General features: G+C 39.6%; 1 protein-coding gene and 2 long non-coding RNA genes across 8 annotated transcripts in view; 1 reads left to right on the plus strand and 2 right to left on the minus strand.

The window, feature by feature from the left end:
* The window catches only part of LOC311606634, a 10,644-nt gene extending 5,338 nt beyond the window's left edge, over nt 1-5,306 (minus strand). Inside the window, exons 1-2 of the long non-coding RNA XR_014782375.1 lie at nt 5,266-5,306; nt 4,402-4,547 (exon numbers count right to left, since the gene is read on the minus strand). This is a non-coding gene — a long non-coding RNA (uncharacterized lncRNA). The remainder of the gene's footprint in view (nt 1-4,401; nt 4,548-5,265) is intronic.
* Nucleotides 5,307-45,782: 40,476 nt separating this feature from the next.
* LOC311606633 lies at nt 45,783-54,996 on the plus strand. The gene is made up of 3 exons (XR_014782374.1): nt 45,783-47,525; nt 47,584-53,165; nt 53,198-54,996. It is a non-coding gene; the product is annotated as an uncharacterized lncRNA (long non-coding RNA).
* A 3,971-nt stretch (nt 54,997-58,967) lies between these two features.
* On the minus strand, nt 58,968-116,425 carry LNPK (lunapark, ER junction formation factor). 6 transcript variants are annotated; one of them, XM_084797991.1, is made up of 14 exons: nt 112,570-112,721; nt 107,908-107,996; nt 106,097-106,138; nt 104,516-104,703; nt 94,760-94,818; nt 89,921-89,961; nt 86,644-86,727; nt 86,507-86,558; nt 75,241-75,438; nt 70,017-70,122; nt 68,517-68,587; nt 67,650-67,820; nt 66,140-66,222; nt 60,338-60,475 (listed from the first exon to the last, which is right to left on the minus strand). In XM_084797991.1, the coding sequence occupies exons 2-14, from the start codon at nt 107,932-107,934 to the stop codon at nt 60,467-60,469; spliced, it is 1,131 nt and encodes a 376-aa protein (XP_084654117.1). In that variant the 5' UTR covers nt 107,935-107,996; nt 112,570-112,721; the 3' UTR covers nt 60,338-60,466. The 6 variants fall into 6 exon arrangements, with proteins under 6 accessions (XP_084654118.1, XP_084654116.1, XP_084654114.1 ...); XM_084797992.1 differs by lacking the exons at nt 66,140-66,222; nt 112,570-112,721 and adding an exon at nt 113,278-116,425 and having other exon boundaries at nt 58,968-60,475; nt 107,903-107,996; XM_084797990.1 differs by lacking the exons at nt 66,140-66,222; nt 112,570-112,721 and adding an exon at nt 113,278-113,309 and having other exon boundaries at nt 58,968-60,475.
* Between the last annotated feature and the right edge of the window lie 27,754 nt (nt 116,426-144,179).

A 144,179-nucleotide genomic window follows, 5' to 3' on the forward strand; every position in this document is an offset into this window, starting at 1 on the left:
AACAGGCCAGGGGTGGTCTTTATGCACGTCACACCACAAGCACCCACTGTCCTTCCGTCAGCAGGATTCACCACTGCACAGAGCTCAGTGGAACCCCAAATGCCCTGTCAGTTGCTGTTCCCAGAGCTGGGAGAGCAGCTGGGGCAGCTGGCACGGGCTGGGGAAGCCAGTGCTGACTCAGGGGCAGTGCGAGGCTCCTCAACTTGAGCTGTGTGTTGGAACCAGTAGTTACCAGTTACTCGGAACTGAAAATTTGAAGAGAATAGAAAGAGAGAGGAAGAAGGGAAGGAGAGAGGGAAAGAGGGAAGGAAGGAAAGAGGGAGCGAGGGATGGAGGGAGGGAGGGAAGAGAGAGAGAGAGAGAGAGAGAGAGAGAGAGAGAGAGAGAGAGAGAGAGAGAGAGAGAAGAGAGAGAGAGAGAGACTAATTGAGGTCGGTTCCCAAAGTATGAAGGTTCAGCAACAGCTTTGCTAGCGAGCTAATTCCAGCTGAACTACCTGAAGCACGTGACTTCACAGAGAACAATTCCATGCAGCTTCCTTACAGGAGCGAACACTGTCTAATTTGTATTTTTTTCTTTACCAGGAGCTGTCAAATTTAGACTCATTTCTTCCCTTGAGCGGGGCCGCTAATGAGGTTTCACAGGTGTAACACAAGATCCAGATTAATGTACAGGAAGGGAAATGGCTTCAGGTTTGAGCTGCTCTTCTGATACAGTACATTCAGGTAACTTCAGTTAGGCGGTCCTCCTCCTTCCCCTGAAATGTCCTCTCCTTCGCCGTGGGGAACAGAACGATGCCGCCCACCCAGGTGTCCGCATCCTTGTCTGCAAAACTTGTGACACTCTTTACCTAGCAGAAGGGATGCTTGCGCATGCAAAGCTCAGAAGTTTTCTGTGGGGGAAATTATCCACCGGATAATTGGGGTCCAGTGGGAGGGAGGGTCCCCAGTAATGAGAGGAGAAACAGGAACATCAGAGCAGAACATCAAGTGAGGGAAATGTGGGGCATCACCCGGAGTGGGAGACGGAGGAAGCCACCAGCCAAGGCATGCAGGGGACTTGTAGAAGACGTAAGGAAGCAGATTCTCTCACCAGGTCCCGCGACATCTTCATTTTAGCCTATTAGAGACATGTGTGACTTCCGGCCATCCAGAAATGTAGGGTGACATTTAAGCTACTAGATTTACAGTAATGTGTTAAGGCAGAAATCGGAAATTAATGTGTTCACTTGCCCTTTCTTCCCACTGTTCGGTCTACCTCCCTCCACAGGCACCGTGGGCCTGCAGAAGCGGGAAGCTTTTCACTCTGACTTTCATGCCACGCCCACATGGAAGGGGCACAGCACAGCTTTCTTCTGTCCTTCTGCATCTGGCAGGAAGCTGGGTTTTTTGTCTGGTATGCTCCCTGGAAGCCTGACCTGGTCAAAACCAGAAGAGCAGGCCCTGGGGTAGAAAGGGGCAAAGCTCATGGTCAAAGGAGCTCAGGGTTCGGAATGGAGCCAGGCAGCCATGAGGGCCTGGCCTGACTTGGTCAAGCCAGTGGCTGCTTCAAGAACAGCTGGTCAGGGAGGCTCCCACCGAGCTCCAAAACCCAGAGAGGCAGAGGCAGGAGCCTGGCTTTGTCAGGCTGGACAAAACGGCTGCTTTGGGAGGAGCAGGCTACTTGTTTGCTCGCACAGACAGGCACTGCAGAGTGCAGAGCAGTTCGAGAAACATGGTGGGGCAGTAACCCAGGCTGACATGCTGGTGAATGGCAGAAGCTCGAAGAGGCCAGTAACATGTGGCTGGCTGACTGGCAGGCAAGCCCCAGAGTTCAGTGATGAATTCTTGGGGGAAAAGGGAAGCTCATCCTTCCCCAGAATAAATGGCGAGTCTGAGCCTGTCAGTAAAATAGATGATCCTGGCCTATTATTTCATGTGAAGCAGGGACTTACAAGCCTTGAGCAGTGGGAGGGGTTTTGAGGGTGAATATGTTTGATTCAATGGGGCTAGGAGCACCAGGGATACTTGATCTACATGTAAAAACACAGCCCTATTATATGAGGGGAAAGCGGTACTTAATTATCCTATGGGTGGGGGGGAGAACTCTGGGTACGGTTAAAGGTCTTTTGCTGAAAGCCAAGACACCAAGACATCTCATTAGCATAGAGTGGGTGTTTCCAGGAATCCCCAGCTGCTTGCTGAATAGGCTTCTTATCAGGAAAGGGTTGGGCTTGTAGTCTCCCTGAGGCCTATGTGATGATCCCTTAAAGACTTGGGTTTCCCCAGATCAGGCAGAGAGGGAACCCAGCTGAGAAAGATAGGGCGCAAAGGCTACCCAGAAATTCCAGACTTTGACCTTACTATCAGGGTCCCACACTCTTCTTCTGGGCCTTGGGGAGGATGGGTTCTCCTCTGCCATCGTCTCCTGGTGGTCTGTCTTCCTTCTCCACCACTCAGTGAACTGCTGCAGGAAAGGACTGCTTCCTGGAGTGCTTTTGTCTCCTCTGCTGGTACAGCACAGACTCTCTAAACACTTCTGACTGGACAGCTGCTACTTCCAAAAGCCCCAAGCATCTCATATACCAGAAACAAGACCTATTTCATCTGAGACTGTGAGCGAGTGTAAATGAAGAAAAGAAAGAGTGCTGATGATTCAAAGTGCACCCATGCACAAACTGTATCAGAGTGGTGATGCTGCACAGAACATCTTGGAGAGCAATTACGCAGTGCATCCTGTCCCACTGGCTCCTTTTAAAATAATTTTTGAAGTTAAATTATAATTGCATCATTTTTACCCTTCTATTTCTTCCCTCTAAGCTCTTTCATATAACCCACCCCCTGCATTCTCTCAAAATCATGTCCTTTTTTTCTTTAATTGTATATTTAATTGTATGCACACACACACACACACACACACACACACACACACACACACACACATCTGTATAGTGCTACTTGTACTGTTTTCAGGGCTGACCAGTTGTTATCAGATAACCAATTGATGTGCTCTTCCCTGGGGGGAGACAATTTCATCCACTCTCAGCATTCCTTAGTTGACCGTATGTATTTCTTTGCCTAGGGTTGAGGCCCCATGAGATTTCCCCACTGCCATGCTATTGGTGTTATTCTTCTTCAGGTCTTGTTTTAGGCAGCCATGCTGAGACATGGGTGTAGTCTCTCCGGGCATCTCTAGGAAACACAATCTCACAGCAGACTCCCTGCCCCTCTGGCTCTTGCAATCTTTCCATCCCTCCTTCCACAATGGTCCCTGAGCCTTTGACGCAGGAGTCATACTGTAGACGCATCACTTGTTTTTTGCACTTTAATCAGTTGTGGTTTTCTGTAATGGTCTCCATCTGTTACAAAGAGACGTTTCTTTAACAAGAGGTGAGAGCTACACTGACATGTGGGTATAAGGATAAATATTTAGGGTATAGTTAAAGATCATGCTAATTTAGTAAAGTGGCAGTTGGAGTTTGTCTTCCAAAATCTATGACCTCACTGGTTCTGGGTAGTTGGCTAGGTTTCCAGTACCCAGCATGAGCTCCCTCTTTTTGTGCAGCCCACCCGCTCCACCCCCCATCATCACCCTTAGGCTCTATGATTCTCTCCAAGACCGAACCATCAGGTTCCCCTTCAGTTGCCATCCCCGAGGACTGCAACCACTATTCCCAAAGCCAACCCAGCACAGCCAAATGTTCACTTCCCTCAGATAACTTTGCCTTGGGTTATTTTGTTCACGGCCGTACTTCCAGAGAAGGTGACCGGTTTCATTTCTAAAACATGAAGGCTTTATCTGTATTAATAAAAGAAAAGTTACAAACACAGTGCAGCTCCTTTTCTGGAGGAAGGGTGAGGGTGAGGTGCCTCATTGAGGGATATAAAATTCTGAAGGGAACAGAAGCCAGATTTTTACAAGACTATTTGAGATAATGTCAAGTACAAGAACAAAAGAACAGAAACCAAGGCCCGGGAAGGGTCAGACCCTTAAGGAATTTAGGCGGAATTTCTTTAGACACAGAACAAGTTTATAGACTAAAAATCAGAGGGTTGGAACGGGAAAGGCTGTTGTAAGTCTATTTGAAGCTGTTAGACAAAAATTGTCCCCTGAGTTATGCTCAAACCATAGATCATGGCTTCTAATTCTTAGAACAAAGCAACCCGAATTGTGTAATGGGCTCTCTTTTAGAGGTATCATTTTTTTTAAATCTTCTTTCAAATTAGTTATTTAGCTACTTGGCCAAGTCTTAGGCTGTATAATCTGGGGAACCCCATGCCCCAAAATTACCAGACAGCATTGCTCTCACAGATGAGAAAACAAAACTGTCCAAATATACCTATATGCCACAGGATAAGCAGCCAGTCCCCTGCCTGGGTAGACTGGCACCTAGGACTATTGAACAGGAAAGATGCTACTTACTATATTAGACCTTGGGTTTGTGATTCTTCCTGAGGCTGTAGTGTTGAAATTCCTGCTGACTCCAGAGACCATCGTTGTTACTTTACTTTACTTTTACTTTACTATGAGAGATGCCTCCTATTTCTTGTGTCACTAACTTGACAGTCCTGGCAAAGGAGGAAGAGTTTGGTCAATGCATGCGATATATTTAGCAGGGAAGGGAAGCATTCCTAGCAGAAAATGAGACTTGAGATAGCAGTTATAAGATGGGTAGAAGTTGAAGTGTGCTAAGGGGAGGTGACCAAGTGGCAGACTGGGACTGCATGTGTGGAGACCCCGTGTCCTCAGCAGAGGACTTAGGCAAGGTACATATGAGCAATGTCCTTAGCACACACAGGCCAGGTCACACAGATAAGATCGAAACAAGCCAAAGGGATAAGCCATCTGTTCTGGCTAGTTTTATATCAACATTACACAACCTAGAATTTTCTCGAAGGAGGGAAACTCAATTGAGAAAATGTCTCCGTAAGATCTGGCTATAGGACATTTTCTTAATAGGTGATTAATGAGGGATGGCCCAGCCCATTGTGGATGGTACTGCCCTGGGCTGGTGGTCGTGGATTCTATAAGAAAGCAGGCTGAGCAAGCCATGAGGAGCAAGCAGTACGCAGCATCCCTCCATCGCTTCTGCATCAGCTCCTGCCTCCAGGTTCCTGCCCTGTTTGAGTTCACGTCCTGACTTCATTCAATGATGAGCAGCAATGTGGAAGTGTAAGCCAAGTAAACCCTTTCCTCCTCAACTTGCTGTTGGTCATGCTATTTTTGTCACAGCAATAAAAACCCAAACTAGGAAACCTTCGAAGGGGAATTTCAAACAAACCTCACCCAAGGCAACCGCTGGCATAGAAGAAGCCGTAGCATCCAAGGCACATGGACTGGGGTAACTGGAGACAAGAGAAGGATCCAAAGTAAGCTCATTTCCTCTGTCGACTCTGCACATTAAAGCTAAAAATTAGCCTGACCTGGTGGCATAGGATAGATACAATCCCAGGTACTAAGGGGGTGGAGGTAAGGTAAGAGGATCCCAGGTTCAGACCAGTCAGCAATACAGAATGAATTCAAGACCAGCCAGCTAATTTAGTAAGATCCTGTCTCAACATTAACACAAGCAAACAAAAGCATGCAAAGAAGGCTTGGGATATAGCTCAGGGTTTCAGTGCTTGCTTAGCATGTTCAAGGCCCTAGGTTCAATGCACAGTTCAGTCAGTCAATTAATTAAATAAAATAGCAGTCGTTCCACAAGATTGGCTCCGACAGCTGTTGGGGGAGGCTGTGGATAGAGCACTTGCTGCTGCAGAAGAGGATCTGGGTTCAACTCCCGGCACCCACATGGCCGCTCATAACCACCTGTAATTCCAACCAAGGGAGCTGCCACCCTCTCCTGGCCTGTGCAGGCACCAGGCAGACTAACGGCGCACGTGCGTTCATGCAGGCACTCACATAACCTCACATAAAATAAAAGCAAGTGGGTCTTTTCTTTTTTTAATGTTAAGGCTATTAAAATAAAACTCTCCACATCCTAGCTAGCTTATAAACAACAGAGTCAGCTGGACACGGTAGTGCAAGCTAATGATCCCAGCTACTGGGGAGACTGTCATGAGAAGAGCTCTTGGAATCAGGAGTGCAAGACCAGTCTGGGCCACACAGTGAGATTCCATGCCCAAAACGGGAAAAAGGTGGAGGTTTCTCCCTGTAGATCCAGTGGTCCCCTTTTCATACACAGCGAAAACAGCTCGCCCTCTGCAGCCTCTTTTATGAGGGTGCTAACTCCAGCCATGATGTCTCTGCTATCACAGTTTTTCTCCCCCCCCCCCAAAAGCTCTCAACTCCTAATAGCATCATCTTACGGGCTGAGGTTTTAATATATTTATTTTAGGGGAGCCTCAAATACTTGGACCACAACAATCATTAATGCTGATGAATGTGCTATATGAGAAATGTTCTTACATTGCAAAGCAGGGGTTTAATTTGTAAAACAAGCAAACAAAACTTTTAAGTAGCCAAAATTAATTGATTAATTCAATTTGTTGAGCACTCAGTATTTACTGGGCTGGGGACTTTAGAAACATCTTGCTTTCCCCACCCCGTCTCTTGCTGGCTTCTGTGTTCTAGAGCATCACTGATGTCATCCCCCCGAGATTAAATCTTTGTATCCCTCTGAATTCAATACTGAAATCCTATCCTCTAAGAGAGGATGGTTCCAGAAGGCAGGGGATTAGGGAGAATCCTCAAGAATGGAGCCAATGAGCTCCTTAAAGAGATTGATGGGTATCCCGTAGCTCCTTCCATGATGTGAGGATGAAGTCCCTTCAGACATCCCATATCCCAGCATCTTCTCTTGGGCTTCACATCCTCCAGAACTGGGGGCGGGGGGGGGGGGGGAAGCATGCATATTGCCCATAAGCCAAGCTCACCTCCTAGGCAGGAGGCAGCCATCCCTCCACTTTGAGCCCCTTTCTTTTGTTGTTGTGGTATTTGGTTTTTCATGACAGGGTTTCTCTGTGTAGTCTTGGCTGTCCTGAACTCCCTTTGCAGACCAGGCTGGCCTGGAACTCATAGAGATCCACCTGCCTCTGCCTCCCGAGTGCTGGGATTACAGTTGTGCCCCACCATGCCGGGCTCTCGGGCCCCTTTCAAAGAAGTCCTGCTAAATCTTATATGCCACTATTAGGGCTTTGTACCCGCCAAATTGATGCAGTCAAGTATAGTGAAGGGCATCCAACGCATGTTTGAGTTGAAATACTTGAATTATATATCCTCAAGAATGAAGCAGATGGGTCTGTGTTTTTTAGATAACCCTAAACACAAGTCAGATGCACCATCTGGCATTCAAGCCAAAGCCAGTGATCTATCCCAACACTGAGGCAATTGTGTCGCCAGACATCGTGTGAAACCCTGCACAGTAAAATCACACAGTGATTGTGTGATAACGCAGACTACAACGAGTGAATCATCTCCTTGTTGGCTGATCTTAAGATCTGACTTTACTCCTTACCTGTCTCTCTACTTCAAGCTCAAACACATTGATATGAGGGAGAGCTAATGGCTAACAATAACATGTTTCTTATTGAGAAGTGTTTGCACTGTGAACAAGGACAGTGGAGGAAGAATAGTCTTTCCACCAGGAATAAAATAGTGGCTGATACATGGTAAAGAAGATGGCTGTTAGCCAGCTTCCTCTTATACATCAGGACTTGAATTCTGTTTTTTTCAAATTCATTTTAAAAACCAAGATGGACCAAATGTAGTTCACAGTATCCCAGATGCCCTTTTCTATTTTGCATATGCCTTGGAAATAATGCCGTCCGTGAATACAGTCCAGCCAATAAAGTCTGCACGTACTGAATACGCATTATTGTGCACACAATCACTCTACGCGGCAGCTATTACGTTTGTTACATAGGAGAAGGTCAAGACTCAAGCGCCTTGTTGTCCACTTGGTAAAACAAAGGTTTGGCCTAAAGTCCAGCTGCCCACTAGCACTTGCTGTAACAGGACAGTGTCCCAAAACTCTTACTGGACCCTGGAGGCTTGGTTACATACAGCCTTGATTAGACTAGAAAGTTCCCAAGACCTTTGTCCTCGTGGTACATACTAAATAATGCCTCCTTAATCTCTGCCATTTAGCAACTTGTGAAGCACTTTTTGAGCTACCATCTCATTTGATTCATAAAATTTCACAAAGCAAATAGCACTTTTCATTTTTATCAAGAAAGAAACTGTTGGCTAGAGTGGTTAGAACTAAGTTAGGGAGTATGGCAGGGACCAAAGTTAGGATTTTCATCCCCATGGAACAAGCAGCCCACGCTTGTGGGCACACCATCAGAACTGGGTCTACCTACACACCCAAAGCAGAGGGGTAAGCAGAGGCCCAGGTCAGCTCTAAGGAGGCCACGTCTTTCTCCTTTGGACACTAATTTTGGCTCATGATGAACAGATTAAAACATTCCAAACTCATACCAGGACTTAAGTCAGAATCCAGAATGTTTCTTTTCGATTTCCACAATGTTTTTTTTTTCTTTCTAAAATTGTTCACTTAATCACATGGCCATCTGCCCCCGTCCTTTCCTCGGCCACTTTCTGAAGTACAGAAATGTATATGCTCATTCTCCGACCTGCAACATCCGTGCATCCCTTCCCAGGTTTAGATCTCTCCAGTATGTCTGGTTCTTTTTCAATGCTATATTCGTGGTTAAGGAGAAATTAGTTGCTGTTTGGATAGAGATCCAAGGAAATACAAATTCTACCCTTTCCATAGGGACTAAGAGGCAGAAAACACACAAGGAGAAATAGTACAGATGAAATGTAATACCACCCTCTTATTAGCCAGATGTGTATGTCTTAGATGAATCCCATTTCCTATGTACCACGGCAGACCATGAGGAAATCCCTCTGGCCATTTTATGCTACATTTGTGTTCCAGGAGAAATAGTGACAGCCTGGGATTCCGTTCCTGAAAATTCTCCCACTGTCGACACATACCAAATCTTATCTTTAGAGACCACAAAACTAAAACTCAGTATATCATGGGAATGGGCTGTGGTTATGATAGAGCTAACATTACACTCTGTCCTTTCAGGCCACTCCATCCTGAGGGCGGCTTCAGACAACCATGAAACCACCAACAAAGTCACCGGAGGAAATGTTCCCATGACGAGAATGGACATGTGTGGGGGCAGACCCTTTCTCCCCCCAGCAAAATGGAAAGATGGGACTGGGTGTGTGAACAGCAATGGAAACTCTGAGATGCCTAAATGCAAAGTCAGGGTTCAAGGGGAGCCCACAAAAACCCTCCAGCACCTCAGGGCTACATATACCAGTCCACAATTTACCAGATGGAAAATACATCTTCTGCCCTCCAGAGAACAAATAAGCATAAGAAATGTGATGCCTGCTTTAAAGTTTTCTCTCCTTACCACCCAGCCAGATGCCGCACATCCTTCTCCGGGGTCTAGCCTGAGAAGTGTAGTTCCTGCCCTTCATCAAGGAAAATTCTCTTTACAACAGACTATTGTAGAAAACCATAACCACTCAAAATGCAGAGCTGTGGACCCCACTTCCAACAGGTACACCTACAAAACACCCCCAGATCTAAGGCTCAGGAGATATCTTCGAAGAGCGAGCAGAAAGATTGTAAGAGCCAGAGCATCAGAGTTTGCTATGACATTGTGTCTCTTAGTGATGTTGGAAGCCACGCCCACAAAGTCTCACCAACGTGACTGCCCAAGCATAGGCTGAATGAGGACAACAGCAATAGATGTACCAAAATGGGCAGGGAAACGCCCAGGAGGCCTCCGCCCTGAACAAAAAATACATGCAACTAAGGATGCTGAGAGATGGAGAAATAATCTTCCCCAGGGAAGAGCGCAGCAGTTGGTTATCACTGCCAAATACCCAGCCCTGAAGACATGCATACAAGTAACACTGTATAGACTGAGAAAACTATATTTTTGTATGCATATGTATATATGTATGTGTGTGTGTGTATGCGTGCATGCATGTGTGCGTGAATGTGTGTGCGTGCCTGCGTGTGTGTGTGTGTGTGTGTGTGTGTGTGTGTGTGTGTGTAACAACAATTAATGAAAGAGAGGCCATGAATTTCAAAGAGAGCAAGGAGGGGGAAGATAGGACGGTTTAGGGGAGGAAAAGGAAGAGAGAAATGATGTAATTATATTATAATATCAAAAAATAAAAGAAGTAAATGAATAAAATTAAAAACTATAAAAAGAAATTTCTCTTTTCAGCCATTCCTCAGCCATCTAATGCCCAAATGTTGTAGGAATTAAATACTATGATAGATCCAAATGCAGAAGGAGCCAATCAAGTATGAACACTGAAGATCCAATAACTGAAGCTCAACTCTTGGAAATTTTTAGTTATTGGTTTTAACATTCTTTTATGGCTACTCTTCTACAGAGTTCTTTTTCCCTAGCCTCTATCTTTCTAATTCCATGTACCAAAAGCTGAAATGTACCTAATTCCCACTTCCAAATAAATATGGTGCACAAAAGATACTTAGTATGTTGAAATCTGTGCATAAGCTGGAGCCTCGGGTGTTTAAATTATCTTTTTAAAAATTAGACAATAGAGCCAGGCATAGTGGTGCATGCCTTTAATCCCAGCACTTGGAAGGCCGAGGCAGGCACAGATATCTGTGAGTTCGAGGGCAGCCTGATCTACAAAGTGGGTCCAGGACAGTCAAGGCTACACAGAGAAACCCTGTCTCAAAAAACAAAACAAAAGAAAAAACCAATAATATTTTCTCAGTGGCCCTTTTATCCCATGGAATCAAAATTCTACAAAGCAAAGCCAGGTGATTTGGACATATTTCATAGGACTTTAAATAGGTTTAAATGTTCTTAATAGAATCTTAGAGAAGGTACCTTGAGTCACAGACTGAGTACCCACGGATAATTTTTGTTTGACTTTCAAATCCAGGCCATACTATGTAGTGTCCCTCCATGATAAATATTACCTGGAGAGTAAGAAGGGCTCTCTTCTACAGAGAAAGGGCCCGAGACTCCCAATGTCCCCGCAACCTGTCCCCAGTCCTCCCAATCCTTGGAGGCATTAGAGTTTGTGAGCCCTGCTCCAAAGCAATGGGTCTCAACTGGAGATTATATCAGGATTCCATGAAGGAGCCCTCCGTGCCCGCCTCACCTTCTCCCAGATAGCTGTGGACAATGGCAGACTGCACTGTTATCCCAGTGGTCCTCAACCTTCCTAATGCTGCGACCCTTTAATACAGTTCCTCACGCTGTGGTGACCGCCACCCATAAAGTTATTATTATTATTATTTTTTTTGCTACTTCATAACAGTAGTTTGGCTACCGTTATGAATGATAATGTAATTTTTCTATGTTTTCCAATGGTCTTAGGAGACCCCTGTGAAAGGGTTGGTCAACCTCAATTGCTGATTGTGAAGTGTTAAGAACTGCTGGTCCAGACCACCATTGAAACAGGAAAGAATGGTGTTACCTTTTCCTAAAGATTGTAATTTATATTCCCTTCTTAACACTAAGGCAATAATAAATGCTACTGTTGAAGTGTGTCTGACAGTCAAAACATTCCATTAATTCGCCTAATTCATTCAAGCAACCTGTCAATAGAGAGAGGGGGAGAGAAGTCTTGTAAGCCCATCATTTCACGCTGAGAAAACTGTTAAATTATCCAAATAGTCAAAGCAATGGCATGTAAGGATAAAGTTCTCCTTTTTGGAGTCATAACCTATGCTTTTCACCTTTGCTAGGGGAAAAAAAAAACTAAAGCTAAAATAAATTAAAAGTCTAGCCAAAGCAATTTGTCCCATAAGCCCCTCTGTGTGAGAGGTGGCATCTCAATATCTGAAAGCCGATACCTTCACAACAAACTCTAAAACAATCCAAGTTCCCAAGCTTACTCTAGAATAGTGTTACTCAAGGTGTGGCCTGGAAAGATCTTTTCTGTTGTTGTTGTTGTGTTGTTTTGTTTTGTTTTTCGAGACAGGGTTTCTCTGTGTAGCCTTGGCTGCCCTGGACTCACTTTGTAGACCAGGCTGGCCTAGCACTCACAGCAATCCACCTGCCTCTGCCACCTGATGGCGTGATGGGACATGAATTCTTTTTTTCATATATATATATATATGTTATTATATATTATACATATTATATAATTAAGTTATTCGTATTACATCTCAATTGTTATCCCATCCCTTGGATCCTCCCATTCCTCCCTCCCATTTTCCCCTTACTCCCCTCTCCTATGACTGTGACTGAGGGGGACCTCCTCCCTCTATATATGCTCATAGGGTATCAAGTCTCTTCTTGGTAGTCTGCTATCCTTCCTCTGAGTGCCACCAGGCCTCCCCATCCAGGGGACATGGTCAAATATGGGGCACCAGGGTTCATGTGAAAGTCAGTCCCCACTCTCCACTCAACTGTGGAGAATGTCCTGTCCATTGGCTAGATCTGGGTAGGGGTTCGAAGTTTACTGCAGGTATTGTCCTTGGCTGGTGCCATAGTTTGAGCAGGACCCCAGGACCCAGCCCCACCCATCATAATGTTCTTCTTGTAGGTTTCTAGGACCCTCTGGATCCTTCTATTTCCCCATTCTCCCATGCTTCTCTCACCTAGAGTCCCAATAGGGTGCCGTGAGAGCTCAGAGAGGAAAGGGGAGTGATTTCTTTCACCTGGTTTATGACAGAGGTTGTATGGCTGAGAGGCGGAAGCACGTGACACTGGGAGCTATGGCCGCTATGGTGGTCTCACGTCTTGTTGGGTAAGGCTCATCTTTCTAGGCTTCAGCCCCCTTCTCTGCAAAGAGAAGCAGCTGAATAAGGTGGTCTTGGAAGGAAGCTGTGTTTGTCTAGGACTAGGGTGTATTATTTTAGGGCTTAAAGGGGCTTTGTGGGTCTTGTCCATAGAGAAAAATGAAACAGGAATAAGACAGGTGAAGAGGCCCCATATGAACAGGCAGTGCTGGAGCAAGGGCCTGATGACCTCGCACATATTAATCGTCTCAAAAGTACCTCAGGTTTCCGGTTCACTTTGCTGTTTGTAGTTCCTGTTCGTGTTTCCGCTTTAGTGTCTGAAAAATGCTGACTCTGGAAGTCCTCGGAGCTGTAGACCTGCCGGATTGTGGTTTTCAGTACAGACACATCAGCTGTTAGTGATTTTCTCCAAAGTTGAAGTTATAATTTTCCTATACTTCTTAAGATACAATGGTCTCTTGGAATGTGCCAGTAAATTAGTCATACTATGTCCTGAGAATTGGTCTTCGTAATACATCCTGGTCTCTGAAACAGAGCTGCAGTTTTATAATGGATTTTAGAAGTCTCCAAAGCTGGTTCAACTAACGTATTTGTTAGTCTAATAAATGATATTGCTCTTGTCAAGATTTTTCCATATAGCACAATTTAATAGAGGAATCAATAGTTTCTCAGACATGACAAAAAGGATCCGGGTGTACCTTGATGGGAGACACAAAGCCTCTTGTTGTTCTAATGAAGCCAAAATGGAAAGAAAAAAGTTTTTTTTTTCCTGTCTTTCAAGTGTATTTTTATGAAGCTAAAATATACATACCACTTTCTCTAGGAAAATATTTGTCTATCAATATTTGCTCCTACGGTGTCTTTTTGCTCTGTTATTACACATGAATATGCATTTCCCATTCTCTCTGCTTCCCTTTGATGAGCTGTCAGTAGTACATGCCACCTCAGGGGAAAAACACCCTCGAGTCTTAAGGCATTTTTAGGCATTTAGAACATTATGATGGGTGGGGCTGGGTCCTGGGGTCCTGCTCAAACTATGGCACCAGCCAAGGACAATACCTGCAGTAAACTTCGAACCCCTACCCAGATCTAGCCAATGGACAGGACATTCTCCACAGTTGAGTGGAGAGTGGGGACTGACTTTCACATGAACCCTGGTGCCCCATATTTGACCATGTCCCCTGGATGGGGAGGCCTGGTGGCACTCAGAGGAAGGATAGCAGACTACCAAGAAGAGACTTGATACCCTATGAGCATATATAGAGGGAGGAGGTCCCCCTCAGTCACAGTCATAGGAGAGGGGAGTAAGGGGAAAATGGGAGGGAGGAATGGGAGGATCCAAGGGATGGGATAACAATTGAGATGTAATACGAATAACTTAATTATATAATATGTATAATATATAATAACATATATATATATATATGAAAAAAAGAATTCATGTCCCATCACGCCATCAGTTCTGTCGCAACCTTGGAACCCTCACTTGGAGACCTTGGCTTTATTAGGAGGTTCATCTCTCCTCCCCAGTCAACAAATGATCTAGACAATGTTGCTCCAGTAAGAAACAAATTCCACTGTGCCAAGGCACTTAACTTTAGAGGGTGTTTATTACCAAGGCATCTACTGGCCTCTGCCAGTTGACAGAACAAGGGGTAGGAAGCAGAAAAGGGATTGAAAATGAGAAAGAATAGAAGCGAAGGAGAAAGAGGGAGATAGAGGGGAGGAGGAGGAGGAGGAGGAGGAGGACAAAGGGGACAGCAGACTGTAATAACCCCTCATATAAACTGCCTTCTGTTAAAGTGACAGAGACATGTGTTTCATAACAACTCCCAAGGGAGAAGTCAGCGCTCAAGGGTCACTGCTTCACACTGTGATGTGTATGTGCACTCGTCTCTCTATTGAGTCACACTTAATGCAATACACACACATGCATTAATTACGCATTTGCCATCAAGCACACAGCGAATGCCAGCCATCTCAAGACAACAGAAGAAACCAAAACACAGGCCTGGTCCATGGCCTTATGGAGCCCATAAACTATTGTTTCCTCGGCCTTTAAATTGTCGGGAGCTCCTTCCAACTGCACCTGGCAGAAGGACAGGACGATTCCAAACCCAGACACCAGACAGTGCTAAGTTTGGGACAGAGCTCTGGAAGCTGCTTTAGCTATTTGACCTTGAGTGACTTTTCAGTTGCTGCGATGAAATTTTCTGACATAGATAACTTGGTGGAGGAGAGCTCTGCGTGGTCTCTCAGGTTCAGAGACCCAGTCCTACCTGGTGGCTTCTATCATTTAGCCCTCTAAGCCCAGAGTGCGGCAGAGAGTAGCAGTTCCTCCTATGGTAGAAGGACAGGAAGCAGGGAGGTGGGACTTCCTGGATGTCTCCTTTTATTCTGTGCCCTCTGTGCGTGTGACAGTGCTCCCTACCTTCAGGGTGTATCTTCCTCTTCAGTCAGTCCTCTCTGGAAATGTCCTTACAGACATTCACAGATGGGCCACACCAATGCAGGCGATCTGGTCAAAGGGGCAACAGAGATTCGTCACCCCAAGAGGAACCTCCAGCACTGAGGGTCAATTTCCTCATCTCCAACACAGTGAAGTTAGGTGCAATGACCTCCACACCACTTCAAGTCCAGTGTGAAGCCTAGGAATAATAACAGCCATAGCAACTGATATTTATTGGCCACTTGTCACATGCCAGGCAGGCACCCACTGAGCCTGGACTGTTGCATTCAGTCCTTTTTAATCAGTCACCATAGGGAAGGCATTGTTTGTTCCTAGCCCACAAGTAAGCCTTGAAGAGGGGAAGAGATGTCTCAAGCCCATAGACTAGTAAGTCCCATATTGGAACCATGACCCAGATGGAAAGCTGGCAACATCTTGAGCCCACACCCTTAACCATAATGCAGATAGGCATCACTTTAAACATGTCTTTTACTGTGGCCAAAAGAAAACTAAGCAAGGGAACTGGAGAGATGGTCCAGCAGGTAAAGGTGCAAGCCTGAGTTCAAAATCCAGGATCCACAGAGTGGAAGAAGAAAACTGACTACCACAAGTTGACCTTTGACCTCCTCATACCGGCTGTGATGCATTCATCTCCCCACAGACATGAATAAATATGCAACAAAGAAAAGATAAAGCCGCTTTAAATATCTGTGTAAAAAATAAAATATTCTTTTAAAAGCTTTGAATAAAATTTAACGTGGACGACAAAGCAGGTGGGGTTTATTTGAGGTTTTAATTTTAAACTTTCGCTTGGAGATATCAATGCTACACCCCGTGAGGTCCTAAAAGAGAACAAGTGTCCATCAGAAAATGTTGAATAGTCGTTTTCTATCTCTGCTTGGAAATGAAGCGCTTTCATTTAAGATACATCCTCCTCCTGCTCTGTGCTTTCCTTCTTGCCTCATCTAAGGGGCAGAAAAGACAATGTGAGTTTCTTCTTTAAACCGGACCCATCTTTCTCAGTCCATGCAACCTCTGGGACAACTTCGCATCCTTCCTTTGTTGCCCTTGGATCAGTTAGGGTACTGGTGAGCTGTATCCTGGGGTCCGTGCGTCTTAGGAGCCAGACATATCTTATCTGCAGTACAGCTACCATCACTCTTCATTTCGGCCACTGTTGGTTACTTGTGTCCCTGTCTGTCCTTAGAACTAAATAAGAAAACAAACCAACAAACAGGTGCAGACGTTTTCCTCTAGGCTTGTAATGGAACTTCAGGCGGACTGAGTATTTGGGAGAATCTTGGAGATCTAACTTTTTAATTTAAAAGTTGTTTCGAAAGAGCACTTGAGTAGAAATTCTAAATAACTGCCTGCCAGTTCCAACTAGCATGCCTGGGGACTCAACAGTGAGAGAAGGCTGTGTAGAAACGAGGCACCTCCCAACCCATAACCTGGAGGCTGGGCCACGTAACAGCAGTGCAATTCAATACTTCTTCTAAGGGGAGAGATGCGCCATACATCTTCATGCTCAGTCTGTTTGTCTGGAACAATGTCTTTACAATGCTTCCATGTGTACTGAGTATTTTATGAACAGAAAAAAAATCTCATGTGCAATACAGACTGTAAGCTCGTCTTGAACTCAGATGCTCTGGCAGAACATGAAGTGCGCCCCTCCCCTCAGATTCTCTTGGCACATAGAGAGTGAGCAGTAGCTGATCTTGGTGTACTGGACTGAGCTTTCTGGGGCTCCACAGTCTCTACTACTGCCTGACATCTCACCCACAGGCCCCGTCGCCTGCGCGTTACCTTCCTGGATAATTAGGCTCTTTAGCCAGTCTGTTTAATCCAGAGTTGCCTAGTAACACAAGGAGATTATGCCCGGGCTACAGGTGTCAAGAGCCTTCCTAAAACTCCTGACCCAGGGGCTCCTGTCCCCTCCCTTGATTAACTCCACCTAGCATTGCAACACAGACCCTGGAGAACAGCACTCCCCAAAATATCAGTCTGTGCCTGACATCCCACTCTCAGGTTATACCACTTCTGTCTACACGGGACCCTCATTTCTGATTCTGGATGGTGACATCCATGGTTACTTTAGATGCTGGGTCAGGGTGGTAGGTCGTGTACCAAATCCACTCTGCACTGTGTTCACACTCACTGCACACACCCAAGTGGCTCCCATGGGCCTGCACTGCTCTAGCTGTGAACTGTGTCCTTGTGAAGTTCACCTCTAGTGGGGTAGAGACACAGAATAAACAGCGCACGATCCACCAGATGTTGCTGTGATGAGGAAAATGAAATAAAGTAGAGGGATTCAGAGCGTGGTGTGGGTCCTCTTTTTGACACAGTTGTTGGCTCTGTTTCTTATCAATTAAACTTTATTATACAACCCAACTAGCTTGCACAAAAGGGAAAAAAGTTAAAGGTAAACAAAAGTGAACCTTCCGGTGTCCATTCCACAGGAGGAGTCTCTAGGTGTCTCTGGCCTGCGAGCTGGTCTGGCCTGTTGGCTTCTCCTCTCTGTCCTCTCTGCCTGCCTGTCTCTCACGTGTAAGGAGAGGTCTCCACCTCCCACTGAGGGTCGATTAGAACTACAATAGTCCAGATGGAGTCCCTCGGTCCCCTTCCTGAATTCCAAGCCCAAGATGGCTCCACCCAGTCTATCTCAAAGTTAATCTCAGGGAGTATCCGGGAGTATCCATGGTGTGTCAAAGGGCAAAGGCCGCCAAGACTGCTTTCACCTATGGCAAAGCTTACAATCCTTCCCACATACAGTGGTCAAGGAAACTTTTGAAAAGTGACATTTGGGCAAAAATCTAAAAGAGGTCCACTTGTAAACCACGTTCATACTTGTGGGAAGAGTGTTCCAGACAGATGAGTGAGTCAGGGGCCCTTGGGTGTAATGTGCTCAGAATGCAGCAGGAAAGCAGAACCAGTGTGGCTGGAAAGGGTGACGGGAGCAGGACACGGAACGGAGCTAACAGGCAGGGGAGACGTGAGCATTGCGGTGAGCTGATAGGCGAGATGTGACGTCATCAGCTGGATAATTGCTGGGTGAGCCTGTGTAAGGCCTTGAAGGCCATGTAAGGACTTTTGACTTCTAATCCAAGCGAAAAGAGAAAGCAGTGGAGAATTTAAACATAGGATTGGGATGATCTGAATTAAGTTTTTTAAAAAACCATTTGGTTATGTCTACATGACATGTACATGAGCATTCAAAGCCTTGTTCTCTATAGACAAGCTTGAAAACAAATCTATATGTATATCATCTGATAAAGGAATAAATGAAATACAGTATGTCCATATAGTGCAATGTTTTCTAGTAGTTAAAAATCACAGTGACTTTAATCCCTGTGATCCCATCACTCAGGAGAGAAAATCAAAAGGATTGCCATGGGTCGAGCCTGGTCTATTCTATGAATTTCATGCTAGACTGAGCTATAGAGTAAAATCTTGTCTGAACATTAAAACACAGAGTTACCCTATAATAAGAACAATACCTCTTCCAGACAAAGGCTATCAGGGATGACTTTTTTTGGAGTTGTTGGTCCTCCTTTACTGGACTCTCACAACAATTAAAGGCTATTTCCATGCCTTAGTTACACTTCAGAACTTGATGATAAGATCCCGTTGCCGAAGACCCCACACACCTGTGTCATAGACCATGGAGAAATGAAGCTGGCACCAACCCGGAGGTTTCATCCCTACTGGCTGGCTTTCACAGTTCTGGGAGGGTCTCAGAGTGGTGCAAGAGGGCGAAGTCATCAACAGCGTCACTAACCTGTAGACTACAATAACCGCAAGGCTGGCAAGATATGCCCACTGGTGCAATAGCAGCATGGCTGCTACGGGAGTAGCCAACCACTTCCTTAGTGGACTTCAAGCCCACTCCATGAGCTAGAACCCATGCCTGGTACCATTAACCAGACCGAAACCCATGGCTACCTAAGTCATAGACCACCTCCCCCTACACAGAACCTACTACTATTATTCTGACAATTGGATATAGTATTAAACTGTCCCCTAAATTCTTATCTTTACACCCGCAGATTGGAGCGCATCTGTCAACCCTCATCAGAGACGCTTCCTTTTGTAGTAGAGGCCCAGCTAACACAGAGACCCACAACTGGTGGGGATGAGGAGAATAAGAGATTTTGGGATGCTCCGCTCTAAGTAAGACCCTGGAAGCACGGGACAAGAGGATAGCTGATGGCTCCAAAAACTCTCACCATGACCGGAGCCCAGTTTACGACAAAGTGAGGGAAGCTTGTAACAGTGCATTGGCCATTTAAGTCAAAATGCTAAATGTGTACGGCTTCAGACCCACTGATTCTACATTTAGAAATGTAAGCAAAGGAGACATTTGGGAAGTCAGTACATACCATTTACCAGACTGGAATTCTATAGCCACTAACAACTTAAAATTATGAAGTACTATTAACAAAATAATTTGAAAGTAAATGAAAAGTCTAAAACCAGGGCATTTTAAACCAATTAAGAGGAGCTAGAGAGATGGCTGCTGGCTCAGAGGTTAAGAGCACTTGCGGCTATTCCAGAGGACCCAGGTTCAGTTCCAGCACCCACGACTCACAGCTGTCTGTAACTCCAGTGCCTGAGAGTCTAGTGTCTCTGGCTCCCAGGAGCATTTGCACTCATGTGCACATACCCACATGCATACATATACATGTAATTAAAAATAATAAAAATAAATCTTTAAGCCAGGTGGTGGTGGCTCATACCTTTGATCCCAGCACTCAGATGCAGAAGCAGGTGGATCTCTGAGTTTGAGGTCAGCCTGAATCTACAGAGTGAGTCCAGGACAGCCAAGGCTATACAGAGAACCCCTGTCTCAAATAAATAAATAAATAAATAAAAAGAAAAAGAATCTTTAAACAAATCAAGATATATCATACCACGTAGATAATATCTCATCACAAAAACAATGATTTGATTCTATATTTACTAATATAAAAAGAAAGTTAAGGCACATCATTAAATGTAAAAGAAAAATTAAAAACACACTATTGAGATTTATAAGTTTAACAAAAAATTTTAAGACCACAACACCTAATATAACTCTATTTGAAATATAGGAAGTCATGTGTGACAATTCTCAGTTTTAAGAACATTGTGTGTGTGTGTGTGTGTGTGTGTGTGTGTGTGTGTGTGTGTGTGTGCACTTATACACCATCGCATACCTGTGGAAGTCCGAGGACAATGTGTGTAAGTTGGTTCTCTCTGCTATGTGGGTTCCTGGAATTGAAGTCAAGTTGGGTTCGGCATCCCATTTTACCTTTACCCACTGGGCTATGTCTTCAGCTCTAGAGGATCAATGTTTCATGTCCTAAAACACAACAGGAGCTGTAGTTGGCAACAGCTGTATTAAAAAAAAAAAAAGCTCATGAAAGGAATTTCTAATTTTCCAAACACAAAGAAATGACAAATATATAAAGTAATAGAAATGATCGTTGATGTGTATCGAAATGTCATAGTGTACCTTGTAACTATATAAATTACTATATAAATTAAGAATTTGATTTTTTGCTGGGATTAAAGGTGTGCGCCACCATACCCAGATCATTTGGCTTTCTAAAGTATCAAGGATTAGTGCCAAATTTGGCTTGTTGGGACATACTCCATGGCCCTGTGTCCAATAATATTACTTTGCTTCCTGACTGGCCATGTGGACAGTTGTGGTCACAGATCTTCCCACTTTGGAAAAATGGTCACCATAATTCAAAGACCTCGTGGAATGATGCAAATAATAAAATCCAAAGACTACGGTTGCTCATATAAAATTTTAACTTCTACCTCAAAGTTGACAAGAGGCAGTTGCCAAATATGACTGACCATGAAACCCAGATTCTGGTTACCCTAAATTCCATGTTCCAATGTGATAACAATTGTATGAAGTGTTATAGTAACAACAAAGAAAAAATTTAAATCAAAACATTCTTAAACACATTGGGGGAAAAAAAGAAGTTAGAAAAGCTTAACCATAGGCCTCATATATTATCAGACAACATTCCTAGCTTCTTTGTTGTTGAAACTACGGTTTTTGCTGTGAGAGCCAAAGTAAGCTTTTAAGTTTTAATTATTGTGCCTAATAAATGCATAAAACAAAAAAAAAAGAATTTGATTTTTAAAAAATAACTAGCAATGGTTTCTCAACTTTACCTCAGCCACCAAAGCTTGACTGTCACTGCAGGGTGCTCTCTGTCTCGTGCAGGTAGACGCACCTTTCTCACTGCACTGAGTGTCGCTTAGGACCTGCAGATCTCGGGTGTTATGAGAAACCGTTCATAACTGACAAGCAGCTCTTGAACACTGAGTTCCAGGCACAAAGCCAAACATGCAGTGCCTCTTCAGTTAAGGGACTCTGTGGCTCTGTGATGCCCCTTTTGCAAAGCTTTGTCACTGACCAGATGACACAGCTGTGAACACAGGTACCACACAGCTTACTTGTACCAGACAGCCTAAGCCTTTGGATGGCCTCTGAACAGTCTCTGTGTTCCTCTCTTCCAAGATCTTGTTTTCTCCTCCCACCCAGCCCAGTGTGAGAACTGCAGAACAGCCATCTTCCATATCTATGGGGGATGGACTGCAAGACCAGCTCCTCCATAGATACTGAAATGCATGATGCTTGAGTTGTTCATATAAAATATTTGTATATAACATACCTACATCCTCTTGTAGGATGACTTCAAGATATCCCTAGGTGACTGACAGTGCCTAAATCAACACAAATACTACGTAAATCATTGCTGTACTACATTTTTCAGAGTATTAATAGCAAGAAGAGTGTCTTGGGTGTTAATATAGCTACAATTAAAAAATATTTGAAATTCTCAGTTGATCAAATTCAAGATGTAGGACCATGAATATTGGGGATCAAATATGTTTTCTATGGCACTAAAACTACTCTTGCTCTGTGGTGTAAGCCCCTCCCTCTGTTTGACTACCTGCTCCCACCAAAGTAATACCCCATGCTCCTTTTTGTGGGTTCTATAACTAACGGAACAGTTATTGGCAATCAGTGATGTGCCCTCCAGAAAATTTTCAGTGAGCATGCCCCAGCCCAGACAGTTGTCATCTTCAGAGCCATACATGGGGTGACTTCTGGAGACTTTCTTGTTGTGGAGGCTTGAAAGAGAGCAAGAAGGACAGCACTGGTCCCCAAGGCTCTCTTTGAATAGGTGAATTTTTATCCAAAGCATTGCAGGAGCTTTGGTGCCTAGCACTGATTGCTGAGAGAGGCAGGGACCAACAGGGAGGGCTGTAACTACCTGAAAACCATGTCAAACTGTGTTACAAGCTAGCCCCGCCACAGAGAGGGCCACTATCCGGCTCTCAACATGGTTCTGAGGGCTCTTCAAAGCACTCAATTGAAAAATGTTGCTTCTATAAAGCCCAGGGCAGACTACTATGGAGCAAACAGCTGCTAGGTGATTAGAAACACAGGAAAAGGGGCTGGAGAGATGGCTCAGCAGTTAAGAGCACTGACCCAGATTCAATTCCCAGCACCCACATGGCAGTTCACAACTGTCTAAGTAACGTCAAGATGTGATATCCTCACACAGACATACATGCAAGCAAAACACTAATGTACGATAGATAGATAGATAGATAGATAGATAGATAGATAGATAATAGATAGATAGATAGATAGATAGAAAGAAAGAAACACAGAAAAGGTTCTGAAGATACTTGGTGTTTTAAATCTCTTTCTCAGCATCTCAAGTATGGTATCCAGAAAATAAAGCAGTGTTATAACTTGTGTGGTTGATTTTGTTTTCAAAATACCACTATTGATAGAGAATATTCACTATAGAGATATCTGAATATACAGAAAATTGTAGAGAAAGATCAGACTCAAGAACTTAGCACTCATTTTTCACTCTTTTGGTGCTTTATGGTGTGTTTTATAGCATACATTTTCTAATTCTTGAAGCAATCCATACTTAAATTTCTACACTGTCTTTTTAGTGTATTCCACTATTAAATATATTATCAAATAATATACTGGCAAAAATAACTTTTATCTCCTACAAGGCCTTTCTGAGTTACCAGTCTATTTTTTAAACTCTTAATTATTTTAAAACTGTCAACTGTGGCTACCCTTAAGAACTGAAGCTTGCCTGGGCGTGGTGGTGCACGCCTTTAATCCAAGCACGTGGGAGGCAGAGGCAGGCGAATCGCTGTGAGTTCAAGGCCAGCCTGGTCTACAAAGTGACTCCAGAATAACCAAGGCTACACAAAGAAACCCTGTCTCAAAAAACCAAAAAAAAGAAAAAAGAAAGAAAGAAGGAAAAGAAAGAAAGAAATGAAGCTTGTTTCGTTTTCTACTTTTCTTTTTTAATTGTATTTTCCTGTTTTTATTTTCTTTTTGTTTTGTTTTGTTTTTTAAGACAGGGTTTCTCTGTATAGCCTTGTTGTCCTGGACTCACTTTGACCTCGAACTCAAAGCAATACACCTGCCTCTTCCTCCCTGAGTTCCCTGGTTTTCTACAACATACATAATACTACTTACACAATGTTTCATAAATGTAAAAGGTTTTCAAGTAGCATGTGCTCTTCCCCATCACAGTTTTAGAAATTGTAAATTCTGCTTATCTTCCTGCTCGTGCAATATTACAACAGAGAAAGTAGATTTGCACAACTACACTTATTTATAAAACTATATGGTCATCTCTTTAGCTTTCCCCCATGTGACTGGCCTGAACTTAAGGTAGGAAAGCAACAAAGCCCGCCTTTCCCTAAGATGGAGATAGGGATGCACAGACAATGCATATTCAACTCTTTGTTTTGTTTAAAAGCACTTCCTGTTGTGAAAAAGGAAAAAAAAAGAAATTGAACAATGTTCCAACTTTAACACATTCATTACCATCATGGTTTTGAAATAAGCAAAGGAGCATTAAAGGACTGGACGTCATGCACTGAAAGTTTGGGAAGAAGAGTTGACTTGGGCAAGAACCTTCCCTTGTCAGGAGGAAAAAGAGAAATCATTTTTTAAAAAATGATGCTAGCCGGGCATGGTGGCACACGCCTGTAATCTCAGCACATGGGGAGGCAGAGGCAAGCAGAGTTCTGTGAGTTCAAGGCCAGCTGTGTCTACAAAGTGAGTCTAGGCTAGAGACCCTGTCTTGAAAAAAAAAAGATGCTATGGAAAAAGTAGATATCTCTATAAAAGAAGAAACAAAACATTCAGAGAAAAATTCATGCACACTATCAGTGTTAAGCTTCCTCCATGACTCCCAAAGTTACAGGGGGAAATAAAGCACTTATTTCTAAAAACTCAAGAAAGGAAGGTTTTGAGAACCAGGGACAGAGAGCTCTACTGGCTACAAAGTCAAATATAGCTCACTTTCCAGTGTGGTCCCAGTAAGGCTTAGTAAGCAGTGCTCTTCACTGTGTACCTGAGCATTTTATATTACTGTGTACCTGAGCATTTCATATTTACTGTGTACCTGAGCATTTCATATTTACTTATATCTTGCTGTAATCTACCCCACTGTTTATGCTTAAAATTAGATTTATTTTGTATGCTCTTATTTTAGCAGTACGAGTCTCTAGAGAAGAAGTTGTATTGACTTGGTGTCTAATACAGCTTTCGTGTGTGTGTGTGTGTGTGTGTGTGTGTGTGTGTGTGTGTGTGTGTGTGTGTTTAGTGGATGACTGGAAGAATCTATGCTGAAAGCACTCACCTGGCAGCAGGTCACCCGGATCTCAGGCACACGGGGCCACAGAGAAGGCATTCACCTAAATGCTATCGCGACAAATGCAGATCTACTCATTAAAGGCAAGCTCACATTAGCCTAAATACTTCATGCCACAGTTAATGCCTGCTTCCTCTCCTGTTACCATGGAGATGAGGAGCAGCTGGTAGGCCCTGTGTCTGTGGTTCCCCAGCTAGCCTTGGCTGCACATCACAATTACCCAGGGATCTCTTTAAAAGTCCAGACTCTAACTTCACTTTTCCCTCCCTGAAGCTCTCACTCCGTGTCTCCCTGGAAGGACGATCAACTAGGTTTTGCATATTCAGCTCCGGGATTTTCATAAAAATCGGTTTTCTCCGAATTATTTTCCATTCTAGTGCCATCAAAAAGTAAGAAAATATGTGAAACATTTAGTCTGCGACATTTTATAAAACTCTAAAGGTTGTCCAGATGTTTGAATTGATTCAAATATTTAACAAAAAAAAAATGTTGCATTTTGATGGGGTTTCATTAAAAGACCCTTCAAAAATACGCTGCTTCACTCTCTTCCAACTCAACCTCTTAGCAACCAATATCAAGACCACAAGGGCTTCCTGAGCAATTTATAACATTAAGTAAATTTGATTGCTTATTAATCAACTTGGGTTGTGTTTTCTTGTTGTTGCTTTGTTTTGTTGTTGTTGTTGTTTGGTTTTGGACATGATGGTTTTTTTTTACCTTATTTTATTAATTTATTCATATTACATCTCAATGGTTATCCCATCCCTTGTATCCTCCCATTCCTCCCTCCCTCCCATTTTCCCCTTACTCCCCTCCCCTATGACTGTGACTGAGGGGGACCTCCTCCCCCTGTATATGCTCATAGGGTATCAAGTCTCTTCTTTATAGCCTGCTATCCTTCATTTTTTGTTTTTGTTTGTTTGTTTGTTTGTTTTGGCTGTCTAATCAAAATGGAAGCATTTTGTTAAGACACTTTTCACCACAATTCTTTTCATTTTTGTTCTCATTTGCAAATAAATAAAATTAAGTGAAGGGAGGGTGCAGAGACCAAGACATACAAGAAAAATAGAGGGGGACAACGCAACTACAATGTCCCCTGGAAGAACAGAACGGCCGAAGCCAGATGTCTGGTCCTGTACGAGATGCGTTTCACCTTGTTGAGAAATGGAATTTTCCCATTAATGTTCGGGCTGAACCTGTAAATACAGGAAAAGCAAATGCCTGCTGGAGATTGGATGCTTTTTCCAGCAGATGAGAACACATTGAGAGTTTATAGCCTGTGCTGCAGATTTAGGAACTCATTGCTTTTGTTGATTTGTCTACCACGGTGGGTAACCAGCTCCTCAGAGACTAACGGTATTAGCACCACACAGAGGCCTGTGAAGCAAGATTAAATTAAAGAATGAGCCTAAGTCTGTAAAAGTTTTGTGCCCGCAGAGGTACCACATCCACTTATCTAAGTGAATAACATTTTGGCTACAGATGGGGTTTTTAAAGGCATCTCAGGTCTTTACCCGAGGGATCGGGCTTGGCAGGCAGGATTCTGGCATCCCATCCAATGGATAGATTGTCCCTCTACCGGGCCCATCAGTCCAGGGAGAGGGAGTAATGCGGGAAGTCATCCAGGGTGGTAAGTACCACCTTCCTCCACTCCCGTTCGCCAATGTGGCTGGCATTCGAAGGGTTTGAGGGGGCTGGTGCTCCCGCCTGCAAGTGCAGGTTCTAAGAACACGCTTCACACGTCCCGGTTATTAGAGGTTCTCTCTTCTCCCGAACTGAACCATCTCCCGACTCCCATCGAACCCCCGAGCTAAGCCGCCTTTCGCCCCCGCAGCACGCCCATCTATGTAAAACGCTGCGAAGAGGATATAAGCGGTATAAAATCCTGATAGAACAAAATAAAATGCGCACCAATGTGCATCTGATAGATGTAGCAATTGATTTGTGGATTAGGTTTTTATTTTCAGCCCATTGAAAAGAAATAATGTATGGAGGCAATCTAGTACTAAGCATTTTAGAAAATCTATTTGAGATCATTTCTGCAAAAGCCCTGACAGTTTGTCATAAGAGGGGAGGAGAGCAAAGGATAATTGTCTCCAGTCTAGTAAAACACAGAATAACTGCCATCACACTTGAGTGAGCTTATAGCCAGCCGGTCCCAGGGCCTCCAGAAGATAGAGCAGTTAATGTTCCCTTTTATTTCAGAGGTTATGTCACTTGTATCACAGATTTATACCATGATACAGCAATTTCATCCAAACAGATGGATAATGATGTCAAAGGCAGAAGCCCTGTTTTTATTGAGTTTTGCAAAGATTGCTCAGATAGCGGCTTCAATTGAAAAGCCCCAGCAGTACTTCAGCTCTTAATCTTTGTAATCTCAGTGGTATTAAATTTCATCATTTTTGTTTGAAGGAGGAAAATTCTGCAGTAATGGCTTCCTAATAGGAAACACAGAGGCGGCAAAGCCGGGGGCTCTCGGTGCGGCTGCTCCATAAGCACTGCTGATTTATAGAGCTGTTTATGACAGAAAGGAAAATTATCTTCTGCAGGTATAAATCAGGTAAAGAGTAGGAAATTGAACTTAGATATCATCTTGTCAGATGCTTAATGTTCTTCCTCCTGTCACTTTGGATAGGCCCAATTTGTAGAATACTGCAGAGGTAAAGGATGACAATTAACAGTGACAGGGTGGTAATAGATGAAGCTATAAAACCAGCCTGCTGGTGCCCGATGCTATGTATGATTTTAAGATGAAGTGCTGCCAAAAGTATATATTAGCTCAAACCAACCATTTCCTGTGTTCAGCAATACCCAGTGTGGCACTTGTTTGTCACTTTCATTGAGATCTACATACTACCGTTTACATATTAATGAACCCATAACGTCTCACCTTTCCTGAAAGTCAAAGAAGTTCCACGGTGGCTTATTTGTTGTTTACTTATCAGAGGCGCAAGGATTATTTGCCTAAGGAGCAAATAAGGAGGTTTCTCATTATGATGATCGCATTTCTGCCAGACACCCAGAGGAGGGAAGGGAACTTAAACTCTCCAGACCGTAGGAGGTAAGAAAAGCAAGGAGAGGTCAGGATCTGGGCATGGGGAAGTGACAGCAGCACAGTCCCCATCACACACACACACACACACACACACACACACACACACACACACACACCCCGAGAGCCAAGGCAGAGCTATTTCTTTGCGTAAAGGTTGGGAAGGCTGGAGCAGAGGTGGGTGAGGAAGCTGACCGACCTTGGGGCTTAGGCCACAAGAGGCAATTATCCACAGAGGTTACCGACAACGAAACAAGAGAATGAATTCCTGGCCGACAGCCCTTTTAGGAGCTCTGTTAAGGCCACGTGGAGAGTCCAGCTGTCAAGAATGGAGGACTTCTCGTTGTGGGCTCTGTTTTGTTTTTCATCCCATCAGAGCCCCACAGAACATTTGGTGTGACAGGGAGATTCTATTTAGAGTGAGCGAGGCATGGCGCTCCGAGGGTCTCCCTCCCATCTCCTGATTAAGTTTCCACAGCTGGCAAATGAGGCTCAGTTACACATTGGAGCCTGGTCTGTCAACAGGCAGGTCTCAGGCAAAAAAACAGTTTCAGGGTTAGGAAACCTACCTCAGCTCTGTTAAAGGGTAGTTGCTAACAGTAATAATGTTTAAGAGGAAAATGAGTTGCCCGAGAACACGCTTCTTCCCCAGAAGAAACAGACCTAAGGGATTTCCAGAGCCACTTAGAAACACCAGGAAGTCTCCTAAACCACTATTGCTAATAGGTGTCATTTCCAGAGGACTCTTGGCACCTGTTGCAATGTACAGGAGGAAATATTTCAACTGAAATTCCACATCGGGACTCAGCATAAGAATGCTGGCCCCAGGAGAGCCAAATTCTATACCATCTGCCCAAGTAGGCTGCACGTTAGATACTACATTGAAATAGAAAGGTAGGGTGAAGTGCATACTCAAAGGATTAAATCTGAACCAGTAGAGCTGGAGAGATGGCTCAGAGGATAAGAGCACTGTCTTCTCTTCCAAAGGTCCTGAGTTCAATTCCCAGCAACCACATGGTGACTCACAACCATATATAATGAGATCTGATGCCATCTTCTGGCCTGCAAACAAAACACTGTATATGTAATAAATTAATAAATCTTTTAAAAAATGAACTAGTGTATACTTGGAATCTATGGGGGGGTTGTTGTGTTTTGTTTTTTATTCTTTTGGGGTTGTTTGTTTGTTTTGAGAAAGAGTACTGTGCTGCTTGGATCCTCAATCATTCCTCTCTGGTAAATAAATATTTTTTAAGTATACATTGGTATTTGACACATGGTTTTAAATCTATACTTTTTTTTTATTGTGGGGTTGTTTGCCAACTAAGCATTTGTCTGTCTAACACGTGAGCATTTGGCTAAGTCTCTGACATCAGTGAACAGTAGGGAGAGGTGACAGTAGGAACGTGGACAAGTGAGCAAGCTAGGATCCAGAAAAGGCAGACACAAATGGAGAGGGGTCAGAGGGATTAGAAATCAGAGGTGGCAGGCTGTCCACCCAGGAAAAGTGAGTCCAGCAGTAAGTGAGGCAGGGACCAAGAACACTGATCACGAACAGTGAGGTAGAGAGAGGGCAGTGAGCCATTTGCAGTCTGAGAAAGTATACAAGGCCAGAACTGATAGACAAGGAAAATATTGGTGCAAATGGGCCAGAATTTACAGAGAAGGGCTCATCAACATTTCCTTACTAGTGTAGGACAGTGGGGAAAGGACACCCACAGGACATCAGGTGGCCATTGGTGAGGTTTTAAAAACAGAGTCGCAGAGGTCAAGCTGTGGAATATGGAGGAAGCAAGAATAGACTTTTCCAGATGTTAGGCAGGGAGGAGAAAGCAAAGGAGAGGAAAAGGAGAGACGAAGAACAGGAAGAGTTCTCTGGGAAGGTTGAAAGCTTAGGCCTCTAGGCTGATGGGGGATATGCTCGGACAGAGCGTGCAGATGTGGAGGTTTAGGCAGGGATGGAAATTAAAGGCAAACAGCAGGTCTTGGGATGGGTGCTAGGAGACTCATAACAAGATGAAAGGATCAGCTCTAGATATCAGTCAAATCGCTGAGGCGAAGGATGCCAAAGGTACCAAAAAGAAACTCAGCATGTCTACACGTGTAAAAACACAGCTCTTTATGTTGGACTTCTGAGGATCCAGCAACATATGCCTAACTAAAGCCAGCCAACAGAGTAGTAATAAGCTGGCGATATCTTAAAATATCTTCTTTTTAATACTTATTTTATGTGTATGAATGTTCTACCTGTGTGCATGTAAGTGTGCCCTGTGTGTGTGTGTGTGTGTGTGTGTGTGTGTGTGTGTGTGTGTGTTACCTGCAAAGGTCAGAAGAGGGAGTCCAACCTTCTAGAAATGGAACTACAGATGGTTGTGAGCTGCTATGTGGATGCTGGGAATTGAACCTGGGTCCTCTGAAGAGCAATCGGTGCTCTTAACCTCGGAGCCATCTCTCCAGCCCCTTTGAAATATTTTCTTGCTGTTAAATAAATTAGCCTAAGGTGGAAAAAAGAACTTCAGCAGTACTTGGAGAAATTTGCAACCCTTAAATGTTTTTCATTTTTAATTTTTTAAGATTATTTTGTGTGCATATGGCTTACATCGAACCGTCTCTCTAGCCCCAATTTAAAAGGTCTAATGTAACTGAAATGTTTAAGATACGTAGATAAAATACCCCAAGAATAGAATGAATGCTCACTGCCATTTATGGCAGGGAAAAATAAAGGCTTATCAACAATTAAAGCGGAAACTCGTTGTTTGTGAGGCTAAAGATCAAATCCAGACCTTGCACATGCTCAACTCCACCCGCAGGCCCCAAACTGCCGTTCTTGAAGGACGCTGTGCCTCTTGGGCACACACACCCAGATCCTGTGGCTCTGGAGCCTTACCAAGGCAAACAGGCTCCTTTTCTTCACAGGCCAGGGTCCCTGCAGATGCAACTGGAGCCAAGTCAAAGTCTTCCATACCTGTTGGCTGTGATACTTGCTGTTTGTGGGACGGTGAGGTAACCTCAAGAACCATAAAAAAACGCAGCTAAGCATGAATGTTTGAGTAAGTCGGTCCTGGGCATGAGCGCTGTCGAGTTATGTGCAGCTGAGATAGTGTAAAGCATCGCAGCTGGGCTTTTCCCGTAGACTGTTTGCCCTTCTTCAGTATAACCACTCACACTTATGCAGAGAGAGCACAAATCAATTTTCTTTTCTTGGCAGTTTTCTCTTGACTCTCAAATGCTGTTTGGCTTCTCTACACTTAACAATTTGGATTAAGTTAAAATCTAATAGAATTAGGAACCCAAATTTATAAGATAAATCTTGCAATACGCCCAAATTTTTTAATTCAAGATTATAAAAAGTTTTAAACCAAGTAGAAGAATGTAAGAAAGTGAAAATATTCCTTAGTCACTGTAAGATGCAAAGCCATGCTTTAAAAAATATGAAGGTGGTAATTTCAAGGCCAGGATTAACATATACTCCTTCTGCATATGAAAAAAAAGATGGGCATTAATTTGACCATGTAAGGTTTCCTCGTGCAGCTCTAAGGACAAACCCTGTACTCGTAGGTAAAGTGATAGCTACAGTACATGATAGCACCTCGTGTCTATGGGAGGAAAGTCAGCCAAGGAAGCCAGTTGGCTATTCAACAAATACCTAACTAAAAATATAGCACTTGAGTTGAGCTTTGAAGGTTGTTTGGATTTCCATAAAATAAAGATGAAATGAAAAAATACAGTTAGAATGGCAGAGGCAACATCAAGAACATCAATTTGATCTGGACATGTTGCTTTTTACACCATTAAATTACCTTAATAGGAAGGATTAGGATCAAAGTTAGATAGATAGATAGATAGATAGATAGATAGATGATAGATAGATGAAAGATAGATAATGTGTAGCTAATAGATGATTGACAGAAGATAGATAGATAGATAGATAGATAGATAGATAGATAGATAGATTAGATGACAGAAAATTGTGAATAGATAAATTTTTTAGGGTTTATATATTTATTTATTATGTACACAGTGTTACACATGCATGCCAGGAGAGGGTACCAGATCTTATTATAAATGATTGTGAGCCATGATGTAGTGGTTGGGAATCAAACTCAGGACCTTTGGAAGAACAGCCAGTGCTCTTAACCTCTGAGCCATTTCTCCAGCCCGATAAATTTATAAAAAGGAAAAGATTAAAAGAAAAGGCAAGAGAAAGATGTCTTTTCATCTACCTAAATTCTAAAAATACAGAAATGTGTACAGCCCAGTCCTCAGTCTCATAGCTACTACAATGTGTGTGGAGAGGCATCAGCACCCAACAAATAGTTGATCAGTGTTTTCTGCCTTTAAAATGCTTTGAGTAACCAAAAGAGCAAAGGCAGATGTACAGTGCCACAGGCGCTTTGCACATCAACAAAGTATGACAAGGGCATCCAAGTGGAAAGATCAGCGTATGCAAAAACACTTAGACATTTCCCCCTGTAGACTTCATTCCTCTAATTATGTAATTATGAAAAAGAAAACCAAGAAACATATAAATTAAGCCTTTATCTTTTTGCCAGGTGATAATATTGGCTTCTCATCAAATCCCCAGATTTCCCTCAGGTGGGAATTATCTCCACTTAAAAGGAGAAGAAACTGAGGCAAAAAGGGTTAGGTACTTGCCCAAGGTCACACAGCTAGAGGGTAGATTTCAACTCAGGAAGGCTGGATCTATTCACATGTTGTTAACTGAAGTATCACCACAGATATGTCAGTGGATGAGGTGAAGGAAATATGGGGGGTTAACTCCACCAGTATTACAGTTTGGAGACTATTTTCAACACCTTCAAAATCATTCTCAAACATATGCTGTGCGTCTACAGTGCTGCGTGAAACAGTACTGACTATTCCAGGGACTTTGCATTTCTGTTTGGAAATTGTGGTTAGTGGCTGTCATGTGGTAGGTGGCTGGAAACATCTATTCTCTTGAAAACATTTCCCCTAAGTTCCTTCTCAGCCATGTGCTCACCATAAGGACAGCCATGCCTATACAAGACCTCCTTGGTATCTCAGATTCTCTATACTAGAACTGAAATTGTAAATGATGAATTTTGTTGTGTTGCCACCTGGCTTGGTTGGCATCATCTCCAATTTCCTCCACCATGTAGACAACATTGCCTATAGCTTTTGGAGATTAAAAAAAGCACTATGCTGAGGGGAATACAGGGGCAAACTGGAGAGAGCAGTTCTGAGCCTCTTCTGCTCAAATTAAGGTGTATGAGACAACCCTGTGGTCCTCCAAAGTATGCTCATTTATCTTAAAGTAATTTAAACTCTGTCACATAGAGTAAAAAATGTTCTGACACAAACATAAAAGATGCATATACATACAAAAATACTCGAAATAACCTTTATAAACAAAAGTCACTGTGTCATTGGATGGATGGATGGATAGGTAGATAGGTAGGTGGATAGACGGATGGATGGATAGATAGAAAATAGATAGATAGATAGATAATAGGATGATGATGATAGATATATATATATAGATGATGATGATAGAGATGATGATGATAAGATAGAAAGATAGATAGATGATAGATAGAATAATAGACAAACAGATATATAGATATAAAGATAAATAACTGATCAAGAAACTCTTTTATGCATGTGATTAGCAACTGAAAATTCAATTAATGTTGCCAAATGCCATCTGAAGCTCTTAGGGCTGCCCTCTTCTCTGCTGCCAGGACTTTCGGGTTAAGTGATTCTCTCTACTAAAAACCGTAGCATCCCCCAACAGTTTCTGAGTTCATAACCAATCTGGGAAAGATGCATTCTGAATCCAAACGGCCTGTAAATTCCAATTCTACAATAAAGAAGCTGATTTTTCACTAACCATAGCAGAGTGTAAACCCTAAATGTATACTCTTTCCCTTCAAAGTCATTAGTCTACAGCAAAGCCCTCAGTCTTCAGAGGCTGCCATTTCTCAAAGCAATACCAGAACTCTATTTGGAGGTAGCCTTCCTAGATTACCACCGATATCCTTGAATATTCATAGTGGTACCAAAGGTTTTACCAATGGAGATGAGTCTGGACTTCTGGAGTGAGCGCCAATACTGAGCGCCAAAGTTCTTCATTAAGGTGAGTAATTGAGCTGAGAAAACCATTTGGCATTAAAGTAGTATTGAATATAAATATGAAGATAGGTTTTTTCCTTTCATTATTTATAAACTGCCTTTGACAGGTAGTTTTACTCAGTTATATGCTGTTTAAATTTTATATATAGTTTGCTTTCACAGTAAAACTTCAAAATATTATTTGTGTGGTTCAGTTCATTTGTTTAACAGGTTCATCAATGAAAACTACTTTTCCTAAGCCTAAGGTCTGATAATAACGGGAATAGATACACTGCCATGTGCTTTTGTACATATTATGTAAGCTTATTTTTTAAATCAAAATTTGATTTTAACCTAAAAAACAATGAACCATCATTTAGCCAAATAACATTTTTTATTAGGAACAAGAAGAAACAACATGCAGAGATTCCTTACTCTAAATGTAATTATTTTTCTCTTTGAAAAATAGAGCACTTATGGAATTAATAACGTTGGGGATTGTCTTTTTAAAACATTTCCTCCCTTTTCAAGAATTCCTTTGCCCACTCTGAGGCCAAGACACCCGCTCAAGGACTCTACGTGGCCAGGAGTTCACGCATTCTTCACGCTTTCAGAAAAGCTGTCATGACAGAGCACTTCCAAACCTTCTTTCCACGTGTCCTCTATGAAGTCACTCACAAAGGTTTCAAAGCAATCTCCCAAGTTCCCCAGAAAGCACATATATCTGATTTGAAAAATTCTCCTATCAGCAAAACTGTGCCAGTATTATCTTTACTAGTGATTTCTTAAATAAATAAATAAAGCCCCCCCCCAAACTCTTTCTAAAACATCATATCAGACACCCCAGACAGAAATGTCAGATGCGCGGCACGGATGGCTGTTGCACTTGTGCTGTTTCACTGTCTCGCATTCTGAGCAAACACAAAGGCTATTTTCCCCAAAGGGTTCAGAGGGCAGACGATTTCATTTCTTCAGAAAATTGTTTCTCAGGATTTCAATCTTCTTAGCTGGAGATGACAAAACATAATATCAGAAACACTTATTCCTTTTATCTGCTATATTTTCAAAACATAAATAAAAGCTCAGTATACATTTAAGACAGGTAGGTTCAAACTTAGGGAGAAACGAGATAGATACATTGCAAAAGGAAGTTTGATAATGTGGGAACATTTAATTGCAAATGTTTAAGAGAAAATCAATGCAAAATCCAAACCCTTTATAAAAAAATTTTTTTTTTGAATTGTCAGTCTCATTTTACCCAAGCAGCATCTGATTTCTCTAAATCTTCGGGTTAATGAGACAAGTGACAAAAAATTAAATTGGATTTTTAGCAAAGGGGATTCAAATGAATACCATTTGGCTAAAGCTTCTTGTTTGTTTGTTTGTTTTTTTTTTTCCTATTTCTGTGCACAGTGGTGAGCACTATTTTGGTTTTCAACCTCATTGCACCCTTATTCTTAAGGCACAGTGTAAGAACTTTAAACCTCAAATGTTTTTAGAATAAAACAAACCGTGCATCTATGGAAAGATGAGCATAATGGCTGCTTGTAACGTGCCTGGTGCACTGCACAGCCGGCCTTGCACAGCACTGGCTGAGCAATTTCCATTAACATTAATATGCGCTTAGCCTTCTACTGTTCTATCATTTAGGCAATAATTCGAGGACCAATTGAATTTCATGGGAATTTCACTATTCCAGGCCAACTTGGTGGCTTTGTCATCTAAGGAGATTTAGTTCAGATCACCTCAGATTCCACAGTGATTGTTTTGTGGAGTGAGTGAGCACGTCCACACTGGCACATCTATTGCGTACCTGCCACTAAACGTGTCATCATGGATGAAACGAGTTATAAAATAGGATTGCTTCCTGAGGTGTCGAAGCAATCCTGTCTTGTCTCAGCCTCCAGCTGATTTGCAAAATCATACAAACTCAGGCATCTGTCAGAATATTAGGGGTGTTCCATGAAGGGGCTTCAGAGCTACAGTGACGCTGTTCCAATATGGCTGCCATCTTGGCTTTAAGGCACTGCCTTAGCAGGTCTCTGGTGATACGCTGGCTTTTAATTCGGGAATGTTAACACAGTTGTCACATGCGGAGTTTCCTTTAGATATCAGGTGTTTCAGATAACCGTATCTGTGTTGAGGTAAAATTGCACTCACAGGATTCCAGGAGTGCAACTGCTCTGGCCTTTTAGTTATTAAAAACGTCAGCAGAGAAAGAGTCTTAGGGTAGTGGACAGGGAGAAGGGAACAAAAAATAAGAATGTATTTCAGAATTACTTTCCATAGGTTTGGGCAACAAACTATATTCTAAGCACTAAGAATTACTTCTAAGGTTGCAAGAAAGCTCAGCAGAGGCACGCCACGTTTCGCACCGTCTCCTTCCCTGGTGAGGGGAGGGCTGAGGAGTACAAGCGTCACATCAGGCTTCACACATTGTGAAACCTCGATGACACTAACGGAGAAGATACAACAACTTTAAATATACGTTGCTCCAAACAGACACTAACACTCTAATAAGAGCTCAGATAAAGCCTGGCATGGTGGCGTATGCCTCTAATGCCAGCTCTCAGGAAGGCAGAGGCAGGCAGATCTCTGTGAGTGGGAGGCCAGCCTAGTCTACAGAGTGAGTCTAGGACAGCCAGGGCTACACAAAGAAATCCTGTCTCAAAACCCCCTCCCCCCAAAAGAGTCAGATAGGTTTTGATATAATAACAGTGGGTGGTCATCTAAGATAAAAATCAAGAAAACCTCAGAGTTGATTCACACCACAGAGGAAATGACTTATTGGGTATGTAAAGGATAGTCCGCCGAAAAGCTAAACATTCTTCTCAACTTCCCACACAGTGTCTCTAAAACAGGCCACATTCTAACTCACAGACCATCAGAACAATTGCTTGTATTTTCTCTGACTATACTGCAAGAAAACTAGAATTCAATAGCATAAAAAATAGACAGATACAAGCAGGGCAGGCTGAACAATGTACTTTTGAACAGCCAGCTGATTGTCGAAGAAACTTAAAGAGAATGAAATGTACCTTACCGGAGCCTGTGAGACACAGCTAAGGACAGCTAAAGCAGTTAAAAGATAAAAGTATGTAACTGTGAGGGCTGGCATTAAGAAACCAGAAAGATCACACATAAACAGACTAATGTTGTACCCAAGCGTCCTAGAAAAATGCTAACAACCCAAACCTCAAAGTGGTGGGGCAAGAAATAAATATCGGAGCAGAAACAGATGTAACACGCGCACGCACGCGCACACACACACACAGAGAGAGAGAGAGAGAGAGAGAGAGAGAGAGAGAGAGAGAGAGAGAGAGAGAAGGAGGGAGGGAGAGAGAGAGAGGGAGGGAGAGAATATCAATCAAAGACTTGATTCTGTAACCTAATAAATTTAGAGATTGAAATGGGACATTATCATAGGTTCTGATGAAATCCAAACAGTCATTAGAGAGCATTTTGAAAACTTGCGTTTGCATTTTTGAACTAGCAAGGAAATGAAATTAGCCTGCATGCCCATCACCAGAGGTGTGGATAAGGAAAATGTTGTACTTATATATAGTCCAAACTTAGGCAACTGTAAAGAAAAATGAAATCCTGACATCCGTAAGACTATGGTTAGACTGTAGCACATGAACAAGGCAACTCAGAAGGTTAATTTCCTGTGTGTTCTCTCATAAACAAAACCTAGATGTAATATTATTGTATTTGTATCAATGTGTGTGTGTTAGTGTGCATGTGTGTGTGTGTGAAGCTGGAAGGGGATCGTGTTCATGGAAGAAAAGAAATGGGGAAGGGAATTGGATATCTGTGATACAAAAGCAGAATTGGCCATATCTGAGCAAAGGGCCAACCAAAGGTGGGGTTGGGTCAGAGGACAGAGGGAAGGACAGTGGAAGAGGAGAAAAACCTAGAACAAAGCATAGTGGCATTTGCTCATGAAAATTGCACAATGAATCACACATTGTATTTTAACCTACAAAGTTGATTTTTAAACATTCAAAACCCAATGAAGTTAGAAAACATTTAAAGAGTCTTGAGGACAACTCAGGGTTAGTCTCTAAATCTTAGGTTTCTCTCCAGATGGTTCTGCCCCATCTGTAGCTTGGCTTCCCAGGACAAGTTGTAACAACCGTATGAGCATTCACCAAGCAAGCAAGATGCAGGCTCTCCTGAGAGATATGCATGACTCAAGAAATATGCACATTGTACTATATAGCACTGAATGTGGGGGGTGAATTGGTTTAAAAATAGACCTCCCAAAGCTTAAGCATTTGTAATTTTTTTAAAAAAAAAGTAAACTTAATAAATTCTCACCAAAGTCAACATCTTGATTTTAAAATATTATAAAAATACTTTTTACCTTGAGAAAGAATGAATAATACACTACCACAGGAAGAAGATAGGAACAGGCACTTTGATTGGAGGGGTAGAATGAAGGAATGGGGCTGACTTGTAGAAACAAGAGGAAATGCCTAAAGGGTACAAGAAACACAGAGCAAGTGCCTCTGAGACTGAGCACGTGGCTTCTATTCTCTTAATAGTTAGCTATAAGACCTGAAGTCTGTGCTATTACGAAACTTGATGCAGGGCATATCTAAGTGTCCTATGTGCATTAGTTTTTGGTTTGGGGGTTTGTTTTTTTGTTTTGGTTTGTTTTGGTTTGGGTTTTTTGTTTGTTTGGTTGTTTGGTTGGTTGTTTGGTTGTTTTTTTGTTGTTGTTTTTTGGTTTTTGGGTTTTTTTTTCTTTTTTGACAGCCTAATAAAGGAAGAAGCCTAAAATAAAATAACCTCCAATATTTGAACTAGCTTTTTTTTTCTATTTTTAGAAATGTTTCATTCTAGAGGTTCCAATGCAATTTAATTTTTTTCACACTTGTTTGTGTGTGCACATGCACTCATGTACACACCACTGCACACATGTGGATCAGAGGACAACTTTCAAGAACTGTCCCAAGGATCAAAGTGAGCCAATGTGTCAGCTCTAATTTAACTTTTGAATGATGAGTAAGTGGAACTAACTATAGATACTATAGAAAACAAAAGATTTAAACAATAAGGGGGAGGATATTGCCAATTACCTTAATAAAAGAAGCATTCTCTATTTTAAATTTCCATTTTAAATCATAAGCACTCCCAAACAACTTGGGCTATTGCCAAGGCTATTGGTTGCTCTCCACAAAGTGATGGCAAAGGCCTACTGCTGAAGACAACACCTATTTGTATCTGTGAACCCAGAGAAGTCCGGCTGGTGCCTGTCTAGGCCTTTACCCTTCCTGACTACCGTTCACGGTACTGGAAGGTACTTTTTACACCAGCACAGAAGGAAGATAGACACCAACCTTTCTACAAAGTGTCCAGTCTACAGTGATGACATGCCTGCATGGCAGACTGGTACAACAGTGGCCCGAGAGCTGTGCGTCCAACACTATCTGACTGGATTTAAGCCTCACACCAGGAGATGGAACCCACGCCAGACACTACTCAGGTGGCCAAGAATCTGAGACTTGATAGGCCTAATAGAAAACCACATATTAAAAAATAAGAAAAGAAAACCATATACTATTGTTCTTCTAAAGAAATACAGGGATGACTCCTAACTACATGCTGCTATACTCGGAGATTAAGTGTCCCGCCATCACCAGAGAAGCTTTCTCACGCAGTAGATGGTAGTTAACACAGAGGTCTACAACTAGACAGTGTGCAAAAAGTGAGAAACCTTAGGTGGTTTCTCAATCTTGCATGGGATGTCCTCAACAAATCCCTTCTCTCAAGACTCAGAAAACTTTGGGGGAAGAGAAGGCAGAAAGGTTCTAACAGCCCTGGGGAATGGATAAAACCAGGAAAACAGTGCTTTCCAGACACAACAGGACTGATAGACAATGAATCCACAGAGACTGTGGCAGCAAGCACAGCGCCTGTACAGGTCCAAACCAGATGGGGTCCCAGCACTGAGATGTGGGGGTAGACATAAACTCCCACCCCTAACTCTTAAGCTAGCTCCAATTAACAAGCACTTGCAAAGGAAAAATTAGGTTCTCCAAGGGTATCTCACTTGGTACACAAACCTCATTTAAGGGCAGGCGGTATGTTAGAAGTAGATGGCCAACACAAAATGAACTCAAAAGTATGTGGGGATATTTCTAGTGTCATATTGATGTGTCTGGGATTTTTTTAACCTATTGCGATTTTACTTGCATATTATGTTTTCCAACTTTGAGTTTTTATACTGGGGGTGGGCAGAGAGGGGATTTACGCGTATGTGTGCCCATGCTCTTTCCTTTTTTCTTTCTCTTTTTTTTTGTTAGTTTGTTCTTTACGTTTTATTCTGGCTTGTTTGTTTTATTTGCCTGTTTGTTTTTCTTTCTTGTTTTGTTTGATTTTGTTTTTGTTTTTTAAGACAAGGAGTGTCTGTGTAGCCCCTGGCTGTCTTGGACTTACTTTGTAGACCAGGTTGGCCTCGAGCTCACAGAGATCTGCCTGCCTCTGCTTCCTTGAGTGCTGGCATTAAAAGTGCCTGCCTACTTATCCCCGTCCCTCTTCAATTTATTTATTTAATCGTTTTACAGCCTGATCCCAGGCCCCTTTCTCCTCTTCTCCCAGTCCCACCCTCATCCTCCACCCCCTCCATTTTCCCCTCTTCTTCTTCTCAGAAGAGGGGTACCAACCCACCCTGGCACCTCAGATCCCAGCAGGACAAAGTGCATCCTCTGAGGCCAGGCAAGACAGCCCAGCTAAAAGAAAGGGATTCAAAAAGCAGGCAACAGAGTCATAGACATCCCCTACTCCAATTGTTAGGGGACCCAGGTGATGACCAAGCTGCTCAGCTGCTACATATGTGTCAGGAGGTCTAGGTCCAGCCCGTGCATGCTTTTCGGTTTGTGGTTCGGTCTCTGTGAGCCCCCACAGGCCCAGGTGAGTTTACTCTATGGGTCTTCTTGTGGTGTCCCTGAGCCCTCCAACTGCTTCAATCCTTCCTCCCACTCTTCCACAATACCCCCCACTCCAGCTCGGCTTATTGTTTGCCTAAGAGAAAGAGGACACGAAGCTGGAGGGTGGGGATGTGGAGGCGTTATGGGAGGAGACGAGGGAGGGAAAATTATGAACAGAATATGTTGTATAAAAATAACTTTATTTTCAATTAACAATTAAAGCTAAAAAAAAAAAAAAAAGAATAAATTCCAGCATAAGAGAAGGTATGAAAAACATGAAAATGGTAATCAAGTCATCTATTATGGGATGCCCACATTTTGGAGAAACATATGCCCAAGAGGATGCCTTCATTTACAGCCCTTTAAGAATATACTTGTGAGAGTCAACACTTTCTACCTTTTGCGGATTGTTAATACATGACCAACGAGCTACATTCTAAGCCATTGCTTTTGCTTTGAACGGAGGGGAGAGAGGTGGGGGAGGGGCTTACTCAGGCCTCTTCTCTTCGTCTTGTCTCCATTTTAAGTAGCAGCCCTGATAATCTATTTTATTCAACACAAAATAAAAGCGGTGGTTGACTTCCATAACTGCCTTTGTTCTACCTTGTTGGCCCCCTTTTGCCCTATTTGAATAGTTCTGTATCTCCTTCAGACTCCATTCTTAATGAGGTTATTTACCTTGCATTCCCAATGAGATTGTACCTTATATAATAAATCCTCTGCTCTGAGGTATGTCTGAGGGGGCACCCTGTTCAGCTATTAGAAGGTATAACCTTTCAGCTGAGACTGGTCTTAAGGCTGGACACAACTTATATACTGAACTTCCAATTACTTAAAGATGTCATCATAGCATACAGAGGTGTTTACATTTACATACAGTAGCAGATCGGCCTTACAAACACCCACTAACTACAAAATGACTTTTAAAAGCCCATTTGCTACCACATGTATAAATGTTCTTGCTTATGTATGTTAATGAAATACACGTGTGCTAATAATGCAAGCTGGGCATTAAAGAATAATCATTTTAATGCATTAGCATTGCTTTCAATTGTGTGTGCTAATGAAATGCAGGCAGCTACAATCCATTTGGACTCTAAATTTCTTTCCAGTAATTGTTGTTCTCCCTCCGCCCAGCTGTTTACCAGAATGGTAACACTGGCTATCTTAATTTCAACTTATAGTATTACCACAGTGGGAAATAACTAACTAGCTGAGAAATGTCTCAAAGTCTAGAAGCAAATAAGGAAGCTTGGATAACCCACCATCTTGACTAGAATAAATTTAGCCTACCTTCATTGATGAGATGGTGACAGAGACTGTAGGCAATTGAAGGGAAATGGGAGAGAGCCTCAGTTACTTATTTAAGTCTTTGTAAGTCATACCATTTGAATATGTTATTTTAAAGTATTTAAATATATTAAATAAAATTTTATTCAGAATTTTAATAGTTTTTCCTCAAAATTCTGACTTTCTTACCTTTTGTTCTCTTTTAATCCCGCCCCCCAAGACTCTATATAGTGATATTTGCTTATCTATGTTCATTGTTGCTATAGACACAGTAGTCAGGAAATAGAAACAGCCTAGATAACCGTCAACTGATGAACAGATGATGAAAATGTGGTACCCCTACACAATGGAATATTATTCGGCTGTTAAGAAAAAAACAAAATTTGCATATGAATCCGTGGAGCTAGACACAATCTTCCTGAGTTGATTTTGATGGCTTTTCTCCTCCTACGAGAGGAATACACAGCACCTTTAGTTGGTGGGAGTGAAGCTCTGGTCGCCAGCTCAGTGTCTCCAGGTTTTATAAGTTTTATCTTCAGCAATAAGGCCTTGCCATCAGTTTGGGTCCAAAGAAGACAAATAGTGCATGTTTTCTCTGATAAGTAGATGTTAGCTTTTCAGCTTTAGATGTGTGTTTTAATTAATCCAAATAACCACAGAAGTTAGCCATCTCATAAGGGACTGGGGAAGATGAGGAAATCTTTGAGAAAGCAAAAATGGAATAGAATGTTATAAAGATAAAGGGGGAAACTAGGAAGACTAAATGTGGAAGAAGGAAGAAATATGGGGAGAGACAGTTAACACTAAATGTCTTTTGAAAACCCATATGGAATCCTTCTACTGTAAAAGCTTCCTTAAAAAAATTACATATATATGTAGATGGTAGATAGATGATGAGGTAGATAGATGATAGATAGATAGATAGATAGATAGATTGATAGATTGATAGAAACAAAATGAGGCTACCCCATAACAGGATGGCAATGCCTCTACTAAACATGACAGACTAACAAAAGCAAGCAAAGAATACCTATGATAAGAATGAGTTACTTCCTTTTAAGTTGATGGCTAGCATAAGGTGCCATAGACCCATCCCTCTCAAATATTATAGGCTACTGCCAGTGCTATTGGTCAACTTACATAACTTGATAAGACTCTATTGCCGAAGACATCATGTATTTGAGCCACAGAGCATGACTAAATCGTTGATCCTGACAAACTCTCATCCATATTGGCTAACTTTGCACACGCCAAAGGAGAAAAATAATCATCAACCTTAGCCAGCTTTCAAGTCTGAAAGCTAAAATAATGTCTGCGCTGGCAAGATAAGCACACTAGTGTAATAACAGCATCATGGGAGTGACCAACCACTTTTGAATTGGATTTAAGTCCCACTCGACAAGATGAAACTCATACCTAGGCACCACTGTCAGGCCAATAATCTGTGGTTAGACAGATCATAGGCACGAGGGAAGAACCTACTACTCATACTCTATTAAATGGATATAGTATTAAATCAACTTCCAATTACACATCATTATGCCCATAGGCTAATGTATATCTGGTTCCTCATCAGGGAAACTGATTTGCATCTATTTGCAAATCAATGTAAATGAACAGAGAGACCCACAACTGGTCGAGGTGCAAGGAATAAGTTCTGCAGAATGCTTAGCTCTAAATGGGGTATCTGCATCACATGCCCTCCTCCTGGGGTCACTGTGGAACTGCCAGAAGTGGTGAAGCAGTAAAAGGAACCGGTGTCTTCTGGATGAGCAGAGCAGCTGCACATATGAATTCAGCAGTATGACCCCGTGCACTAGCCCCATGCAAGCTCACTTCAGACAGAAGCCCAGCATGGACAGGGAAGGTGGACATGAAGCTCAGCCTCTGGCAGAGAAGCTACTGGCAAGTGATAGCTGGTGGAAAACAGAGCCAGTCTTCTTTAAGAGTTTTGCCCTTGGTAAATCGATCACACTGGTGGAAGGCCACACATCCAAGAATATACAGGCAGCACAAATTGAATTTGATGAGAAAAACAAGAAAGCACACAAGGTTCGGTGGGTTGGGAAGGGACAACCCGAGAGGAGTTGGAGGAGGGTGAAGATGATCAAAACACATTGCACAAAATTCTCAAAGAATGAAAGGAATAAAACAGCAGCCAAAGAAGAGCAACTCTCTTAAGCCAAAATACTTCAGTTACAATTCCTGAGAATGGAATAATTAGCAGGAGACTCTCCTTTACATAAACCATCTTGTTCCTCTCTGCTACAGAAGACCCAGGAATAGCTAGCCTACTTGCTAATGCTTAGAAACACATAGATTATACCAAGAGAATTCAAATTTTTTATTGACAACCTACCATCTTACAGGTATTGTAAACATAGCAGAGAACAAAACAGATATTTTTGGCAACAAGTATTTTTTCTACTAGGTGGGGAGATTATAATATATTTGCTACTGAATGCTGATGATAATAAAGAAATTAGTTTTAATGGACAAGAAAGGGGAGTGACGAATATAACCAGGTCAGAGACTGCAAGTTGCTATCTGAGTATCCATGGTAAGTTTATGGCTGCACAGCTGGAGTCAGCCAACATCTATCTTGCAGAAACATTCATATTATAAATTGCAATTCAGAGCACTTATGTATTACAAAATATAGCTCATTAGTAAGGACACAAATTAGTGGCTTCTTGGTGCTAAATTTACTATAAAATATATTTGTATGTGCATCATTTAAGATTGCTGCATTTCTACATTAAAAATGGAGTCAGTAATCATGGCAAGCAAAGCCTCACAGCTAAGAACAAAAATAATTACAAATTAAACTATCACGTAATTATAGTCTTATGTTCATATATTATGAAATACGAAATTGTTACCAGAAATGGACTTTTTAAAGACATTTATTTTCGATTGTCTTATAAATCTGCATGTCTATATGCATGTGAACTGTGTACATGCCTGCCCGGTGACCAAGTAAGCCAGAAGACAGTGATGAGTCCCCCGGAACATGAATTCCCAGATGGCTGTGAGCTGCACACGAGTGCTGGAAATGAACCTGGGTTTTCTGAAAGGGCATCAAGAGCTTTTAATAACTGAGCCATCTCTCTAGCTTTGTAGAATTTGTAATGTGATGACTAAACACCTTTTAAATAAAGAGGCAATGATGGTTTTGACTCAACACTCAAGAACTGAGATCTGAAAGGAGTCATAATCTTATATAAGTCAAAAGTTACGGTACAAATGTTTTTGCTCGAGGCCTTTTGTGGTCTTAAGAGTGGGATCCAGGGCCTCACACATGCTGCCAAGAGCGCTTCACACTGAGCTACATCTTGTGCTGTAGCTTTTTTAACAGAATAAACCATTGAAACAAAATACAAGAAAGTCTTCAATATAGATTTACTAGAAGATGTTTTTAAGCATTTGGAATTTTAGCTTTCAATCAGTCTCTTTAGCTTTATTTTACATTATAATTTTCATGTAAGAGCTATCCTTAAACTATCAAAGATACAATCCTGGGGGGGGGGGGGGGTCACATCATCCTGTGGGAGGATGAGTCAAGCATTTGAGAAAAAATCTGGCGATTCTATAAAGCACAACATGATATTAAAATTTTAAATAAGTTTGAAAAAAAAGAGTTCCCTTGACTTTTGGAAAGAATGTCATTGCCTGCAAAGACTATAAGGTCCCAGGACTGTTCTTGGGAGCTTGACCAGAGGTGGTTGGAAAAGGACGGTCTACTCTTCACCACTCTGCTGAAGTTCTTGACAGCACCAGAGTCTCACACTTACCCAACTATCAGACATCTGGCAATAATCTGCCACAGTGTGTATTTGTAGAAAGTATATTCTTTGCAACTACCATGGTACAAGAATTACATTTAAATAGGAATTATGAAAAACACATGTGAGTACATAAAGAACTAAGGGAAAGATTGATCATCGCCCCAGATTCAACAGAACTTGCAATGTACTAGAGATGAAAGTGTTCTGGGTGAGCACGGTACAGTAGATAAGGATGACACATGAGAATGTAAGGGAAGGAGTCAGGCATACAGGTTTTGTAGATCCACAGCTTAAATGAAGACAGACAACTGGGCGCCACCTGTTCCTCCAGGCAAAGCTCTGGGCCCGGGAGCTGTGGGCAGCAGCCATTTGTCCTCCTCCCTCCCTAGCTTCCACTGTACCAAAGCAAAGACCTGCAGGCACAAGAAAATCTAAAACTAAGAATTTTATCATTCTGGTGAAAAACTTTAAATCTTAGTGAAGGTGAATATTGATACTGGAGCACAGTGCCTTACTAAAAAATAAAATCAGTTCAACTGTGGAGAACCACATCTTGCTAAGCACTGTGCTAAAGAGACAGTTGAAGCTACCTAAGGAACACTGGTTCCCCACTGAACATCCAGTCAGTATAGAAGTCTGCATTTTTTTTTTTTTTTTTTTGTAAAACAACAATACAACAGCAACAACAAAACGAACAGTGTGGACTCAGAACCAACACTTTGATGAGATAATAAATGCATACTTCTTTTCATGCTTTAGGGAATATCTTATTGGAAAGGTCTTCTGTTGTGGTTGCTTGGTTTTCTAAACAGTTTTACACTGTGTAGTCTATTCTAGCCTAGGAACTGTCATGGTATCCATGGTAGCCTGGAATTTATGATGCTCCTAGCCCCGCCTCCCAAGGCCTGGGATTACAGGCATACAATATCATGTTCATCTGAAAGACAATTTATTAAATGACACAGAATCAAAGAATATAAATGTTTTAGAAATTTATTCAGCACCAAGAATAGAAATTTAATTTATGAATTTATGCATTTATGCACAGAACAACTTCAATTATCTTTTGTGTTGTTGCAAACTAATTTCATTCTGTGATATCCTAGAAGATTTATAGTAAATGGTGCAAGCAGAAAGGATACAGTATTTCCTACTACTAAGTAGAGAAGCCAATACACAGTAAATACTCTTTAGTTTCTTAGTAATATCTGCAACAGAGCTTCAGGAAACCTGATCAACAAATTCTTCAGTATATACTTTAAATATCATCATTACAGTGTGCCTTAATCATTGTAAAGTACACAAGATAAAGGAAAATGGTAGTAAAAATCCAACCTTGTCAAATGGTTAATTAAGAGCAGAGGATACACGAAATACACAACAGATAACTAGATGCAGATCTTGCCTCTGCCATTTATGGAGTGACCATACACTCATTAGTTAACTTTGAATATCAGTTTCCTTATCTACAAGATGGAGATACAAATTGTATATTCCAAAGTTGGGTGGTGGTGGCACACGCCTTTAATTACAGCACTCAGGAGGCAGAGGCAGGTGGATCTCTGTGAGTTCGAGGCTAGCCTGGTCTACAAAGTGAGTCCAGGACAGCCAAGGCTACACAGAGAAATCCTATCTTGAAAAAAAAATGTGTCTTCCAAAGAATCATAAACAGGCTGGATATCTACTCAGTGCTCAGTCAATAACAGTCCTGCCCCATAGGACACTAATACACCAAAGTGCCTCCAATTACACTCTTACACACAGTCAAACATCTGAATCATGTAACTCTTAATAGCACTACAACAACCTCATATATACTATAAATCTATTTTAACCTCCTAAATAGTCAAATTAATTTCCAAACCTATTACAAATTATCATAAATTATCAATTTGTGAGGCCTGTATCACATTTTGCGGTAACTGTTCTTTGTTGCCTGAAAATTCTAAACTATACTAGCATGCATTACTTCACACTATAGCAGAACCACTTTTAAATTTATGCCCAAAGCCAGATTTAGGAAGAAACAGTCTCTATAAGAGCACAGTTCTAAGATGTCCAAAGAAATATTTTAATGGATCAATGATTATGGTATCACATTAAATATAAAAAATAAGTACTTACTAGAAGACAAAAGCTTTAATTCATTTCTCTTAATTAGAAGAGTTAATGAGCTGTGCATGTCTATATCTGTGCACATAAAGAGGAAATATGCAAATGTGGGAGAGGACTTTCACAGTGTCACACAAGCGAAGAGTGCTTTAAGCTCCTGGAAGTTATGGGAGCTCTGGTTGCTTCCTAATTCTTAATGCTGTATCATTCGTAGCACAGCCATTCCTCCTCTCCATTTCCTGGGTAACAGAGGTCTCTGGATGTTATTGCTCACATAAACTTTTTTCTTCCCAGATTGATTCTATCCCACTTTTAAAGCTGAAAGTCTTTCCCAAAAGACTTACACATATAAAAATGTTCTGAATTTAAGGCTATGAGTATTAACTGAGATCTGGTGATCTTTCTGTAACAGCGATTGGCAATCGGCCATTGTTTTAGATTTTGAATTTATTTTAGAATAGTAAATGTAGATAAAAAGAAGAATGAGTAGTGAATTTTATAGTAAATTTAGAAAACATAAGAAAAATACATACCCTAAGTTAAAATACAGTCAAAACATTGTTATATTTCTTTCAAGTTCTTCCTATGTGCAACATCTCTCTCTCCTCTCCTCTCCTTTTTCTTCTTCTTCTTCTTCGTCTCTCTCTCTCTCTCTCTCTCTCTCTCTCTCTCTCTCTCTCTCTCTCTCTCACACACACACACACACACACACACACACACATACACACGTCTATTTTGTCTAATATGCATAGACCATATGCAATGTGTAACAATGTGTCCATTCTTCTCTTAATGTTAAATGAGCATTCCTCACACCATTGTTTTAAATTTTTAGAAATATTCAAAGAAATTAAAGACTCTCACTTCCATTCTGAACATTATGATCTATTTTTCACTAAAAGAATTCAAACTGAAACAATGAATGCAGAAGAGGAAATTAAGGAGGAGAAATTGAGGTAAAAGCATCCATGCTGTCAGCTGCCTGTATGGGAGGGGAAAACCCATTACCATTGGCAGCTGCTCCGTGGCTGTAAAAAGTAAGTTAAAGTGTTGTGGTCTCTTACTGGTGGCAACTGCCTACAAAGCCTCAGACAATAGCAAGTAGACTGTGACTGATTCTAGAGTTTGATAACAGCAGTACATGTGAAAAATAGTTACAAGAAGCAAATTCTGGTCCCACACAGGAACTACATTGCTTGGACCCAGTTCTGCTTCAACAATATAGCTAGATATATACTTGTTATATTTTATAAAATATACCATCTGAAGGGACTAAAAATTAAAACACAACCCCATGGGATAGAAAACAATGTGTTAAAAAGATAGAAAGCTGTCAAATAGCTTCACAGAAGTTTTCAGTGCTAGGGATAAAGTTCAGTGGAAGAGTGCTTCGACTGGGTCCTGGGTTGAATCTCCACTACTGCAAGGATAAAAACAAGACAGAGAAAAAGACAAGGGCGAGAGGAAATTAATTTTATGACATCATTACAGAAGCAGGAGATTCTGAGAACTGGAAACAACTAAAGAATGAAAGGGACTGGAGTAAATAGAAATACAGTATTTAGAATACCAAACGTACTGATTCCTCACAATACTCTTATTTTCAAAACTTAAAAATATGACACATTTCAGCCAGTCTTCCATACAAAAGTCATCATCAATAAAGCCGTCAGGAGTCCAAAACACTCTGAACACAGTTTACATTCGTCTTATCACTTGATACAACACTGCTTCCTTTGTACCAAGCAGAATGGCTTCTGTCCATGAGGAGCTTTAAAGAATTCCCTATTGCTCGAAGAGCCATTCAGTTTTCTACATCAGTAAAATTACTATAATTTAAAACTACTACTGCTAAGCACCACTATAATGCTAAGTAATCCTTTGGTAAGTCATCTCTTCATGGCACAATGGCCTCCCTCCTTTGACTCCTGGTCCTCTTAGGAAATTAAATGAGATTTGTGTTCTCTTCCAGGAACAATGTGTGCGTACATACAACAAACTGAGTCAGGGAGCAATTAAGACAGGATGAGAACTACAGAAAGAAATTTACCACTCAGGGCCACACTGGCCTAGCCATGCTTTTAAGTCTGATGATGTTAGTATTAGTACAAAAAGGGGCGCTATCACTTTTTTCTTTTTTCCTTTTTAGGTTTTTATATTTTATTATTTTTAAAATATATTTTATTAATTTATTCATATTACATCTCAATTGTTATCCCATCCCTTGTATCCTCCCTCACTCCCCTCCCCTATGACTGTGACTGAGGAGGACCTCCTCCCCCTATATATGCTCATAGGGTACCAAGTCTCTTCTTGGTAGCCTGCTATCCTTCCTCTGAGTGCCACCAGTCCTTCCTATCCAGGGGACATGGTCAAATATGGGGCACCAGAGTTCGTGTGAAAGTCAGTCCCCATTTCATAGCATCTCTATATATTAGGTTTTTTCTTTTTCTACTCAATGAAAAGAGCCCTCTGAGAAGTCATATAACATCCTCACATCATTGTTCTGCATGGTGTAGAACCAAATGCAGACTTGGTCCCTCACTTTAAATCCAATGCACTTACCATTTAATTAAGTGAAGTTGCTGTGTTCTCATCTCAGAACTTCTCATGGTGGCACCAGGCTATCAGACAAGACACAGGCACTATGACCTCCTGAGAACAGGGTCCCATTCTTGCTTCTGTCCCTAATGCCTAGCTCATGGGTAGCATTCATTAGAGGGAAAATGAATGACTAAGTGAATACTGGGACAAAAAATCCTACATAACCTATATGCAGCACTGTGTCATGATAAAAGGGTCCTTATTATCACTAAATATTCATTTAGTTGACCATTGGCATATGTATTAAAAAACATTTGATAAAACTTCCTTGAGCTGTGTGTTAAAACTTATTCTTAGAATACAAATTAGCTTTACATTAATCTGCCTGTTATTAGAGCAATAAGTAACAATCTTTATTAGTGAACAAGTGGATCTTATGAAGATCAAGCTTGTACTGAAAATAAACATGTTACAACTATTTCAAAAAATACTAAACTTTACAAATTTCACAACTGTAATTTAAATGTTTTAAATTTTTTGCAATAATTGCATGAAAGATGGAAACTAAAGCACCATTTCAATGTACTAAGGGTAATTGCTGCATCTACTGCTCATGTCATGTTGATATATGACTATGAAACAAAGGTCAACCTTCTGTACTCATACATTATCAAATTTGAAAGCACAATATCTGATTCTGACCAACCTTTAAACTGCCCACAATGTGTGAAAAATAGATGGAGTTTTACCTTGGTTTAAAAAAAAAATGAACCTATGTTTCAGAAGCAGAAGGGTCAAGAAGTCAGTGGCAAGGTTAGATGTCAACATTATGAATCTCCCAGCATCTTAGCTTATCAAGGAGGTCTAGTACAACAATTACAAGCAAACATTGCTATACTAATGAAGACAAAGGTCTAAAAAATTAAATAGTCCAGGCCCTCTGACAGAGGGCAGCATCTTGTGGACAATAATGCAAAAATAAGGACATAAATCACTCTTTAGAGATCATAAAAGCCCCACAAGGCACAAACGTTTGCAGGCCTGGGGAAGGCCCTGTGGAGGACAGGAGTGGCAGCTGCAGTCGCTCTGGCATGCAGCAGCCCGAGAGGGGGCCTCCTCATCAGAAGACAAGGCATCCCTTCTCTCGCCCCTCCCCCACTATACACACATAGGATCCTGCCGGCATACAACTCAGTACTGCTGTGGCATATTAGATTCAAAACTAGTGTTTGTTGGGTGGACAAATTTGTCTTATCAGAATCTACTGAAACCTGAACAGTTGCTAGTCTCCATCAGTGGCCAGGGGACAGCAGGAGAGCAGAGAACAGCAGAAAGAAAATCTCTGTGTTCAGTCGACTATAATTTATTATTATATTATTTATTTGAGGTGGGAGCACATGTGTCATGGTCCATGTGTGGAAGCCAAAGCACAATTTTCTAGAGTTACTTCTTTCCCTTTTACTACGCAAGCCCTTGGGACTGAATTAAGTAGTCAGGATTGGCAGCAAGTGGCTTTACCCACTGAGCCATCCTGCCTGTCTGTGGCTGTTCTGAAATAAGCTCAACTACAGGAGATTGCCATATTTAAGGGAAGACAGGTCTCACAACCAAAAGGAATTTAGATCTTCAAAAACCACAGGGAAAAATGTGCTGAAAAGGAACAGCAAGGATCCATACACAATGTTCAACCAAAATAGGTCTCAAGAATCAGTTTTATTCATTTTATTCAATTTCAGTTACAAGACTCAGAGCATTCTAATCTGAAAACCCATACACTAGAGCTACATGAACACATAGTTGAGAATAAGTTTATTCCAAGTATTTCCTTTGAAAGATTGTATAAAGCAAACCACTGTAACTTAAAAAAAAAATGCCTTTGGAATTCTTGCTAATGGTAAGACATGGGTAACTAGTTTCATTTTTAGGAAGCAGCTTATAGTTCATAAAACACACACTGGAATGTCTTAATTATACTTGTACAGGCACAGGATACATTTCTTTTTGCTCTGTTTAGCTTTGAGGCAAGTACCCAACTTTAAAATCTATATACTGGCCTACATATTGAAAAAAGAAATATTCTTAAATTACTCTGCATAAAAGTGTGTATGGGTATCTAGGCCCCACTAGATCCAGATGTCAAAAAGCAGCAAGGTAAGTTAGTTCTAAGTGAACATCAGTCATAGCGTCAAATGGCTTAGGAAAAGGTAAATGAAAGCCAACCCAGAGCCAGGTGTGGTAGTGCATGGCTTTAATCACAACAGTCTGGGGACAGAGGCAGGTGGATCTCTGTAAGTTTAAGGCCAGTGTGGTCTACACAGCTAGCAAGAGATACATAGTGAAACTCTGAGTGTGTGTGTGTGTGTGTGTGTGTGTGTGTGTGTGTGTGTGTGTGTGTGTGTATCTTTACACATCTCATAGGAATTAGCAAAACTGCTGAGCCCAAATTATCTTACCTGCATCTCGTAAACCCAAACAACAGGCTCTTTTGAGCATTGGTCCACTCTCTCACCCCATTACATGCACTTAGGTCAATTTAGTTCTTTCCTGTTATTGAGGCTCTCCTATTTCAGTAACCAAGAGAGCAAAACAAGATAGCCTCAATTAGCACTTGGGCAAGTTCTCAACAACTCTTTAGTCCCAAATCCATCATCCAGAGGAGTTTCAGGCAGAAACAGAACATTGACCTCTGGTGCTGGCAAAAGCAAGTCCATCACTTAATAATAGGAATATATTTTGTGATTATACCTGTGGTGCATCCTCTGCCAAGGTCTGGTTTACTTTGGTTTGAGATCGAGGCAACAATAAGTAAGAAGCACGGTCTATCTCCAGGATGCAATGAGAACTGAGACGCAGACATACCAAGCAACCAGGTGTCTCCAGAACAAACGGCACGAGTGATACCACACAGGCACGAGAGGCTGAGGGCTCAGCCCAGTCCCTTCCATTACCAAAGGAGTGCGCACAGGCAGTAAGGAAAGCAAAACAGCCGCCATGTTCAAATCCTATTTGCAGCCCCATAAGCCAGTGTTAGGAAACGAGCTTAGTCTCCATGTGACACTTCTAGCCTCGAAGTCACTGAAGAACCCTAAGAGAATGCACGTGATAGGGCCTGGAGCCTGACCAACAGGCAGCACTCCAAGTATGTGCACCAAATGCCCTGCCTGCAACACCCTCCAAAGCAAACTAAGAAATATCTATTTCCATGAAAATAAATTTCTCCCAGTTTTCCTAAATCAAGCGCCAGGGATCTGGTAAAATTCTTGAGTAGCTAAAAATGTGGCCTCTTTTCAAAGAATTCTGGACTGAGGGAGGTTTTTAAGAACACTTTTTAATCTTCTCAGAGTACTTCCAACATTTATCAGTTTTGATGTCAAAGGGAAAAAAGAGGGGAAGGCCAGAGAGCTCCTGAACCCACCTGTCACCACCCCTCAGTGATGGGCAGCTCCCGGCAACCACTCCCAGCTTTTACGTAGGTGTTGCAGACTCGAACCAGCTCTTCATGCTCACAGAACACACTTCTCTTCTCAGCTCTGACTTTAGCAATTTTTTTTAAAGTTATCTTATTTTTACACTGATTTCATTAGTATACTGTGTGGGCACACACTGCCACAGCAGGCATACAGAGGTCAGAGGAGCACCTGAGGGCGCTGGTTCCCTCCTTCCGCTATGTGCATCTTGGAAATCAAGGTCCAACTTAGATCATCAGTTAGCAGCAGGCACCTTTACCTGAGGAACCATCTCTTGGGCCCTAAAATGGCTAAAGGTAGTAAGTAAATAAATAAATGTAGAAAATGCCAGTTCAAATAAGCTGAGACAAATTGATTGCCCATAGATTGATGCAATTCAAATGAGGTTTTAATACTGCGGTCATTTTAGTTTTCATTGTTTGCAAAGACATAACTTCTCCATATTTATATAATTGTCTAAATTCATAACTAGCCAGTAGTATTGATACATTTAGAAATTTAATAAACTTGAAATAAGCCAAATTGTGAAATCATTAAGATCTAACAGGTCTCAATTCACAACCATTTCTACCTTGATTCATCATTACTTGATATTGAATTTATTTTTTTAAAAGCAGTACAAGCTGAAGGTCTTAAAGCCCAGGGGAACATTCTTTTCTTTTTCTTTTTTCTTTTCTTTCTTTTTATTAAATGATTCTTTCATTTATGAACTGTAATGTCAATGTCTTCTATAATTTTTTGTTTGTCTCCTTGGTTTTGATTTTTTTTTTAGTCAGGTGTATCTTTGGTTGGCCTAGACTTGCACTGTAGACCAGGCTGACCTGGAACTCACAGAGATCCACCTGCCTCTGCCTTCCAAGTGCTGAGATTACAGGTGTGCGCTACTGTGCCCAACTCTATTATCTATAATTTTTATGCCACATAGAAACTAAGTACCTTTTTCCTGCTAACTTCCTAGAGTAGTTTCATTGCCCACAACCACTCTAAACAGCTGTCCTCCTCATTCTAGCCTTCAATTGATACATATAAAAATCTAACCTGTCATGTAATAATTAAGGCCGGTACTGTCAGTTGGAAACAGAATAAAGTTGCTAAAGAAAGCATGAACTTACCAATACCAAAACAGTGAAGAATCAGTGGCTCAATATAAACCGTCTTACATTAAGATCTGACTTGGCTCAGCTGCCCACTATCCCTGACCATCATTTAACATTACGGAACTCAGTATGTATTATTTAATGACAATCACTACATACTTCAAATCAATCTCTCTGTCCTCTCTCTTCTCTCTCCATCCCTCCCCCGTATCATACCCCCCCCTCTCTCTCTCTCTCACACACACACACACACACACACACACCTACAGACTTGGTTCTACTGTGAAGTATATGCACAATGATTATATGATGAAAAAGACATAGTTTAATAAATATTAAAGTTTCCAACCTTGGGTTCCAAGTGGGGCTACTCCAGTCAACAACTTCCTTCAGTATCTAAATAAACAGGAGGTATTTCAAGAGGAAGAGTTTGAGAAATCGAGGAGTCCAGGAGAAACTTTGCATATACGCAGCACTGAAAATAACCTATGTTTACTGAAAGTTATGTGTGTGGTAGAGGGGAGGTAGTGGTGACAGTAGTTATAATGCAAAAAAGATGTGAAAGTCAACTGGGAAGAAAACTGCACTAGACTTTACCACTCAGTATAGTTAAGTCTGGATCTCCTCTTTCAAACACAGAAATTACTGAAGACAGAAGCAAATGTGTGAAGCTGCACTGCACAGAACGGATAGGGAAACAGCAGGATGCAAACAGAGAAACAGTGTAAATGGTAGCTTTCATTACCTGAGGTGATGGAGGCATGAATGAGAAGGCAGTACAAGGATGACAGCAAGCATGGCTTTTTAGGAGCTGGAGAAACAGCTCAGCAATAGAGCTGTGCTTAGCATGTATGAGGCCATGGGTTCATTGTGAAGACTAAGGAGGAAAAGTCAACACAAGGCATTTGCTTACATTCAGATCTTGGATTTCCCACATACCAGATGTAGACCTCTGAGAAAGTTGATTATTCTCTCAACATCTTGTTTCTTTCCTAACTAAAGATATAAAATCTCCACAGGACTGTTCCCCAAGAAACAAAATTGTGTATAAACTCACATACATATAGCAGGCAGTATGTTGTTTGATGAAAAAATGCAGACACATTGTTAATTTAAATGAGACAGAAAAATAATATAAATGTAAAGTGTTTAGAGGAGAACAAGGCACAGTGGCTCATGGAAATGATTCCAGCATCCAGGAATCTGAGGCCACAAGTCATAAATTCCAGACCATGCTGGACTATATTGCAATATTCAGTGGAGGTGGGGGCATTAAGAAGCTGTGGATAAACAGTTTGAATACAGAGGGAAAAGGGAATAGACTTGAATAGTGATGCTATTTGGTGAAATGAGAAACAAGTTTGAACAAGTGTCCTTTTAAAAATATACTAATTTCACAATGCATTGAATAAATCATAGCTATGAAGAGAAAGAAACAGACCAAGCTAGAGATCTGACATTCATAGGCAGGCAATGATTAAGTGCTGGGTATTGATGAGTGCTCCCAGAGAACGAATGTGCAGAGTAAGAACTGACAGTAGGTACAAGCCAGAGGATATCAACATTTACAGATGACAAGGGGCACCAGGCATGGTGGCACATACATTTAATCCCAGCACTCAGGAGGCAGAGACAGGCAGATCTCTGTGAGTTCAAAGCCAAGCTGGTCTACAAAGTGAGTCCAGGACAGTCAAGGCTACACAGAGAAACCCTGTCTTGGAAAACCAAAAATAAAATAAAATTTAAAAACCCAAATAAAGATGGCAGAGGAAGTCTTCAAAGGACACTGAAAACAAGAGACAAGAAAAGATAATGGCAGTGTAGTTCTAGAACCTAAGGATAAATGTGTCTCAAAAAACCTCAGCTAAACCCAACTGCCAAGTCGGAGAAGGAGTTACGACCTGTAGAGCATTCGCTGGAATTGTCAAGTTATCCACATGATAAACGAGCGGAGCACCGCTGCTAGACTCTCACCATATAGACAGAAGAAAAGTAAATTGTGAAGACAGTTGATGAGAAAACAAAATGCTCTGCAATAAAAGCGTTCTGAGCAAAAACAACGTGACATGATACAGGACTGAAAGGCAGCGGGTCAGCTTCAGACAGAAAGATGAAGAGGGCATCTCTGTCAGAAAAAAAAATTTAAGCTGACACTTGAGCCGGAAAGAGCAAAGCATAGTCACAGAACTGTGAGGAGACTCCGATGGCTACAGTAAAGGGAGATGGGTAGGAAAGAGAGAAGGCAAACCCTGTCTGTCACTCACACTGAGGACACAGCGAGAGGGACACTGAACAATGACCTGTTTATTGAGCGTTTTGTTTAGGAAGAGGGAAGTTAACACTCTGGTTTAACATCTTACTTTCTCTCACTTACATTAGTCTTAATAATCAGAAATGGGGAATCTCATTCTCTTCAGCCATTGTCTATTATAATATCAAAATAAGATTTTGTTCTAAAACACACCAACAATTCTCTGTTGTGTTAATTTTACTAACCTCCTTTTAAGATTTGGGTTTTTATTTTTAATTATGTGTATCTGTGGGGAGGAGTGCATATGAGTTTGTGTCCTCAGAGGGCAGGTAGAAGGCACCAGATCCTCTGCACCTGGACCTGAAGGAATGAGCCCCCAACTGGGTGCTGAGATGGGGACTCCGCATGTGGTGAGAGCAGGACTCACTCTTAACCACTGAGCCACCTCTCTAGCTCCTCCCTTTATATTTCTTTTTGAAGATGTTTTTGTAATATCTGCTTGGTTTTACCATTATATTCTTTTTCTCTGATGTACTCATTTTTGAGCATTTACACAAAACATTTTTAACATGACTCAACAAAGTGCTACTAACACACACACACACATACACACACACACACACACACACACACACACACACACACACACGTAGTGAAAATTTAAAAACAAAACAATAGGTTATATAATGCTGGAGAAATGGTTTAGTGATTAATGGTACTTTCTGCTCTTCCAGCCAAGTTTAATCTCTTGCACCCATGTGGCACCTCACAATCATCTGTAATTATCATTTCAGATGACCTAGTACACTTTTCTGGCCTCTGAAGATACTTGCCACATATGTGCTACACAGAAATACACACAATTGAAAGATTCATACTCATAAAATAAAAATAAACACATCTTTTTAAAAAGTTACATTCTATAGCTTCAGTTCTCCATTTCCTTAATCTAACATTTAGACATGTGCATATGATAGCATTAATGGAGAAAACTGTTTCTGTTCAGAGCAACTAAACTGAATATTCACTTTTAAAATTCATTATCTGCCAGAGAAAGACTCTGTGGCCCTTCCATATTTCACAAGAATTTCAATAATAATAATAATAATAATAATAATAATAATAATAATAATAATAATAATAATAATAAATTCTACCATATAACTTAATATCTAGTCAATATCCAGCAAGAAAGGTAGGCACATCATATAAATTGTTTTTATCATCCCAGTACCTTGGTATTGTTCTTCCCACTTTACAGATGAACTAAATGCAAAGAGGTTAGGAGAAATGCCAAGAGTGCAAAGCTGACATTCACATTCAGTTCCACATGCTTGAATTTACAGGCATTACATTAAAATGCCTCAGAACATTAACAAACTGGGTACACACACAAACACACACACACACACACACACACACACACACACACACACACACACACACCACTTCAGATGAGGTGTTAAATCACAAAAATAAACATTTAAATGATTAAAAATGATTTTAATTTAAATAAACATTTAATAGCCAAAAGACTAGCCAAACAACACTATCACGTCTCCTCTATGGCATAAATTCAGTTCAGTTGTTCAGTACTGGAGAAGACACATAAAAGAAAGCTACAGTCAATTATCATATCATGTTTAAGAATAACTAGTCTACATCAAAATTCTTCCTACTTGATGCCTGGTATACATACTCAATCCAGCGAGCTTCATTAAAGTCAATTGCCTTGTCTTAAAAATATATTTGTCTCTCAAAGTTAAAAATTGTCTATGGCATAATGTGTTTCAAAATCAGAAAAAAAAATTGCTTCTAATTGAAAACACTAAATTTCTTATTTCTCTGAATCTGAAACTCTAAATGAAAACAAAACACCATAATTTACTATATGTTTATCATATAGTGAGCTCTCCCTACCAATATTTTTTCAGATAGTCAAGTCATCCATCAAACACTATGTGAAGAAGTCTAGATATTTAACAAAGAAAAAACCACTGCCAGGTTATCTTTATTTTCCTTAACAAACACACACATGCACGCGCACACACACACACACACGCACACTGCATTTATGTATCATTATTATTTTACAAATATAAATAATACCAAGAATTCAAGTACAGTCAAGCGCACACGTATTTCCTATTTGTTAATATGTAAACATAAACTAACTATATACATCATGTGCCTTTGGCCCAGCTGCAAAATAAAAGACATCAAAAGAAACACTGTACTTGACTGTTCAGTTGCATTCTTATTAAGAATTCGTACCAATGCCTGTGTAATTAAGGTTACAGCTTTCAGTATCGCTTAATGTAAACACCTAAATAAGATATTTCCTCCCACTGGCAAATATCTCGAGTTAAAATTTAATGATGAAGTATTCAAAATCTTAATTATGTTTCAAACCTTAAACACTATCAAAGAAATTGTTGCTAGCCAAAATTGTTCCTATGTCAAAATGAGTTTTTTTTTTTTACAAGTTATACATATAGAAAACAAAAATGCTTTTTAAAAAACTTTAGAATGCACCAAGTATCTAACATCTATGCATGTTAACTGATACCACGTGCTCTTACTTCCAATGCCCAATGCCAGGACTTGGGCACACTGAACTTGCTGGGTAATATGAATTTAAATAATATTAAGCATATACCTAGAAGGCAATTTTTTCTTGAGTACCACAAAAAAAGCAATAACTGACATCAACGAGATTACAAATATCCAGTTGAAGGCACATAGTATTTACTACTTTGCCACCAAAGAGTCTTCACTTGGTTCAAGATTAGAAACAGAGTCGGCTCTGAGAACAGCTGACTTGGCTTCGTTTGCCGGTGTCTCCTCAGTCTCAGTCTCTTCTTGTTCCTCCTCTGGCTCCTCTGAACCAGATGTTTTTTCAATCATTTGGCTCGTCTGCTCTGTAACTGGTATTTTGTCATCTCTCTGCTCTGTACTATTATCAAGAACATCTTGTTCTTCTAAAGATTCTGAAAAGAGAGAAGACATAAGACTTCAGGGATCTTCAAATGTCAAACTGCTAAATAAGACAAGTCAAAGATAAACATTCATACATACTATGAAACAGAAGCATGATCTAACATTACCTACTAAATATTCTACAAGTACTTAATTCTATAACATACCATTTAGAAATTAGTATAACTGAGTAATAGAACAAAATAAACCTATACTTTATAATTTCATACACAATAAGCTTCTAAAGATCATCGGCTAGCTCAACATGCAAAACTCAAGGCCCCAAGAGAATGAAATACTACAAGTGTATTACTGATTTCTTGAATCACCTGGGAAGAGAACGCAATTGAAGAACTACCACTCTGAGACTGGCCTGTGGGTCTGGAGCGTTGCCTGATTAATGATTGATGTGGGAGGGCCCAGCTGACTGTGGACAGTGCCACCGCTGGGCGGGTGAACCTGCCCATACATACACACACATACATACATACGTACACACACATATATATACAGAAGGTTGTGTTCTTAGTCCCCACCTGAATATTTACTCCCTTTAAATTCTATTTTTGAGTTTTAACTTAAATCTCTAAATAATGATTTAATAATAACAAGCTTACTAATTAAACTTTAATTCTTTAAATTTTAAAGAATGAGATGGGAAAAAAAGTGATAAAAGCAGAGAAGCTTAAGTCACCTAATTTTAAGTCAAAATTTAAGTAAAAAAATCTAGCTTTAAAATATTTATTTTTCATAATGAATATAATATTCTTGCTAGCAGAAAATAATAAACCACATGAGCTAATAAGCAAAAGGCAAAATTTTCTACACTCATAATGTTCTTTATGACAAATTGTGTTACTAATACAAACAAAACCTGGGGAAGGACAGCCTGCTTAAGAAAAGGCCCTAGTTAAAAACCTTGTAACATATAGCCAAAATTGTACAAAGTAAATAGTTTTACAAGAAAAGTATGAATAATATGCATCATTAGTATAGAAGTTCTAGAAATCCATGATTTTTAGCATATTAGTTTAATAAACACAAACACACCTTTTGTCAGAATTTGGAAAACACTTTTAAAGTATCTCCTGAAACAGACATCCTAGACTCCCAGTTACAGGACCAGTTACCATTGCTTTCTTCTTTCACAGAATAAAAGGCCCAGATCCCACAGTCTGGGGCATCCACATGATGATATCTTACTGTATGACAATGCAAATGGCTGACCACAAGAAGTAGTGAGGAATGGTCATACGTCATAATTGTGACACATGACTATAGGAATCCTGGTCTGTCATAATACAGAACTTCAATGGCATTATGGCACCACTTGAGATCTTAACAGAAACCCAGGGAAGAAACGCAGTAAGTCACTCGGTTTGTTAAGTGAGCAGGACAGACACGAAAAGCAGAAAGGGCAAGTGAAACTCAAGAACAGATACAAACCATTTCTGCTACAGAAAACGTAGGAATTACCAACCATGTGGAATTAAAGCCTCACGATTTTAAGTCATGGTTTTCTACAACTGTTCTGGCCATAAAGCAATATTTATTTGACAAGAACTTTGCAATTTGTTTAGTAAGCCTTCTGAAAGTAACATATTAAGTCATATACAATGAAAACCAAAACACAAAGCTAATAGCATTGGACAGCACTCACAAACACCATGTCTAAGAGAACATATGCATACACCACTGGCAAAAATCTAACAGAATGACACAGCAGCAAAGGGGGGCAAGGTTCAGAGTTTATTATATTAAACTTCTGTGATATTATTAACTTCAAAAAATTGACCAGGCAAATCCAATTTTAAAATTCTAGGTTTGTATAAAAAAAACTAACATAAAAAATATAACTATACCCCCTGGAAATTTCAAACATCTATAATACATGAATTCAAAGAAATAGCATGTGTCTCAATAATTAGAAAACATGACACAATTTCTAGTCAAAATTATATCTCAGAAAACATATGGGAAACTAAAAACTTGGTGAAATGATAAATAGGACTTGAAAATAAGTGAAGGGCCTATTTATAAGTACATATCTTCCCTTGGGTTGATCTGTAGAAAAACAATCTTGATGGGAACAACACTAAAAAATATTTAATAATAACCTGGCATGTGACATGCCTATGACACAAATCATAGGACTTGATGTTGAGAGGCCAATCCCAGTTTACAGGAAACCATACAGACAAGATCTAAATGACTGGGTGCACAGTATTAATAGATAAGTAACAACATCACACCTAAACATAAAAGCATCATAATAAAACCATGTACAATTCCCAAATTACTTATTTCTATGGGAGCATCATTTGCCTATTCTAATAAAAACAAAAGTTAGGGACTTTTGTTGTTGTTGTTGTTTTGTTTAGTTTGCTTGTTTGTTTTTTAGTGAAGCTACAATTTAAAATAGTTTAGAAATATAAAATACAGTTTAAAAGATGTTAGTATTTGACTACAAGATACCAAAAGACTAAGTCTCAAAGTGACTTGAATGACCTAATTACATATGCAAGAAAAATAATTAAAATCAGGTTTGGCACCTATAATACAAAACAAGTAAACAACAAACAGCATACCACAATGTAATAAAACAAAAATGACACATCAGTCTGTTTTGTTCCCTATTCCTATCCACCCCCTCTACTCCAATATTATTAAGAAAGCAGTGTTTTTAATAATAACAATTGGTAACTGACTGTTCAAGGCTAAGTCTCAGCTTAGCTAGACAAACTCAAAACTGAATGTAATTATAATAAATATTATTGTTTCACCTATAAACACACACATGCAAAAACATGTAAGATTCTTACCTTAGCTTTAGTTTTAATCCTAGCTTTTAAGAAATAAAATTAAATAATCTAACAAACAATTTGATTTTTTTTTTTTTTGTCCTGTGAAGAAATAAAAACTTGGCTTTCTTAGCACATTAGTACTCACTATACATGTACCTATACATATTCCTCCACATCATTATATTAAAATTGACAATTTTAGTATTTAAATCCACAGGTTGTAAAGAAGGCATTTTTTCACAAGATTTGCCTTCCTTAGAGTCAATGTATTTAAGGAACAAAAGCATGAATTCCATCCCAATTCATAAAAATGACTCAATGAATATCTATTATGACCAGTTTTTTAAATAATAAAATTCAAAACATAATACTACCTAGTTATTTATCATTGGTTAACAATTCAATTAAACAAATCAAGAGTTTCATTAAAAGTCAACGAAATGATTCCTAATGATATTCTGCTATACTCATAGGACCAGTGCCCAGCCCAATCATTATGAGAGAGGTTTCCCAGCATCTGATGGGAACAGACACCGAGACCCCCAGAGACACTAGGCAGGGTTGGGGGAAACCCTGTGAAGAGGGGGAGGGAGGATTGTAGGAGCCAGAGGAGTTGCGGACACCAGGAGAATACAGCCCACAGAGTCAACTAAGTAGGGCTCCCAGGGGCCCACAGACACCCAAGTGACAACCAGGGAGCTGGCACAGGTCTGCGCAAGGCCCTCTGCATCCATGCTGCGGTTGGTTAGCTTCAAGTTTTTGTTGGACTCCAACAATAAGAGTGGGGGTGTCTCTGACTTTTTTGCCTGCTCGTGGTTTTTTGGTGGTTTTTTTGTTTTGTTTTGTTTTGTTTTTCTACTACCAGTTTGCCTTGTCCAGCCTTGACATGAGGGTATATGCCTAGTCTTACTACATCTTGTTAAGACGAGTTCGCTCAATATCCCTGGGAGACCTGCTCTTTTCTAAAGGGAACAGAGAAGGAAGAGCAATGTGTATGGCCAGGAGCAGGGAGGTGGGGAGACCTGGGAGGGCTGCAGGGGGATGTATTGTACAATACAAGAATAAATTGAAAGAAAAAATTTTCATTACAAGGCAATGGCCTAAAACTAAATCATTACATACAAGTGTTTAGAGAAAGGAATCAGAAGATCAAATTATATCTATACCTAAAGCAAAATACAACAATATACTATTCAGAAAGTTCAACATTAAAAAAAAGGTTGAAGCTTTTGGTGAGGAGTCTGATATATACATAGAAACCAACAAAATTTTCATTATCAAATGGTATAATTTCCTAGAGCATCATAAGAAAAATACAAAAAAGAGAATTCTTATTCATTCAATATGAGAAAAATAGATACCAGATTACCAGACAAGTTTTATATTATATAAAGTTTGCTTAAGAATTTTTCCAGTATTAGGTAAATGCCATGAATTTTCATATTATCGAGAGGATGCAAGCCATTTTCAACTAAAGAAATTACATGAGCCCTAGGCTAACACAACTGAGCAAATGGAAAGAAAATATTTTTCAAACATGGTAGAAAAAAAAAAAAAACAAGAATGTAGACCTCGTTGCAACATCTGTGAAGAGAATGCCTGCTATAAAGTCTTTTGGAAAGCATTTTTATTAGTTATTATTCATAATTATTAGTGTTGGGGTGGCTCATGTGCCATGACATGCCTGTGAATGCCAGGGACCACACTGTGGAGCAGGGTCTCTCTCTCCACCTCTATGTGGACTCAAGGGATCAAACTTGGGTCACCAAACACTTTCACGGCAAGTGCTTTTACTCACTGAGTCATCTTGCTGGCCCCAGTTTTGGGAAGAGGGAAAATGTAATCAAGCACATAATGTCAGTTAGCCATGTTTATTTTTTATGTATTTATACATTATCATTTATGCATAAAAGGAAATAAGGAATCTAAAAGCAAGTCCTTCTTGGTATGCCACACCTAGCACAGTTTTAGAAATATAGCAATTAATATCCCTAATTTCTTGTGTTTTTGTCAGTATCTGTTATCAAAATATCTAGATGTACAATTCTAGAATTTTTTTAAAAACTCAAGGATTAACAGTAATTTCTTCTAAGGCTATGGTGAAACTTGACAAGATTCCATAATGCTGTTCTAAAAAATGACTCAGAAAATTTAAAAACCTTGCCCTAATTGTGACTTCTACTCTCAGAACTCAGACAGAACATAACTGCAAAGGCAGGAGGTGCAGACTGGAAGGAGACACTCTTAGTTCTGTATCATCTATATAAACGTTTGCTGATGTATGTTGAGAAAAAACACAGGAAAGTCACGTTTTCAGAGTACTTGTAAAGCCAACATAATCTGTGCATTTCTGCTATCAAGAAGAAAGTTGAATATCCTTTCAAAATACAAAATGAAAACAAAATGTCTGTCGAGTTAGTCATTCAATTTTCTACAATATTGATGAATTTGGAATTCAGAACTTTAATTTCCCAGCTACATTGGCTATTAGCAGAGTGGATGACTGAAATCACACCGTCATAAAATAGCTCTATTTAACTAAGTAGTATACCACCAATGTTAAAAATAAATTACAGCTCCCTTTGCTAATCAGAAATACTCAGCATCGTTTACTATAGGATCCAGGTTTGGACTGACAACTGTGCCGTAGTATAACAATAGGAGTCTTGGTGAAAACGTCCCATCTTCTCAAGAATCAAAAAGGGGAAAAAAAAAAAAAAACCAAAAAAAAAACATGGCCGGCCACTCTGATGAATCCAAAGAGAGGTATGAAAAAGGCGCCGCTGTGAAAGCGGCCTTATTGCTCTGGCTTTTGGTACGCTGGAGCCGTCAGACCCTGCCTCAGCTTTGGTCTTCACCTATTAACATTACCTTACTGGGGTTCACTTTGTGCCAGTTAGACTTCATTCCGGAGAGTTCAGATAGAAAATGAGACATCTGAGGTATTGTTCCTCCTAGATTAGATGAGAAGGAAAGGTATAGCTGTATGTTGTTTGCTAACTACCCATCTTGACCTTAGTAGAAGAAATAAAAAATAGGACCCATTATCAAGATTTATATTTTGTTGTCTTGTTTTTTCCTCTTTAAAAAAGTCAAACGAAAAATACTATTGGTTTTCAAGCATTCACTTTAGCTTTCTTAAGCAAGGTTACTCATGGAACGGACTTCAATTTTTCCTCTAGGCATCTTCAGTATAAAATCCTTTATTCTCAGTTCCAAGAGGTTGCAATGCCAAGGCAGATGGTTTGCATGTGTCAGCATGCAGCTCAGAGCATGACTTTAAGCAAAAAAAAAAAAAAAAAAAAGTTGACAATGTCGGAGTTGATGCTGCAGACTGGGAGCCGAGGATGCATTCGCTCAGCTTTGGGAGTACACGGGCTCAGTCACAGCTGTCTGTATTCACGCTCACTTCGACATGGGTTAGTAAGCCAAAAGCCACGCCCAGTGCCACGCACACTTCAGGTTCATCCCTCCAAGTTAAAAAAAAAATGACTCTCATACTAACCTTGTGCTACGTAAAATATTTACTGCTTCACATAATCCAGCTAAAGCGATTTTAATGCTCTTATGAAAAACAAATCAATCATATGTAAATGATAATTGCTACTAAATTTGTGAACTTCCAGTATGTTTCTGTAGATGAGGTATAGTACCAAAATATTATGGTCTGCTCCATAATTTTAGCCATCTTCATAATTAGAACTGAGTAACAAAAGAAAATGAGTGAATACTAATAACAAGAAATAGTTGGCACTTTTCTACTTTACCTTGTCCTTTTTCATGAAACTTCCTTAAGAATTCCTAAGATAGAGTTATAAAATGAATTCTAAAAACAAGTTGTGATAAATCTTATTTCCCATACAAAAAAAAGTGACTCCTCCATCACAGGCCATGCTAAGCTCATGGACCTCTAATAAACCGTCCAGATGAAGCACAGTCCTACTACCTAACCCAGTTGTCCAAACCATGCAAAGATGACTTTCCAGCTCCTAAGTTCTCTGCTTTCTAGCCATTCCACTGAGTGGTAGACACACATATTCCAAATACTTTGTCCTTAGAACAGTTGTTTCATAATTTGAGTATTTCATTTAGATACATAAAAATGATTCCAGGAACACATCATTAGTCAAGTCTCTCAGACTTTAGAAGAGCTTACTCCATAAGCAAGTTTGTTTAACCAACTGGTGCCAAATGCTGATGATCACATGACCTGCATTTGACCCACATCATAACAAATCACAGAAGAAGCCATCACAGCAACAGCTGACATACACATGCTGAATTATCTAATTAATTCATTGTCATCTTTAATAAATATTGTGCTTTAATTATTAGGCTACACACACTACCAAGACAAACACTTCAGTTAACATGGTCATACCTTCACTGAGCTGGTTCTCTAAGGCGGGTACACTTTCTGATAATATGGGACCAGCTAAATTTGAGCCGTCCACTGCCTGCCTCTTCTCAAAACTAAACTCTGGAAGTCGTGGAGCTTGAGGTCTCGTTTTTCTTGCAGGATTCAAGAAAAAACAGTAGGCACATCGAAAAGCTGCATAAAAGAGATAAAAATCGACCAACCAGGTTTCAAAAACTAATCAACTCACAAGATTACTTTTATAAACAGCCAGGCTCAAGAAACAAATTTATAATTTCTGAATTTATTGCCTTACTATAAAATAAATGTTCTAATCAACAATAAATTTAAAGCATACTGCATAATTATTCTGATAATGTAAATATTAATTTTAAAGTAGAAAAGGTGTAACAAGTTAAATAGCAGCTTAATAACAAAACTACATAAATAATAAAACTATAAATATTAATACTTGACTGAGCTTGCATTTAAAGCCAACATAATAATTATATATTTAAAAACCCAGACTCTTGTCCAAAAAGATGTATGTTAAATATCTAAAGCATAATTTATCATGTGAGCATTTAATAATGGCTGCAAGTGAAAATACAAAAATGAGTGCTTAGATCCCAGCCCCAATAGTGAAATCAGACTCCCTGTAGGTGGGTCTGAGTAGCAGAACATCTGAGAATAGCTGGCCTACAGGCTGTGCATTATGAGGAAGAACTTCAAGCTATCTTTTCTGTCTTGTTTTTAGTATTAAATAAGAAAACAATGTACCAGTCAACATGTACAGGCAGTACCTAAAATAAAATGACATCACATGAGAGTGGACAAGAATGATATATTTAGGAGTAAAACGTTTAAATCTAATTACACAAAACTCCATACCAATATATTCAAATTCTTCCTTCAAGGCCATGCCATTGTGGGAAAAGCACTGCTGACATATGAGGGCGTACCTACACACAAAGAAAAATAACAACTGGTTACAAATACAGACAAAGCCCATGGGAGAGGTCATCCAGCCACTGTGACTTATACTAAACACAGGTGACTATGCTATAACAAAATGTTGCCAAATCATTAACAACACCCCTTGAGCAAAAGCTAAAGTTAACAAAAAACAAAATTTCAACTAGTTTGAAATATAATTTAAGAATCAGGAGAATCAGTAATAGGGTGATTGCTTAGCATGTGGAAGATCCTGAGTTCTTTCCCCAGAAGCTAATAAATAAATAAATACTTAAAACTAAAATAAACAAAGGCCATAAAACATTTAAAGGTACGTGTGTGTACATATGGATGTATGTACATGTGTATACACATACACATGTATGTGTATATATGTATGTGAGTATGTACACATAGGCATCTATATATAGCTTATACATGATATTTTTTAAAAGGAACAATTAAATATATCCTAAATTAACAGAAACAAGTTTAGTAGCGGGCCGCAGGAGGCTAAGAATGCCTCCGCAGTTAAGATCGTAGTATATGCTGTTTTCACAGAGGACTGAGTTTGATTCTCAGCACCCACATCAGGCAACTCACAACCATCTGTAACTCCAGCTCCAGTGGACTCATGCCTGACTTCTGTGTATACCCGCATTCACACACACACACACACACACACACACACACACACACACACACACAGCACTTAAGTTTCTCAATGATGTATTGTATTCCTGAGGATGATGGCTTCCACATTTGTGATAAGACTGGAAATGATGGAAACTTCTTAGAAATTCACAACAAATGTTATAAAAAATAACTTTTAAAAAACAAATCCTGGGAAATTGTGCAGAAAATAAATACATTCAATTCTATATAATTAAAGCCAATAGTAAATTTTTCTATGATATGGCTCCTGTGTCTTTCTCACTTATCAGTCACACTTAAATATCATTCTCATTTTCTGATCTCTAATCAGAACTCAACAGATTCTTAGCTCAATCAAATCATTCTATTTTGAATAATATACAACTTATATTTACATTAAACTATGGTTCATGAAACTGATACCAACTAATAAATCTGTCAAACACGCTCTCTACTATGCCGTGAGCTTTTCTGAAAGCCTACACACTGAGAAATGCTCTGCACACTCATAACCACCTTCCTAGAGTCACGGAAGAACCAAGTAATACAATAATCTGAGAAATATTTGAAAAAAACAATAAGAGCGAAATAATACACTGTTTCCATCTACTGAAAGGATTTTCATCACTACCACAAGTGATGGATATTTTGAACAAAATAATGCAATTTCTCTAATATGATAGCAGAACTAAAAATACAAATACAAGCCAAACATCACATATTACACATACACTTGCCAATGTTTTTCCATGTTTCTTTATCTACTCGCCTAGCAAACATTACCTGTTCTGTGGACCATCACCAACTAAATATTCAACAATTCTATCCAGAGCACCTCGTTCTCGAGGAAGAATGGGTCTTGCTAAGGGTGGACCCGGAGGATGAAGGCCTAGGAAATAAATAAAAACATATGGAATTTGTTTTTCTGTGTAACTGAAGCGATACAAGATTAAATTCAACTTCCAAAGCGATCTGAGTATGTTAGAACATTTAAGAGATTTTAACAAAGTGACAAAATACTCTTATAAATCTCTGTACAGCATTAAATGTCTGTTAAAACTACCATACTATAAAAATCTACTGCATATGTACTACATCAGAACCACCAACATAATTCATTAGGATATGAAACTATGTTGAGTTCTGTACAAACTAATTTTTAACATGCCCTACTCCTAAAAGCCTATGGTAATAATCTGAATACTTCCACTTTGGACTCCAAGTAACTGATCAGGTTTACTCTCTCAAAAGACTGTGAGAAATATATGAAGTGTATTAAGAATTAATAACATGTGAATCAAGCAATATAAGTTAAATATCCCTTAGAAACAAAAACCAAGACAAATCCTGCAACTGCCCTAGCCTTTTGGCTTACAGACAATTTCCAGGCAGGGGTAGGAGGCTGCACGCAGAGGAGCTGCAGCTGTCCCCCAGAGTTAAGAAGACAGCACTGGAGCCCTGGGGAAGCTAGGGCAGCTCAAGCTCACGTGACAGTGCCAGAAAGAGGGGTGGCATAAAGGGGGGGCCACTTAAACGTCTACAGAGGCCATCAAGGCACTCAGCAGACGACTGACCAGCTCATGCATCTGAGGAAACTATCTGAGAATAGAAAAATCTTCTTCACAAGATTAAAGCAAACAGTGTTCACACACACCCAGAATGGATGTCTGTTTCCAAGAGCTAGAGTAGAAAAATCTCAAAAAAGGAGTGGGATAAACACACCAAGGAAGGTAAAATTTGCAATGTTTGGCATTCGAAAAATACTAGCCATGTAAAAAAAATAAACAAAAGCACAATGTATAATAAGAAAAAATAAAGACTATTTCAGATAAGATTTGAACTGGCAGGTAAAAATACTAAAATCTTTACATCTATCTTCCACATGTTTGAGAATCTAGGGGAAATACAAGGTATACTAAGTAAAGACATGGGGATACCAAGACTAAACTTCACAGATGTATAGAATTAAAAAATACACAGATGGGATAAACAGACCATCTGATTGAAGACATAGCAACAGAAACCATAAAAATAAAACAGACCAAAAATTAAGTGTGTGTGTGTGTGGAGGGGGGGTGATCAGTAAGTTATAGAACAATTTCAAATAGTCAAATGAACAGTTCTCTAAAGAAAAATATATACATGATTTAAGAAATACATAATTTCTTCAAAGTTTGAAAGGTTTAAAAGCACAGATCAAGGAATCTTACTCTCAAACACAAGACGTACAATTTTATGTGTGTGTGCGCATGCGCACACACACACACTAATCAAACTGCTTAAAAGTAAGCCAAAGGGGGTACAATATAGAGAAAAGGAAATAAGAATAACAACAATTTTTTCATCAGGTGCAAGCTAAAATAAAACTGATCTTTAACATTCTGAAAATAAAAACTGTCAGGATGAATCTGTATCCAGCATAAATATCTTTTTAAAAATGAAGACTATGCAAAATGAGGTCTTTTTCTAGATGTTCAAAACAAAGACTTTATCACTGGTTAAACTACATTACAAGAATAATTTTTAAAAGTCCTTGAAGTCAAAGAAAGTGGCAACAGATTTTAAAAGTAAAGGATCCGGCTGCAGCAGTGGCCCAGTGTTAGCACTGGCAGCCCCTGCAGAGGCGCTGGATTTGTTTGCCAGCTCTCACACTGAGCTCACAACCATCTGTAGCTCCAGTTTACATCTGGAGCTTAATATCTGATGCTCTCTTTCGTCCTCCAAGAGAGCTAAGTCCACAAACATGGAACACTGAAGCGTGGAGGCGAACACCTCTGATACCAGCACTTGGGTGTTAGAAGCATGTGGAACTCTGACCTACATAGCAAATTTCAAGCCCGCCAAGGCTACATAGTGAAATTTAATAACTGATTAAAGGAAAAAATCTTTGTGAGATACATATGTGTATTAGTAAAATAAGAATAAGAGCAAAAAGGAAATGAAAAGCAGATTAACTGGAGAAAGTGAGAAATAAAAAATATCCTCAATATCTGAAAGTCCAATAAACTTTTTTAAAAGAATTAAAATAAATATTAAATAAATAACACAAAGGCCAAGAGAGAGAAAATGTAAGTGTATTTTTGTCAGATCTTTAAAACTGTATTAGACAGTATCACATCACTTAAACAACTGTGACTAGAGATATTTACTAAACCTCAACACAAGCACTAAAACCACATGCTTAAAAAAGGTTACAAATAATATGGCAATGAAAAAAAGCTTAAATATAGTCATAAAAAATTTCAGTTCAAAGAGACTCAGAAAACGAGGGAAACAGTAGCACACACATAGGACAAATGTATTCATTTGCTTCAAATGTATGTGGTCCAAACACCCCCACAATGAAATAGGCTGTCATACTGCAAAAAAAGGCAACTCTTCAATATATGCTCTGTATAGTTTTTTAAAAATAAAAACAGGAAAAAAAATAAGTTTACATAAGATGACAGAAAATATATAAATTGCTAACACTAAGCATTAGAAACACTGGATGACTATAAAATTCACAATGACAAAGGCATCAACTTATCAAGAACAAAGCACCAACAAGACGGTACCATGGATAAAGGTGCTTTTATCACCAAGCCTGATGATCTGAATTCAAGCTCTGGAACCCACATTTTAGGGAGGACCAAATCCCACAAGTTGTCCTCTGACCTCCATACACATGCACACGCACACACATAAATGAATAAAAGTGATGTTTTTTCCTTAAAGAGCAACATACCACATATTTAAGTATACCATAACAGAGCTTCACATACATAAAACAAAAACTAACAAAAATTTAAGACAAGATAGGCAAATATAGAAGTATAGTTGAAGGTTATCAATAATTGATTAAAAATAAATCTGCATAAAATTTGAAAAAAAGAGAAGACTTGAACACTCACTACTCCTAGCTTTACCTAATAAACTTTTATACCTGCTCTGCCCAACAGGAAATCTATATTTTTTTCAAACAGCAATAAGTTACAAAGACATGACATAATGAGTCATAAAACAGGTCTCAATATTTTTAATAAGATCCAAACAGTACATTTTCTGACTACAAAAGAATTAGAATCAGCAACAGAAAAAAAATCTTAAAATTCACAAAAAATTAAAAGACTAAGTCCTATATATCTAAGTAACTAAGGATACAAAGCAAAATCAAAACAGAAATTAAAAATTAGCTGAATTAAAAAAAAATTTTTTTTTAATGTAGGTGTAGCTAACACAGCACTTAGACAAACATTCTACCACTCAGCTACATTCCCAATTTCCAAATCAGATTTTCAACGCATTTACATCAACTTAAATTGCTGGAGTATTTTACTTTTACATATTTAAAGTGAGTATATCCACAACGCAATCTGGATACATAAAACAAAAATTTCATTAAAGTAACTTAAGCTTCCTGCAACTTGGTAATAATTTGGTTAAATAACTTGGTAACTTTAAAAATAATGCATTTTAATACTCATGCTACATGGGTAGCAGTAAATAAACATCAAAAGCAATTATTGTAGGAATGCTGGGCATTTTTACACAGTTTGGCAAATTATCAAGTACCTGCTGGTTATTAATTTCCAAACATATGGGAGCACTGTGGTATTACACATTAAATTGATTCTCTTGCAAATATGTTAAAACAAAAAATGAATTATTAATCTTCTCTATGATAAATTATTAACATTCACACTTTTTTGGCAATGCACAATATAAACAGTACTTCCATACAAGCTAATTAGAAACTTCAGCAAAACATGCTTTATTTACAAACACATAAAATTTAAGGTCTAGCTGCTTGTTCAGCCCTGTGCTACATAGTGTAGTCCTTACAACTATGTAAGTGGCTCAGCTGCATGTGAGTCAGAGGCTCTCACCTGAAGTTCTTATGTTAAACAACCAAAACTTGAATTTACAAACTACAGGTATGTATCTCAAATCAATTATTTTCAATCCATTTAACTTTCTCAATTTCACCCAATATATGACTACTTTTGTCATTACACATAAAATTTTGAGGTCTTATTAAAAATATTTTAAATGCTGTAATATTTTTTAGCATTTCATTTGTAGTCAGTTCCTTTTATTTATAAAGCAATGGTTTCCTAGTCTTCTAAAATCTTAGTTGCATTTTTAAAGGAACACATGCAAGAATCTACCATAAGAAAAGCTGGTGTTTTTTACTTTCATAAATGTTCTAATAACCTATCTGATTAAAGTAGGGTCTAGTCTCAAAGTCATTATAGACTCTATTTATATGGTAGTAATTAGCTATGAAATAGTAAAGTACCGGAATTGGATAAACACCATAAGTCAAGTGTAACTTATTCTTATTTAATAATCTGACATGGAATATACATGAAATAATGTCACCTGCTAAAGCTGTGAGTAGATTTCCAAGCCCTAATCACACTTCAAAAAAATACAAAGTATTTGGCCATATGTTACATGCCTGAATAAAATCTAGAGATCCATCACACTTTTACCAGAACTTAAAAAGAACCCATCAGAAAATACTACAGTTCCATGAGTTAGAGGGGGAAATCTACTAGATCCTATTTACAAAAGTAGTATCAGGCACAATCCTTGAACATTTTTTCTGAAATATGGTAATAGTAATGTTTTAGTGTCTATATGAGAAATTAGCAAAGAATATGAATACTTTCTAAAGGGTTCTCCACTATCCCACCACACATATATAAATCTGGAGCCATTCTAAGAATTGAATATAAAAAGATAATGCTACACTGTAGACTACAGAATGCTACAAAGTTTTATTGCCACTTAAACAAAGAAGCCATAACAGTTAAATGAGCTCAAGAAATAGGTTTTGGTATCACAAGGTGCCAGCTGTAAAGAGTTATAGCTAATTGAATATGGAGCTCCTGCTTAATCAGATAACTGCTCTGCTATTTCCAAATGAAATGCCATTTCCATACTGTCTGAAAATGGCCCATTTTATTGGTAACCAGAGAAAACAATATAAACTGTAAATAACATTAAGTGCTTTGTTTACCCATTCCAGGCACTGAAGTAGCAGGGGATCCAAGGCGCCTGGGCAAGGCTGGAGCAACAGTCCTTTCTGGTGGTCCCCCGGGAGCTGAAGCGTCCTTTGATGGCCCAGGAGATACTGGAACTTGTGGAGGAGGGCCCTGACCAGAGCTTGCTGGTGCTGGGGAAAGATTTCTTTGAGCTGCAGTCCGCTGACGAATCTCTGAAAATAATAAGTATAATCTAGACTTAAAGTCTGATATACCATATCAGCCACAAAACTATAAATGTCGTTGTCTAAAATGCTATGGCACCAAAAAACACTGTATCTAACCACTTATAATGCAAACGCTACATGACATCAAAAAGTAGAAGACTTTTTATGAACCCATAACTCAACTGTACATTTATATAACTAAATTTGATTTTTCTATCTACTGATATTTTAAAAGTAAATTCAATATAATAAAATCACCACCCAGGTGTGTGTCACATCTTTTTATAATAAGCCTTCCTATGGTATGGGAAAGAAAACAACAGAATTAGTGAAACTTCAAACAGTAGATTTGCTTTCAAGACTAAAAATAGTAATTTTAATAAGGAAATATCTATCTACATGTATATTCTAGAATAATAAAATAATCCAAGTAGTCATAAAATGCTACTGAAAAGTATACTTCTCTATTTAGGTACCTATTTGTTCACACTAGAATTGCCTTTTTGGCACATTTATTTGTGCCACTACATTCGTAGAAGGAAAAGTTCCACTTTCCATATATAATATTTTGTCACACATGAATCCTAGCTTTCAATTTTAGAAATTACAAGATTCTCTGTAATAAAGATTAGTCAAATGTGCCAAATTTAAGTAGCTTAAGTTTCATTGGAAAAATAGCTTCTCTCTCTTGCTTACATATTGTCTATAGCTGCTTTCAAACAGTTGTTAAGCTGCAAAAAGGACCCTATGGCTCTAACAGAATTTACTAACTGGTTACACAGAGTCTTTCATGAGCCCTACTAGATGACATAAATAAAATTCTAACATTCCCTTTTATACTTAGTGTTAGATATCAAGTAAAAAAGAACCCTTTATAATTTTTTTAATTCTACATATTACATTAAACTCTCACAAGCCTAAATTACTGGACTGAAACTAAAGAGATTATATGTTGATTGGCCTAAACAGTAAAGTGAATGAAACACTTTGGACTTGGATTCTACCTGACAGGGCTTTAAACTTTTGTTTGTTTGGATAGGTACATATATCACAGGCTGGCCTCAGACTCCCTAGGTAACTGAGAATGACCTGGAACTTCTGATCCTTGAGCTGAGTTAGAGGCAGGCAGCATCAGGCCTAGGACTTGCATATGCTAGGCACACTCTACCAACTGAGCTACATCTTCAGCTTAAAGCAAATTCATGGCAAGGATGACTGAATGCTTTCACCAATAATCACAGTCAAAAAATTCAGTCACCAAGTATGAGAATATGCCTATCTATTCTGGTTTTAAAATCAAAATAAGGCAACAGAATCAAACTACTATTTTAGAATAAACAAAAGGAAGAAAATAAAGTTTAAAGTAATTATAAAACACGTTATAACTATATTCAAAGTTCCTTAACTTTAGCTTTATTGTTTACTTCATATGCACACAGCTTTTTCTAAATCGATGACATCTCTTCATTTCATTTCCTCATAGTGAAGAGTTAATGGTTATGGTTATTGTAAAGATTAAATGAGAAAAATCAACACAAAGAACTTAGCCAGAGCACATGCAAAGTACCTAATAAACAATACTTATTAGCATTAGCATTAATAAGTATGTTTTATAGATTATGATAACCAAAAACTAAGCAATATAAGCCAGGTACAGTAATGCACAAGTAATTCCAGTAGTAAAGAGGCAAAGGCAGGGATAAACTCAAATTCAGTCTAGGGTACATAGGGAGACCAGTCCAGGGTCAAAAAAGTTAAGGGCTGTGGCTATAGTTTAGTAGTACACAACTGACAAGAATGTGCAAGGCCCTGAACTCAATCCCTAGCACTAGAAAAATGAAAACTAAAAAAATAATAAGGTAAGCACTCTTAAGCAATCTTGTTTCCACAGTGATTACTTTTTACAGGGAATGAAAGATGATTAGCAGTTAACAGCATTTGCTGCCCTTACAGACTATTTAGATTCAGTTCCCAGCCCCCACAGGGTAGCTTACAACTGTCTATAACCTCAGTTCTAGGGGATCCAACACCCTGCTTGGTCCTCCACAGGCACGGGAAAGCATGTAGCACACTTAATGAAGAAAAACCATATTTTTAAATTACTGATTTATTTTATATGTAAGTGTTTTGTCTTTGTGTATGTATGTGAACCATGTGCATGCCTGGTGTCCTCATCAGATCCCTTGGAACTAGAGTTGTATGTGGTTGTGAGCCACCATGCAGGTGCTGGGAGCAGAGCCCAAGGTTCTCTGTAAGAACAAGTGTGGTGGTGCACACCTGTAATCCCAGCACTCCAGAGGCACAGGCAGGCGGAGCTCTGTTAGTTTGAGGCCAGTCTGGTCTACAAAGTGAGTCCAGAATAGACAAGGCTGGACAGAGAAGCCCTGTCTTGGTGGTGGGCGTAACAAGTGTTCTTCACCACTAAGCCATCTCTCCAGACCCTAAACATTTTTAAAAATACAAGTATTAGGGGATTGGAGAGATGGTTCAGTGGTTAAAAGCGATAGAGGTTTTTCCACAGGATCTGGGTTTGATTCCCAACACCCATACAGAAGCTCACAATGGTCTTTAACTCCAGTTCCAGATGATCTGTTTTCTTCTGTCCTCTTCCAGCACCAGGCACACACAGATAAACAGGCAAGCAAACCATTCATACAAATTAAATAATAAAATACAGATATTAATTTACATATTAAACATCTCATAAGTTATTTCTGAGTTTCTTTAGTGAAAAATATAACTATTTTTGAAATTAGAATCTGCATCTGTAGCTTTCTGTTAATTAACTCTTGAGATGTATATTCTATAGTGAAAACTATGACTTAATTTTATTTTTCAAAATTAGCCTAGGAATTTTCTTTGTTGTTGTTGTTGTTTCAAGACAGGATTGCTCTGTGTAGCCGAGGCTGTCCTGGACTCACTTTGTAAACAAGGCTAGCCTCAAACTCACAGAGATCTGCCTGCCTCTGATCCCTGAGTGCTGGGATTACAGGTCTGCACCACCACGAATGGCTGACCTAGGAATTTTCAATTTCAACTTCCAACTGACTTAAATATCAACTCCCAGATCAAGGACGCTACGGAATATTCATGGAAGTATCTCCTTAGCAGAAGGAGATAAGACTGTGCCAAGCACATGGTTGCTTACAGATTCTCACATGGAAACAATACCAGATCTTTGACACTATTATTTTGTAATGCCTCTCAAGAGTCTTGGTAGATAATATAAATGATTTACTGACTCCTCCTCTCATCCCCTACTTTCCAAATTTTATCACCACCAAACCATGTCAATCGACTCTTGAGTCCTCTCTCTAGTTCAGTAGTTCTCAACCTTTCCAACGCTGTGACCCTTTATTACAGTTCCTCATGTTGTGGGGAGCCCCAACCATAAACTTGTTTTCATTGTTACTTCATAACTGTAATTTTGCTACTGTGATGAGCTGAATGTAAATATCTGATATGTAAGATATCTAGTATGTGACTCCTATTAAAGGGTTATTGGACACACAAAGGGATTGAAACCCAGAGTTTGAAAACCACTGTTCTAGTCTCTTTTTTTCCACTTATGTTGCCATATCTTTGTTTGGTGTATGCCCTCCTCTTGTATCTATACTAGATTATATCCTAACTAATTTATATGTCTCAACTCTGTTCTGTATTCTATCTAATCTCCAAGTTAAAAAAAAAAAAAGTTTTCACTTTTCCCATTCTGGCCTGAGTGAAGTAGGCTGAAGGGCCAGTGAGACCCAGAAGTTAAGAGGTTTTTGACAGCCAAGGTCACAGGCATGTCCGCAACTGTCATCACGCCACAAAATAAATATATTGAGTTACACCATAATAAACATTATGGATATCGTTTGGATGAAAGAAAGAAAGAAAGAAAGAAAGAAAGAAAGAAAGAAAGAAAGAAAGAAAGAAAGAAATAGATAGATAAGGGAGGGGAGAGAGGGAGGGAAGGAGGGAGGGAGGAAGGAAGGAAGGAAGGTAGGCCATGATGGTGCCAAGAAAGTACAAATAAAAAAGACAAACACAAAACAGAAGAACAATGAGCAGATGCCACAGGAAGCAGTACCTGCCTACCTGTTGGACAGAGGGGGACAGTCTAGAGCAAAAGCACCTTCCAACATGATTAAACAGAAATGGAAAGTGGAGGCAGGAAAATGGGATGTCCCTGTACTCAAAGTCCATGCCCAAGGAGAAACAAAAGTATTAAAAGTTATTCAAACAGGAAAAAGAAAAGGTATGGAAGACGATGGCTCCTAAAATCTGTTTTGTTGCTAATGGTTTACAAGAAAACCACCTAAATATGAAAAGTTCATTAGGCCAATGGGCCTACATTAAAAAAAAAAAAAAAAAAAAAGCCCATTTCATACACCCTGAACTGAAAGGTACCTCTTGCCTGCCAATACCTGGTGTGAAAAGACTCCATCACACCCACTATAATTCTGGGTGTGATCACCAAAGGCAGTTATTGCATTGAATGTGAGTTGGGCCTTGTGACACAAGGAGGCAAGGTTATTGGAGAAAGTATGCCCATGTTACCAACAATCTTGAAAACAATGGGTACATAAATGTGGTCTTGCAGGTTTGACAGTGACTTCATACAAGTTACACCGAAGACTACACATCGTCAGGAAAATACCATCACTGTAATCTTCTGAACCACCAGTAGCCTTATCCCATATGCAGTCAAAAAAATATTTATTATAAATAAAAATAAAAACTCCCTGGGTTTTTTTTTTTTAATCTAATCTTACACCCATCACAAAGGCTAACAGCAACAAAACAAATGACAGCTCATGCTGGTGAGGATATGGAGTAAGGAGAACACTTATCCACTGCTAGTGAGACGGCAGACTTGCACAGCCACTATGGAAGGCAGTGCAGCAAGGTTCCTCAGGAAGATGTGAATCTATCTACCTCAAGATCCAGCTATAGCACTCTTGGCAAACACCCAATGGACATACCATCTTTCCACAGACACACTTGCTTAACCATGTTCATTGCTACTCTATTCATAATACCCAGAAATTGAAAACAACACAGATAACCCTCAGCAGATGAATGGATAAAGAAAATGTGGAATATTACTTACCTGGTTTTAAAAAATGCAATCATGAAATGAAATGGATGGAACTAGAAAAATGATCCTAAGTAAGGTAACCCAAGAGAGACAAAGCTGTTAAATCAATGATAACCAGGCTATAAGCTGTAGAACCACAGATCTTAGGTATAGAGTAAGGGACTGGAGGAGACAGATTCCCCCTAGGAATAGGAAATGAAGAGTTATAGATGGATGTGGGGCAGGGGCTGGAACAAGAGGATCAAGTGGGGAGGGAAGGAGAAAAAAAAGATGGACAAGGGAGAGCATATGGAGAGACAGCTAAAATTATGGGCCACCTGAAGGGCGGTATGGAAACCTAATACAGTAGAAGCGTCCTAAAATATATAAATATATGAAGGCAATCTAAATGAAATTGCCAAATAATGGGGGAAACAGAGCCCCAACTGGGCATCTCTTGTCACCAAATAAAGTTTCCAGTATCAGAAATAGGTTACATTTAAGAAGAGTTGTTGGCCAAAGGAGTCCTATGGGAACAAGAACACACACACACACACACACACACACACACACACACACACACACACACACACACACACGGCTGTTGTCAACACTGTAAATTGCTCTCTACAAACTGATGGCAAGGCCCTTTTGCTGAAGGTAATACCTATACAATTCATTGAACTTGGAAAAGTCCAGCTGGTGCCTACACAGAACCTTCACCCCTACATGCCATCATCTTTGGTACAGGATGTACTATGCATGCTGCCAAAGGAGAAATGTAAACCCCAACCCAGCTTACAAGCCCTTTGACTTACAATGGTAGACTGCCCACAAGATATGGTAGCGCAATGGTGGGGCAAAGTTTATGAGAGTAACAAACCAATATCTGAATGAGTGGCCAAGAACCTAAGACTACATATCTCAGGGACCTAGACAGAAACTAAATACCACTTACTGTTCTACTAAAAGAACATAGCAATAAAATGACCCCTAATGACATTCTGCTATATTCATAAATCAGTGCCTTGCTCAGCCATCATCAGAGAAAGTTCCTCCTATAACAGATGGCAACAAACACAGAAACTTACAGGCAGACAATAACATGCAGAGAGTGAGAGACTTGAACCACTCAGCCCTCAATGGGAATCTCTCCACCAAAGCCCTCCCTTAGAGATCAGAGAACCCCATGGAAGAGAAGGAGGACACAGTGTAAGAGCCAGAGGGGATAGAGGACACTAAGCAAACAGAACTTTCTTAATCAACAGGATCGGTGCACTATGAGTTTACAGAGATGGAGGTGGCACGCACACCCTTTGTGGGTCTACTCCACATGGGGACACACGGCCCCATCCCTAACCCAGGAGCCATCTCCAAATGATAACCACTTGCAAATGAAAATGCAGTTTCCTCCAAGGGAGTCTCATGGGGACACAAACTACTCTTAAGGTAGGCCGCATGCCCAGCAGTAGATGCCAACAGAAAACGAGTTCAACCACATATTTCAAGGATCCTTAATGTCCTGTCAGGGCTTTGTTTGTTTGTTTGTTTTAACTTATCTTTACATTTTTATTTTATTTTCTCTCTTTTTACCCTACAGGTCCACTGCAAAAATATTATAGCTTCCAATTTAGTGTTTTTATGGGATTCCTGGGTGTGCAAACAAGTGGCTCTCTGGTTCTTTTGCCTTTTCTTTGGCTTTGTTCCTTCGATTTGTTTGTTCTGTCCTACTCCAATGTGTTAGTTTTTATTCTATCTTATTATGTTTTATTATTATCCTTTAGAAGCCTGTTTGTTTTCTAATAAAACAGAGAGAGGGGAATAGATCTGGATGGAAGAAAGTGGGGAGAAACCAGGAGTAGAGGAAACCATAATCAAAATATACTATATGAGAAAAAAATCTATTTTCAGTAAGAGGAAAAAATAGAATCCATAGGCTACAGTGGTTTGCCCCATTGTATTATAAAGAAAACTCTATTCCATAATGTTACACATAATATCTTTTAATAATTTTATTGCTTCTTCACATGAAACCCCACCCCCAGAAGAGGAAAGAAAATATTTGCAGTCCATCAAGGCATCAAGTTTTTTTTACATACTAACCATTGTCTATGGAATGATCTCCTCAGGTATCTACATAACTCATATGCTTATTTCTTTCCTGTCTTTAAAAACATGTCATCAATGAGATCTTTCCCAGAAACTCTACCTAATAAAACTACAATCTGCCCTCCCTGTAGGGACTTCCTGTTTATCAACCTTTATTTTACTCTATTTAGTACTAATTTATTGTCTACCACTTTACAACTTGGGAAACAAAAACAAAGTCTCTTGTAGCAAACAGACACTCAATAAGCATTTGTTGAAAGAAAAACAGACATTATTAGTACATATGCTCTATAGCTTTATGTCAACTTGACACAAGCTAAAGTCATTTTAGAGAAAGGGACCCCAATTGAGAAAATGCCTCCATAAGATTGGACAGTGGGCAAACCTGTAGGGCATTTTCTTAATTGGTGATTGTTGGAGGAGGGCTCAGCCAATTGTGGGTGCCATCCCTGGCCTGATGGACCTGAGTTCTGTAAGAAAGCATGCTGAGCAAGCCATGAGGGGCAAGACAGCACCCATCCACAGCCTCTGCATCAGTTTCTCCTCCAGGTTCCGGCCCTGTTTGAGTTACTGTCTTGATTTCTTTTGATGATAAACACGGATGTGGATGTGTTAAAATCCAAATAAAAATAAACACTTTTTCTTCCCAACTTGCTTTTGGTATGGTGTTTAATCATAGCTATAGTAGCCCCACCTAACACAGTGCATAAGAATTAAATACAGTCCAGTATTTCAAGACCTTGAAAATAAAAAGGCTTAGTCCTTGAAAAATTTAGTCCTGTATAATCAAGATCTTGAAAGAAATTTCATTTTTCATCATCCGCAAATGCTTATATTTCTATATGATATGGAGAGTATGCAGGAGTTTATTCTATGGCAAATTTCATTTTTGATTTCCATTCGAGCTCTATTGCTTTTTAATATACTGAGACAAAAATCTCTCCATCTTCTAGTCCGTGACAGTACAAGCATCCAAGCAGCAATGGCACTATTTAATGTGTATACACACACAGGTCCCTGCTTCTTATGTTTATTCCTTCATATTTCATATCAATTATAACCCATATTTTAAGATTAAACACAAAAATTCCTTACCAAAACATATTAAGGAAAGATCTTACAAGATCATCACAAAAAAAAAAAAAAAGAATGAAAGAAAATTCCTGAAACCACTAAAAGAGTTCTAAGGAGAAAAGACAACTAAACACAGGACAGAACTCAAATGGTATCACAAAAGAGGAACAGGTGAGGTCCAGCCTTTAGTTAACAGTAACACATCTTGTGGCTACAAACACACCTTCTTGTTATGGTAACAGGAGAAAGTTGGTACAAGAACAAACAGGAACTCTATACTGTCTTTGCCATTTGTCTACTGTTTTTAAAACAAAAAAGAAATCTATTTGGGATTAAAAGAGAATGTCAGGGACGATGGGTTAATCATCCAGTAAGCACAATATTTTACGTAAAACCTAGGCAAACCAAACAATGCTATCCTCAGAATTTGTAATCAGTCCAAGCACAGTCAGCATCATTAACAACTCAGTTATACAAAATTAAGATGTCTATTATACATGCATCAGCTGCAGCTCAGCAATCTGCAAGAGAGCTAAGAAAATAAAGACACTTACATAGACTCCTTTTGGAGAGTGGATTTTTTCAAGGGCCACAGATGAATGCTATATATGTATTCAGTACTTGTTCTCACTTTGTCAACCAAAATTTAGACTTTAAAAAAAAAAAAAAAAAGAAGGCAGCTGGGTGGCAGTGGTGCACGCCTGCAATCCCAGCACTTGAGAGGCAGAGGCAGGATCTCTGTGAGCTCAAGGCCAGCCTGGTCTACAAAGTGAGTCCAGGATAGCCAGGGCTACCCAGAGAAAACAAAAACAAAAACAAACAAACAAAAAGTCATTACTTTATTCTCCAAAGTATCTGCCTGCAAGTATTCAGTAAATGTTTAATTAAATGTCTGTATGAATTTGAGAGGGAAGAATGTGTGCATGCACACCATGATGCATGTGTGGAGACCAAGGACAGCTTGCCTCAGGCCTCAGGCCTCTCTTTCCAACACGTGGATCCTGGGGTGAAGTCAGGTCATCATGCACAGCAGCAAGTGCCTTTACCCAGAGTCATCCTGCCTGCTCCTTCTGCACGTTTTTAAATGATTGATCACAACACAGCTAAATATGACTTGTAAGAGTCCGCAAGCAGTACAGGTATCCAAAGCAAATGAAAACAGCAGCAGCTTATCTATAATTATGATATGACGTCAAAAGAAAAAAATTTCATTTGGGCCTCAAAAGTTTCTAAGAAAGGTTTAAATTCTCAAAATAAGTTTAACTAAATTATAAAATACCTAAGAATGTGTTTTAAAGTAACAGCCACAGCTTTCTGTAAGATATCACATTGAAAAACATATTTACTAGCATTACTACTTATCAAAAAATGTCTCACACATTATTAAATAATTCCTACAGTCAAGCTAATTAGTCATATTATACCAGGTTTTCCGTATGTGGAGAGAACACATAAAATCTACTGTCTTTGCAAATTTCAAGTACACACGCAGCATTGCTAACTACAGTCACTATACTGTACATCAGCTGTCTAGGCATTGCATTCGTCTATATTCCTAAAATTCTGTCTCCCTACGGCTCCCATCGCCTCTATATCTCTAGAAACAACAATTTTACTCTCTGCTCCTATGAATTCAGTATTTTTTAGGAAGTAGTACTATATATACAAAAATGCTTTACATCGATCAAAACTTTTTCTATGTATAACAGATGTATAAACTATAGGAAAATTTAACACTAGTTATGAAATGGGAATTTTACTAGAAACATGTATAAGTAATTTATTTTAATAGTATATGAACTTTTGCTTTTACCAAAAGAGCAGTCAAAACTTTAAAAAAAGAAAGAAAGAACACGCTAACCCAAAAAATCCTAGTTATAAAGGCTGAGAGAGTGAATTCTTTCCACACAACCATACCAACTAGAAAACCTAAAAATGTGACTCATTTCTCTCCATGGCTCTTTTGGAGATTGATAAAAACTACCTTCCAAAGTTATGGTACTACTGTAACTTTAAAACCAGGTCTCAGTTCTGCAAGGACAAGAGTTACAGTTTTCTATGTATCTGAGATTCTTCAAGGCCAGAAAATCTTAAAAACTTTTCAGATTCTAGTGAAAAAATACAAACATCTAAAAACTCAAGGCAAACTCAAACTGGCTAGCTCATAAGCCTGAGAACCTGATCAAGCCCTGCGCCTCACATACAGGCGGGAGGATTGAGTCAACTCCAGACTTGCCCTCTGACCTCTAGATGTAAGCCTTGGCACATCATATACACAATAAGAATAAATTAAAATAACTGACAATAAAAATAAAAAGACTTGAAATTTAACATAATACTTAATGTAATGCTGATGATGTACGGTAGGTAACACAACACCAGAAATTTGTTGTTACATGAAATTCAATTTTCTTTTTTTCTCATTTTTAATTTTACTTTTTTATTAAATAAATATGTTAATTTTAGATCAAACTTCAACCTTGCTAAAAAAAATTCTCCAGAAGGAAATCATAAAAATAAAAATATAGTAATAACATATATTCTAAAAATTATTATTTACAAAAGGAAAAGCTTATAAAATACAAGTGATATTAATTAAATTTCATGATTAAAACCAATTATACTTTAATCTCAATATTCAATATTCTATCAATATATACCTCCAAAATAAAAATGAAATAAAATTAGTGTTTATGTCAGATTACCAAGTATAAACTAACAGAAAAGCATTTAACTTTTTACACACCACCAACACACACTTGTGAACTCACTTGGGTAAATATGGATCTTTCCAACAGCAGCAGCAGTTTCTACAAAGTTATTTACCTTGTCCTGGTTTTGCAGTTACAGCTGCTCCAGCAGATGGCGGCTCAAACTCCTGTCAATTACAATAATGTTTAAATTATACAGTGCCCCATTACAATGTAAAAATTGTAATGAAAAAAGAGTGGTATCAGTTTTACCTTTGCTTTCTTTGAGTCTGGATCAAATCTTTCAAGAATTAATTTAGCTGTCTTATAAGTTTCTTTTTCCATGACTTCTTCAAGCTACAAACAAAAATTTCCATTAACTGCGATATATTCTGAAAAATACTATTTTTATAAATCTTACTCAAAAGGTATTAAAATATCAATCTTGGAATTAAGGAAGATAAAGTCACCCCTCTCCTTTTTGTACTTATATCCAGCAAAATGTATCTAAACCAAAAGACTTCCTGCAATCAAATAATTAAAATCCAAGCCTTTAAAATAGTTTCCAACCTCTAATACATTGCTTTCCATTTTAACAGCTTTACTGCAAGGAAATACCAAATATGGCTAATTGTTTACATATAATGAGGAGAATAATTACATGCACCAACTTCAATAATGGAATGTGCAAAAATCTATCAGCCATCATTATTGGAAGTTATTAGACATGACAAGCAAATGACAGGCAATTCCTCAGATTTATTTCCTCATAGCACTTAATGCTATTAATTTAAGAAGGTCGTTAGCCAAGAGCTTTACAAAATAAAATCTCTGTGCCAATTAACTGCTGTCAGCATCGATTTTAGATTATTTATTAGCAGAAGCAATTAGCTTGCTGCAAACGCAGTGAAAACCCACTAACTGGGAGAACAGCCATGGAATTTGCTCAAGTGACTCAAAATGCGAACGTGTTCCACCTCCTCTTTTTTCACTTAGATTCAAACTACCTTAGAAGGATAAAACAAACAAACAAACACAGAATTTAAGTAAAAATTTTACTGAGTTCTATGCTCACATTAGGGACTGTAATTAAAATACCTCATTGTTATAGCACTTTATTTACAATGTTCTCAAGTCACTTTATAGCCTAATACAAGGGTTCAGTTTTAAAAGTAAGTAATCACTAGTAAAATATCATCTTGGCAGTTGTGGTCCAAGATCAGAAAAAGTTGAATTTTAGTACCAGACAGTCAGTTATGACAAATAACTAGTGTGCAATATAAAATACTTTTGGAAAAATTGCAACATGACCTTTTCCTTCTCAGTGACCAATAACCACTTAACATTCATTACATGTCCTGTTCACTCCAAGGACACTTATTTATTTTTAAAAGTAACCCAAAGAACATTCACTTAGTTAAAGCATAGTTTTAAAAGAAATATCCTGCCACAACTGGAGTTAATAGATTCCCTATTAAATGTCTAAAATTTAAGAAGCTAAGTCCTTAGACGAATGATTTATAAATCTCAATTTAGTAAAATTAAATTTTTTTAGTTATTTCAAATTATAATAAATTCTCAAGATAAGCAATGTCAAAATCCAGTTTCAACAAGTGAAAAAATTAAGAATGGAGGTAGAGAAGAGTATCATGGACTACAGCCCCAAATCAACATCATCACAAAATATTAAAGAATTGAATCTCTGATGTTTAATGACATTTGGACCTGTGAAGTTCCACAGAACTCTCAGTAATGACAGACGTGTTTTGTCATTGTTCTGCACTGGCACAATAGAAATCACTAAGATGATTACCATAAGTGAGTGCTGTAAACATTGCTTTGTGACCTACAAATTAAGTTTACAGCTTTATTTCACTAAAAATAATGAAAATGTAACTAGTCAAATGTGGCAGGTAGCTACTGATTTGGTCAGCATAGCTACAGATGAACCCTACTGCTAAGTTGACAACAATTAGCATACTAAGAAAATTAAGCCAGTCTCTAAAAAACACTGTACAATTTCTCCTGTATGTGATTCCTAAATATTATAGACACGAAAACCCATGTATATATGAAGAAAAAGTGGAACTGTCCATGGGAACAAAGGGGATTAGTGGAAGGAAGGACAACAGGGGAATATGAGAAAATACATACTTGTATGAAATGGTCTTTATGTAACATAATAAATATAATGAATATAGCCCCACGTGGTGGCACACGCCTATAATCCCAGCACTCAGGAGGCAAAGGCAGACAGAGCTCTGTGAGTTCAAGGCCAGTATGGTCTACAAAGCGAGTCCAGGACAGCTAGGCCTCTTGTTACAGAGAAAGTCTGTCTTGAAAAAGACAGAAAAAGAATTATATGCAGTGAAAGTTTTTAAAAGATAAAATGTTTTTAAATTTTAAAAAGATTATATACAGCTATAATCTTTAACAGATAATTCATAGTCAAAATGCTATTTCAACAACTGCGGTTCCTAGTAGATCAGGCAGCAGTAAGTATTTACTTGTGTGTCTGTGTTTCATATATTTATCTTAAACAAGATAATTTTAAAAACACTAATAGGTACCATCCCATTCTCGACTATGTTTTTAATTTTTATTTAAAATTATTTTCACACAATATGCACCCCTGCCATGAGGTCCTACTTGTCACCACAGACAAGTGTTCAAGGGCTGAAGCCTCTACAGTCAGATACCAAAATAAATTGTCATCCACTTAAGTTGTTTTCCTCAGGTATTTGTCACATCAAAAGAAAATTAGTACGATTTTTTACACTCTAGACAAAAGTACACTATATTGACCATATATACTTGATTAAGTTTCATTTTATGAGTTTCTATATTGAATATCATACTATCAGCAGTTAGCACCACTGCTATGCATTAATACTAAGAAAATATGTAAAAGACAAACTCCAAAATCAATTCACTTATTATAGACATTTATATGCCAACCTCACACCTCAGGGCTTTTGTCTTATTCTTAGTATTCTTCCCAAAACATTCAAAAAAATGTTTTTCATCTTACTAGCTTTATAATAGGTATTCATGGGATCAACAGTGCTGGAGTAGAGTAAAAGATACTAAGGAGAAAATTACCTTATTCCCTCTTATTTCAGTCTTTCATGTTGAATTTGTCTCTTACAACCAATATTAACATTCTCTTTCCTGTCTCCCCCCCGCCCCCCATGGTGTTAAAGAAACCTAAGAATTAACACGAGTCCATGTTCCTTCCACTTAGGGCTCTAACAAACAATCTGGGCACCCACCCTTATACCCTCTGTGCCTCATTTAGTTCTCCAATACAAATTATGTACTTACGTCTCAGCTTCCAATTAACATAAATTCTCAGACTCTCAAAACGTCTACATGCCTAAACTACTTTTTCCTGTGTATTATTAACTAAAAAAATTCATAATTTAATTTTGACATTAAAATATTGTCATAAAGTATTCCTTGGAGAATCACTAGGGTATAATATATAAGCATTAATAATCCAGTTCTTAACTTATTTATATAAATTAACTTTAAATAAAATTTAACTTACTATCTTTTTCTTCTGGGACTTTAAATCATCCAATGCTTCATCTAAAAAACAAGATTTAAATCAAAGCTAAATCAAATATCAAGATGCTTATATATGAGAATCAATCATCGTAAATAATACACATGAAGCAAACAGAAGAAAGTGTTCAGGAATTATGTAAATTTGTCACGTATGTAGAGATTAAAACTATCTTAATGTCTACTCACACATCTCACGTATGTAGAGATTAAACTATCTTAATGTCTTCTCACACATCTCACGTATGTAGAGATTAAACTATCTTAATGTCTACTCACACATCTCACGTATGTAGAGATTAAACTATCTTAATGTCTACTCACACATCTCATAGTCTTCCTGTATTACAGATGTCAAGATTCAGGGAAATGTAAATCAATTTTATATAGACAAAATTCTTAATATTTTTCAAAAACAATACTTTTACTTCTCTTTGAACATTCTACCACTTTAATTGGCAAATCCCAAATCTCCCATTATAATAAAAATATTCTTTGTATATAAGAATCATATTGCTTATTTTAACAAATGATAAAATTTTGAAAATCTTTATGATACCTGAGAAGAGACTTACAAAGAATTATCAGTAACTTTTCAAAATTAAAGATTTATAAAATTTGCATGCTTATTTAAGCTGGCATAATGGATTCATGATATTCAAAAGGTAGCCCTTAAGTCAGGAATAGTGCCACACACTTTTTATCCCAGGGAGAGGCAGAAAGATCTCTGTGATTTCAAGTCCAGGTTGATCTACATAATGATTTATAGATGCCACGGCTACATAATAATAAAATAATTTTAATAAAAATAAATGATTTTATAGAAAAAAAGAGGGAGTTGAAAAGACGGCCCAGAGATGAATGGCACTTGTTGCTCCTGTACAGGATCCAGGTTCAATTCCAAGCACCCACATGATGGCTCACCACCATCCTTAGCCCCAGGCTCCAGGGACCTGAGCCCTCTTCCGACCTCCACAGGCGCCAGACACTCACGGTGCACATATATATATAGGCAAAAATACACATTTAATAAATCTTTAACAAAAGAACATCTCTTTGCAAATGTATTGTTTCTAGTTTTTCTGAAAAAATACTTATTTAGCAAAAATAAGAAGTAACTTCTACAGGTTGTTCTCTGGCCTCCACATGTACACTGTGGCACACACACGACCACATACAAACACAATAAATAATGTAGATTTTTGAAAAGAAAAAATAAATTTACTAGGGAACAACAATAAGACTATATAACAGTTATCAGTACACATTTAATTTGGTAACTAGGTTCATATTTAGTGTATTTAAGGAACTGAAGAGATGGCTCATCAGTTAAGAACACCTGCTGTGCAGAGCGGAGTGGTACATGCCCGTTATCCCAGCACTCTGGGAAGCAGAGGCAGGTGGATTGATGTGAGTTCGAGGCCAGCCTAGTCTACAAAGTAGGTCCAAGACAGCCAGGGCTACACAGAGAAATCCTGTCTCCAAAAAACAAAAAACAAAACAAAACAAAAAACCAACCACAAGGAGGAGGGGAGGAGAAGAACAGCTGCTGCTCTTGCACGTGACTGGGGTTTGGTTCCAAGCACCCACACCAGGCAGCTCACAACCACTTCTAACTCTGGTTCCAGTGATCCAATACCCTCTTCTAGCTCCACACACACACACACACACACGTACATACATATGGCATATAAACACACACGCAGGCACACACATATATAATAAGATTGATTTTAAGTATAAAATAAATAAGTGTATTCAAATAGTGTTTGTCAGAGATTAAGTATGTAATTATATTTAAACAGGATAAGGTTTACCAAATAAGTAGGGTAAGAAAAAGTGTGAAAGAACCAAAAGTGTCTGAAAATAACTGGTTATTTGAGATAGAGCACATATCCCAAACTGGAAAGAAGTGAGGTCATTTGCAAGGACTATACTTTAAAGGTCATCTCTTTGTACATACTGAAACAAAGTATTTTTAAAACAAGCAGCACTTATAAAAATACTAGAAATTTTATGTATATTATTATTTTATGAATATTCTTAACTATGATAATACATTTATATTTTACTATTCTATTGTAAGATATTCTTCAAAATATATAAGCAATGACAAAGGTGAAGGCAGAGACGAAGTTAAGATAGACTATGAGTTTATAACTGTTTAAGTAGGATCATAGGTACATAAGAGTTCAGTAGACTACACTTTTGTACAGTGGGGGGAAAGAAAAAGAAGCACACCATATACAAGTTCATTTAAGATAAATGTATCTACCTCACTGAACACCGAGTAGACAGGCTGGTGCTTAGCTAGAGCCTTCACCCCTAGTGAAGACTAGTGTTCACAGTACTGGATGGTACTCTACACACTACAGAGGAGAAAGGCAAGCAGCTACAACCCAGCTACACACCCTGTGGTCTACAACCATGACCTCTTGGCATGACATGCTAGTGTAATGATGGCACAAGAGTTGTAGAGTGATCAGTCACTCTCTGATCGGATGTAAGGCACACCTCACCAAATGGAACCATGCCTGGCACTGCTCAGGTGTCCAAAAGCCTGAGAAGAGAAAGGCCGTGGACCTGAGGGAAACCCAGTGCTACTGTGTCTGTTCTGCTGAAGCAGCAGGTCTCTGCTGTAGGTCACAGCGCTTTGCAGGGGCAAACAACCCTTTCACAGGGGCTGCTTAAGCCCATCTGCATATCAAATGTTTATATTATAATTCATAAAAGTAGAAAAATTACAGTTATGAAGTGGCAACAAACATTTTATGGTTAGGGGTCACCGCAACATGAGGACTTGTACTAAGGAGTCATGGCAGTAGGAAGGTTGAGAACTATTGTGCTAAAGGAACAGAGCAATAAAATGACTCCTAATGATATTCTGCTGTACCCATCAATCAGTACCTTACTCAACCCTCATCAGAAAAACTTTCTCTTAGTAGATGGAAACTAACATAGAGATGCACAACTGGACAATGTGAAGAGAGTGAGAGGCTCTGGAACACTCAGTACTAAATGGGAAGTCTCCATCAAATGCTTCCCTCAGGGCCGAGGGAGCTGAGGTAGAGGCAGTGGAAAGAGTCTACGAGCTAGAGAGGATGGGTGACACCAAGGAAACAACGCCTTCCAGAAAGAATAGGACAGACGCGCATATGAACTGACAGAGACTTGTGGTAGCACAGATTCGAGCCATGATAGTCCGAGTGCTGAAAGGTAGACATGAACACGAGCTCTCTGTCCCTAAGCAAAAAGCTATCTCCAAATGGCATCCTCTTGCAAAGGAAAAATTAGTTTTCTCCAATGAAGTGGGCATATTAACCACACTTAAGGGTAGGCCCCATGCGTAGTAGTAGATAGCCAAAACAAAATGAACAAAAATGCCAACTTTTTGTCTCATATTTGCTTTGTTTGGACATGTTTTTTTGTCTTACCAGTGTTTTGCTCATATATTACAATTTCTGATTTTATGTTTTTATGTTTTTTTATGTATCTAAGTATGTGTATGTGTGTTTCTTGTGATTTTTCTTTGTTTTTGCCTTTTAATTTTTTTAATTGCATATTTGTTTTCTAAAGAGAGAAAAAAAGCTATGGAGCTGGGCGGGTGAAGAAGTGGGCAGGATCTGGGAGGAGTTGATGGAGAGAAAACAGTGATCAAAATATATTGTCTAAAAAATGTTTAATAAATAAATAAATGCATAACCCTGATTAATTGAGATACTTTTGTTTTGTTTTTCAAGACAGGATTTCCCTCTGTAGCCCTGGCTGTCCTAGAATTCACTCTGTAGACCAAGCTGGCCTCAAACTCATAGATCTGCCTGCCTCTGCCTCCCATGTGCTGGGATTAAAGGTGTGCACTAACACTGTCCAGCAAGAGACTTTTTTTTTAGCTGGGGGGTAGGGGGGGAGGAGTTCAAGACAGGGTTTCTCTGTGTATTCTTCGCAGTCCTGGACTTGCTTTATAGACCAGGCTGGCCTTGAACGCACAGAGACCTATCTGTCTCTGCCTCCCCAAGTGCTAGGATTACAGGCATGCGCCCACCATGCCAGTCTCCAGCAAGATACTTTTTTAAACTTGAAAAATCTTGAAAGTTTACGCATATATAAAGCATATATAGAAGCAGATTTTTATGAGGTTAATGAGAGTAATACAGTCAAGAGAAAAGGCTAGAGAAATGGCTCGGTGGTTAAACAGTACTGGCCGCTCTTCCAGAGGAAGGATTAATACCAAGCACCCACCCAGGTGCTCATAACCATCTATAGCTCTAAGTCTGAGATCCAATGACCTCTCCTGGACTCCACAGTTACCACGTATTTATATGCGTGCAGGAGAAATGATCATACACATAAAATGAGTAAAAAGAACAAGAATATGTACACTACATTTTATTCTGTACCAATGTTTCCCACAAAGATTAATTTAACACATTCAATCAGCTTTTATTTTTTTGTTTTTTGGGGTTGGTTTGTTTTTGAGACAAGGTTTCTCTGTATTGCCTGGCTGTTCTGGACTCCCTTTGTAGACCAGGCCAGCCTCAAACTCACAGAGATCCACTTGCTTCTGCCTCCTGAGTGCTGGGATTAAAGGTGAGAGCCACCTCGTCTGGCCTGGCTTTTTTTTTTTTTTAAACTGTTTTGTATTTTAAAAAAAAATCTAAACAATACTCATGGACTTTGTTGTGCTGTACAGCAAACAATTCTGATACCACACTAACATCTCAGAAACAATTTCATAACTGGCTTATAAAATAGCATACAGGAAAGATGAGTTTGTTTATCTATTTAATATATATGTATAAAAACATTTGGAATTTAAACTTACTATTCCTCTCGGTTCTCTTGGAAAAGAAGAAAATAAGCAGAATTCTTATGGTCCAGATGCTAAAGAGGAAGCAAAATTCAAAACAAAATCCATCATTACAAGAGATGAATCAGAATCTACAGATGAAAACAAACAATTTCAATCAGAGTTAGGTATTTCTCTCTACACATTGAGAGCCAAAAACTACTATGTTCTTTCAAGGAATACCAGAAGCTCATCTGAGCTATCAATAGAGAAATTCTCAACCTAAACTACTTGGGCCTTCTGAGAGCTCTCCCTGGAATTATAAAACTGCCTATGTATGAAGACATTTCTCTAAAGAAACCCTTGCTTTTTGTCAATTTCTAAAGAGTCTACAAGCCCTCCAAGGCATTAAGAACAATATTATAGATTTTTCTATATTTAATTTATTAATTTTATTTTATTTGTATCTATATGTATTCTCCATGTGTGTGTATGTGCATATGTGTGGGAATGTCCAGAGAGGCCAGAAGGTGCACAATCGCCTGTAGGTGACGCTCAGATGTAAACCTACTAACACAGAAGCCGGGAACTGAATTCACTTTCTCTGCGAGAACAGCACAAGCACCTAACCACTGAGCCATCTCTCCACCCTCAAGAATACTTTCTGGTAAGTATCAGTTTCAAAAACTTTTCCTATCTATTTCCTTGTGTTAACAGACAAACACATTTAACATTGGAGGGATCTTCTTTACTCAATGGCATAAGCTATCTGGAGAAAGAAATTAGGAAGGGAAAAAAAAACCTTACTTTGAAATAAATATTTGATAATAAAATTTAGCTAAATAACTCCTTTTAAGATTTTATCATAATTACTCTTTAGGCTTTGCACTACTAATATACCTAATAATATTAAAAGAACTAAGTGATACTCAAAAATAATCCTATCACAAGCTTGTCAAGGTCATCTCTTCAATTCAGTATCAGTATAAAAACAAGGCCAGCCAGATGACTGTGGGTTAAAGTGCTGTGAAAACCTTACAACTCAAGATCAATCCCAGAACCCACATAACCAATCCCACAATATTGTTCTCTGTCTTCCATAAGTATGTCATGGCATGCCTGCAACCCTACACACACACACACACACACACACACACAAAGATTAAAAATTAAATAATTCACAATAAGCAATGTTATTGAATAAAAAACAGACCCACATGGATTTACTACTAAATCCAACTTTATTTTTAAATAAGTAATACCAGTGCTTCTTAAACTACTCCATAAAATAGAAAGGGAAATAACACTACCAAACTTTTTATGAAGCCACTATTATCTTAATAACAAAGCAGAAAGCAACTATAGGCAATCTCCCAAATGAACACAGAAATAGAAAAATTCTCAGCAAAATATTTACAATTCAAGAAAGCACCAAAAAGAGCATCTGCCATGTCAAGCTGGTTTTGTGGCAGAAATGTAGAGATGGTGCAATATACACAATCAATAAATATAGGCATCACATTAATGGACTCCAAGACAGAAATCATATGGTCATCTCAATAAATGCAAGAAAAATTTTAACAAAGTCTAATATTCCTTCATGTAAAGAAAAAAGCTGTGAGGAAAGTAGTAATAGAAAAAACAATAAAGCTATATAAAATAGACCTATATCCAACACTGTACTAAATGGGAAAAGCTCAAATCATTACCTAAAATCAAGAGCAAGAAAGGGTATCTACCATCTCTATTCTGATATAATAGAGTGCAGTTTAGTCAGCTAAGGCACCAAAACAAGAAAATAAAAGTGTATAAATAGGAAAAGAAAAGCCAAAGTATCCTTATTGGCAGGTGACAGAACTCTACACATAAGAGAGCCTAAAAAAACAAACAAACAAACAAACAAATAACCAAAAAAACCTCCCCCCAAAAAACTGGTAAACCCTCATAAAAAGAGGCAGGATACAAGATTAACATTGCAAAATTAGTAGTAGCCTTTCTAGGTACAAATAAGAACCAAGCTGACAAAGAAATTGAAAAAACAATTCCATTTATAATTGTTTCATAAACAAAAACTAACTACTTGGGAATAAACATAGCCATTGAAGTGCAAGATCTCTACAATGAAAACTTTGTAATACTGAAGAAATTTAAGAAGACACTAACAGATGAAGAGACCCCCAGATTCATACTCATGGACTAGAAGAACTAAAATTGTGAAAATGACTACACAACTAAAAGCAATCTACAGACTCATTCGATGCAATCCCCATCAAAATTCCAACATCATTCCACACAAAAGTGTGTGTGTGTGTGTGTGTGTGTGTGTGTGTGTGTGTGTGTACTCGCATGCATATCATTCCAAGTTATACTACAAGCTATAGTAACAAAAATACCATAGGACAGGCACGCACACAGACACACAAAAAAACCTACATAAATAAATCAGATAGAGAACCCAGATATAAACCCGCACAGTAACAGCCACCTAACTTTTGACAAAGATGCCAAAACTATATATTGGAAAAAAGACAGTCTTTTCAGCAAATGACACTGGAAAAACTGGACATCCTCAAGTACAATGGAAACTAGATCATTATTTGTCACACTGTTTTTTAAAAAAAATGAAATCAACACCATGAGCTAAAAAGGAGGCTCAGCAGCTAACAGCGCTGGCTAGACCATCAGGACAGCAGTTCTGATCACAGCACCATGTCAGGCAGTTCACAAACACCTGTTACTTAAGTCCCAGGAATCCAAAATCTGTCCAGAACTATGGTATGTGCACACTCACATGTGTACACACACACACACAAATAAGTGATTTTTAAAAATGACTTCCAAGTGGTTCAAAGACCTTTACAAGACCTAAAACTGTGAAACTATTAAGACAAGAAAGAAGGGAAAACATTTCAACATATAAACATAGGCAAAGACTTTCTGAATTGGAATCCAGTATCACAAGAAATAATACTAACACTTGACTAATTGGATCTCAGGAAACTAAAGTTTCTATACAGCAAAGAAAAACAATTAAGTGAAAAAACAAGCTACCAAATGGGAGGAAAATTTTTGCTGGCTATACATCCGACAGGTTACCATCCAGAATATACAGAGAATTCAAAATCAAAACAGTAACAAATCAAACTGCCAAGTCAATAAATGGGCTAGAATGAAATGAATAGATAATTCTCAAAAGATGAAGTATAAAATAGTCAATAAACATATGAAAAATGTTCAACCTCACTAGCTATCAGAAAAATGAAAATTAAAACTACATTGAGATTCCATTTCTCATCCCAGCCAGACTGGCAGGCATTGAGAAAACAACAGCAAATGCTCCGAAAAGCAGATAAAAGGAAATCCTTATATACACTGCTGATTGGAATGTGAACTAATCCAAGCATGTAAATCAGCATGCCTGAAAAAGTAAAAATAGATCTACCCTAAGACCCAGGTCTATCAACCCAAGGTACTTACTAGAAGGTCTCCAGAGAAACACATCACAGAGACACTTGAGTATCAGTGTTTACTGTAATACTAGTCACAATAAGTTGTAGACTCAATAATACCTAAGTATCCATCATCAGAGAAATTAATAAAGTGTGGTATACATACACAATGGAAGTTTTTCAGTTAGAAAGAACATATGTACCTTTCAAGAAAATGAATGCAGCTAGAGATAATTTATTAAGCAAATTAAGTCTGTCTCAAAAAGACACTATTTCATTTTTTTATAGACATACAGAAAATACCAGCACCCTATACAACAAATATATTATGAAAATTAAAACACAAAAAATATCTAGATATAAATTTAGAATATAAGAAAGAAACTTAGAGCCAGGTATGGTGGCACATGCCTGTAATCCCAACACTGGGGGTGGCAGAGGCAGGTAGATTTCTGTGAATTTGAGGCCAGCCTGGTCTACAAAACAAGTACAAAACAGTCAAGGCTACATAGAGAAACCCTGTCTCGAAGAAGAAAAAAAGAAGGAAGAGGAGGAGGAGGAGGAGGAAGAGGAAGAAGAAGAAGAAGAAGAAGAAGAAGAAGAAGAAGAAGAAGAAGAAGAAGAAGAAGAAGAAGAAGAAGAAAAGGAACAAAAAAGGAATAAGAGGAGGAAGAAAGGAAGAGAAGAAAAAAGGAAGAAGAAGGAAGAAGGAAGAAAGAGACGAGGAAGAAGAAAAAGGAAAAGAGGAGGAGGGGGAAGAAGAGGAAAGAAAGAAAGGATTAGGAGAAGAAAGAAAAGAAGTGAAGAAAGGGAGGGAGGGAAGCAAGTAGGTAGGAAAGAAAAGAGTCAAAGAAATAAATAATATGTCTGTAAGATTGCTTATAAAGGATACACAGGCTGGATGCATAAGTGGAAGAGCGTGTCTAGCATGCATGGACACTGGGTTTAATCACCACATACACACACACACACACACACACAAACAAACACTTAAATGTGACATTCTCCACAGTTGTGTGGAGAGCGGGGGCTGACTCTGACATGAACTCTGGTGCCCCATATTTGACCACTTCCCCATGGTGGGGAGGTCTGGTGGCACTCAGAGAAAGAATAGGCAGGCTACCATGATGAGACTTGATAGATTGTGACCGTATGGTAGGGGAGGAGGTCCCCTTCTGTCACAGACCTAGGGGAGGGGAATAGAGTGAAAGAAAGAGGGAGGGAGGAATGGGAGGAGACAAGGGGATAACAATTGAGAGGTAATCTGAATAAATTAACTAAAAAACAACAAAAACACTTAAATGCTTCCTGTGCAGGCAACATGACTCAATGGACAAAGGTATTGCAGAAGACCATGCTAGCAGGAATTAAATCTCCAGGACCCATATAGTAGACCTACCACCCATCAGTAGTCATTTGGCCTAAACATGCATGTGCACGTGAACACACACACACACACACACACACACACACATACACACAAACAAAAATAAATAAATAAATGTTACTGTTCTAGTTTTCTTTCTATGGCTGATAAAATGCTTTAAACAAAAGCAAGTGAAGACAGGAACTAGTTTTTTTGGCTTATACTTAACGTGTCACAATCCATCATTGAAGGAAGTCAGGGTAGGAACTCAAAACAAGGTACAAACAATAGAGGAACACTGTTTACTCATTTGCTCCCAGGTCACTTTAGCAACCTTCTTATACAGCCCAGAACCGCCTCCCTAAAGATGACACCCCACAGTGGGCTGGTCTGGTCTAATCAATTAGCAATCAAGCTAATCCCCCACAGACATGGGCACAAGGCCAATCTAATCTAGACAATGACTCAAGTGAGATGCCCTTCTCCAGTGCCATGACTCTCCCCTAAGTCAAATTGACACAGGTACATTGCAGACCCAGCAGAGCAATTTTTGGCAGCAATTGGTAGTAACAGAGTTCTCTATCGGGCATCTATAAATTACCTTTTGTAATCAGAAAATGAACTGCTACATAGAACTGAATGTTAAGTAAGAGTATTTTCCTAGTTTTATTAAATATTAATACTAAACATTTAAATCAACTAAGTATATCTTTCTTTTAATCTTAATTTTCTCCCTGCTTTTTATTTTAAAAAATAGAAAGGAAACAATGTAAAAAGAGCTCTTATAAAATCATCTACTTTGGAATTTTTGAAAACTCCAAAAGATTTCTAAAAAGAAGGGAAATAAAGAAGCTAAGAGTAAGGCTGGCAGCACAGCTCAGAGGCAGAGCTCTCGTGTAGCAAATGAGGAGGCCAGCAACCAGAAAACTAACTGCAATGTTGCACATTAGCTCAATTTCAGTTCTCACATATGTACATACAAATAAATGTGTTCACTCTGCACGTACAAAGTTGATTGTTTTATGAGTTTGTGAGTTCAAATTTAGAAATGTGTTCTACACTAAAGACTAAACCGAAACTTTAAATATCACACTTTTTCCCCCGGTTTTGGTTTTTCGAGATTTTCGAGACAGGGTTTCTTTGTGTAGCCCTGGCCATCCTGGAACTCGCTCTATAGACCAGGCTGGCCTAAAACCCACAGATCCGCCTGCCTCTGCCTCCTGAGTGCTGGGAGTAAAGGTGTGCCCATCACACCCAGTTAGTGCCCATCACACCCAGTTAGGGTCACTTTTGATGTTTTCTTTTTCTATATCCCACTTCTTCCTATTATATTCGATAACTTTTAATTTCCAAAACATTTCTAAGTTACCTATTAACTTCTGGTGTCACTTGGCAGTCCAATCCATCTTTATCTTTAGATTAAATTTATTAAGCCACACATGGTGGGTACAAGCCTTTAATCCCAGCACTAGGGAGGCAGAAACAAGCAGATCTCTATTTGAGGACAGCCTAGTGTACACAGCAAGTTCCAGAACAGCCACTGCCACACAGTGAGACTAAGTCTCAAAAATAGAACAAAAGAACTTATATTGCAGCTCCCTAGGCACTTTACTTTTGTCTTCTCCTTACCCAATCTCCATAAAACAGCAAATATTAGACTCCCTTAATGTAATTTCTATTTTGCTATTCTTCCACTATAGAAGCTTCTGATTTCACCTATTAAATTCCTACTCCCAGCTTTGATCTTCCATGATCTGGACCTTGCCTGATTCTTCAAGCTCACTTCACAGCATTTTTTCTCTCCATCACACATTCCAAATATGCCTGTAATCTTTGCCCCTCACATAAGCTATATACTCAAGTTCATAGTCTGCACATCTTCTGTTTTCTAGTTTTAGAAACATCATCCCTCAACTCCTAGACTTTGTTTTTTACAATGTAAAGTATATGCTGGTGTAAAAAAATCAAACACTACCAGAAACCATATAGAATAAAAGAACTACTTAAAATTCTACCATTAAAGCCAGGTGTGGTGGTGCACATCTGTAATCCCAGCATTCCAGAGGCAAAGGCAGGTGGATCATTGTGAGTTTGAGGCCAGCCTGGTCTACAAAACAAGTCCAGGACAGCCAAGGCTAAACAGAGAAACCCTGTCTCAAAAAACAAAACAAATTCTACCATTAGAAAAGATTACCACAGCCAGGCGTGGTGGCACACGCCTTTAATCCCAGCACTCAGGAGGCAGAGGCAGGTGGATCACTGTGAGTTCGAGGTCAGCCTGGTCTACAAAGGGAGTCCAGGACAGCCAGGGCTACACAGAGAAACCCTGTCTTGGAAAAACAAACAAACAAACAAACAGAAAGGATTACCACTTATATCTTGGGAAGAATCCTTTACTCATAACTTTATAAGTGTATGCCATTATATGCTGTACATAGTCTTCATAAATTTCCACCTTTTTCGTACTTGTTCTTCATGCTTTATGCTCAATTCAAATGCCACTTCCTTAAAAGAGTCTTCCTAGGACCTTTGCAAAGGAATCTGTTTTTGGCTGGCTATGACGCACACCTTTAATCCCAGCACTCAGGAGGCAGAGGCAGGGCGATCTCTCTGAGTTCAAGGCCAGCCTGGTCTATAAAGAGAGCCCAGGACAACCAAGGCTACACAGAGAAACCCTGTCTCAAAAAAAAAAAGAAAGAAAGAAAGAAAGAACAAAATCTACTTTTAATCACATCACTTGACTTCCTTCATTGCACATATTTCTCTCCAAATTAACTATGTCTTTTTAAACTATTTTTTATCTTCTCAATCACTGAGGAATTCAAATTACATGAAAGCAGAATCTCACCACTACTTTTCCCATCACTACGTTATTAACTACTACCTAACACATTGCAGATGCCTAATACTTAATAAAGAGATGATGATTTTGGCAGATGTGTGTGTGTGGTACTAGTAATGGAACCCAGAGCCTCACATATGCTAGCAAATGTTCTACCAATAAGCCATAGCCTCAACACCTTTTACATTTTCTCTTTTTGAGACAGGGTCTCAGTAGGTTGCTCAGCCTGAGTCAACTCCCGCCACAGTCCAGGCAGGCCGTGCCCTTGTGATCCTCCTGCCTCTCTTTCCCAAGTAGCTGGGACTATACAGGCCTGACTTCAATTAACATCCATAAGCTACAGAATCCTAAATTTTTATCTTCTATTGAATTTTCTCTAAACTTCACACTCACACCTAATCATCCGTTTGACAGCCCCAATTGGAGAATACAGTGGGGTTCACCAAACCTGCTCCTACTCATGTTGTTCCCCATTTTGACGAATGATAATGCCCAAATATCCCAAACTATAAGCTTGAATTTACCCTTGAAGTGATTCTTCCTTTTCAACCCATATTTAACCAATCACCAAAAGCCTCACAATTCTACTTCCTAAGTCTCCAATCCATCACCTTCCTTCACTCCATCCGTTCTTCCCCCACCGTCAAACACCAATCATTCGTCATCTCTCTATTTCAACTATCGTGTCCTTCTCGCTTCCTACTCCAGACCCACTCTTACCTCCTTCTCATCTATTAGAAGCGACACTCTCAGTGGCTATCATGATGCGACGTCAGTGCGGCTAGAGTTAGAATCACTTAGGAGACAGACATCTGGACATGTCTGAGAGGCTTAACTCAAGTGGACAAACCCACACTGAACGTCCACAGACCCTGCTCTGGGCTGGATCCAGACTTAATAAGAAGGTAAACACGAGTGTAGCGATAATATTCGCCTTCCTCTGATTCCCAACTGCAAACAGCACGTGCCCATGCTCCCGCAGCCACAGCGCTTGCGGCACGTCACCCCACTTTACACACAACCCACTCTGCAAGCCTCAAATTCAGACACCAATTCTTCAGAAGGCTACAGCAAACAATTACATAGCTAGCCTTCCCCCCAAAGCATCCTTTGGCTAAATAATCAATCACACAGTAATCTAAACAACTGGTGTGAAGAGACTGCGCAGATTTCATCAAAAGCTTTTGATTTTAAGGTAGGATATTATCATGGGTTCCCCAAGTAAATCAGAGATTAGAAAGTTGACCAACATCCTAAGTCTGTAGTTTCTCCCACCAGACACTCTAAATAGACTGCTGTCTGACCCCTGGAGACTGAGGCCTATGAGATTCTAAGCAAAGACCCACTTAATCTGCCTACGTTTCTCAATTTCAGAGCTCTGGCATAATGAATGAGTATTGTTTTATTCTGGTATAACGAATGAGCGTTGTTTTAAGCTGCTTGATTTGAGAACAATGGAAAGCATAATCAAGACTCTAGACCACTGTCCCCACACTGAGCTTGGCTTAGGGCCCCCGTTCCCACAGCATTTTGTATCTCTCTGTCACTACATTAATCATATTCATTACTTTATATAGCCTAAGATCTATAGCCAATGATTTTTCAATTTTGTTCACCATACACCATTATAACCAACTATCTATACAACTGTTATCTATAAATGTTTGCTAATTAAATGGAAAAAAGTTATTTCCCAAAATTCTCAGTTGAGATCTACCTCCTATAGAGTGCCAGATTATGAAATGCTTAAGGAAGAAATTATTGACTTACAGCAATAATTGAAAAGAAAGGAGTGAGTTAGGGTGAAAGATACATACTTAGGATCATTTGAATACAAATTATTTCAGTTTTACAAAACCTCTCCACTCATCCTCTCTCATCCACGCCCAATGGCTACAAGAATCATGGCCATCCATCAGAAAACTATACAGCATTACTAACAACAGTGGTGATATCTCTCAGGTATACCTTTTGATTATAATGTAGAAATTGTCCTACAATTCTAAAACATAGTTATCAAAGTACAAAAATAATCTAAATTTATTCAATTTGAGACAATATTTTATAATAAAATGAATGACTACATTAAAATTATCTAGTCAGAAAAGGAAAAGATCAGCAAAAAGAATACTTACATAAAAGGAAAAGCAAAAAATGGGAGTGTCATGACAAGTCTTGCTGTAAATTCATCAGGAAGATACCACAAGTACACAATTAAGCATGTAAACAGATAAAGAACTGAAGAATAGATAATTAATCTTCCAACCCATAATTTTTGCAATCTCTGATTTTTTTCTCTAAATTCTTCCAATGCTTGAATTTCCTGTTAGGAGAAAAGTATTCTATATAATTAAATCTGATAAACCATTTAAAAATTAAAATCAAAAGAACATGACAAAGATTATATAACATTCCTAAAATGCAATGAAATATAACACACTAATATTTTAAAGTAAACATGAAAAAATATGATTCCTAAAACTCAATGAAATACAATGCTCTAGTATTTTAAAGCAAACTGGAAAACTAAATCTGAAGTTAAGTAATCTAAATAAGCCTTCCCCAATAATCAGAATTTTTAATCCATCAAATTAGCAAAGACTGAAAAAATGAAATTAGCATCAACAAATACTGAGTCAAGAAAATAAAAATTCTCCATAAATGGCCTTTAAAATTTGGCAAGAAAAAAAATTGTACACCTTTAACCCTGGCACACAGGAGGCAGATGCAGGCAGATTTCTTCAAGTTGAGGCCAGCCTTGTCTAAATAGACAGTTCTAGGCCAGACAGACAGAATAATATAGTAAGAATGTCTCGAAAAAAGAAAAAATCAAAACAGTGACTGAAACTACATCATCTCAGTCTATTTGCTACCTCCAATGTTCCTAGGAAAAAACCAATTAGTATATAAGAGAAAAACTTCAAAGCTACAGAATTGGTGCAAACCGACAAAAGTTGCACAGTAGCCTGCAATCTGCATTATGCTATCACACTGACTTACACCATGCTAGCTCTAATTGCAGTTTACTTAATACAGCTTACGTCACTGAGAGAGCATGGGTCAGGTTTGGGGTTTGGGGTTTGGGGTTTGGGTTTGGGGTTTGGGTTTGGGTTTGGGTTTGGGGTTGGGTTTGGGGTTGGGTTTGGGGTTGGGTTTGGGGTTGGTTTGGTTTGGTTTGGTTTGGTTTGGTTTCGTTTGGTTTGGTTTTGAGATCATGCAACACTAAAGCTCTCAGGAGGTCTCTACATCAGTGGTTCTCAACCTGTGGGTCACAACCCCTTTGGGAGGGGTCACATATTATATATGTGTATTACAATTCATAACAGTAGCAAAATTACAGTTATGAAGTAGCAATGAAAATAATTTTAGTGCCAGAGAGATGGCTCAGAGGTTAAGAGCACCGGCTGCTCTTCCAGAGGTCCTGAGTTCAGTTCCCAGCACCCACATGGTGGCTCACAATCAACAATAATGAGATCTGGTGCCCTCTGCTGGCGGACAGGCAGAACACTGTATACATCAATATATCTTTTTTTAAAAAAAGAAAAGAATTTTATGGTTGGGGGTCACCACAGCATGAGGAACTGTACCAAAGGGATGCAGTTAGGAAGGTTGAGAAGCACTAACTTCCCATAGCTCTCCTCCAATATACAATTACTAAAATAATATTTAATTAATATCTAAAACACATGAACATGCTCTAGAGACAAGGAACATACCTTATCTATATTTTCTAGAACTTCTACTGTTGAAGGTTTTGCCTGTTTTAGACACAGAAATAAGACATGGCATTAAAGCCTATTGCTGCAAACTTAACACTTGGATTTTAAAAGTCACTAAAGAACATTTTAATTCACAACTAGGTTTTTCAATGTTATCAAGCTGCATGTCTACTGCTTATAACTATAATTGGAAAATTATAACTACCAAGCTATGTAAGATTCTCATAACAACACTTCTTTCTAAAACTTTCAACTGTGATAGCTCTACTTTTACCATTCTAACCTCAACAGAACAGACTTTTATAAAGAGAAACATATCTTCATCCAAAGGAATTCATACACCAGAATATTCACAGAGTAAAGATGGTCTAAGTTCAGGAATGCTCCGGCTCTGTGTAAGCTTCGCACTAACTGATCTCAGCACTGACGGTCCCACAGGGCTCTGGAGGCCAAACTAGGCTATATTCACTGTGGTTCCGAAAGCACACAGTCTTGGAAAAGGTCTTTTGTTTGCTTGTTTTAAATATGTATAGGTATGTGCCTGCATTTATGTCTGTATACCATGTGTATCCTTGGTGCCACAGAGGCCAGAAGAGGACAATGGATCTCTTGGAATTGGAGTTATAAAAGTTGTAAGGCACTAAGGAGGCAGAGGGTCCTCTGAGCCAGGGTCCTCTGAAAGAGCAACTGTTAACCTCTGAGCCATTTCTCCAACCCCAAGTACACAGCTTTTGAAAGATGAGATTTTCAGTCAGGCATGGTGATACACGCCTTTAATCCCAGTACTGGGGAGGCAGAGGCAGGCAGATCTCTATGAGTTCAAGGCCAGCCTAGTCTACAAAGCAAATGCAGGACAGCCAAGTCTACATAGAGAAACCCTGTCTTGGGGAAAAAAAAAAAAAAGGAAAGAAAAAGAAAGATGCTAACCGAAAAAATGCTGTTTTCTCACGACGAAAAGTATACTTATGTGAGTTAATGCATATATTAATTAGCTAGATCTAAACAACATAATGAGCACACTTTGAAATGCTGCATACAATAAATATATGCTATTTTTCCTATGGATTTTTTAAAAAGAAAAAGGAAGTCAATATAACACAAATCTAAATCATGGAATTATTCTAATAAATCAAAAGAAATTATTCTCAAATATTACTAGACTCTATTATTATGATAAGGAATAAGGAAATCGGCTTGGCCTAGACTACATTATCTCTTCTTAGAGTATTTATCAATATAATTTATGTTTTATATCTCTAAATTTAAGATACTTTCTCTAAAGACTTATCTAATAAAAGTGGCATTTTTAATTTTGTTCAACTATAGCTCTTTAAAGGATATTTAGTAAGACATAAGTAAATTTATGTGACATTCTTAAAAAAAAAAAAAAAAAAGACAATTCCTTTATCCCAGCACTATGGAAGCAGAGGCAGAATAGATTTCTGTGAGTTCAAGGCTGCACAGTGAAACTGTTGCTAAAATAAATAGAGAAATAGGTACAAAAGTATGGCATAAAAGTTAATTTCAACTACTTTTAGAATAAACTTGGAACTTGGACAATATGAAAACTACTTGTACATAATACATAAATAAAAATGAATTACCAAATATGTTAGATAGCCATAAAATAAATAAAACTACCAAAATAATATCCAAAAAGGTAATTCTAAATGGAGTTAAATGAAAGTAAATATATAATATCAAACTCACTGAAAAGTGTATATCCCAAAGGAAACCGTCACAAAAGTCTTATGTAACAATTTTGTTAGTTTTTTTTAAAACTAGCAATATAGAAAATATTTTCTTACCCTCCATCGAGAAAGTAATCCACCCATCTTTTATTTGTAGAATGTTGGCACAATAATAAATAGCATGAGTTGTCCAAAATGAGTCACAGCTAAAAACAGAGCAAATATTTTAAAATTTTAAATTAAATACCCAACAATTCTCTCTAAAAATATTATATTATAATACTACATTAAAATACATGACTTATTTGCTGGCCTCCATGTACACACAACTTGAACCCAGACAGCCGCTAGTACATGGAAAGTGAGGACATATGTAAAGGTAAAAATAGAGTTGAAATTTTTAATGACAAATCACTTTGTCATTAAAAGTATACATGTACCTACAAATGGATTTCCTATTTTTTAAAGTAGTTTCCCTATGTTGTTCTTGTTGTAAAAGAATAAATTCTTCAATAATTTGAGCCTTAATTCCTTTGCAAATAAAAGTGAATATTGTTAATAGTCTGTGACAGGGCAGCTTTTAGTATAAACACCTTGGAGATAAGGAAATTAAATTACTAAGTTAGTGATTTGCCCCATAGCAAATAAGAAGCATGGCCTAAATTCTGACTTCTGGCTCCTATTTCTAAGCACTGCTGGTCAATATCCAATTAAGCATGTATTACTAAAAGTCTAAGGCCCTCACTTCAGCTAGCTATGTATTCCATTTGTTTACCTATGGTTTTCAAATGTTTTATAAAGACTGAGAAATGGTAGTATCATAAATCAATCTAACAGGTAAAATAATGATTAAGTTAAAATGGCAAAATTATACACTCAAATTTACATGTTTTTATCATATTACAAGAATATGCTTGTCGGTATGTAAAACTACTTCATTTACACACACATGCACACACACTATTTTCACAGCTACTTCTCCCATATCTTAACCATAAATATAATCACAAAATAATTATCAGCACCCTGAAAGAACTAAATACTATTTATATAACAGAATTATCTCAAGGCATGTCTATTTTAAGAGTTTCTATTTTTAGAAGAGTAATGAATGCCTAATTATAAGTAGTTTCATTTACAAAGTGATTCTTATGGACAAAAATATTATCTGTTCTCAAATACTCTGAAGCAGACAAATGTACTTTTATAGCCTACAATTAAGTTGTAAACTAAATATTAATCCTGCAATATTAGCTCAGCATTCAAAATTCTAAAATGTAATTATGAGGTATTCTAGAACTCTAATGAACAAAAGTACAAATTTCAGAGTCAAGATTAAACAAATCTTAAAACATTCTTAAGATTCTAAAAATAATCACAAAGAAAAGTAGAATAAAAAGATTCATATGACCACTTAATTTTGTATTTCTCTGTCATCATTCCACTATTTTGAAACTAGCTTGTGATACCTGGCAGTGTTTCATGCACAACTGGACTACATTTGGAAAGGGGGGGTTGTTGGTTTGGTTTGGTTTCTTGAGACAGGGTTTCTCTGTGTAATAGCCCTGGCTGTCTTGGATCTCAGCCTGTCCTTGAACTCACAGAGACCTACTTGCTTCTGCCTCCCAAGTGCTGGGATAAAGTTGTTCACCATAGCCCTGTATATTTCCATTTATAAAAGAACTCTATCCTTCTAAGGCAAATTTGTAGCCATCACACCTTAAGAGCAAATGAGACAGGGTCTCCATACATAGTCTAGCTTACTCTCCACATCCACCGATCTGCCTCAGCCTCCTGAATACTGACTGGCATTACAAACGTGCATCATCATACCCTGACTGGCTTAGAATGACTTTTTACTGTTTGAAATTAATATCAGTTACACACTTAGCACTAGATCTCTAAGGAGCCCTAAAACAAATGATTTGCAGCCAGGTGGGGGTGGCGCACACCTTTAATCCCAGCACTCAGAAGGCAGAGGCAGGCAGATTTCTGAGTTAGAGGCCACTCTGGTCTAAAGGCTACATAGATAAACCTGGTCTCAAATTTAAAAAAAAAAACGTTTATTTTTATGTGTATGAGTGTTTTGCTTGCGTGAATATGTGCAGCATGTGTGAGCCTTGAACCCCAGGAAGTCAGAAGTGGATCTTAGACACCCTAGAAGTAGAGTTGCAAATTGTTGTGGGGCCATGTGCGTCCTATGAGGGCACCCGACCCCTGGCCGGCTCTCCAGGCCCTAAGTGTGCTTACAGTGACCAATAATGCTTATCATGCTGTATAATGTTTTCTATTGTTAGTCACAGTCAGGTTTAAGTGGCAAAACTAAAATCGTAAATGTTTTTCTTAAGTTCTCAACATATTTCAAATCACATTAAAACAATGGGATAAGTACTAAAATATGGCTCACCCATATACTAGCTATATGAACTCGGGTAAATTACTTACGCTCTAAATGTTCGTTTATAAAGTGGTAAAAATGCTTACATTCCATGGAATTGTATAAATTTTGAAATTATTTATCACTTGGCACAATGTTCAGCACAGTGTTTAGTTAGTTGTAGCCATTACTACTGCTATTACCAAAAAAGCACATGTATTAGTTAAATGAAGCACATGCCTAACTTTTTAGAAAAATGAGCACTTATTTCATAATTTAAATTGTTTAAAAATAAAACAAGTTTGTATTTTTAGTGAAAAACTTTTTCTCATTTACCCTAGCATGGGAAATAGAGAAGAATATCCTTCAGGCACTTCTCATTATAATACAGTTGTAGGCCTTCACAGAAAACAGCAAAGGAAATTGAGTTTTGTGTTTAAATTCCAAGCTTAAATATAAATTAGTCATCTTCAACAGCGCGTTTATGATTAAATTTAGGATTAAATGTGATTTATTCAAAATAGCTTTCAAATATCCAAGCAAGCAACTCTGAAATACATTACACCAGCTTTATTGCCCAACAATAAGTGAAAATAAATAGTACACCTCAACCGGGCGGTGGTGGCACAGGCCTTTAATCCCAGCACTCAGGAGGCAGAAGCAGGTGGATCCCTGTGAGTTCAAGGCCAGCCTGGTCTACAATACGAGTCCAGGACAGCTAAGGCTACACAGAGAAACCCTGTCTCGAAGAAAACAAACAAAAAGCAAAATACAACAAGTACACCTCTAAAAGCACTTTTAATGATATGACTGCCACAAAAAAAAAAGACAGAAGATTTCTACATGAAATCATACTTTTGTGACAGTCACATGTCCTTGCATTCTTTCAACATATAAACACTACCTACAGCACTACTGTGCTGACCCCAATAGGTGTCAAGAAACTTTTAAAAACTCTACACTTAAATGGGTCACCCTTGTGTGGGAAGGATTGTAAACCTTGTCCCAGGTGAAAGCAGCCTTGGTGGGCTTGGAAACACCACTGATAGACTGAATGGAGCCACCCTGGGCCTGAAATTCAAGAAGTGACTGGGGGACTCCAGCCGGGCTATTGTGTTTCTAATCAAACAGCAGTGGGGACAGAGATCCTGACCCAGCCCGCCATTGCACACCTGAGAGAGACGCAGGCGGAGGAGAGAGGAGAAGTCTGCATCTTTTGGAGCAGGATCGCACATGGATTTGGGGAGAGACGAGCTTACAGGCCAGACCAGCGTGCAGGCCAGAGACACCTGGGGATCCATCCAGTGGAACAGATACCGGAAGGCTTGCTCTTGTTTCCCTTTAACCCTTTTTCCTTCTTGTACAGGATTGCTGGATTGTATAATAATTGTTAAGAAACAGAGCTAACACCCTTGTTTAAGAAAATGTAATTCAACTCTGTTCCCCCTAAGAAGGCAGGCACGATGGAGACCTTTTGGGACTAGGTATTAGCCCTGGCCACTAGATTGAACATACGCCTGAAAGTAAATTTACTAACGTCCGTCACACCTCTGAACAATTTTGTCAAAGCTGAGACCGAAGGCCACAGAGACAGAAAACAACAGACTTTAGGCACTACAGACCAGAAGCCAAAAAAAGGGGGGGGGGGGGTGCAAACCACGAAAAATAACTCAGTGAGTCACAGGTGTTGCTTACAACTGCACGCAAGAACAAATTCACCAATCCGAACCCCCCGTCCATAAACACATCATCAAAGAACTAAACCTCCTGACGGGCCTCTGGAGTTGCCCTTCCCGGGTGGCTCCGGACACCCAGCATCCTCGTCCTTCCCGTCCACCCCTCGTGCCGGCCCGCTGTCCCTCCAATACTTAAGAGCAATGGTGATGGAGCGGCCCCTCCAAGTCCCTTACAATCCACGCCCACACGCGGACTCAGCATGACACTGACAGTTTTCGGAGCTTCCCGTCTCGCCAGCTCAGATGAACACGGAGGTGATCAGAGTACCCCCGCCCCGGGTGGATAGCTCAGCTAGGGGTGTGCTTTCTGGGACCCTCGGGCACCTCTCGACACAGGTCAACCATTTCGCGGAACCCCTGAGAACACAGGCGGGGAGAGCATCGGCCTTGGGGGAGGCAGAGCCGGGTCTCGTGCGCTCTGGAGCCGCCCGGGCCGCCGCGCTGGGCGATCCACGAGAGAAGGCAGCAACTGTATTACCGGGGTGGAGGGGGTGGGGGAGAGCGTCGCAGCCCCGCGCGGTGTCCCCGGCCGCCGCCAAGCTCTAGGCCACTTGTCACGGGGCGGAGGAGGCAGCCGGGGCCGGCGCGCGGAGGAACCGAGGGATTGGTTCCCGCAGCCCGGAGAGCCTCCTTCTACGCGGGCCCTCCTCCCCTTCTCCGTCCTACCTGAGGGAAGCAGGCGCCAACCCGGCCCCGGCGTCCACTCCCGCAATCCTCGGTCGCCACCGCGTAGCCCGCCTCGGGAACAGGCAGCAGCAGCAGCTACTGACAAGGGAGCTGGGCCCAGCCAATGCCTTCCCATCAAACCCCGCGCTCCCGCCGCCAGCCAATGGGCGCCGCGGCCGGCACGCGCCGCGCCCCGCCCCCTCGTCACGTGATCCGGCCGGGTCAGCCGTTGGTTCCTTGAAGCCGCGCCTTTGACGTGGAGGGATGATTCTAGGCTGTGTGTCTTGCGCGGCCGGTGTAGGGGCTGTCGGGACCTCAGCACAGCAGGGTACGGACGTCTGACTCTAAGTAGTTGATTCTTATTCGTCCTCTACCTCCATTCGTCTTAAACAACTCCGGCCGGCCCCCGCCCCACTCTCGCCGGGGAAAGAAACGGATCCTGATTGTCCTAGCTAGACCTTCTAAGTGAGAGACCAGTGGGGAGGACAAAGGCGGTGCGCGGTGAGGGTCGAGACAGTTATGTCTGGAGTACCTGAGATCCCAGATCAGCTGTCATCCAGCAGGCAGCAGCAAAGGTATATACTGCATAGCTCAGCCAAACCAGAGGAGACACACACACATATATATAGCCTGGCCAGACGCGGTGAGGACTTGAGGCTTCTGTTGCTCTGGACGTCAAAAAGGGTCCTTTGATGACTGGGCGCTTACCTCACCATCCTGAGATGAACTTCAAATGCAAAGGATGGCCTTTTCAAACTATGGGTAGCACCAAAGGCTGAGCTCTCCATCCTGGCACTCTTTTAACCTCAAGAACACCTCCCCCCCCCCCACCCTCAAAGCTCTAAGTTATCTGGGCCTGCATCAAACCGTCCTGCTTTGGAACCGGCCTAAAGAATTGTTTCCTAGTCAACTGCAAGTATCAACAAATGACGCTTGAAACAGGAAGGGAGACTTCAACAAAAGCTTTTATGTTCTATCCTGTGTGCAATCATTTTGACGGGGTTTTCTACCTTAGTTACTAAAGAAACTATTTCTGATTTTCAGAGCTCAGTAGGTATAATATCCTAAGTTTACACTGACAACACGAGAAGACAGAGGAAGAGAAGAGGGCATAGACTTAGTATCTAGTCTGTAAAAAGATTCTCTAAATGCTAAAATCTTCAATTACATCTTTGTGAACTTAAAAGACCGGGAGGAGAGAGCTAAACTTTAGTGTGCAGTGTAAGTCACCTCACCAATGTGGAAAAAAATGAACAGACATTTCAGCAAGTATTTTCTTCTTCTTCTTCTTCTTCTTCTTCTTCTTCTTCTTCTTTTCCTTCCTTTTTTTCTTTCAGTTGTTTTTGTTTTTTGAGACAGGGTTTCTCTGTGTAGCCTTAGCTGTCCTGGAATTGCTTTGTAGACCAGCCTGGCCTCGAACTCACGGTGATCTGCCAGCCTCTAACTCCTGAGTGCTGGGATTACAGGTGTGTGCCACCACAACTGCCTATTGCCCCAGTTTTGATCTGAAAAAGTAACCATTTTATTTCCCAGCCTTTGCAGCTCCTAAGATTTTTAATCTTATGCTGCTGTACAACTACATCTTGTCTCAGATCTTTCCTAAAAAGAACATTTTTGATTCTTGCTAATATTTTGTCCTTTGATTTTTCATTGATCTATTATAAAAAGAAATTTAAAAATCAGGATGTGGGTGGAGAGACAGCTTAGTGGTTAAGAGTACTCAGTGGTTAAGAGGACCGGGGTTCATTTCCAGCACCCACATGGCAGCTCACAACTGTCTTACAAGTTCTGACACCCTCACCCATACATACATAAAGGCAAAATGCCAGTACACATAGAAATAAATTTTAAAAAATTAAAGTAAATATTTTTAAAAAAAGAAATAAAACAGGACAGCAGGTCAGAGAGGATCTAGCTGAATGCAAGAGATTCTAAAAATCTATCCTGATTGATTTCCTAGGGGAATTAAATTAGAAAAAGATTTAATCTAGGCAGGTTTGAAAAGGAAACAAAGTGAGTCCAAGATAGCCAAGGCTACACAGAGAAACACTGCCTCCATGGAAAAAAGGTAGGGGGGACATAAACTCTAAATATCCCCCTAATCTTTCAAGGTATTTTTTAAATAAGGAACCTTAAAGTAGAAAGATACACACGTTGTTAAAGATAGCACTACACCATTTTGTCTTATGGGGAGGTAAGATCTGCACTGATCTAGTGTGTCCAAGGCCCTGGGTTCGGTCCTGGGTACCATAAAAGAAATGAAGATGCGAGTGAAAAGGAAGAGTTTGTCAAGGGACAATGTAAGAAAGGCAACAGAGAACTAAACATGGGACATATTGCTAAACTACAGACTACAGGATGGCGTTGAGCATGTGGGGCCTTTGTCAGGTACTAAGGAAGCATACAATAGCTATAATAAAGCATCCAACAGGAGTGAGAGAACAACTGCAAGTTAAGTAAGTGTTCTATAAACCTATGTTCAAGGTGTTGAAGAACATCACAGCGGCCAAGGATGATGCAGGAAAGCCAATGAAGTGCCTGCTTTAGAAAGGCGAGATCTCAAGAACAGCTCCTTACTAAGCCGAAACTGTAACCAGATTACAGCCAAAGTGAAATCCAGAGAATACTTTTAAGAGAGGAGGCCAGTTGCGGTGGCACACACCTTTAATGGGGAAAATTCAATTTTCTTAGGTGTTATGAAACTTACAGGAGGAGAAATCATCAATCTAGTCAGAGGCATTAGAGAAAGCTTTGTTAAGGAAGTCACATTCAGATCCAAAAGATAAGAAACATAACCCTGGAAAAACACAAGTAATGTCCTATGTAAGGGCCTTTTGTTAGAAGCAGGCTTTGCAAGTCTAAGAGACTAAAAGGGGGCCATTGTGACTGGGTCATAGACTACAAGGAGACACTGATACAGTGTGAAACTGGGCACCACACTAAAAGATCTTTTTTGGCCTTGTTTAAAAAAACAAAAAAACAAAAAAAAAAACTTAATCCTTTTGAGAAAACAGTTTGATAGGATCAGAGCAAAATCATTCCAGCTACAGTGTGGGAGTACAAGCATGGCCAACATTGGAACAATTAGGATGTACAAGTGATGGGTGAAGTTGGACATAGTTCAAGTGAAATGAGATAAAAGCAAGAAAATAGAAATAAGTAGAGCAAATGGAACAAAGTAGGAAGTTAAATGAGAGGTCTTGGTGATAAATTCAGATCAAGATTTAAGGAAAAAGAAATTAGAAATAACTAGAGGTGTCCAGTGGGCCCAGTAGATCACTACTAATGCCATCATTGAGATACAGGGAACACTGGGAAAGAGCCAGGGCCAGAGGGAAATGCTCATTTTTGACTTGAACAAAGAGTTTAGGATGTTTTTATGACTTCAAAAGGAAGTATAAACAGTTGGATTTATGGGTCTGAAGCACCAAAAAGCCTGTGCTAGACAAAAATGTCTTGCTTTATAATCTGCCCTTTTCTGCAGTTATTCTAAGTTAGATATTTTGTCTTTAGATTTAGAATAGAAAATAAAAAGTGAAGTTCACCTTAGCAGTGTCCAAGTGTCCCTGAAAAATCACCAGAGGCCCTTGTTTAAAAAAAATCTCTCAGGCATTCCTAAGAGATGCTTGTCTGATGTGGGGCCTGAAATTTGGATTTTCGATAAGCACCACTATTGATTCTTTTTATTGTTAAGTTCGTTCAAGCCATGATACTCTGGTTCCAAAAACTAACTGCATGAGACCCACTAAGGTACTTACTGAAATACAGACTCTTCTCACTGTGGAACACACTACTCTGAAGGGCGGCTGCGTGCCCAGCAGCAGATGCCAACAGAAGAGGAGCTCCAGGGCATCTTGCAAGGTTCTTTGTCTCATAATGTCCTGTCAGGGCTTACTCACTTTTTTTTTCCATCTGTATTTTTCCCTCTTTTTTTTTTTTACCAGACAGGTTCATTGTGTATCTATTATGGCTTCCATGTCTGTGTTTTTATGGGATTCTGAGTGTGCAAACTAGTGAGCTTCTGTGTCTACACTTGTTTCTTGTGCCTTTTCTTGGGCTCCTTTCCTGCTTTTTTTTTTTTTTTTTTTTTTTGTCCTACTCCAATGGGAGTGTTTTGTTATTTTATTACCCCTTGGATGCCTGTTTGTCTTTTTTGAGATTGTTTTTAATGATTCATTTTTATTTGATGTACATTAGTGTTTTGCCTGCATGTATGTCTGTGTGAGGGTGTCAGATCTCTTAGAACTGGAGTTATAAGCCACAATGTGGATGCTGGGAACTGAACCTGAATCCCCTTGGAAGAGCAACCAGGACTCTTAACCACTGAGCCATCTCTCCAGCCCCCACCTGTTTGCTTTGTAATGAGAGACAAGAAAGGGGTGGATCTAGATGCAACGAAAAGTAGTGAGATGCTGGGAGGAGTGGAGGGAGGGGAAGCCATAATCAAAATATATTGTATGGAAAATCTACTTTTCAATAAAAGAAAAAGGTCATTTAGATACTGGGAATGTAGCTCATTGTTCAGTCACTTACCTAGCAGGTACTAGAACCTAGGTCCCATTCATTCATTGTATATTAAAACAAGTGAATAGTAGTCATGGTGGGCCACACCTGTAATCCCAAAACTCAGGGAGGCAGAGGCAGGTGGATCTCTGTGAGTTCAAGGACAGCCTAGTTAGTCTACAGATAGAGTCCAGAGCAGCCAAGGCTACATAGAAAATCCCTATCCCAAAAATAAAAATTAAATAAGTAAATAGACAATATAATTAAGTTGTATCTCTATCTCTATCTCTATCTCTATCTCTCCATTCTTTTGCTTTTGTGTGTTTCTTGATTTATTTTGTATTGTTGACGATCCTGGGCCTCAAACATGATGGCATGCAATCTGTCTCTGAGTTATATGACCAGTTCCTATACATTTCACCATAAAGTTGAAGAAACTGTTTTTGTTGCAAATGGCTAGTCTGTTTTGTCAATATTTTCCTATGTGTATTTACCTGGTTACATGATTTTCTTCATTACTGTTAATGTTTACTTAGTTGTTTTTGGTTTGGTTTTGGTTTGGTTTAGTTTGGTTTGGTTGTTTTGAGACAGGGTTTCTCCGTGTAGCCTTGGCTGTCCTGGACTCCCTTTGTAGACCAGGCTGGCCTTCAATTCACAAAGATTCACCTGCCTCTGCCTCCCTGGGTGCTGGGATTACAGGCGTGTGCCACCATGCCTGGCTTTATTTAATTGGTTTTTTTGAGGAATGAAACAGACTTGCACAGTGAGAGGTACTCTCACTGGCTTAGCTATGCACTTTTTTGTACATAGTTGATTTGATTTGGTAATAATTTGTTCAGAATTTGCAAATTTAAATTCATAAAGGATGTTGATTTTTATCCTTTTCTTTGTAATAATGCCTTCCTCTGGCCTGAGCACTAGACTGTTAAATATTCTTGGCCTCGTAGAAATACTAAACATTGGCTCTGCTTTTGTACTTTGTAGCATACCATAAACAACTGGCATGTTTGCCTCTTGGGTAGTGTTTGTGCCGTGAAAGCTCTACTCTTCAGAATAAATTAAACTTTAAAAGAACATACAGATTGTTAACCTGGGCGCGGTGGCGCACGCCTTTAATCCCAGCCCTGGGGAGGCAGAGGCAGGTGGATCTCTGTGAGTTCAAGGCCAGTCTGGTCTTCAAAGCAAGTCCAGGACAGCCAAGGCTACGCAGAGAAACCCTGTCTCAAAAAGCAAAAACAAAAGCAAACAAAATACAGAGTCTTACACTCTACAGACTAGAACCACTAGGAATTAGAAGAGCAAGAGAAAAAAATTGAGAAAGGAAGATGGTGTTTTGTCTGCATGCATATCTTGTGTGAGGTGTCAGATCCGGTGGAGCTGGACTTACAGACCGTTGTGAGCTGCCATGTGGGTGCTGGGAATTGAACCCAGGTATGCTGGAAGAGCAGCCAGTGCTCTTAACTACTGAGCCATCTCCCCAGCCCTCCTGGAGATTATTGTACACTCTCTTCTTTCTAGTTTCACTGTCTAATAACTCAGCCTTAAATGAGATATAGCTTAATCCCTGGTTTTTAGTTTTGTGTAAGTGTAACCAAAATAAGTTTGTTTTAGCATGTCTTGAAGGTTCTGCTGAGCCTTTATTGATATATGGCTGTAGTTTATTGATTTCCATTGCTGTTGCTATATTCTAGGAATATACTATAACATCGTATAGTATTAATGAACATATAAGCTATTTTCTGATTTGTTGTCAGCAATTCTGTTGTAAAGGATAATTTGTGTTCACATATTTAAGAATGGGGCTTCTTAACCTTTTTCCACTTGTGATCTCTTTGTACCTGAAGAACTTTTATGCAACTTTGAGTATATGTAGGTATGTAGAATCAGTATACAAATCATTTACTTATAGTAAGCCATAAAGAAATTTCATTTTAAAATAATTGCTTAGCACATATATATTTTACCATTTGTTAAAGACAAAATTTACACACTAAATGAGATAAATATGCTGTGTTAATCTTTAAATCTTGCCTAAGATTTTATACTGTAGGATGTAGGACAGCATCAACATTTTTCAGAGTTGATTGGAATTTTTATTTTTAAAATCGGTGCTATGATAAAGACTTAGTACAATGACAGAAGTGTGTTTAGGCTATTTCCAATATTCTTTGAAATTTTGTCCTAATTTCAAGACAAAAATTTTAACAGATTTTATGAGGCTTAAGCCAGCAACTCAAGCAGTAATTTTGAAAATCAAGCACTCTAACATAGTACAATCCAAAATCAATGCTAACTCTGATACATGCTGAGCAATAAGATAGGGGATTCTATAAAGGCCCTCGATTTGTGTAGTTAAAATATAGCTTAATCTCTGGTTTAGGAGGTTATGTAAATGAAATCTAAATACGTTTGTTTCCAAAAGACTAGAAAATGTTATGTATACAGTAAAAGTACTGCAACTCATAACACAGTAGCCTGCCCTCATCAACACTTAATATTTTCAGATATTTCAATTTTAACCCACCTAATGGATATATTACACCAACCAATGAAATGTTCTATCTTGAATTTCTTTGTCATGAAAAGCCAATCAACTTCATATTAAGGTTTCCTCATTGCTCAGTGTTTTCCCATTTGTATTGTGTGTTGATGGTGTTTTTCCTATTGATTTATACTAGTCCATTGCATACTGTGGAAATAAATCTTATGTTGATTATGTTATGAGTGGTTTTCCTCACTTTCATGGCTCATCTCTTTACTCTCTTAATATCTTCACAGAAAAAATTCTGTGTGAGTGTGTGTGTGTGTGTCTGTCTGTCTGTCTGTCTGTCTGTCTGTCTGTCTGTCTGTGTGGTTATTCAAAGCAGAGTTTCTCTGTGTAACAGCCCTGTCTGTCCTGGAACTTGCTGTGTAGATCATGCTGGCCTGGAACTCAGAGATCCCACTGCCTCTGCTTCCCAATGGCTGGGATCAAAGGTGTCCTCCACAAACACCTGACTGGAAAAAAATTCTTTTTGTTTGTTTGTTTTTGCTTTGATTTTATTGTTGTTGTCTGGTGTTTTATTTTGTTTTGTTTCGAGACAGGGTTTCTCTGTGTAAGGGCCCTGGCTGTCCTGGAACTTGCTTTGTAGATCAGGCTGGTCTCCACACAGAAATCCACCTCCTAAGTGCTGGGATCAAAGGTGTGCACCACCACACCCTTCAGGAACAAAGTTTTTCTTTTCTGATACAGGATTTCCCTGTGTAGCCTTGGCTGTCCTGGACTCTATTTTTAGACTAGGCTGACCTCGAACTAACATCAACTTACCTGCCTCTGCCTCCCAAGTGCTGGGATTAAAGGTGTGCACCACCATGCCAGCTGAGAAAAAAAAAAGTCTTTTTTTAAATGTATTTTATTAATTTATTCATATTACATCTCAATTGTTATCCCATGCCTTGCATCCTCCAAAACCATGTTTACATCCACTACACAGGGTTTCTCTGTGTAGCCTTGGCACTTGCTTGGAACTCGCTCTGTAGAGCTTCAAACTCAGAGATCCGCACCACAGAGCATTTTAACTGGTGCTTTTACAGTTTGTTTCTGGTCATTCTTTTCATATCTCAGTATCTGCACATCTTATGTTCTTACCTGCTACTTATGTTTATTTCTTAGAGAAGAAGATAATGAGAAACCAGAAAAACATGCTGTAACTTAGAGCCCAGGAACAATATGAGCCATCTATTTTCAAGAGTTATATTGTAGCCAGGCATGTACATGTGCTGGTTAGTATTTTTGTCAACTTGACCCATTAGAGTTATCTAAGGAGTAGGAACCCAGTTGAGAAAAGACTGCCCTGTACTTTTCTTAGAGACTGATGTAGGTGGTGCCAAGCCTAGGCAGGTGAATCTGGAATGTATAAAAAAAGGCTGAGCAAATTATGAGGAGCAGGCCAGTAAGCAGCATTCCTCCATAGCCTCTATATCAGTTCCTGCCCTACCTTCCTTGAGTATAAGCTGAACTAAGCCCTCCCTTGTCTCCCCAAGTTGCTTTTGTTCATGGTGCTTTATCATAGAAATAGAAACCCTAACTAAGACACGGCTTAAACATGGCAACCTTGGTTTGAGCCTTGAATCTCACCATGGAAAGTGAGAACTGAATCCAAAAGTTGTCCTCTGAATTCTATACACATGCCATACATACATGCAATGTGTGTTAATACACATACACATATCTATAAAGTCCCCCAAATAAGAATAGTTCAAACTCTAGGCACCAAAGCTTCAGGGAGCTTCCCAGAGTTCCACGCTTAATGGGAACTGTCAAACACTGACAGACAAAGGATAGCAGCAATAATAAAAGCCTCATTTACAGCTCTCCTGGATACTGCTGGTGCATCTTTTCGCTCACCCGGTTATAATTTGTATCACTTCTCCATATCAACCATAGTCATGTCTTTCTGCCTACGTTGTTAATCCTTCCAGTGAATTATAAAACAAAGCATGGTTTGGGGGAAGCCCTTGACTTGAACAGAGTTTCAGAAGTTGGGATGGGGTAGGCAGTCCACAGGACTATGCCCTCAAAGTTCATGGTTTGGCGGATTCCTTGTAGTTTGGCCCATTAGCTTGTATCAGAACACAGATTTCATCTCTCCTGTAGGTAATGGTCCAGTGGGTGGGGGTGGGAGTCTGCTTTTTCTGTTTTGTCTAGCTAGGCTGCTATGTTTGTCTCATATACCACCAAAGGTTTAGTCTGAATTTGGAGATTTATAGTCAGCCGTCAAAGCCGTTGCTATGTAGCTTTGGGTCTGTTCCGCACATGTGCAGCTCAAAAGTGAGTCCAAGTATTATGCTGGTTTACCCACAGGATTGGAGGATCATCTTCAAGCCTTTGTCTTCCAAGATTTCCCCCACACCTTGCAACCCACAGGGCTCCTTTGCCTAATCTCCTGGCTAGAAAGGATGGATGCCTCTTCAGCTGCTAGCTGCTGAGGTTCCCACAGTTGGGGCCACCCACAAAGGAACAGTAAGAGAAAACAGAACGATTTAAAACTACGTACCCTCTGAGAGCTCCCCTAACAGAAAGCGAGGGAGAACACAGACTCATCTCTGCTATATGTCTGCCTTCCCTAAGCCAAGAAAAATAATAATAATTACCCCAGCAGGCTGGCCTGGATGCATTTCTTTTCCCAGCCTTCTGACAAATTAGAATTCAGAATTGTAACTGTCTGCAACGCGGACTGTGGTGCTATCAGGAGCCCTTGGCTGTGAGTAAAAAGGGAAAATGAGAAACTCACCCCTGAAGAGCTCACCTCTTCAATGTTTTCCACCTACCTGCTTTACTCTGTAAGGTCTCCAGATGGTTGTTTTATAGAGTTTATTTAGAAATCTTAGTTGTTAATAGTCAGATAGATATCAAATGCCAGACCTCAGGATGCCTGCCTGCCTCCTTTTCTGTGGTAGGGCTGGGAAGGCTAGAGGTCAGTCACATGTGACAAGCATGTATTCCACTGCTGAGCTGCGCTGCAGCTCCAAGCTTGAATACTCTGTTGATAATTTTTTTATATTAGCATGCAAGCCAGGCAGTGGTGGCACATTCCTTAATCCTAGCACTCCAGAGGCAGAGGCAGGTGGATCTTTGTGAGTTTGAGGCCAGTGTGGTCTACAAGGTGAGCTCCAGAATAGCCAAAGCTATACAGAGAAACCTTGTCTCAAAAACAAACAAAATAAATAAATTAGCATGCACACAGTATTAGGTTTCATTATGGCATCTTCAAACAAAATTTGTTTTTGTTAATTCCCCAACCCCTAGCCTGTGTACTTTTTTATAATCTCTTGATTTGACAATGACTTCTTAATATCTCCTATAAAGAAGAAAAGCATAATTGAGTAGTTTGGTTAATTATACCTGACACTAATGTTTCAGCTTTGAATTAATAGTGGATAAATGTTTAGAACCGATGTTAATTACGAGAAGAGTATTTTTGGGGTCTTGTATCTACAGTATAAAAATTCAGGCCTCGTGCTGGCAAGAAGGGTTAATAGGTAAAGGAGCTTGTGATGCAGGCCTAGTGGCCTAAGTCAAATCCTAGAGCACATACGTGTGGAAGGAGGAAAACAACTTCACCAACTTGTCCTCTGACATCCAGACATGTACACACAAACACACATATACACACACAAACATACACACACAAGCACACACACACACTACAAGGCTTTAGAATGTCATACAATAATCAGAAATCCTTTTTAAATCTGTGACAATTACTATATTCTTGCTTAATGTTCTATTGCAGGAACATGACTTTTTTTGTTTGTTGGTTGATTGGTTGGGTTTTTTGAGGTGGGTTTTTGTTTTGTTTTGTTTGTTTGGTTTGGTTTGGTTTTTAAGACAGAGTTTGTCTGTGTAGCCTTGGCTATCCAGGACTCCACTTGTAGACCAGGCTGGTCTCAAACTCACAGTGATCTGCCTGCCTCTGCCTCAAGAATGCTGAGACTATAGGCATGCTCCACCATGCCTGACTTGTTTTGATTTTATACTGAGGTTTTTCTTCCAAACCTTTGAAAAATAAAATTTTGAATTCTAAAATGTACAAATGTAAATGACTTGTGCTGCAAGACTTGAATGGCTTTATAATGATTCCTTAGATTATACATCAACCTAAAAAAGAAAATTCTTTCAAAATGCCATATGAGGGGAACCAGAAAAGAAAAAGGCCTAAAGACAGCTTTTCTTCCCTCAGCAGAAGGGAGTCCTGAGCTGCACGTGATGTGCATCCTGCGCATTTGTTACCATCTTTCTAGAGTGCTAGAAGCTCTTTTCCCCACATTTCATAGCTGATATGTTGTCAGGTGACTCCATAAATGTTTTCAACCACAGCTTAATATTGTCCAAACTTTGATTCACATTGCTTTTTGTTGCTGTTTTGTTTTGGGATTATTTGTGACAGCACTTTGTTGGAGGTTAGTTACTGGTGTATTTTGATGCTAATTAATAAAAGGGCAAATGGGAAAGGTGTGGCTAATATTCCGGGGCTGGGGGAGACAGAGAGAATCTTGGGAAGAAGAGAGACCTGAGGAAAAGAGGAAGAAGGTTCCGCCATCATAGGTTAGATGTAAGAGAAGCACATGGCCGGCGTGGATGGAGCATTTGGCCCAGATGATGATAATTAGCAAGTATTTGGGATTATGGATGGGAGGTAGCTCAATAGAAATTATTAGAAGCAGATAACATGGGATTAGGTCAGGTATCCCATGCCTGCCCCACTATGGGAAGTAGTTTATGGGATTGATATCTGCCCTGACCCAGGTTAACTAAGGCTGTTTTAAAATATAACAAATGTCTGTGTCTTTTTAAAATATTTTATTAATTTATTCATATTACATCTCAATTGTTATCCCATGCCTTGTATCCTCCCATTCCTCCCTCTCTCCCACTTTCCCCTTACTCCCTTCCCCTATGTCTGTGACTGAGGGGGAATTCCTCCCCATGTATATGCTCATAGGGTATCAAGTCTCTTCTTGGTAGCCTTCTATCCTTCCTCTGAGTGCCACCAGGCCTCCCCATCAATGAGACGTGGTCAAATATGGGGCAACAGAGTTCGTGTGAAAGTCAGTCCCCACTCTCCACTCAACTGTGGAAAATGTCCTGTCCATTGGCTAGATCTGGGTAGGGGTTTGAAGTTTACTGCACGTATTGTCCTTGGCTGGTGCCATAGTTTGAACAGGACCCCTGGAGCCAGAATCGCCAGTCATAATGTTCTTCTTGTAGGTTTCTAGGACCCTCTGGATCCTTCTATTTCCCCATTCTCCCATGCTTCTCTTACCTAAAGTCCCCTCTTCAAAATGTCTGTGTCTTGATTGATTGCTAGTGGGTTATACTGCCATAATAATAATTATAGGCCCGATAATAAACATTATTAGGCTGTACTGGTAACTTAACAACAACAGGGTTTCTCTACGTAGACTTGGCTGTCCTGGAACTCACAATGTAGACCAGGTTGGCCTTGAACTCACAAAGATCTGCCTGCCTCTTCTTCCCCAGTATGAGGATTAATGGTATGTGCCACCATCGCCCACCTTCCATATTCTTGAATATAGCTATAGGCCAATTCTTCATTGGTGACAAAATTGAAAAGGGCTCATAAGGTTTTTTAAAGTATTTATTTGTTATTATGTATACGGTGCTCTGTCTGCCTGCATGTACACCTGCATGTACACCTGCATGCCAGAGGAGGACATTAGATCACATTATAGATGCTTGTGAGCCACCATGTGGTTGCTGGGAATTGAACTCAGGACCTCTGGAAGAGCAGTCAGTGCTCTTAACCTCTGAGCCATCTCTCCAGCCCGATTCATAAGCTTTTTAATCACAGCAGTAAAGCACAATAACGGCCAACAAAAGTCAGTGCTCACGTTTGACAGAATCTACACGATAAGGGAGACATTTGGTATCTTTATTTGCTGAGTCTTTCACTATGCGTATATGTGTGTGTATATATACATATATATTTATATATCTCATTATTTTAATTCCTCATAAATCACTATTGTTTTCATTTGGAATGTCTTTCCTTCAAGTTTCATGCAAATATTAGCTGAATTCAATAACTAGCTCTATGATTTGCATTGAATTTTAATTATTGGAATCATGTCTGTTATTGTTATCAATAACTTCTGACAGTTCTCTACAAGACATAATAATGTCAACTGTTCTTTTCAACACTTCAATTAAAATGGAAAGTTATCTGTTCTTTGGCTTATATGTAATATAAGAAAACATGGTCTTTTAGTGCTACCTATCAAATATTTGAGTAGTCTAAGCATACCCTTTTCTATCTGAAAACCTACCCAATGTAAGTAAAGTCTTTCATGAAAATAATTTATAAGTAAACAGCGTTAGGCTAAGAGTCATGGCTCATACCTATAATGTCAAAACTTGAGAGTCTGAGGCAGGAGGATTGCCTTGGGTACAAAGACCGCCTGGGTGTAGAATTAGACGCTTTTCACAGAAACAATACCAAATGATTTTCTAAAAGCATTTATGAACTTGTAATAGAAATTCTGGGATGTACTAGGAACACTGGGGCTGGGGAAGCGATTGAGTGGATAAAGCACTTGCCGCATACACCTGAGAACCAGAGTTTGGATCCCCAACACCCATATACATGCTGCGTGGCCGTGGCAGCCTACCTGTGATCCTGAGGTACGAAGTCCTAGGGCAGGATTGCCCAGCTAGATTAACTCTGGGTTCAAATGAGAGACCCTGTCTCAATGTAGAGAAAGAGGAGGGTAATCAAAGAAGTCATCAGTGTCAGCCTCTGGCCTCATCACCCATGCATACACACATCCACACATATACACTCACACCTCACAAACATACCATACACACACCCACACAAGTAAACATGAAAGCCAAATAAGAATCCTGAGAAATCCTATTTTGCAAAATTCCTATCAAAATAACCATGTGAGATGTATATCATTGCGTATGCTGTATGACCAAGTATTCTTTGTTGTTGTTGATGGTGGTGGTTTGGTTTGGTTTTTGCAACAAGGTTTCTCCGTGTAACTTTGCCTGTCCTAGACTTGCTTTGTAGGCCAGCCTGGCCTCAAACTCACAAAGATGAGCCTATGCCCCACCCCCACTTTCTCCCCAGTGCTGGGATTACAGGCATGCGCCACCGCGCCTGGCTGCAGTTGACAGTAATGAACTTTTAATTTCACTGTGTGTTAGTGAAAATTTAATCTACAATTTACAACTTTACTTGTCTGATGACTAAAAGAATTTTCTACAGACTATGGAGTTTCTGGCTCCATACACTGCAAAGATTATATCTGCTCCACTATCAACTTGTCCATCTCTGCTCTCCAGATACTAATTATAGCATCGTAACAGAGGTAGGCGAGGTAATGCAAGGCCTTTAATCCTAGTCAGAAGCAGGTGGAAAAACAAACACATATGTACGTACAAGCATACATACATACATACCAACCACAACAACAAGCAAGTTGACACAGTGTGCACGAGACACCAGAAGTCATTCTTTTTTATTTGTTTTGTTTTTTCTTTTTGGTTTTTCGAGACAGAGTTTCTCTGTGTAGCCTTGGCTGGCCTCGAACTCAGCAGATCTGCCTGCTCCCGCCTCCCAAGTGCTAGGATTAGTGCCACCACTGACAGGCTACTAAAAGTCACTCTTACCCTAAGAGGCAATAACTACCAAAGTGACCACAAACCACAGAACATGGTCTCACTGGAGGCAACACAGCCTGTCCACCACCACCACAGACCTGGATCCCCACAGCACCTCCACAGCTGCAGAGCCACCCCGCCAGGGCCAAGCATGCCAAAGGGAAAGCCTTTGGATGCAACAGTCTTCCACTGGCCATACTTAAACTACTTTAACACAGGCAATTTTTGCGAACATACAAATTCCTGGGACTGAAGAGATGGCTCAAAAGTTAGGAGCACTTGCTTGGGGTTCAGGTTTCCAGCACCCACCTGGCAACAGTAACCCTGGTTCTGGGGATCCAGTGCCCTCTTCTGGCCTCTGTAGGTGTTAGGCAGGCACATGGTACACATACATATATGCAGGGGGGAAAAACTTATACATTTTAAGTATAGAATTACTGTTTCCTAGGCCAATCATGGTGGCACACACTTGTAATCTCAGCTCTCGGGGAGGCAGAAGCAGGTGGATTGCCATGAGTTCGAGGCCAGCCTGGTCTACAAAACGAATCCAAGACAGCCAAGGTTACACAGAGAAACCCTGTCTCAAAACATAAAAACAAACAAAACAAAACAAAACAAAAAAGACTACTCCCTCCATGGAAGTTTGTGTTGCTTTTTTAAGGAGTCCTAAAGTTTAATTTCTTTACTTCAGGGTAAAACTACCTAAAGACTTTAGTTCCAGATTTTAATCAGTTTCTCTTATTGCTCAGAATACCCTGTTGCTTTCATTCTTTCCGGTGAATCCATACACTTCTTTCAGAAAGTGGCTCACATTTCTAATTCCTGAGAAAGGATCTAGTATATTTGGAGATTTTAATAAAAGACGGATCCAAGTATCATTGTGTGATGTGCTATTTGTGTATCAGAAGTAAATCGTTAACTTACTTTGTCTCAATTTTATCTGTAAAAATATAGGTAAGGATATATATGTTCCTGAGCGGTCAGATTTTTTTAAATTAATATTTGTCATTTTAATTTATGTTTATAGTGGCCTCCAAATATTGTCCATAGAGTGCTTGAGAGAGCCCTTATTCAGGCTGGAGAAATGGCTAAATGATTAAAAACACCTGTTGCTATTACAGTGAGCCTAGGTTCACTTCACAGCACCCACATCAGGTGGTAACTTGCTTTTTGGTCATGGTGTTTCATCACAGCAGTAGAAACTGTGACTAAGACAAGCTGATGCCAGGGATGTAGGGTATTGCTGTGACAGATCTGACCATGGTGTTTTGGGAGGATTGTGGAAGACCTTTGGAACTTTGGGCTAGACGAGCCATCGAGTGTTGAGAGCAGTGCAGAAGACGGGGGCCCTGCTTTGTGGAGTTCCAGAGGGAAGTTTAAAGACTCTATTGGAGACATCTTCTATTTTGAATTGAAAGCAGCTGAGGTTTGGCACTTGGAGAGGCCAGGAGAGGCCATTGGCGCAGCCTCAGTAACAATTGAAAACCCAGGACTGAAAAGGCCGTGCAAAGAAGTTGAGGTTTGGCACCTCGAAAAGAGCCTTTAAGAGGCTATTGGTGAAAGTGTAGCCCAGCTGCAGCAGAAGACCCTGGCGTTTTTGAGATGCCAGCAATAAAAACCTGAAGGCAAGGGGTTACTTAGAGGAAGCAGGTCAGTAGAGGATGGGCCCTGGAAAAGGATGCCCAGTCCCAGTCCATCCGTCCCTATCTGCTTTCTGACCTCCAAGAGGGGAGACCCGTCATCTCAGCATGTGACCCAGCTACCATGGTTTTCCGCCTCACCACAGGCCCACAGAAATGGAGCAAAATAATCATGAGCCTTTGACACTGTGAGCTAAAATAAATCTTCCTCCTTCAAACTGTCTCCCCAAGTGTTTGTCACAGTGATAGAAAATCTCCTACGATGATTATTAATAAGGAACATTAACCGGTATACTTATTCAAAGACAGGGTTTCAATATGTACCCCCGGTTGATCTGGAAATTGCTATGTAGACCAGGCTGGCCTTGAATTCACAGAGCTCTGCCTGCCTCTGCCTCCTAAGTGCTGGGATTAAAGGTGGCACCATTGTGCCCAGCATAATATTAAAATGCTATAATTTTAATAAATAACATTATTACTTTATTTTACAGTTCTACCAACCAATGTGAACAAATCTTATAAATGAACATAAACAACTTTATTTTCTCCTGTGGCACTTCCCTGTCAACAGTAAAGCATTATACTTATATCACTGTTAATAAAATTTAATCTTACTAAATAAAGTATAGCATTTGAAATGTATCAAGATTTAGGACATCTGCGGTTCATTTTTATTGTGTGGAAATCAGTATCTTAGAAGGTCTAGATGCAGAATTCGTCTTTTAAATAGCGTTATTTGGTCTGCTAATCTACCATTTCCCTGTACTCCCTGTACTAAGACATAACTCTCTCCAGTTATAGACAAGAAACGCCGGTTAAGCAGACTGGTCAATGCAGTAAACTGTGTCCTTCCCACCGCCCTCCTTCCCTACAGTGGAAAAGAAGCTAGCTCAAGGCATCACTTAATCGGGATATCTTCTCTCAAGGCTCTGCCTCAAATGTCGGAGGCAGATAGATGGGTTGTCCTTAGAATTCACCTGCGACACAGATTCTACAACATCACCCTGGAGCCTTTTCTAATGTTTAATCACTATCACTGTCGGGTCAGTTTAAGTTCCTTCCTGCTGATTTTTCCTCTGAAGACACGGGAAACAATTGGTCAGCGGCTGCTTTATAATCACCTTTCCGATACACTGAGGCAGTTACCAAGGTGCCCTGCCACCTTGCTTTTTTCTACAGCATGCAATTTATCTTCCTTCCATTTTTAATATATTACTACTTCATCTTATTGTCTAGGTTATTTCTCCCTGAACTTCTTCACTTCTTACATATCACTTGTAGCTGGCTTTGCACTAAGTTCTTCCATTGTGATATATTTTATGTCCACTATTGCAGGGCAGGGGAGAACCATACATTTTATGGTTTTGGTTTTCTGTGGTGTTTGGGGCTAGAACCAGGGCTCTGAGTATGAGCTACAACTTCAGCCCTTCACTTACCTGGTACCAACAAAAACAATGCAAATCTCCTTCTCCCATATGACATATGTCCTAGAAGAAGAAAATAACAACAACAACAACAAAACCAAAAAACCTCTAAGAAGGAGTCTATAATACATACAATTTTTAGTAAGGGAAGGCTTGCTATGATACAGATACAGAAACGGGGCAGTGGCTTGAAAGTGCCAGACTTCCTTTACCTCCTGTTCCGAGCTGAATATAGTACATCAAGAAACTGCTGCTGGCATCACCCGGGGGCCCCACTGTCACTGTCACTGTGTATCAGCACTCTTACTGTCATTGTTATGATTTCTTAAGTTGAGTCACCTGAATTCCAGCCATTGGGGTGAAGAACACAGTTCCATGAGGCTGCCTAGCCTCAGATGTGGTACTTACTAACTTTTCTCTGCAATGGCTTTTACCTCTTTGCCTGCTTCTGCTTCCAGCATCAAACACCAAACTGTTTTTCCATTTAGATGTCCTTGGGACACCATATCCCATTTTGTCAACCCTAGCTGGAATTTACTTTTCCCCCATTTCACATCTCCTCTAGGCACACAAAGGACCAGTCCCATCTCTCTAACCAGGAAAATTCTGGGCCTAACTTACATTCCAGAAATGGACACCAAAGAGGGGAGCTGAAGCCACCTTCTAGAATGGAGTCAGCCTGGTATTTGTCTTCTCTGTCTTCTCTTCCTGGCTGGTTTTCCACATTCCCTCCTGGGAGGACCTATACCCACCCACACTGTATCAAACGCCTGTGTAGGGGCGCCCCTGTGTTTTCCATTGTTAATTGCTATGTTGCAGTTCCAAGTGGCAGCAGAATATTTGTATTGTCGTTTCTGTGACACGTTAGCTGCTTTCTATGTGCAAATGTCTATCCTTGCCTGTCCCAAAAGAAGAAGAAGCAAGCTGCCCTGGGGAGGCCTTGGAAGATCACATTGCCCTTCAACTGGCCAAAAGGCAACAATACCAAGATATGGAGCAGCACACAGTCCTGTTGCTGATTGGTTCAGAGTGAGCAAGCTGGGGACCTCCCCCTCTATGCTAATAGCTTTTTTTTTTTTTTTTGTATGAGAACATAATGTGGCTTTTGTTAAATAAAGAGCTGGCTGGGCTGGAGCTGAAGCAGAACAACCAGGGCAGAAGGACAGACGCAGTAGACAGAAGCATGGACAGAGGCAGCAGACAGACAGAAGCATGGACAGAGGCAGACAGACAGACAGAAGCATGGACAGAGGCAGACAGACAGACAGAAGCATGGACAGAGGCAGACAGACAGACAGAAGCATGGACAGAGGCAGACAGACAGACAGAAGCATGGACAGGAAATAAAGAGAGAGAGCCACAAGGCGAGGGTGCGGCATCAGGGAAGTCAGTTGAAATTACAACTAGCTAAGAGATTGCCCCAGCAAAAAGGCCAACAGCCTTAAACTATATAGATCTTTTCACATCTTTATCCTTAAACTCCAATAAGAGCCCCCCTAAACCCCCCCCAGTAATTCCCTAAGTGGCTTTCCCCAGAAAAAAAAAGGTGTTCTTGCTCTTTCCTTCCCCCCCCCCCCAAGTTTCTCTGTGTAGCCTTGTCTGTTCTGGACTCACTTGGTAGACTAGGCTGGCCTCAAACTCACAGAGATCCACCTGCCTCTGCCTCCCAAGTCTTGTTCTTTATAGCACTACAATGCTAAGAACTGAATATGAAACTTGGACATACAGAGCAAATTCTTCACCTCTGATCCCAGAAGGAGTTATATTCTTTCAATTTGTATTTTGCCTCCAGGTATATATTTGCATCATGTATATGCCTGACACCTGTCGAGTGCATTGGCCAAAAGTATGTATCAAATCCTCTAGCAACAGTTACATGCTTGAGTGACGGAGTGGTGGTTGGGAGCTGCCATGTCTCTTCTAGGAGCCAAACCCAAGTTCTCTGCAAGAGCAGCAAATGCTCTTATCTGCTGAGCTATCTCTCAAGCCCCCTCCCCTTTTTTTTACATTTTAATTTTACTTTTACTTATGTGTACGTGTGTATGTCTGTGCGTGCACATGTACATGTGAGTTTGGGTGCCCATGGAGGCCAAAAGAAGATACCAGATATCCTGGCATCACAGGCGAGTTCAGCACTTACATGACAAGGTAGCTTAACAACCGTCCTTAGTTCCCAATACAGAGACCCAGTGATTTCTTCTGAGCACACAGCATCAGTTTAAGATTACCTTTAAAACACCTTAATAATGCTAATAGGTTGCTATATTTATGGATACAAAGGTATATTAAGAGTGAACCATAAGAAGAGCTAGAGGCTGTGTCTAAATGTAATGCGTCAGCAGTGTGGAGGAGGCTGAGACACAAACCTAATCGCGGGGCCTGAATGCCCTCACAATATTTCTATAACACAGTCAAGCTGCAAGGAGGTTAAGGAAAGGGCGTGGCTCATGGATGTCTTGCTTTTTATTTCCGTCATCAGTTCCCGCAACCACAAAATATCAGCTCTACCAGGTGCCAGTGCCTGCCTCAGGTCTCTTGGGTTTACATACAGGGACGTTTTATCCAGTCCGTCATGGGAATATTTCAGAAAGTTCAAGTTTTCCCTTAAATCTATACTTTTATTTTCTGGAATGGGTTAGTTGGCTTGTTTGGTTTTGCCTTTGTTATTTTTGTCCCCCCCCCTTTTTTTTTCTACCTTATAAGTTTTTTTAAAAGATAGTGAAGCATTGGATTTCAATTTTATATTTGTTTCAAGCAATGCAAAAGGCTATATAGTTCAGGGGTGTACTAAAATTACTTAAGACATTTTCACACGAATGCCAAGAACTGTGTCTGCTAATAAGCTTCACCCAGCTTGGAGACCAAACCCAACCACATAGTATGAGGACGCCAGATATACGACAATAAATATTTTTGGCACAGTTTCAAAGCTACACAATGCCAGACATAGACATGTAAAAGTAACAGCAAGAACTACAAAGATTATAAACGAAATAAAGCCACAGCTTGTGGTTCATACAAGTATCCTCAGCAGCAGCAGCAGCTTTAGACAGCCATCCACATAATAAGGGCCACATGTGAAAGGACCAGAGCGCTTACCCTGAAAAAGATAACAAATATTGAAATAGTTTTCCCAAAGTAAAATTGTGTTTAAAGCTTATCAGTGTGTGCTTGCAAGCTGAAGGAAAGTAACTTCAACTGTTTGGTTTGTTTTTTTTTTTTCCTATTGAGGCACCCGAATTCTGTCGCAGACAAAATAAAAAATAAGTAAATAAGTAAAGAGCAGTCTCAAAAACTAGAACATCTTTTATTAAACATTGTCAGTGTACCCTTTCTGTCGAACCTGAGTTTAGGGGAAAACACTATTTCTCTAAAACTAAATGGTCTGTTGTGCTTAAAGAGAGGATAAAGACAATATACTTATCATGTATTCAAACCTCTGTTTGGCTGCTGGGCACGGACTGTGGGGCTCAAGGCCAGTGTGAACAAACTCCACAGAAGTTCCACCACAGTCTTGACTATAAGGTGATTACTCAGGGCTGGTTTTTAATGGCAAAGATTCTAGCATTGTTCTGTACTATTCACAAGATTTCATTTTAAATCCAGGAAAATAAAATTAAAACCACATCTGCAGTGGGTTTGATTTTTGCAGAGATAAAAAGGCACACACTCTTTGTGTTTAACGTGGGCTTAGTTTATGGATTATAAGTGGTCAGCCATCAGGGTGGGCTAATGAGAAGCAAGGCTAAGGACGAAAGCTAGCGAAAGAGGGACAAATGAAAGTGTAGGGTCGAAGATAAACTGTCAATCCCTTAGGCAAGATAAGCCAGAACACCACAGTTGCAAGGGCAGTGAGCTTGGGTTCAGCTCTCTGTGGCGGGCAGAAATAAGAATCACTCAATCTTTGGAAGGGATTTTTAGGATAGAAAATAATGGTTCAGTCGGCGAACTCGAGATAGTCTTGTTTTAAGATCCTCAATACTCTCTAGGACTAAATACATGGAGTTTTTATTTTGTTATGTAAAGTTTAATAAATGCTTCCATTCCTCTTAAAGGCAGTGTAAGCGGATAAGGTGCATAGCAGCTCTGATTTCTTACTTCCAGCTTTTGCCAAAATTCTTAAGATCACTCTCCAGCAATGCATTGTGTTGAGCACATGAGCGGCTCATTGGTAGTGACAGATACTTTTTCTTCGATGTAGCTACAAATGCCTCACAGCAAAAGACACTTTCCCATTGAGTTCAATTCCCATTTATGCATGGATCCTTTTAATGGATGGTGAGAGTCTTGATGTAGAACTTTTAATAGACCCGTTTACATTTTTGCAAATCTCTACCTTTGAAATAAAATGCAGAGACTCTCCCATCTGCAGACAATTAAGGCCAGCAGCCAAGTATAAAAGGGTGGACAGCTTTTAATGGGTGTTTATAGATTGGCAGCACCGACCCCCTTTTAAATGAAAGAGGCCTAAAAAGAAATAGTAAGTGTTAAGGATAACCACGAAATTCATTTAACCCCCCAAGCAGAAGATCTGTTATCAAAGAATGGGGTGGATGCAATACTTTCTAATCTGAAATCCTCAACTTCGGAAAAAGACTTAGAAAGAAATTTCTCATTTTTTGAAGTGTTTTGATTATAATTTCATAGCTACTTAAAGGTCAAAACACAAGCCGGCAGGAAGACCAAGAGTGAGGTATGTGATATAAAAACAAATATTTCCATAAAATCGTTGCCCTAGCAGAAAGACAAACTCTTAGTAGGTTCAAGGTGGGAATTTGGGGAATAGTATGGGTCTTTTTTTTTTTAACAGGAAATACTGGTTAGACTTTTTATATAAGGGGTTCTGCATTTGTGAAAGGATAATTTGCTCTAAAATATGTGGGCAAGGAGCCTAAATTCTCTAATTGAGTAGTTTGCTCATAACCCCAGGCCATTAGGTGAATGTAAACTGTTACAGGCTTAGTAAGAAAATAGTCCCATTAGGATTTTTGTATTTGTATGCACTTGTGAGCTAGGAGTAACTGTTTCCAAAATCGTGGATTAATGAAAACTCCCCTTCCCGCCCCCTATTTTCTGAGTTTACAAACACCAGCTTTGAAAAGCTCAAACTAAAATTAAGTCAAAGGTCTCTCTGTCTCTCTCTCCCCTCCCCCCCCTCTCTCTGCCCCCCCTCTCTGCCCCCCTCTCTGTCTCTCTGCCCCCCTCTCTGCCTCTGTCTGTCTCTCTGCCTCTGTCTGTCTGTCTGTCTGTCTGTCTGTCTGTCTGTCTGTCTGTCTCTCTCTCTCTCTCTCTCTCTCTCTCTCTCTTCATCAGTAACTGTTTCCAAGAAAGAATCTCCGCAGTGAGTTCCATGTCAGCTCCTCAAGGAAAAGCAGAAGCATTTAATCGGCTAGCTGTTGGTAAGAAAGGGAAGTGGCGATGTTCTTTTCGATACTCTTGTTCAAATACATGGCTCCTGTTTTTGAAATTCCTTGTATTTGCCAAGGCCTTTAATGTATAGACAATGAATACCAGATTTAGTGCAATTCATGGGGAGACCCGGAGTGTCATTTGGCAAGGCTCACAGATGGCGCTTGTGCTGTGTTTACTTCTTGCCTTCCGGTAAAGCAGAGCAGACCTTTCTGAGGTGGTCAATCTTGGACTTGCTCACAGTGGATTTGAGATTCACCCATCTCCTCCCCTTCCCGTCCTGGACTCTTGTGAACACTCCTCTGTACTTTGTAGTAAGGAGCGACATTCTTGTACATTCCAGAGCAGAGCAAAAATGTCCCGTGAAATAGGCAACGTAATACCGTCTCGAGCTGCAGATGCAGAAGAAATGCAGCCAAGGGAGGAGCTGTCTGGCCAAGGTTAACAGACAGATTCACCTTCAAAATACTCCACGTCTTTTTCAGAGTTCCTCTGTGAAGCTCCATCTGGTAAATTCGTGAACGTTAGTATGAATGATAGCAAGTCTTCTAAAAATTGAAGTACATGGAAGTTTTCTTAGCAATAAATTCTACAAAGAAAAGTCAGGACTGAAGAAATGGCTCAGCGCTTAAGAGCTCTGGCTGCTCTTCCTGAAGACCCAGGTTCGATTCCCAGCACCCACAGGGCAGCTTTGTCAGTATTCCAATTTCAGGGTCAAACACCCTCACACGAACATGCATTCAAGAAAAAGGACATAAAAAATAAAATGGAAAAATTAGAAAGAGAGAGAGGAAGGAAAAGAGGAAGAGAGGAAGTGAGGAAGGAAAAAAAGTCAAAATTAAAGGCCAATGCAAGTCTCTTTCCCCTCTGGGTGTGAGATCACCCATTTAACTATTTACTCTGCCACACTTTCTCATTCCATGTGTGTTTTGCTTCTAAAAGGTCTGTATCAAAACATTACAACAGATTGGAAATGCTGATAATAACACGTTTGCCCACTCATTTAGATTAAAAGCTCAAAATGAGGTAATGTGGGATGGATGCCTACAATAAGGACATTTTCTAAGTTTATGTTTATTTAATTAATTTATTCAGATTACATCTCAATTGTTATCCCCTCACTTGTATCCTCCGGTTCCTCCCTCCCTCCCTCCCTCTTTCACCCTATTCCCCTCCCCTAGGTCTATGACAGAAGGGGATACGAGAGTAAAGGTATTCTAAAATAACTTTCAAAAAGTGGAGAATCAAAATCACACCCCAGCACTTAGGAGGCAGAGGCATGTGGGTCCCTGTGAGTTCAAGGCCAGCCTGATTTACAAAGTGAGTCCAGGACAGCCAAGGCTACACAGAGAAACCCTGTCTCAAAAAATAAAAAAATAAAAAAATAAAAAGAAAGAAAGAAAGAAAAAAGAGTGACTTCCAACCACCCAGAGCTGCATATTGAGACCCTGTTTCAAAGACAAACAAAACCGTGGTTGCTCTACGTGAGGTTATATCTAAGCCCCTTATATTGTAGGTTCCAACTCCAGCACTGCAAAATTGAAAAATAACTTAACAAACTACAATTTTTGTTTTGTTTTTTAAGATTTATTTATTATTATGTATATAGTGCTCTGCCTGCATGTACACCTGCAGGCCAGAAGAGGGTATCATATCACATTATAGATGGTTGTGAGGCACCATATGGTTGCTGGGAATTGAACTCAGGACCTCTGGAAGAGCAGTGCTCTTAACCACTGAGCCATCTCTCCAGCCCTTGTTTTTCTTTTTTGAGACAGGGTTTCTCTGTGTAGCCCTGGCTGTCCCAGAGCTCACTCTTTAGATCAGGCTGGCCTCGAACTCACAGAGATCCACCTGCCACTCTCTCCCTTAGTACTGGGATTAAAGGCATTTGCCGCCACCACCTGGCTTCCAGTACAATTTTTTAAAGTTTTTGTCTAAAGGGCCTAGCAAAGATAGTATGTTTACCCTCTTTTTGGATTAAGACTGAAACCAGAATACATTTTAGAATTCTTGAGAAATTAAATATGCTGAGATTTGATGCTAAAGGAGATACAACTTGACTTAGGTAACAACCAAATAGAAAAAAAAAAAAAGAATTCAAAGTTAAAATTCTTTCCTTACACTCTCATTTTCAAAAACAACAAGATAAGCAGTATTGTAGTTACTGCCTGGCCCACTGCTCCCTACACTGCACAAAATAAACTGCTTTTCTGTGTTGACTAGTTTTTTGTTGTTGTTCTTTACTTCAGATTTAAACTTTTATTTTTTAATTATTTTTTGTACATATACATTTACATTATTACACATATATACAAGAGATTACCTCTGCCAAGAAGAACCATGACACAATCAGGAATTATATAAATGTTACATTCTTAGTGTTTTGGCTATTTGTATTTGACAGCCTTGAAGAAGACATCTTTCCTATCTTGGTGCATCTAAATTTCTGAATGTAAATTAATGTCCATCACATATTGTCACTAACAACTTAGAACACCTATCTAGACCTAAAAACATCTTAACCCCTAAACAACTAAGCTTCACTGTAAAACTAAGCTACCTGGTCTTCAACTCCCTCAGAGACTTGAGAAGGTGTAAACTTGATTATCTGAATGCGCCAGGAGTCTGTGCTGACTAGTTTTATGTCGACTTGAAACAAGCTAGAGGTGCCTGGGAAGAAGGAACCTCAATTCAGGAAATATTCTAAAGAGTGGCCTGTGGGCAAGCTGCTGGGCCTTGTGCTGATGATGCTACGTGTGTGCGGGAGCGCCAGCACATGTGGGCGATGCCCTCCCTAGGCAGGTGATCCTGGATGTAACTGTGGCCAGCCTGGTCTACAGAGTGAGTTCCAGGACAGCTGCGGCTACATGGGGAAACCCTGTCTCAAAAGAAAGGAAGGGAAGGAGGGAGAGAGGGAGAGAAGGAGAAAGGGAAGGACAGAGGGAGGGAGAGAGGGAGGGAGAGAGGGAGGGAGGGAGGGAGAGAAATCAGGCGGCCAAGCAAGCCAGTAGGCACCATTTCCTCACAGCCTTTGCCTCAGCTCCTTCTGCAGCTCCTGCGCTGACACCTCCTCATTAGGAAGTGTGATCAGAACCCGTCTGAAACAAAGCCTTTCCTCTCTAAGTTGCTTTTGGTCATGGCATTTTATCATACCAATGAAAACCCTTACTGAGACATCTTCCTTTTGTGATGTGAAGAGAATTTATTCATCACACCATCATCTCCTCCCTCCCACCACACTGGCCAGCCCATGCGTTTTCTTTCATCTCTGACAGAATTTACCCAACACTTTCTAATGATAATGATAATAAGAACACAGAGAGGGGAAAGTCATTCCTTAGATTCCTTCACACACCGGTTTACCAATATTTTTATGTCAAACCTAACAACAGTAACAAGAGCGAAATAAGAAAGACTGTTTTCATAGAGAACAATCACACTCAAAGTGACTAAAACCAAAATTTTAATGAAAAAAAAAATGAAATCCATACACACAAGCAAAAAGCTAGAAACATGCAGATTCAGAGGGTGCACAGATAAATTGTTAGAAGAAATGTAAGTGAGCTTTGAAGACGTGTGTCCCATCACTCTCGCTTGCACACCTGCACACTTCCCACACTTTTTGTTTCCTGGTGGGAAAGCTCAAACCCAAGGCCTTCCACATGCTGGGTAAGTGGCCTGCCAACGAAGCCACATCTCAAACTCGGTAAATATTTTTGTTTTGTTCCCTGTCCCCACCACCTCAGTAAATATTTTCAAGTGAATAAAGACAAAAAGAAGAAAAGTCAGTATGTTTGTGATGCAATATCTAACTTGCAAAAAACAAAAACCTCAGAAATCTGAATATTTGCCTTTGAGCATTTACAGAAATACATGATAAAATACGTCTCTGGTAACTGACTGTTGGAATCAAGAGAGGGGATTCCACGACATTTATGCTCTCCTGTGTAAATTCAAATTTTCTATAATTTCTATAAGAACACACTTAAAGGGTAAAATAAGATTCCTAAGGGTTTGCAAAGTGGATAGATTGCCATTTGCAGAACTCGTACTGAGTTGAGAGAATTATCACAGAATTTCTTCTCCTGGCTGAAGGGATAATGGTGGAGCATCTGCTCTGTCAGGTGAGACTAAAATAAAAACTTGGAATGGAGCCCGACGGAAGGCAGAAGGGAGGGGCACGGCGGCTACTTTAATGTTACAAGCCTTTGTTTTTCTGACGCAGCGTCGCCACCTCATTAACCTCTGCGTCATTCTGAAGTCTTCCGCCATGCTCTGATGATTAGATGCCCACTCGCTAACAACACGATGTTTTCAACGCAAGCCCTTCCCTGGAGTCATGGTGAATTAATTTTCAATTAGTCTTCATTAATGAACTTCAGTTTCGTGGGCCTAATTGCCACCCCAGCCTCAGGAAGCGAAGCAAGTACTTTGGCCAGGTGTGAGGTAGAGGACCGGGAGAAGCCTCAAGAATCTCCTGGGCTTGTTTAGACTTCACTTCAATCGGTGTCTAGAGAGTAAGTCAGACACCCACGTGCGGAGCCCGTGACTCTTCTCTCCGTTCCTCTGAGGCGCTTGTTATAGTTAGTTGGATCTCATGATCTTAAGGGAAAGAATTAGATTTCAGCAGAGAAAGAGACCTACTGAAGGTCCCAGAGACGTTGACAATGAAAAAGAATGATTGTCTTTTTTTTTTCTGGGGCAACAAAGAGGCAAAAGTTGGCTAAGATGTCTTACTGTAAGGCTTATGTCTACATTTCCAGTGAGCAAATGAGTTCCCAGAAAAGTAGGTCATTTCCATGCCTTTCTTCAGTGAGAATGGGTCCCACTGTCCTCAGAAGCTTCCTGCGTCTACAGAGACTCCTGTCTCCTCCTTCCCCAGAGGCATCATTGCCGAGCTTGGAGGAGACAGTATCCGGTAATAATCACACACTGTTTGAAACAACTTCCTCTGCTTGCTGACACTCACCTGTCTGCCACACAGCATTCTCTCCTGAACGGCTTTCCTGTGAAAAGCATACTAAATTTCTTCTTCCTACTTGGAGAGTCTCAAATCACTACTAATTAGTACCATAGGACAGAACTTTCCTTAGCTGCTTTACGAGCACCACACATACAAATAAAATGGACAATAAGAGCTGTGGTTTGAAACAGTGTCTGCGTGTTTCTACAGCTCAGGGGAGTCACTTGCTCTTTCTATTCCTTGGTTTTCTTCTCATGCAGTAAGCGTTAGTACAGGTTTTCTAGACTCAAATAATACTACTCTCAAGTCGTTTTCAAATAATCACAAATAAGTATATACATAAAGACAAAGCGCATGGTAAAACCATTGTTCTTGAGCTGCCAATAAACATCATGACCTATGTAAACACACCTACAAACGCACATGGAAACCATTGCCCAGGAAGGCAGAGTGGTGCTCTGGGCCACAAGAGATAATCATAAGATGCCTGTGTTCCTTCTATTGCCACTTACAAAATTCTACATCTAGCTGGGCGTGGTGGCACATGCCTTTAATCCTAGCACTCAGAAAGGATTGCTTTGAGTTTGAGTCCATCCTGGTCAACAAAGCAAGTCCAGGACAGCCCAGGCTACACAGAGAAACCCTGTCTTAAAGAGGAGGAAGAAAAAAAAAAAAAAGGAAAAAATTCTACATCGAAGAACTACCACACAGCCCGGCAACTTCAACTTTATTATTTTTAAAATTTTAACTGATAAATAAAAATTATACAAACTATAAACATCCAAGGAGTGTGATATCCAAGACAACATGGCTAGTTCCTCAAACGGTCATTTCTTACGGTAAAACACTCACAATTCTTTCCTCTGTTTTTTGTTTGTTTGTTTAGAAACTGCATCTATTATGAGTTTGCTGTCTAGACCACGGTCTACTGGAAAGAGCTCTAGCTGAGAGCAGCCAGACTTGGCTTAATCCCACGACTGAGTTTACACAAACAGTTCCTTGCACAGGTTTGACTTCTGTCTGCTTTCTTGTTGGTCATGTGGAGATAATAATTTCTTATGTTATAAAAGTTTTATGTGGGTTGAGTGATGGTAACTCGTGCAAAATGCTCTGCACTTCCTGAGCACTTAACCAAAACATGGGCGTGTGAGGATGTACAGCCAACTGCTCACTCAGAAACAAGCAAGACACTCAGAAGATAAGGCATCTTGCAAGGTCATGTCATTAGCGTATGCAATATTTTCTTTTTTAAGTCACTAGTAAATGAAGACATACAGCTAGGTGAGATCTATAGAACTCGCCATAACTCAGGCTGCCCGGGAGCCAATTCAAACAAGTGATGAGACGTCTCCAGTTTCCAAATCTCAACTTCTAATATAAAAATCAGGCTATTTTTTAATAACTTATTTAATTTTATTTTATGGGCACTGGTGTGAGGGTGTCAGATCACCCAGCGCTGAAGTTACAGACAGTTGTGAGCTGCCATGTGGGTGCTGGGTCCTTTAGGAAGAGCAGACAGGGCTCTTCACCACTGAGCCATCTCTCTAGGCCCCCAAAATCAGATTCTTAAAACTGTTTTGTTCTCACCAGATTATTGGTTCTACATTTTGTCCTAAACCATTCTAAGTTAAAATCAACAAAATCTGCATGTCCTGGATCTTTCTATGACTAAAATATATATGAATATATGTGGATTTGTTAAGAAAGCTGGAAAAATGAATGCCCCTGCGGACACACCCCTGATTTCTACATATTCCAATGAGAATTTGTCACTTCCTCCAAAAGGACCACAGAGGACCTGGCCTCTTAATATATTTTGTTTTGTTGATTCCTTTTTGTTTTTGCTTTTGTCTTTCTTTGGTTTTTCGAGACAGAATTTCTCTATGGAGCCCTGGCTGTCCTGGAACTCACTCTGTAGACCATGCTGGCCTTGAACTCAAGAGATCTGCCTGCCTTTGCCTCCCAAGGGCTGGGTTATAAACATGTGCCACCACTGTCCTTAATATATTTTCTTTTTAACACAGTACAATATGTTTTCTTCTCTCACTTCCTCTTCCAAACACTAAGGAAGCTTGTCTGGGATTCTCTGATCTTGGTCATAATATTATTTTAAGATGGATACTTTTCACAGTAATCTCTTTCAGGCACAAAGGGTGGTAGCTGAAAGTCAAAGGGTACTGCCAGAGTAAAGCAGTGATGCCTGACTGAACCATAGTGCAGGCCCAGGTTTTTATTTTGGGGAGGGTTGTTTTTTTTTAAAGATTTATTTATTTATTATTATGTATACCATACTCTGCCTGCATGAACAACTGCAGGCCAGAAGAGGGCACTAGATCACATTATAGATGGCTGTGAGCCACCATGTGGTTTCGGGGAATTGAACTCAGGACCTTCTGTAGGAGCAGTTAGTACTCTTAACCTCTGAGCCATCTCTCTAGCCCCAGGCCTGCACGTTTTTAAATAAACAATCCCGACTGAAGTAAAATTAATAGAATGCTGCTGCCTTCAGTCAAGCCAAATTGAATGCTCTTTTTGAAACTGTAATGTGTATATGTATTTTTAAAAATTGAAAGGTTCGGCTGGGAGTGGTGGCACATGCTTTTAATCTCCGCACTTAGGAGGCAGAGGGAGTTGGGTCTTCATGAGTTCTAGGCCAGCCTGGTTTACAAAGCGAGTTCTGGACAGCCAGGATTGGCAAGAGAAACCCTGTCTCAAAAAAGAAAAACAAAAACTGAAAAGTCTATAAGGATATTTTCCCTTTTCCTCCTCATGTAATTTCACCTTGATTTATTTGACACCAACTCAGACAGACTAGAGAAACAGAAAAAACACACATAAATATGTATTATACACTATATGTATATTGGACAGAGAAATTTTATTTCTGAGTTAATACATCTAATATCTAGTTAATGTTATTAGTTAATAATATAACTTTAAATCAGAAGTAAAATAAGTAGGGTATACGTTACTGCAATTTTTTTAGTCAGGGCCTCATTATGTAACCCTTACTGGCCTGGAGCTCACTGTGTAAACTAGTCTGAGTACTGAAATTTGGAATTTTTTTTTCGAGATAGGGTTTCTCTGTGTAGCCTTGGTTGTCCTGGGCTCACTCTGCAGACCAGGCTGGCCTCAAACTCACAGAGATCTGTCTGCCTCTGCCTCCCAAGTGCTAGGATTACCAGCATACTCGTAATTTTTTTGGGTTGAAAGAAATAGCTAGCAAAAAAAAAAAGCAAACAAGATAGACCACTAAGAAAATCCGAGGCTGACTTTGGCATGTACTAACCCTGACACAATACAGAGAAGATTAGCGTGCCCTTATGTAAAGGTGACATGCGGATCTGTGAACAGCTCCATTTTTTTTTTTAATTAAGAAAGAGCCTGTGAATAATTTCAATGAAATTACTGTAGATATGTGAAATCCAAAGCAGAACTGAGGTAAATACCATAAGTTTCCATCTAACAAGAACCAAGGAAGCAGAATTCCTTTTATT

Source organism: Acomys minous, assembly GCF_964271855.1.
Source record: "Acomys minous genome assembly, chromosome: 10".
In the NCBI taxonomy this organism is placed as follows: domain Eukaryota; kingdom Metazoa; phylum Chordata; class Mammalia; order Rodentia; family Muridae; genus Acomys; species Acomys minous.

Excerpts from the sequence above, each read along its gene's own strand:
- LNPK (XM_084797992.1), bottom strand. The coding sequence starts at position 113,357 with ATGGAGAGCTCAGCCTTTGGTGCTACCCATAGTTTGAAAAGGCCATCC. Across the intron at positions 106,139-107,902 it reads CTTTCTCGATGGAGGGTAAG|GCAAAACCTTCAACAGTAGA; the intron begins AAAATATTTTCT and ends TGTCTAAAACAG. Across the intron at positions 60,476-67,649 it reads AGAGAACCAGCTCAGTGAAG|AATCTTTAGAAGAACAAGAT; the intron begins GTATGACCATGT and ends CTCTCTTTTCAG.